Source organism: Aquarana catesbeiana, linkage group LG05 (assembly GCF_042186555.1).
Source record: "Aquarana catesbeiana isolate 2022-GZ linkage group LG05, ASM4218655v1, whole genome shotgun sequence".
In the NCBI taxonomy this organism is placed as follows: Eukaryota; Metazoa; Chordata; class Amphibia; order Anura; family Ranidae; genus Aquarana; species Aquarana catesbeiana.
Genome location: NC_133328.1, coordinates 121,992,225 through 122,136,403, shown reverse-complemented (window position 1 = coordinate 122,136,403; position 144,179 = coordinate 121,992,225). Strand labels below are relative to the sequence as shown.

General features: G+C 43.0%; 1 protein-coding gene and 1 pseudogene across 1 annotated transcript; one reads left to right on the top strand and one right to left on the bottom strand.

The window, feature by feature from the left end:
• The first annotated feature begins 16,837 nt into the window (after positions 1–16,837).
• LOC141146430 (U2 spliceosomal RNA) lies at positions 16,838–16,942 on the top strand (annotated as a pseudogene).
• A 31,941-nt stretch (positions 16,943–48,883) lies between these two features.
• Positions 48,884–117,600, bottom strand: NFE2L3 (NFE2 like bZIP transcription factor 3). Its single transcript, XM_073630132.1, has 5 exons — positions 116,880–117,600; positions 74,957–75,130; positions 68,703–68,783; positions 60,497–60,598; positions 48,884–58,721 (listed from the first exon to the last, which is right to left on the bottom strand). Exons 1-5 carry the CDS (start codon positions 117,360–117,362, stop codon positions 57,471–57,473), a joined length of 2,091 nt encoding a protein of 696 aa, XP_073486233.1. The 5' UTR covers positions 117,363–117,600; the 3' UTR covers positions 48,884–57,470.
• Between the last annotated feature and the right edge of the window lie 26,579 nt (positions 117,601–144,179).

The window sequence follows — 144,179 nt, the reverse complement described above, 5'->3', positions numbered from 1 at the left end:
TACATAAGACAATACCACATCAAGTGCTTGAAAAATGGTGTAATAGGGATGGAAGAGCAATATTACTTAAACTTAGTATATATGGTAAAAAATTTACTTTTATTAATCTATACTTACCCAATCAAAATCAGCTTAAAATAGGGTCACAATTGATTAGTGAGCTCATGGAAAAGGTAGAGGGGATAACTATAATAGGTGGGGATTTTAATTTTGTGTTGGATAAGAGTGTAGATACCACAGCACCCTCGATTGCACAGACAAGTAAAGAAAAGAAGAAATTTAAAGAACTTATGGCAAAATACCAACTGGTCGACATCTGGCGAGCGCTACACCCAGGGGTGAAGGATTTCACATTCCGTTCAAATGTCCATGGGTCTTATCATCGAATCGATTACTTTCTGATCAATCAGCTGGGAGTGACAATCACTTCATCAGCTGAAATAGGTAGTGCTATATGGTCAGACCACACGCCAATATTTCTGACACTTGACTTACTCAAAGGCGAAAATACTAGAGGAAACTGGAAGCTTAATGACAATCTGCTATACGATGAGGCGTGTGTACTAGAAATAAGGAAGGCAATAATGAATTTCCCACAGGATCATATTGGAGACACTACTCCTTTACCGATTCAATGGGAGGCACTAAAATGTGTAATCCGAGGATTATTCATTAAACATGGAGCCAGACTGAAAAAAATCAAAAACAATAGAATAACTCAATTATTAAAGGAAATACCGGAAATAGAAGCTCAACATAAACAAAGTTTAACACGCGAAATTTTGTTAGAATTAACAGATAGGAAGACAGAGTTGCAAACTCTGCTGAATGAGCATACACTACGTATAAGAGATAATAATCGTTCCCTATACTACCAACAGGGCAATAAGCCAAGTAAACTCCTGGCAAGAGCCCTACAAAATCGGTGTAAGACCTCGCCCATAGTTAAGATTAAGACAGAAGTAGGGGATATGAGATATGACCCAAAGGGGATTCTAAAAGAATTCCAGACATTTTATACAAAACTATACAATATATCTAATCATAAGGCTATTGATAACCCAGTGGGATTGCAACAAGATATCCATCAATACATTAAAGAAACTGCACTTCCTATATTAACATCATCAGAAGTAACGCAATTAGAACAGGAATTTTCAGAAAGCGAAATACAAAGGGTAATCGATTCATTAGTACCAGGGAAGAGCCCAGGTCCAGATGGTTTTACCCCAAGATTCTATAAATTATTTAAAGAAGAGCTCATTCCCATTATTAAACGGACTTTTAATGTAGTGTCCACATCGGTGCCTCTTGTCCCACAAAGTTTACAAGCATACATCTCACTCATACCAAAACCTGAGAAAGATCTCACTTTATGTGGCAACTATAGACCAATATCCTTAACAAACATTGATTTAAGATTATATTCGAAAATAATCGCGAATAGACTCACCCCCATGATGCCCGCATATATACATCTAGATCAGGTGGGTTTCGTAAAGGGAAGAGAGGCAAGAGACAATACACTGAAAACACTCACACTGATGGAATTTGCACAGAGAGGCTCCATCCCATCCTGTTTACTCGCAATAGATGCTGAGAAAGCATTTGATAGGGTGGCATGGAGCTTCCTTAAAGAGACATTGGTACAGTGGGGGGTGGGTCCTGTATTGTTGGACAAAATAATGGCCCTATATCAGAACCCAACGGCTAAGATTCGGACAAATGGTGGCATATCGGAGGAAATTGCTATAACAAACGGAACCCGACAGGGATGTCCACTATCCCCAATACTATATATACTAGCGATGGAACATTTATTAATAGCGATCCGGGAAAATAAAGACATACAAGGAATTAAAGTGGGTGATGTAGAGTATAAGATGTCGGTGTATGCCGATGATATACTGCTATATATTACAAACCCCCTGATATCATTACCAAACTTGATATCAGAATTTAAACGTTTTGGGGTAGTGAGTAATTTTAAGGTAAATTACAATAAATCTGAGGCACTGAATATTAATTTGTCAAGTGCTATGGTGGAACTGCTCAGAAAGGATTTCTCATTTAAATGGCAGGCTAATACAATTAAATATCTTGGTACATATATCCCCACAGATTTGAACAAATTACAGGAATATAATTATGTCCCGATGGTACAAAAAATAATAAATACATTACAAAAATATGAAAAAGGGACATTTTCCTGGATAGGTAGAATCAACATCATAAAAATGGATATACTCCCTAAAATATTATATATTCTACAAACAATTCCCATTTTTCCTGCAACAACGATCCTGAAAAAACTACGTAGAGCGATTGGGCAGTTTGTCTGGGCGGGCAAGACACCCAGAATCAGCAGAATAGTGCTGAATAAGACCAAGAAAGATGGTGGTCTCGCCCTCCCAGACATAATAATGTACCTTAAAGCAATATTTATAACTAGAATAGTAGATTGGTTTCACAACAGGGATAGTAAACAATGGATAAAACTAGAGGAAGAGATCACTGGCCTTAAATTGAAATCACTTCCTTGGATCAAAAGAGGGCAGAGACCTCCGGAGGGCACTATGCCCTCTTTAGTCGTATCAACTTTGAAAGTGTGGGATATTATGATAAAGGGAGGGTTGGGATCTACTTATAGAGGTCCAAAGACCCCACTATTTAGTAACCCAGAATTTCCAATGGCACTAGAAGCCAAGTCATTCCATAAATGGAGAAGATGTGAAGATACCAGAATAGTAGAAACAATGGAAGGAAATAGAATCCTTCCACTGGAAGCTATGGGTGGAGAATATAAGAAGGAATGGATGCAATATGGACTACTCCAACGGTATATCTCATCTCTGATAAAAGAATCTGAACTGGATAGGCCCCTGACAACACTAGAGAAAGTTTTCATACAAGAACATAGACCTCTCCATGTCTTATCTAAAATTTACAAATATTTGAATTCAGAAAATAAAATTCAGGAGTTACCATATATTAAGAAGTGGGAGGCAGAGCTTGGGATAGATATCCCAAGGAAAAAATGGGAAAAGGCTATTATGGTAACTCATAAACTTTCATTATCTACTAAACACCAAGAAAGAAATTATAAAATCTTAGCCAGATGGTATAAATGCCCTGTGGATATGCATAGGATAAATCCGTTCACGGGGAAGAATGCTGGAGATGTCTTAAAGCTCAGGGCACATTGTCACATATCTGGTTTTATTGCTCTAAAATCCAACCATTTTGGCAAAAAATTTTTGAGATTTATAGTGTTATGACTGGGACCGATGTATATCCGGATATACAAGTGGCTGTATTATCTATGATCCCAGGATCACTGAAAAATATAAAGAAAGGATTATTGAAATACTTTTTGAAGGCAGCACGAACTATTATAGCAAGAAATTGGAAAAGCACAAGTGCGCCTTCCATGGTAGATTGGGAGCGGGAGATGGGGGAGATGCGTGCCCTGGAAGAGAGAAAAGTGTTAGAAGAAGGGTTAAGTAAACAGATATTAAGTATATGGTCTAGATGGAGAGAGTTTAGAGCCTCTTCACAGCTCTCCAGAGTGATTGAGGAACCCAATGAAACATAATAATAGGACAGGACCCTTTGGGAGGGAGGGAGGGAGGGAGGGATAGACCCCTTTTTTTTTTTTTTTTTTCTTTGGTTGTGTATGATGGGGGGATGGGTTATGGTAGGGTTGGTTAAGTATATGGGATACACATCCATGAAGTAATTTTGTAACGACCAATATAGAAACAGAAAGAGGATTCTGAGTTTGAATAATGGGTTCTTTTAATTGATTGGATGTGTATATGTTTTGCTATATATGTAAAAAATTGTAAAATTGTTTTGATAAATAAAGATTATAAAAAAAAAAAAAAAAAAAAAGGATATCTGGCTGAAGCTGGGCGCATCCACTTCATCAAGGATGAAAGGGCCCAGTTCTTCCTGGGACTACTCAGCTGGGGTGGAGGTGGAGGGAAGGCTGGAGGGAAGGGTGGGGGGAAGGGTCGAAAGTGATTGCCTTGCTTCTGTCTGGTCATCTAGAAATCGCAGTTTATGGTAGTACCACAGCTTGGGGACATAAACCTGGTCGGCTGCTGCTCCGGATCTGAGTGACTCCTGGATCTTATTGTGTTCCCGCTTGTACATATTCCACAAGATACCAATTTTCTTGTCCACAAACTTGAGGTCTGCCTGGGGGACTCGAGTCTTCACAAATTCCAAAAGTGTGCCCAGTGTTGCCTTCCTTACATCTCTATTGAAATATAATGGGTGTTTGACCTCCCACAGGTTTTTGTTTTCCTGATACAAATCAATGAATCTTGACAAAAAATCAGCCTCCTTAAAGGGATTCATTTTTGCTGAAAGACAAGACACAAGATAAAAACTGTAATGTCAGTCAGAACTCCCAGGATTATTTTTGGCAGAATCTAGGGGACACATACACACACACACACACACACACACACACACAAAACACATTCACCAAACACACACACACACACACCCACGTTTCATCTGACCTTAGTTTCTGACGCTCTCTACTTCTGCACGGACATACGTAGGCCATCGTAATAGCTTTTTATACACTGCGCATGTGTCATGCTCCGCTTGCGTCGCCCGCCCCTGACGTTCTTTAGTACGATTTGTCCCCGCCCCTTCACTCTTCGTTGCGCAGTGGGAGTATATAGAGAAAGATGGCGGAGAGATTAAATGGAAGTAGCGCGGAGGAAAGCCCGGAGCCACAACCATCCACATCCAGGAGGCCACCAACATGGCTTTTGAAGAGATGGTGGAGATGGTGTCCATATTGAGAAGAGAGGACTACGATGGAAAAAAAGGACCGTACACCTGACCCAATATGCAGGACAAAATAATGGCCTCAGTTGTCACCGCTCTAAAAGCAAAATTTGGCACTAAACGGGCTAAAGATCAATTGAGGACCTCAAAAGTAGGGAGCTTGAACAATATTGACGAATAAAGAAGCTGCTTAAAAAAAGTAAGTACTTGTTGTGTGTTCCTATTGAGATACTTAACTTGCATGCTGATCCATATTTTTTTCGTTTATACAGCATCGTTCGTAAAGACCGTTCTTTGTAAAATACATATGATACTAAGAAATATAGATACATAGATACTAAGAAAATGACGTATTTTTTTCGCCAAAAACGATGGTACAGGGTTGGACATACATTTAGGTCTTGAGAATTTGTCGTATTCCAAAAATATGGTGATGTTGTGTAGATGTGTTTAAAAATATAATGCTTCTTCAAAAATGATTCAGTGTAATGTAAGGACAGGACACAGCAGCTGTTTCCACATCTGGACTCACGAGCACTAGTGTACTATGTGACCATAAAGAAATTTTTGAGGGGTAATACACATAGGAGACCATTGAGGTGTCTGCTTCTGTGAAACTTGCATGAAAATGTGTATTGTTTATAATTTTTGTTCAGAGGGAATTTTCATCCTGTATTTTACATTTTTGTGGCCAAAAATTGTCCCCAACTCCTAACCAACGTTTCATATTATTTAAAAAAAAAAAAAAATATCACTGTGTTTTAACTATACCTTTTGTTTAATTATCATAGGGGAGAAAAGACTCAGACAACAGTCCAAGGATCCCAGGACCCCCCCAAGTCACCAGCCTGAAGCTGAATATACCCCAAGCCCCAGCCCAAGACCACGCCCACCCGACGAGCTGGAAGAAGGAGAGGTGGAGGAAGTGTGCGAGATTTCAACCCCACCAAGTGAGTGACTGACACCCCAGCTTAAGGTAATCTATTTAGGCGTGCATATTTTAACCCATTTTTTTATCCACACATTTTAGGTGAGGTTCTGGTTGTGGAAGGCCAAGCGGAGGAGCCATTTAGCACAGACAGTGCACAAAGACTTATTGGCCAGATAATGGTGTGGAATGGCCAAATGGATCGAATGCGTGACCAAATTGACAGCATGAGAAATCGGCTGGACACCATGCAGCAGGAAATGAAGAACATGATTGATGTTTTGGGCAGAATATAATAACGTTTTGCCTAAAAACATCAATCATGTTCTTCATTTCATTGTCAAGTTTTTTTTTCTAAAATTTTGTAACTTTTATAAAAAAAAAAAAAAAAAACAATTTGCAGATGCACACGGTGTGTCATCATGTGCTATCTTCCATCAGGGGATATCAATGTACTTGTTTTGTGTTTGCAACCCCTTCATCATAAAAATGTTTGTTTGTGAGAGGAACAAAGGGATTGCACACACAAAACACGTACATTGCTCCCCCATGATGGGAGATAGCACATGTTGACTAGAACCTTTTTTTATACCCAATTTTGAGCATCTGCAAATTTTAGGCTTTACAAGGCGGACATCACCAGCACCGTTATTAACATGTTGAACTTTGTAAGTTCTTTTTTTTTTTTTGGTATGTTTTTAAAAACGCTGTTGTTAATTGTAATTTTGTAAAGAAGGTCTATTTTTGTTTAAATATGCCTAAAATAAAAAAAAAAGAAAAGATTGTTTTTGAAAAAACAAAAAAACAAAAAAAAAATAAACACGTTTCCAAAAAATGCACCTTTTAATGTGCACACAGTAAAATGTTTTTACTACTACAATGTGTGTGGCTGATTATTTATCAATAAGATGTTTTGCTAATTTTTGTGTGGTTACAGTGATAAAGGGCCTTATTAACTAAAGGGAAATGCACTTGCCACTACAAGTGCACTAGGAGACAGACAAAACTAAACGCAAACAAGAATAAAAACAAGATATTTTCTCAAAAATGTTTTTCCTTTATTTTTGTAAGAAATTATAGCTCTTGTTGAATAGCAATGGCCCCCCGACCGTTAAAATAATTAACATACCGGTCACGCACTTGACATGCGGTTTGGGAGGCCAAGCCAATACGGCCACTTTCCAGGCCTGTGAGTGTTTGTTCAATTACAAGTCCGGCCTCAGGCCCAACAGAGGTAATATATGTAGCAGAAAGTCTTCTCAAATAATTATGGAGAATGCAGCAAGCCATTATCACATGATTTATTTTATAGTCCGCCAGATTTATGGCTGAGAGGAACAAAAGGAACCGGCTGGCCAGAATCCCAAAGGCATTCTCCACAACTCTTCTTGCTCTGGCCAGCCGGTAATTAAATACCCTCCTCTCAGGGGTGAGTGTCCTTTGGGGGAACAGGGGCCTCATCAAGTCCTCGCCGAGAGCAAACACTTTATCAGCGATAAAAACTGAGGGGAGCCCATCCACATTCTGGTCATCAGGTGGCGATCCCAGGCCACCAGTCTGGAGACGCTGGCACAGCTCGGTCTGTGCAAAGACTCCTCCGTCAGACATCCGGCCGTTCTTCCCCACGTCCACGAAAAGAAATTCCAAATGTGCCGAGACCACCGCCATCAAAACTACACTATGGAACCCCTTATAATTGTAGAAATAAGACCCTGAATGGGGTGGTGGCACAATGCGGACATGCTTCCCATCAATCGCCCCGACATAGTTGGGAAAGTCCCAACGGTCAGGGAACTGGGAGGCCACAGTCTGCCATTCCTGTGTACTGGAAGGAAACTGTGGAGTGAAACAATAAAAAAAAATAAGATAAGTACTTTTAAACATAACTTGGATATCAGATTACACAAAAACATTCTTGAACAACAGCAGTCGAACATTATTAATATGTGTTTTTTTTCATTTAATTCTAAAAAACATAAGGCCCACTTATAAGATTACTCACCCCCTCTGATGGCCCATTGATCAATTTGAATGTGGGGGGAGGGGTTCTAATCTGGTTAAAAAACACACCTGACAGTTGCAAACATTTGAGGGGGTGGGGAAGGGTCAAACAGTACAATGGAGCTGACAATATACATTGTTCAAGGGACTAGAGGCTAGAGATATAAATGGACCCAGGATTGCATGGTGGGGAGGTTATTGAAGGTAAATATGCATGTAGGGCAAAAAATGATTAATGTAAAAAAAAGGCATGCATGAAGATAAAGGGGACATTCACAGCATATTCCAAGCATGGTAATTAGGTAACGAGGACATTTAGACAATACATTAGCAAAAATTTAAGACATATCATGTAATATTAAAGGATAAAACTTACCTTCATAAAGTCCTTCTGCAGGACCTGAATAATGGCAGAACAGGTCTCTGGGATTATGATCCCCAGAGCCTGGGGGGAGATGCCTGTCGAGAACTTCAAGTCCTGAAGACTTCTCCCAGTCGCCAAGTGACGTAGATTGGCAAGTAGCCTCTGCTCCGCAGTGATGGCTTGTCTCATGCAGGTATCCTGCCTGCTGATATAGGGGGTCAGCATAGCCAGCAGACATTCAAAAACGGGGTCCATCATCCTGAGATAATTCCTGAAATCCTCAGGATTATTCTCACGGATCTCACGGAGCAAAGGCATGTGCGAGAATTGGTCACGCTGGCGCAACCAATTCTTGGTCCATGAACTCCTCCTCGCCCTGTTCAAGGACTGAACTCGGGTCAAAGTATTAACCCCAACACCAAGTCCCCACGCAGCATGAACTCGAGAAAGAGTATGTCCACGCTTCAAAACGGTCGGCTGGTCAAACAAACAAACTTATAACAAACGCACTGAAGAACAGCAAGGTGTCAGAGAACCATTACAAACGCTCGTTCCCGTGCGCCAGCCAGACGTGCGGCACGAATATGTGAACCCCGGACCAGGCACGCACGTTAGTACTCTCATACGAACAAGTGCACGTTGGCGTGGGCATGTCCGCAAGCCAACGAATCACAGCACAGGGCGCCCTATTTAAAGGATCAGCATACTAGTATCAGTGCTGGATTGTCTCAGCTAGTTCCTGTATCTTTGATTGCTGTTTGATTGAACCTTGATCCTGAAACCTTGGCCTTCCTGACTACTCTTTTGGATTATCCCTGCAACTCTGTTTACTTCTGCTTCCTGTACTGAACCCGGCTTGAACTTCTGACCACGGCTCTGTCTTCCGATCTTGTACCTCTCTGCCAGCCCATTGCCAACCTCCGCTAGCCCCTGACTACGAACCTGCCTATCGATTGTGCACCTTCCTGCCAGCACGTTGCCGACTCCTGCTTGTTCCCGACCTTGTAAGTTCTCCTGTTGGACTTTCCTGAACCTATCCAGGATCAACATCTCACCAGCATCTCTAGGCTCCGGTGTTCCTGATCCTGCCAACAGGCACCTGCACCCTTCCGTTGCCCTAGCAGCCCTGTCTCCACCTCCAGGGGTGTTAGGACCGGAACCGTGCAAGAGGCCACCCTCGTCATTTCAGACTCCACAGTAAGGTACGTGACAGTACAATCCAGCCAAATGGAGTCTGAAAGGGGGGCCTCAGCTATGGATGCTCTGTGCCAGCAGATTACAAACCTCACTCAAGCAGTCCAGGGCCTGCAGGATGGCTATCAGCGACTTGAGCAACGAGTGGAGTCTCTCTCTCCAAGCACCTCGGCACGCCAGACAGCCGCAGCACCTGCACCGTCGATCTCAACTTCTACTCCCACAGTAGTGGTGCCACCCCCTGAGCCACGAGTTCCTGCTCCAGAAAGATTCATGGGAGACCGCAGTAAATTCCGCGCTTTCAGAAACGCTTGCCATCTGTATTTCCTACTTCAGCCTCGCACCTTCTCCTTGGAAAGTACCAAGGTGGGATTCATCATCTCGTTGCTACAGGGAGAACCCCAGACCTGGGCTCACCATCTATTAGAACAAGCTAGTCCCTTGCTAGGCACCATGGACTCTTTTTTGGATGAAATGAGTAAGCTTTATGATGACCCTCAGCGCACCACTACAGCTGAGGCTAGTCTCCACTCCCTCCAGCAAGGCCGTAGGCCTGTGGAGGACTATGTCACAGACTTTAGACGGTGGAGTTCCGACACACAGTGGAACGACGCCGCTCTTCGCTTTCAGTTCCGCTCAGGACTGTCAGAGGCATTGAAAGATGAACTAGCTCGGGTGGGGGTCCCCAATTCTCTTGAAGAACTGATTCAGCTATCTATTCAGATCGATCGCCGGCTGAGGGAGCGAAGATCTGAAAGAACCAGCCAATACCGGCCCATGTGGATGTTACCTAGGGTACCCAGCCACCCACCTATTCCTGCAACCCCACTATCTGCTCCAGTCACTGAAGCTCCCGAGCCAATGCAATTAGGCTTGCTTCGTGCCCCATTGACACCAGAAGAGAAGCAGCGCCGCCGTATGAATAATCTCTGCCTTTACTGTGGAGGAGCCGGTCATTACGCCAACATGTGTCCTAACAAGACTCGTAAGTGTGTCTCTCCTTCTCTTGATCCTTGTGCTTTGGCTCTATCAAGATCAACTCACATTGCTGTTCCTGTCTCCCTACAGCTTCCGGAAGGGGCACTCCAGGTCCAGGCCATCGTTGACTCAGGCGCCTGTAGTTGCTTTGTCGACCATGCCTTCGCCCTGCAACACAAGATTCCTCTACGTCCCAAGCAAAACAAATTGTCCATACGACTAGCTGATGGGTCCAACATCAAATCTGGGCCCATCATTCAAGAAACTCAACCTCTGCCCGCTGATATCTCACCCAACCACCAAGAACTGTTGTGCCTAGACGTGATATCCTCACCGCTCTTCCCAATCATCCTGGGAATGCCATGGTTGCAAGCACACAACCCGCAGATCAGTTGGACAACCGGCAAGGTGGTCTTTCAGTCTGCCTATTGCCTCCATAACTGCCTCCAAACCCCCCACCACTCAGTACCAGTTGTTGGCTGTCTCAAACCCACATCCGAATCACAAGATTCCACCCGTATACCACGATTTCCTGGATGTCTTTGATAAACAGAAAGCAGACACCCTTCCTCCCCACCGGGCCTATGATTGCCCAATTGAACTTTTACCAGGGGCAGAAATCCCCTTTGGCCGAATTTTCCCCCTCTCGGAACCTGAACTCTTGGTCCTGAAAGACTACGTCAACGAAAACCTTAAAAAGGGGTTCATCCGACACTCTACTTCTCCAGCCGGAGCAGGAATATTCTTTGTTGAAAAGAAGGACCACTCACTCCGGCCGTGTGTGGATTACAGGGAACTAAATCGGATTACCGTTAAAAACCGCTATCCCCTGCCTCTAATTCCAGAATTACTCCAGAGACTCCGCTCTGCAACGATTTTCACCAAGTTGGATCTACAAGGTGCTTACAACTTGATCAGGATCAGAAAGGGTGATGAGTGGAAAACGGCCTTCCGGACGCGGTTTGGCCATTTCGAGTACCTCGTTATGCCCTTTGGGTTATATAACGCACCAGCAACTTTCCAGCATTTCGTAAATAATATTTTCAGAGACTTCCTAGACTTATTCATGATCGTTTATCTAGACGACATTCTGATTTTCTCGGTTTCCCTGGAACTACATCGTGACCATGTGAAACAGGTCCTTCTTAGGTTAAGACAAAATGGACTCTATGCCAAGGCCGAGAAATGTGAATTAGAACGGCAGACCATTCACTTTCTCGGACTAGTAATCTCTACAGGAGGGATGGCAAAGGATCCTCAAAAGTTCACAGCCATAATGTCCTGGCCGCCTCCCGTTGACAAGAAAGGGGTACAACGGTTTATTGGTTTCTCCAATTTTTACAGGAAATTTATTAAAAACTTTTCGGGTATCATCATGCCCATCACTCAGCTCACCAAAAAACAGAATCGCTTTCAGTGGACAGAGGTAGCTCAAGCTGCTTTTGACAAATTAAAGAGACTATTCACCTCTGCCCCGGTATTGAAGCACCCTGATCCTGCCCATCCATACATACTGGAAGTAGATGCTTCAGAGAGCGCTGTAGGGGCCATCCTGTCTCAACGCCAAGGACCTAAAGCTTTAATGCACCCTGTGGCCTTTTTCTCGAAGAAATTAGGGCCTTCAGAAAGGAACTACGATGTGGGGGACCGGGAACTGTTGGCAATCAAATCGGCTCTGGAAGAGTGGCGGTACCTCTTGGAGGGAGCAACACACCCAATACTGATCTTCACAGATCATAAAAATTTAGAGTATCTCAGGACTGCTAAACATCTCGGACCCAGACAAGCAAGATGGGCTCTTTTTTTTTCTCGCTTCAGTTTTCATATAACCTACCGGCCCGGATCCAAGAATGTGAAACCAGACGCGTTGTCGCGTATGTTCACGGAAATCGAGGTTCCACCTCAAACGGATACCATATTACAGGCTGGGAATTTTTTGCTCACACAAAATGATTTAATGACACAGATACGTCAAGCATCCAGGGGAATCTCTCTGCCTCCAGATATGAACCTTCAAGAAGATGATGGGCTCTATTGGCAGGGGAATAAAATTTTCGTACCACAGAATCTGTGTACTACTATTTTACAAGTGTGCCATGACTACCCGCTGGCTGGCCATTTCGGGGGACACAAGGCCATGGATTTGGTCCAGAGACATTTTTGGTGGCCCAGCTTAGCAAGGGACTGCAGGAAATATGTCGGCTCGTGCTCAATTTGTCTCAGAAACAAGAACAGCAAAAGCAAAGCATGGGGATTATTAAGACCACTACCCATTCCTGAAAGACCCTGGGATAAGATTGCGATGGATTTTATTGTAGAGCTCCCTCCATCGGAAGGATTTTCATCCATCTTTGTAGTGGTGAACAGCCTCTCCAGGATGTCACATTTTGTCCCCATGAAAGGGACCCCATCAGCAACAGAAACTGCTGAAGTTTTTATTAAAGAAGTGGTGAGATTGCATGGAATCCCTAGTGACATTGTTTCAGCTCGTGGAGTGCAGTTTACTTCAAGATTTTGGAAAACACTGTGCGAAGCACTGGGCATCAAACTAAATTTCTCCTCAGCGTATCATCCCCAGTCCAATGGACAGACTGAACGTACCAACCAAACGTTAGAACAATACCTGCGATGCTTTACCTCTTTTTCCCAGGAAGATTGGGCCTCACTATTGCCCTTGGCAGAATTCGCATTTAACAACTCTACCCATACAGCTACCAACCAATCTCCCTTCTTCTCTAATTATGGGTTCCATCCCTCTTTCTTGCCAACGCTAATTCCGGACTCTGTTCAGAACAGACTAAATTTCCTTGCTACTAATAACCAGGTGCTGAGAGAGACCATTGCCAGGACACAGGAGGTTAATAAAAGATTCTTTGACAGAAAGAGGAGAGGAGAACTGGATTTGAAAGTGGGTGACCGTGTGTGGCTTTCAACAGTCAATCTGAAACTGGCCTGCCCGTCCAGGAAATTGGGACCTAAATATCTGGGACCTTTCCCAGTCAAGAGAAAGATCAATTCAGTGGCGTATGAACTTGAACTTCCCGACACATTCAAGATACATCCTGTGTTTCATACTTCCTTGTTGAAACCTGACGTGGTTAATCCCTTTCCAGGACGCGAAATGGGGCCCCCAGAGGCCATAATGGTGGATGGAGAGGAGGAGTTCGAGATCGAGACCATTGTGGACTGCAGAAAAAGGCAAGGACATAATCAATATTTAATTAAATGGAAAGGTTTTGGCCCAGAAGAAAACTCCTGGGAACCAGAAGCAAACCTTCATGCCCCAAGGCTTATACAAGCCTTTCATCGCTCTCATCCAGAAAGAAGGATCCAGAGGGGCATCCGGAGGCTGCCCGTAAGGAGGGGGCAATGTCAGAGAACCATTACCAGCCAGACGTGCGGCACGAATATGTGAACCCCGGACCAGGCACGCACGTTAGTACTCTCATACGAACAAATACACGTCGGCGTGGGCATGTCCGCAAGCCAACGAATCACAGCACAGGACGCCCTATTTAAAGGATCAGCATACTAGTATCAGTGCTGGATTGTCTCAGCTAGTTCCTGTATCCTTGATTGCTGTTTGATTGAACCTTGATCCTGAAACCTTGGCCTTTCTGACTACTCTTTTGGATTATCCCTGCAACTCTGTTTACTTCTGCTTCCTGTACTGAACCCAGCTTGAACTTCTGACCACGGCTCTGTCTTCCGATCTTGTACCTCTCTGCCAGCCCATTGCCAACCTCCGCTAGCCCCTGACTACGAACCTGCCTATCGATTGTGCACCTTCCTGCCAGCACGTGCCGACTCCTGCTTGTTCCCGACCTTGCAAGTTCTCCTGTTGGACTTTCCTGAACCTATCCAGGATCAACATCTCACCAGCATCTCTAGGCTCCGGTGTTCCTGATCCTGCCAACAGGCACCTGCACCCTTCCGTTGCCCTAGCAGCCCTGTCTCCACCTCCAGGGGTGTTAGGACCGGAACCATGCAAGAGGCCACCCTCGTCATTTCAGACTCCACAGTAAGGTACGTGACAAAGGCCTATGAAGAGCGACCTGAAAATCAGGAACAAGCGGACCAGAACAGCCTGCTAGGCAGGCTACGAACTGACCAACACGCACTGAAAAGCAGATACAAACCTCACAAGCACAAACTGAACCGCAGAAAATGATCGAAATAAGCTGAAGTGTGAAAAGCGTGAATCGTCTCTGACCAAACTTCTACTAACATGAGATAAACACGAGATTAGCAGAAGGAGCCCAAAGGGTGCTGTAGTGGGGCTTGAACTTCCTTTTTCTAGTCCCGTCGTACGTGCTGTACGTCACCGCGTTCAAAACCATCAAACTTTTGGAGTGATTATGTGTGTCCAAGTCCATCCGTTTTTAAGTCCGGCGCACCTAGCGGACAAAGTCCGTTGAAAAGTCCGCCGGAGAAAGTCTGCCGTAAAGTCCGCTCGTGTGTACGCGGCATATGTCTTTTTTTTATACACAGGATGAGCTCAGCCAGGAGGAGGGTCTTGAAAGTGACAGGCAGGAGGAGGCCATGCCCAGTGACAGCCAGGAGGTGGCCGAGCCCAGTGACAGCCAGGAGGTGGCCATGCCCAGTGACAGCCAGGAGGTGGCCGTGCCCAGTGCCCTCCCTTGGGGGGCTGTAAATGTCCGCATGGGCCCTCGGGCCTCTCCCCCAATTTGGGGGTGGTTCCGGGGGCGCAGGCAGGCATCGCCAGGTCCTCCGCACCTCCTCTCCCCGAACGAGGCTGTTTCTCTGCAGCCTATCCTATACCTACCTAAGAGTCCTTTCCTTATTTCTTATTTTTCCTATCTTATCCCTACCTGAAAACCTATTGCTTATTTTATGTTTCTCCTGTTTTCCCCTTCTTTCCCTTTCTCTTTCCTTTTTACTAAAAGACCTCTATACTCCATTTCATGACTCATTTTTTAAACTTCTCCCATTCTGGAGGTTTCTTTTCCCAATTTTCTAAATTAATGCATGGCAGGTCTAATTTACAGCAGAATTCTTTCAGGTCTTCTGGAAATCGCAGGGTAGCTGATATTTCTTGGTTTTTAGCTATCAAACAAGCTGGAAATCCCCATCTATAAAAAACCCTTTTCTCTTGTACAAGTTTTCACCCTAAAGCTCTCATAGATTCGATACCGTACGGTCAGTATCTCAGGGTCAGACAAAATTGTAGAGCTATCTTTAAAATAGAGGCTGATAAATTACGTGATAGCCTACTTTTGAGAGGCTACTCTCATGCCTCTTTGAGGAGATCCTACCAACAGGCATCTAAACAATCGAGACATAGTCTGCTACATTCAAAAAAACCTAAAAGCAACGCCAACCATCTAAGAATAATTACAAGATTTACAAATCAACAGCATAAAGTAAAAAATATTGTGGAGAAATACTGGCACATGCTTTCATTAGATTCAGCACTAGGACCATTTGTCCCTAAAAAACTGTTTACGTTTAGGAGAGCAACTTCTGTGATTGATAGAATTGTCAGTAGCGAATTTAAAGGGGAAAATAAGAAGGACGATTGTAAATACAAAGGAACCTTCATATGCGGAACTTGAAATTATTGTAAATTTATGCTTACTCAAAGGAATCCAACTTTACCTAACGGCCAGACGTTCTATCCAAAACACTTTGCAAACTGTAGAACTTTTGGAGCAGTGTATATGCTAATATGTGACTGAAGTTGCTTTTATATTGGCAAAACCAAGCTCAAGTTCTGGAAAAGATCCTACAGGCATGTGCGCAGCATGCAGGTGTGCGATCCAGATCTCCCGCTTGGGCGACACAGCAAAATTGTACACAATGGCAAGTTTTACAGAATCAAGTTTCTTATTCTGGACCGTGTGCACTCCATTCCCCAGGGGAGGAGACTGGAATAAAGTTCTCCTCCAGCTGAAGTTGCGGTGGATTTTTAAATCGAAAAAGCGACACAATCACCAGGCCTAAATGAAGCTTCAAGCCATTCCTTGAGGGGTTCTCCTCAGGGGGAATGGAGAAATAATTGCTATTATTATTATTATTATTAATTAAAAAAACTGATTGCTTAATTGATTGCTTTAAGGGATTGTAGCTATTAATTGCACACATTAGTATGAATGGTAATGTTTCTCCATCCTCTGTTCACCCAAATTCATGGCCCATTCTGTCCATTTCAATTTCAAGATGACATTTATCTGTATATGTATGCCCTTTATGGAGGGTATTGCAGGTTTAATTTTCCATTATTATTGTACTTGTGATATTATCCAATATGTTATTATGTATAAATACTATCTTTTTTGTACTATACTGTATGGACTTTTCACACTGCTTTTATTATATAGTATTGTGTACCTGTTGTATTCCCTTTTCTCCCTAACATGTATTGTTAATGTTAATGTTGAACAATTTTTCTTATTGTATGCCCTCTCCCTCTTTTCTTATTTAATAGAAATCCAATATTCCATCCTTTTGACTTGGTGTTGGCCTCCTGCGAGTGTACCGTGCTGTTCCACCTTTCCCTCCCTCCTTCCTGGGTGTGGGCGTATCACGGGGCCGCCCAAGTTATCGCTTCTCTGCCTTTTGGCTAAGATCAAGTGTAGTATCTGTTCTTATGAGTTTCCAGAGGAGGCGCTGTGTCACTCTCGTCGGGGAGGACCAGCAAATCCAATGGTGTCATAGCACCTGGAAGGGCGGTACTCAGCAGGGACTACGCCGTGTTGCCTGACAGTATACTGGGGACCGGCCAATGGTTGAGTCTGAGCCGTCTGGAAGGGTGCTCCTGGTGGGGATGGATGCTGCATTTTGGTCTGGCCAGAGGGTCGGGTCCCTGGCCTTCTGGCCTGGATTGTGGTGGCTCTAGCTGCTGACATTTATTTGGGTAGGAGAACGCTTACTCCCCTTTTGCTGGAGGGGGGGAGTGGCTGGTATCCATTTACCCGAATGTGAAACTGGAAGGGGTGATGGGAGTGACGGTGGAGCCTTCGGGGCAAGGGCTCTCACCAAGCTTCCTGAACCTCATGCCTTTTCTGTCTGCGGTGGGGGCTGCTGTGGTCTAGGCTGTGGGCCAGGGTTGGTCTTGAAAGCCTAAGGAGTATGTGCCCCTGGAGTGGCAGTCCAGGGGTGCCACATAATCACTGTGAGTGGCAGTCACTTTGATTTGAGGCACCACGGTCACTGCACCATAACACGCTTTTTTTAGCACTTGCCTCTTGGGCCGGGCCTTTTGGCTGGGACCAGAGGAATTTTTTATTCCTGGCCGGAGGGCCTGGTCATTGTTTTACACAATGGCCACTTCTTTCACTCTCCTCTCCACTATCCCTTCCCCCACTTGTTATTTATTTTTGATTGAAACCCTGTGTTATCACGTCTTGTTTTTCACGTTTGTCCCACTGTGTGACGAGTAAGGATGCGGGTCCTCGGGCCAGCCCTGAAAGTCTTGGGAAGGGGTGGACATGGCCTTTTGGCTTACTTCGCCCTCTCTCATTGGGTCTCCCTTCGGGGGAGCCCCACCTAGTACTTGGGTGGGTCCTGTCTCGGGAAGGCCCTCCAGAGAACGGGGTCTGTCTGGTTTCGGCCAGATAGACCACAGTAAGTACCTTTGTCCCCGTCAGGAGCCTAACGCCCCGGGGGATCAGGGAATTGGCACATCTTGTGTACCCGTTGCACTTTTTTGTGAGCACTCTTTATGTGTGTGCACATTTTTTATGCACCGGGTGAAGTTTTTGGGTGTGTTTTGCACGCCATAGGCTTTCAATAAAAAAAAAAAAAACCTGAGGCGGCACTATGTGAGGCCTGGGGAGCTATAATATCAGCCGGCCTCCACCTTGCTCCTCCGGCGGACATGCGCAGTCTGCCGGTGAAGCTCTGCGTGCCGGTGGACGGTGTGGGCGTGGCCTCGTTCCGGCGCATGACAGTATCGGGCGTGCGCTGTGGACATGGCTGCACGTGCACGGCTTGGGGGGCCTTCAGGAATAGACCCTGTCCTCCCTCCCCGCCCTCTCTGGCCGGATCAGCTGTTCTGATTCTGGCTGATTGGGATGGGAGTAACATAAATACTCCTATGGCCGCTCTTTCTGGCATCCACGTCAGTCCATTGCTGGATGCTGGAGCAAATGGCCAAAAAATCAAACAGGTAAGATCTGTGGCTTTCTACCTTATAGATAATCTGCATCTTGATCACCCATACTTACTTAGATTAGGTGTTGTAAATTTGATGGACACGATGCAGCCTGTCTGCTTGTTGCACACAGACCCTCCTGCATTTGGGACTTCATGCCTATGCCTCTTCTCTAATTATTTACATTTCTTTTTTAAAAAACTTTCTGTCTTAGACTGTGAGCTAGCAATAAACAGACATTCTGCTATAATAAAATATCTAAAAACACAAAATATATACAATAAAATGAATTTAAGAACTCTAATTCATTTAATGCTCACATAACATGATAGGATGTCTTTTGGTTAAATAATTAAAAAATTAAAATTAAATTTTAACTTTATTATTTTTTGTAGTTGTGGTGAATGTGCTTTTTACAACAAACCCCTCCACACATCCATGTGATATCACGTACCATCTGCAGGTATTTAATAATAATGTATGCGGAATATAATATAAATAATTAAAACTTGTATATACAATTCTATTTTCAAATACATTTATTTAATATGTATCAATTTTCTAAAAATTATTTAAAATTGTATATTTATAGACTCTAGTTCACACTTACAGGGTCTTTTTCCTCTTTTGGACTCATTGGATCCTCTGGTCCGACCCTCCAGGGGTGTGTGTTGTAGGGGAGCTGGGTCAGCACTCTGGGCTAGGCCCAACATCAGCACCCCTCCCGGAGGCACGCCACCTCTGATGGATTTCTGAATAGGAAATCGGGAGCATTTCTTGCACTCTTATGTTTTTAATTAGAACATTTTGAAAGGGTTGCCACCCCAGTACATGTAAGTGAAATCTTATCAGTCTTGTCTGTTTCTTTGTATACCGATAAACATTGCTGGAATGTTGTATATCTGTATATCTATTTATTTTTCTTAAATACTCTATTCTAGAACATAAAGTATTCTTGCTTTATATACCCCTGAAGAAGGAGACACACATGTACTCTGAAACACGTTGGATACAAGAATCACTATTTTACAGTTTGTACTATTATGTTATGGTGACAACATTGTAAATATGTTCAAATACACTATATGTTTTTATACATGTTTTGTACATACTATATTTAATAAATATTTCAAACTAAAAAAAATACTTTCTCAAAAGTTCTCGTGCCTTTAAAGTCCACCACAAGGGGATTTTGTTCTTTTCCATTATTGAGGGCTGGTATGGTTCAGGGGGGGCGTGCTCGCTCATCCCCTCCTTTCCTGGCCTGCCAGGCTGCTTGCTCGGATAAGGGTCTGGTATGGATTTTGGGGGGGACCCCACACCAATTTCTAAAAAGAAATTGGCATGGAGTTCCCCTTAAAATCTATGCCAGACCCAAAGGGCCTGGTATGGGTTTTGGGGGGGACACCACGCTGTTTTTTGTTTTTTATTCTGTCATGGGGTTCCCCTTAACCACTTCAATACACTGTATTATATACTCTGCACGATATACCCTGCACTGTATTATATATACTACACTGACTGCACTATATATACTCCACTGTATTATATATACACTACATTGACTGCACTATATACTCTGCACTGTATTATATATACTACACTGACTGCACTATATACTCTCTACTGTATTATATTTACAGTAGGGGCTGCTGAGTGTTGTGGCCCACCTGTCACCCTGCCCAGCCCGGCATTTAATCCTCAGTCACTCCAAGGCAATGAACAGTCCATTAGCTTTGTTTTTATTTTTATTGAGGGGATTGAACTTGGATAGGGTATAGGAAGTATGGAATGCCCAGTGAATTTTAGAACAATCAATTGGGGACTGCACTATATACTCCAAACTGCATTATATATACTATACGGACTTCACTATATACTCTGAACTGCATTATATAAACTATACGGACTGCACTATATACTCTGAACTATATTATATATATACTATACGGAGTGCACTTTATACTCTGAACTGTATTATATATACTTTATGGACTGCATTATATACTCTGAACTGTATTATATATACTATACTGCACTAATTTCACTATATACTCTGAACTGCATTATATATACTATACGGACTGCACTACATACTCTGACCTGTAATATATATATATATATATATATATATATATATATATATATATATATTACACTAGCTTCACTATATTCTCTGAACTGCGTTATATATATACTACACTAACTGCACTATATACTCTGAACTGTATTTTATATACAGTTGTGTGAAAAAATATTTGCCCCTTCCTGATTTTCTATTTTTTTGCATATTTCTCACACAAATTTTAATATTACACAAAGATAACTGAGTAAATCCTATATGCAGTTTTTAAATTATTATTTAATTTATTAAGGGAAAAAAGCTGTTCAAACCTTCCTGGCCCTATATGAAAAAGTAATTGCCCCCTCCTATGCTGAATCATGAATGAACTGTGATTAACCACCATTTTTTGGAAAGCTGAGTTAAATTTCACTTGTCACAGCCAGGCCTGATTACTGTCAGACCTGTTGAATCAGGAAATCACATAAATAGAAGCTGTCTGACAAAGTGAAGCACGCTAACAGATCACAAAAAGCCACACATCATGCCACAATCTAAAAAAATTCAAGAACAGATTAGAAACAAAGTAATGTATATGTATCGGTTTAGGGAGGGTTTCAAAGCCATTTCTAAAGCTTTGGAACTACAGTGAACCACGGGGAGAGCCATTATCCACAAATGGAGATAACTTGGAACAGTGGTAAACCTTCCCAGGAGTGGCGGGCCTACAAAAATTACTCCAAGAGCACGACTCATCCAGGAGGTCATAAAAGAACCCAGGACAATATGACTGCAGGCCTCACTTGCCTCAGGTAAGATCAGTGTTCATGATTCAACAAAAAGAAAGAGACTGGGCAAAAATGGCATCCATGGGAGAGTTCCAAGGCCAAAGCCACTGCTGACCAAAAAGAACACAAAGGCTCATTTCACATTTACCAAAAAACATCTTGATTATCCCCAAGACTTTTAGGCAAATATTCTGTGGAATGACGTGACAAACATTTAACTTTTTGGAAGGTGTGCGTCCCGTTACATCTGGCATAAAACTAATACAGCATTTCATAACAAGAACATCATACCAACAGTCAGACATGGTGGTGGTAGTGTGATGGTCTGGGGCTGCTTTGCAGCTTCAGGACCTAGACGACTTACCATAATTGATGGAACCATGAATTCTGAGCTCTACCAGAAAATCCTAAAGGAGAATGTCTGGCCATCAGTTCGTGACCTCAAGCTCAAGTGCACTTGGGTTATGCAGCAGGACAATGATCCAAAACACAACAGCAAGTCCACCTCCAAATGATTCAAACAAAGCAAAATTTAGGTTTTGGAGTGGCCTAGTCAAAGCCCAGACTTAAATCCGATTGAGATGCTGTATCATGACCTTACACAGGCCGTTCAAGCTGGAAAACCCTCCAGTGTGGCTGAATTAAAACAATTCTGCAAAGAAGTGTGGGCCAAAATTTCTCCACAGCAATGTGAAAGACTCATTGGCAGTTATCGCAAACACTTTATTGCAGTTGTTGCCGCCAAGGGTGGCACAACCAGTTATTAGGTTTAGGGGGCAATTACTTTTTCATATAAAGCCAAGCAGGTTTGGTCAGCTTTTTTGCCTTAATAAATGAAACATCATTTAAAAAACTGCATTTTGTATTTACTGGGGTTATCTTTGTGTAATAATAATTTTTTTTTGATGATCTGAGTCATTAAAGTGTGACAAATATGCAAAACAATTGGCCTTTGGCCTACCATGGCTCTCACAGCATGTCACGCTGTGATTGGCCAAAGCATGAAGGTCAGGTGCATGCTTTAGCCAATCAGCAGCCGTCAATGCACTGTGATCTCGCAGTGCATTATGGGGCGCTCCACAGCACACAAATTTGCTGCAAACGCCCCATATGTTCGTTTGTTCTGGGAACAAACTTCTTGACCATCCCTACCTCTGGGATATGAGTTTTTTAATGGTACATACATTGTAAAAACAAATGTTACAGTTCATACACTGTGACAATTTATTACAGGCATATTACGGAGGTTGACCCTTGTCCTTGTGTGTTTACACGATTCACTCTATATATTTGTTACACCCTGGTAACCGTGTGGGTTGATTTTGGGGTTCCCTATGCCCCTGGCGGTCATTCAGGTTTTTCCTTAGAATCTGTATTTTTTTCAACCCCCAGCTCACAGGGCTATTGAGTGCACCATGGGCTATTTCTATTTTCTGCTTTTGGGGCTCCTGCATACCAGGGGTATTCCTGTTATAGGATACATCGACAACATATTTCTGAGGGAGCAATCCTCTTCACTGCTGGAGACTAATGTGTCTCACACAGAGCACAATCTGGAGCAGTTTGGATGGGTTCTGAATGTACAGAAGTCAGCCTTAGTCCCAACCCAGAGGTTTGAATTAGAATATTTAGGCCTGACTGTGGATACTATCCTGGTGAGAGTGTTTGTCTCCAGACAAATGTCTTGCTCTAAGGACTCGGGTGGTCTTGCTCATGACATTGACAATACCATTGATTCATTTTTACATGAGGGTTCTGGGAAAGATTGTAGCCTCCTTCGAGGTAGTGCCCTTTGTTCAGTTTCATTGTAAGCCTATTCAGTGTAATGTCTTGGTGTCATAGCACAGGAGGACGTTGTCCTTGGATTCCCTGATGTCCTTAATCCCCAGCACAAGACTGTCTGTTGACTAGTGGGATATCCACACAGATGGAGGCGATGGAAAACACATTCCTCCCTCTATTTTGGAGGGTCCTGACAATGGATGCTCTCCTAATGGGCTGGGGTGGAGTTCTTGACAAACTCTTGGTCAAAGGAACTTTATCACCACTCGCTGTTAAAGCCAGGGTCTTAAGAGATGGGAATCTTTGATTCGGTAATTTCTACCCTACTGAAGGCGACTTCAAGGAAGATTTACCACAGAACTTTGAAATATTACTTTGCCTGGTGTGAGTCTAGGGGATTTCATCCTCGCATGTAGGTTGTGGCCCACATATTTGCTTTCATCCAATCTGGAGTTGATCAGAGTTTGGCCTTGAGTATTATCAAGGGTCAGGTTTGGCCTTGGTTGTCCTTTTTCAAAGACAAATTGCTTCACATTACTTGGTGTGTGCCTTTGTGCAAGGCATCTCGTGTATTGTCCACCAGTCAGGACTGTTGACTATGAACTCGTTATTTTCTGTATTGCAGAAATCTCCATTTGAACCTATCCGGGATATTCCTTTAGTCTTTCTGGACATGGATGGTTATTTTTCTGGTTGACATTACTTTGGCTCAAAGAGTTTCAGAATTGGCTGCTCTTTCCTGTAGGGAACCTTCCTGGAGCTCCACCGTGACAAGGTGGTTCTACAACCTCAGCTGTCATTTTTGCCTAAGGTGGTCATCCAGGACATTGTGTTGCCATCTTTCTGTCCTAAGCCTCAGATGCTCTTCACACCTTCATGTAGTGGTGCTATCAGGTGTTACCTGAAGTTGACAGCTGCAATTCATCAGTTGGATTACCCCTTTGGGCTCCCTGAAAGCCCAATGAAGGGTCACGCAGTTTCCAAATCTATCATTTCTCAATAGCTTATTTCTCAGGCCCACAGTCTAAAAGGCAAAGTTCCATCATTTTTAAAGATGGTTCATTCTGCCAGGAGTGTTGGTGCTTCCTGGGCTATTCAACATCAGGCTTCAGTAGATCAAGTTTGTAAAACTGCTACCGGGTCCTTGGTTCATACTTTTATAACGTTTTACCAAGTGGATGTCAGTGCCGCTGGGTGCGCTGCTTTTGGTCAGCTTGTCTTCCAGGCTGCTGCATGAGATTCTAACCTGTTTATGTTTAGTTGTTTGGGACCAGTTGGCTTGTTGCCCTCCCTTTAGATTCAGTGCCTTGGGACCTCATTATCGTTATGAATATGAAGATGCTCTGTGTCCTTTGATGTACGATAAAGAAAATGGGATAACTGGTTTACCTGTAAAATTATTTTCTTGGAGTACACCGTGGAACTTGCAGGACACTTTAGAAAAACGTAACCCTGTCAGCCATAGCTTTTCCATTTTAACGGAACCTTTTCATTTTAGTTATTATTACTATTATTATACAGGATTTATATAGCGCCAACAGTTTACGTAGCGCTTTACAACTTGAGGGTAGACAGTACAAATACAATACACTTTGATACAGTAGGAATCAGAGGGCCCTGCTCCTTAGAGATTACAATCTAAGAGGGAAGGTCAAAAGATACAAGAGGTAATAACTGTGGGCGAAGTGCTGATTGAGAAGATAAATGTACAGTTGTAGCCAGATAGGCTTCTCTGAAGAGATGAGTTTTCAGGGATTGTCTGAAAGTGGATAAAGTAGGAGAAAAATCGGACAGATTGGGGTAGAGCATTCCAGAGGATGGGAGAGGCTCTGGAGAAGTCCTGAAGGCGAGCATGGGATGAGGTGACAAGGGAGTTTGAGAGCAGGAGGTCTTGGGAGGAGCGAAGAGAACGATTAGGTTGGTATTTTGTGACTAGGTTAGAGATGTAGCTGGGGGCCAGGTTGTGTATGGCTTTGTAAGTTATAGTTAGTATCTTGAATTTAATTCGGTGACTGAGTGGCAGCCAATGGAGGGATTGGCAGAGGGGTGTAGCAGACGCTGAGCGGTTTGTGTGGTGGATGAGCCTGGCAGCAGCGTTCATGATGGACTGAAGTGGGGATAGCCTATTTAGAGGTAAACCAATGAGGAGGGAGTTGCACTAGTTGGCTTGTTAGTGGTAACAAGCCAACTAAAATTATAAATTATCAGATCTATCTGGCCATTTTGACCTGGCTGGTGAAAAAACCTTAAACATCTTCTGCCACATTAATGGAGGTACTGGAAATAAGGAAAATGTATTGTGTTAAAACCTAAATGCGCATCTTTCTGGCCCTGTTTATATCATGGGTCTAACACTTGCCCTCTGAAGCAAAACTGCTGTGCACTGGCCTCAAAGTCAGCTATTGGGCGACAGAACAATGTCTGGAAAGTCAGATAATAGTTTCCACAGAAATTTTATCACAGAGATGTCCTTTTTTTTTAAATTTGGTGCATGTGTCCTGCTGCTCTATATGCTATACTTCAGCATCTCTTGTAAACTGAGGAGTTGACAGGAATCATTTACAGCTTATGGTGCATCACGGTACATGCACTGAGTTGAATAGAATGTCTTGGCAATTGCGTTCCTATGGAAACCTGATTGTTGGCTTTTACGACTGAATGCAGCGGCTTCTGCTTCAGAAGGTTTAGGGATTTTTTCCTTTTCTTTTAAAGGGAAGAATAACATGTAAAGATAAAGAAAAAAATGGCTGTTCAAGAAAATGTCACTTTCCAGTTTACCTCACAGTAAACCTATATGTAAAACTTTCTGATCACTCTTGAAACAGTCAGTAGCCTTATCGTTGCACTGACTCCATTTGCGTGACATGAGGTTTGCCTTTAGGCCTGGTTTGCATGGACTCCAGCTTGTATAAGGCTTTGTTCACTTTGTTCACATGTTATTGAGAGGCAATAAAACCAGGCAGTGGAGCCGCATGGTGATAGTTGCAATTTATATGTCACATGATATTGGCGCAATGGTTTTATAAAGTACAGATTTTCAGTAAAAATTACACAACATTTTGGTGCACACAAACGCAATATGTTCTCTAATTTTTAAAATATAATATATATATAAAATATAAAACATGAGCAAATAGATAGCCAGCATGTCAAGCTTTAAAACTAGGTGGTATACCTTTAATTTTAAAAACCTTTTTTGAGAAGTATAGCTTTGGAAAAAAAACATTTATACTCACCAAGGTGGATGCAGCATTGATCCGATGCTTCATCTGTCCCCGGCCAGCTCTATAGTGACAACTGAGTGAACAAACACCGCTGATCGCTCAGTTATCCCCCTCCGTTCTGAGCTGAGAGCCATGACTGTCAGTCAACGGCTCTCTACTCACCCCTCCAGCGCTCACTGGAGCACTGGGCTGTGGAGGGAGGGGGGAGGGGCTGGCTTAGACTCTTGTCGGATCGCTGAAAGCCAGGTGCCCATCCAGGCTTCTGAATGGATTCCGACCATGTGGTCGAGATCTTTCCAGAGCCTGGACCCAATCTGTGACGTCAGCTGAAGCCCGCTGTTGGCTGAAAACGGATCACAGGAGTGCAGATCAAACTGCACTCCTGTGATTCACAGGAGAAGTATAGACAAAAAAGCTTTGGCTATACTTCTCCTTTAACTTAATCGCTATTACATGGGAACCAATAGCCCCCTATGCGATAGTATATTTATAGTGAGAGATTCTCTTTAATGAGACATCAGTGGTCTATTGAACCCAAAACATCTACCCTACATTACACTGAAGCATAGATCGTGGCACAGATCATGGCACAGATCGTGCTCAGTGATTTACTTCCTGGACCTCAGGAGCCGGAAATCTCATAGCCGAAACCTGAAGCAATGTAACACATGTCCATTCCGGGTTCTTACTGGCTAAAGAAGATCAGCGAGTGAGTGTTTACTGGTTTCCCTCCCCTTCACCCAGTGGCACCTGGGTGGAAAAGAGGGTTGCTTGTTTTAGGGGTCCCCTGGATTGCTTCCATCTAAAAGCCGGCTTGGCTTGTGATGTTTACACACAATCATGGCTGCTACAGCTGTATGTAAAACCCCCTGCTACTGCCAACGTTGTACGTCGGTGGTATGAAAAAGGGTTACAGGCTCGAGGCTTGCTGTTCACAGTGGTTAATGGATCACTTTTCATAGGATGGTAGAGCAGCATCTGCCAGGAATTCATCAGCAGTTGATACTGCCGACTCCTGAATGCCTGTTTTTTTTTTTTTTTTCTTTTTTTGAGAAAATCCTTTATGTAAATACCATGCTGCAACCTTGACCTAATCGTTTGACTCACTATAAGACCTCAAGCAGCTGCATGTAATTCTTTCGGTGGGGGAGTAAAACTGCGGCTCAATCGTCTGTTTTTACCGTCTGTATGACGTCTGTAAATCCTGGATCTTGTATCTTGAGTTTATCACTAGATCTTGTACAAACATATGCAATTCGTAGTGAAGTTATGAGTGTATTTTACTCTTTTATTCCCACTTTAATCGTCAGGCACACAATACAGGTTTTATGTATTCCATATTTATGTATAGAACTAAAGTGTCCGTTTATGAAAGAGAGAAAAGCGGTGATTATCTGCTTCTTATCACAGCACACAACTGTTCTGTCACAAACGGCTGTCTTATGAAAGTGAGATCTGAAGATCTCACTTGCCGTTACTGTAAAATATATCCATCCCAGATTATACAGCTCAGAGGTGGAGAATCTGGGAGAGAAGCTGGGGTGATTAGAAGACTTTCTTACTATATATCAGCACCCATGGGTTAAAAATCAATAAATACAAATTAAAATAATATACTGTATATATACTGCATATGTAAAAGGTATTTATATATATTATTTATATACAGTATCTCACAAAAGTGAGTACACCCCTCACATTTTTGTAAATATTTTATTATATATTTTAATGTGACAATACTGAAGAAATGACACTTTGCTACAATGTAAAGTAGTGCGTGTACAACTTGTATAACAGTGTAAATTTGCTGTCCCCTCAAAAACTTAACACACCGCCATTAATATCTAAATCGCTGGCAACAAAAGTGAGTACACCCCTAAGTGAAAATGTCCAAATTGGCACCAAAGTGTCACTCTGGCTTTTCTCCTTACACATCATGTCTCTGTGCAATGTCACCAGCTTTTTTGTTATTTTTTCTCCTACATTTACTGAGGGAATCATATCTTGAATCTGGACAAAGCAGATCGGTTTCCATCCTAAAGGCCCTGGCTGGGTTTAAGCCATCCATCTATTTTGTTTGGTGTTCTGGTAAGGGCAGCTTACTCTTGTGATTTTTGGACTGTCATTTTATCCATATATGTTGAAGTATTCTGGCGATCTGGAGTTTTTTCCATCATAGGAGATATCTGGACTTTATTTTTATTTTTAATTCTTAATTTTTAATTTCAATTTTTTGTGACATTTAATTTTCCACCTAAATAACGTTTTAGATAACGTAATAAGTATTTAGTGCGGTTTAATATTTACATATGTCAATATTTTGTGTGGCCATCATTATTTTCCAGCGCTGCCTTAACCCCCTGGACATAGAGTTCACTAGAACTTCACAGGTTGCCACTGGAGTCTTCTTTCACTCCTCCATGACGACGTCACGGAGCTGGTGGATGTTAGAGACCTTGCGCTCCTCCACCTTCCATTTGAGGATGCCCCACAGATGCTCAATAGGGTTTAGGTCTGGAGACATGCTTGGCCAGTCCATCACCTTTACCTTCAGCTTCTTTAGCAAGGTAGTGGTCATCTTGGGGGTGTGCTTGGGGTCGTTATGTTGGAATACTGCTCTGCGTCCCAGTCTCCGAAAGGAGGGGATCATGCTCTTCTTCAGTATGTCACAGTACATGTTGACATTCATGGTTCCCTCAATGAACTGTAGCTCCCCAGTGCTGGCAGCCCTCATGCAGCCCCAGACCATGACACTTCCACCACCATGCTTGATTGTAGGCAAGACACACTTGTCTTTGTACTCCTCACCTGCTTGCTGCCACACATGCTTGACACCATCCGAACCAAATAAGTTTATCTTGGTCTCATCAGACCACAGGACATGGTTCCAGTAACCCATGTCTGCTTGTCTTCAGCAAACTGTTTGCGGGCTTTCTTGTGCAACATCTTTAGAAGAGGCTTCTTTCTGGGACGACAGCCACGCAGACGAATTTGATGCAGTGTGTAGCGTATGGTCTGAGCACTGATAGGTTGACTCCCCACCCCTTCAACCTCTGCAGCGATGCTGGCAGCACTCATACATCTATTTCCCAAAGACAACATCTGGATATGACACTGGGCACGTGCCCTCAACTTTTTTGGTTGACCATGGCGAGGCCTGTTCTGAGTGGAACCTGTCCTGTTAAACCGCTGTATGGTCTTGGCCACTGTGCTGCAGCTCAATTTCAGGGTCTTGCTAATCTTCTTATAGCCTAGGCCATCTTTTTGTAGAACAACAATTCTTTTTTTTCAGATCCTCAGAGAGTTCTTTGCCATGAGGTGCCATGTTGAACTTTCAGTGACCAGTATGAGAGAGTGAGAGCGATAACACCAAATTTAACAGACCATCTCCCCATTCACACCTGAGACCTTGTAATACTAACGAGTCACATTACATAATGGAGGAAAAATGGCTAATTGGGCCCATTTGGACATTTTCACTTAGGGGTGTACTCAATTTTGTTGCCAGGGGTTTAGACGTTAACCACTTGCTTACTGGGCACCTAAACCCCCCTCCTGCCCAGACCAATTTTCAGCTTTTAGCACTGTCATTCTTTGAATGACAATTGCACGGTCATACAACACTGTACCCAAATGAAATTTTTATCATTTTTTTCCCACCAATAGAGCTTTATTTTGGTGGTATTTGATCACCTCTGGGTTTTTTATTTTTTGTTAAAAAATTAAAAAAGACCGTATTAAAAAAACAAACATATACAAAACCGTTTTATATTTTGTTAATAAATTTTGCAAACAGGTAATTTTTTTATCTTTCATTGATGAACGCTAATGAGGCTACACTGATGGGCACTGATAAGCTGCACTGATGGGCACCGATAGGCTGCATTGATGGGCACTGATAAGGCGACACTGATGGGCACTAATAGGCGGCACTGGTGGGCACTGATAGGTGGCATTGGTGGGCACTGAGAGGTGGCACTGATGGGTGGCACTGATAGCTGGCAGTGATGGGCACTGAAAGGTGACACTGATAGGCAGCACTGCTAGGTGGCACTACTGGTGGGCATTGATAGGTGGCACTCGTGGGCATTGATAAGTGACACTGATTGCTGGCACTGATGTACTGGTGGGCACTGATTCGTGGCACTGGCAGAAGACTCTGGCAGGCAGTACTGGTGGGCACATATGAGGCGGCTTCGCCTCTTCCTCTTCGGGACTGATGTCCCTTCAACAGAAGCCGGTGATCGGCTTTTTTTTCTCCTCACGCTGCCAGTGCGAGAAGAAAAAAAAACGATAACTGATCTTCTGTTCACATCACGTGATCAGCTGTCATTGGCTGATCATGTGGTAAGGGGTCGACCCCTTACTCTGATCTGTGATCACCCGAGTCTCATTGATTGAGTGGCGAGCATGCAAAGGGGAGCACGTCTATTGACGGCCTCCCGGAAAAGCAGATCCGCGCTGTAGCTGTCATTCGGCTATAGCACGGATCTGAAGGGGTTAATGGCTGTGTGTTGAGTTATTTTGAGGGGACAGCCATTTTACACAGTTATACAAGCTGTACACTCACTACTTTACATTGTAGCAATGTACACTGTTTCTTCAGTGTTGTCACATGAAAAGATATAATAAAATATTTTCAAAAATGTGAGGGGTGTACTCACTTTTGTGAGATACTGTATATATAGACACACACACACACACAATGCCTTGAAAAATGATTCATGCCCCTTGAAATTTTCCACATGTTGTCATGTTACAACCAAAAACGTAAATGTATTTTATTGGGATTTTTATGTGATAGACCAACACAAAGTGGCAAATAATTGTGAAGTGGAAAGAAAATGATAAATGGTTTTCAAGATTTTTTACAAATATGTGAAAAGTGTGGCGTACATTTGTATTCAGCCCCCCTGAGTTAATACTTTGTAGAACCACCTTTCGCTGCAACTAAAGCTGCAAGTCTTTTTGGGGATGTCTCTACCAGCTTTGCACATCTAGAGCAGTGTTTCTCAACTCCAGTCCTCAAGGCGCCCCAACAGGTCATGTTTTCAGGCTTACCATTATTTTGCACAGGTGATTTGATCAGTTTCACTGCCTTAGTAATTACCACAGCTGTTTCATCTGAGGGAAATCCTAAAAACATGACCTGTTGGTGCGCCTTAAGGACTGGAGTTGAGAAACACTGATCTAGAGTGTGACATTTTTGCCCATTCTTCTTTGCAAAATAGCTCAAGTTCTGTCAGATTGGATGAAGAGCCTCTGTGAACAGCAATTGTCAAGTCTTGCCACAGATTGTCAATTGGATTTAGGTCTGGACTTTGACTGGGCCATTCTAACACATGAATATGCTTTGATTTAAACCATTCCATTGTAGCTCTGGCTCTAAGTTTTGGGACCGTTGTCCTTCTGGAAGGTAAAACCTCCCCAGTCACAAGTCTGTGGCAGTCTCTTAACAGGTTTTCTTCTAAGATTGCCCTGTATTTGACTTCATCCACCTTCCCATCAACTCTGAATTTCCATGTCCCTTCTGAAGAAAAAAGATCCCCACAACATGATGCTGCCACCACCATGTTTTTACGGTGGGGATGGTGTGCTCAGGGTGATGTGCAGTGTTAATTTTCCGCCACACAGTGTTTTGCTTTTAGGCCAAAAAGTTCCATTTCGGTCTCATCTGACCAGAGCACCTTCTTCCACTTTTGCTATGTCCCCCACATGGCTTCTCGCAAACTGCAAATGTTACCATGGGCCTCATGGCTGCTTCTCTGATTAATGCTCTCTTTGCACATTCTGTCAGTTTAGGTGGACGGCCATGTCTTGGTAGATTTGCAGTTGTGCCATACTCTTTCCATTTTCGGATGATGGATTGAACAGTGCTCCGTGAGATGTTCAAAGCGTGGGATATTTTTTTATAACCTAACCCAGCTTTAAACTTCTCCACAACTGTATCCCTGACCTGTCTGGTGTGTTACTTGGCCTTTATGCTGCTTTTTGTTCACTAGGGTTCTCTAACAAACCTCTGAGGGCTTCACAGAATGGCTGTATTTATACTGAGATTAAATTACACACAGGTGGACACTATTTACTAATTAGGTGACTTCTGAAGGCAATTGGTTCCAATAGATTTTAGTTAGGGATATCAGAATAAAGGGGGCTGAATACAAATGCATGCCACATTTTTCAGATATTTGTAAAAAAATTTGAAAACAGTTTAGAATTTTCCTACAACTTCACAATTATGTGCCACTGTGTGATGGTCTATCACATAAATTCCAAATAAAATACATTTACGTTTATGGTTGTAACATGACAAAATATAGAAAATTGCAAGGGGTATGAATACTTTTTCAAGGCACTGTATATAGAGATATATATATATATATATATATATTTGGACACAGGCACAGTTTTCATACTTTTGGCTTTGTATGCCACCAGAATAAAATTAAAGCGGGGTTCCACCCAAATTTTGAACAATATCTGTATGTATTCTCTTCCTTGCCTAGATGCTGACATGCTGTTTAAAAAAATTTAAATCGCCGTAATTACCTTTTATTTTTCTATTCTTCTTTGCACTTCCGGGTTCTCCTCCCGTGGGAGCAGGCGTGTTTCTAGCCTCTCCCAGACTCCTGGGAGCTAGTCTCAGGCTTCCCAGGATGCCACTGAGCATGTGCGGGAACGAGCGGTGAATGCTGGGAGCACAGCATTCACCACATCCAGGAAATAAATGCTTGTGGGCTTCAAATGCCCACAATGAAGATGGAAACCGCCTGCAGTGAATAATATAAGTTATTCTTTCCGACGAAATCTGCCACAGGCGGACATATTACACACAATATGTGAGTATGTAATGCTGAGAAGAAAAGTTTGTGAATGAACTAAAAAAAAAAAAAACGATAGATAGGTGGACCCCCGCTTTAAAATAAAACAATCCAAAATGAAGTGCAGACTTTCAGCTTTAATTCAAGAGGTTGAACATAAATATCAAGTACAAATTTTAGGAACTGCAATAGTTTTTATACACAGTCACCCCATTTTCAGGGGCTCAAATGTAATTGGACAAATGAATATAATCATAAATAAAACGTTAATTTTTAATATTTTGTTGAGAATCCTTTTCCTGCAATGACTGCCTAAAGTCTGGAACCCATGGACATTACCAAAGACTGGGTTTCCTCCTTTCTGATGCTTTGCCAGGCTCTAACTGCCAGCTGTCTTAAGTTGTTCTTTGTTTGTGGGTCATTCTGCCTTTAGCTTTGCCTTCAGCAAGTGAAATGCATGCTCAATTGGGTTGAGATCAGGTGAGTGACTCTGCAATTGTAGAATATTCAACTTCTTTTCCTTCAAAAGTTCCTGGGTTGCTTTTGCAGTGTGTTTTGGATCATTGTCCATCTGTACTGTGAAGCGCCGTCCAATCAACTTTGCTGCATTTGGCTGAATCTGGACTCACAGTATATCAGTAAACACTGCAGAATTAATCCGGCTGCTTCTGTCTTCTGTCACATCATCAATAAACACCAATGACCGAGTGCCACTGGAAGCCATGCATGCCCATGCCATCACACTTGCCTCCACCATGTTTTACAGATGACGTTGTGTGCTTTGGACCATGAGCTGTTCCAAGCCTTCTCCACACTTTTTTCTTCCTGCCATTCTGATACAGATTAATCTTAGTTTCACCCGTTCAAAGAATGCTTTTCCAGAACTGGTCTGGCTTTTTTAGATGTTTTTTGGCAAAGTCTAATCTGGCTTTTCTATTCTTCAGGCTTATGAATGGTTTGCACTTTGTGGTGAACCCTCTGTATTTGCTCTCGTGAAGTCTTCTCTTGATTGTAGACTTTGACAATGGCACGCATACCTCCGGGAGAGTGTCCTTTACTGGATGTTGTGAATGGGTTTTTCTTTACCGTAGAAAGGATCCTGCGATCATCCACCACTGTTGTCTTCCGTGGAAGCAGTGTTAATTTTGGCAGCAAATTTCAATTTAGTTTTAGTCTTAGCCTTAGGACTGAAATGGCATTTTAGTTTTAGTCCCATTTTAGTCTTCTGCAATTGTTTTAGTTTTAGTCGTATTTAATCGACTAAATCTCCAGTACATTTTAGTCGACAAAATTAACACTGCGTGGAAGTCCAGGCTTTTTTATGTTGCTGAGCTCCCCAGTGCATTCTTCTTTCCTCAGAATGTACCAAACTGTTGTTTTGGCCACCCCTAATGTTGCTACTATCTCTCTGATGGATTTGTTTAGTTTTTGAAGCCTTACAATGGTCTGTTTCACTTGCGTGGACGGCTCCTTTGAACACATGATGTATGCTCACAGCAATAGATTCCAAATGCAAATACCACACTTAGAATCAACTGCAGATCTTTTACCTGCTTAATTGACGAAAAAATAATGAAGGAGTAGCCCACACCTGGCCATGAAACCGCTTTTGATTCAATTGTCCAATTACTTTTGGTCCCTTAAGGGGGGATGGCTATTCTTAAGAGCTGTAATTCCTAAACCCTTCCTCCGATTTGGATGTACATACCCTCATATAAACCTGAGAGTGTGCACTTTCAGCCCATATCCATTATATAACTATAGCTTGAATATGGTTTGGTAAATACCTGAAAAAAATTGTGCTTGTGTCCAAATATACAGTGCTGTGAAAAAGTATTTAACCCTTCCTTATTTTCTTACATATTTCTCACACTTAAATGATTCAGATCATCAAACAAATTTAAATATTACACAAAGATAACCCCAGTAAATCCAAGCTGCAGTTTTTAAATTATTTCATTTATTATGGCAAAAAAACTATTCAAACCTGCCTGGCCCTATGTGAAAAAGTAATTGCCCCCTCCCATGCTGAATCATGAATGAACTGTGATTAACCACAATTTTTTGGAAAGCGGAGTTAAATTGCACTTGCCACACCCAGGCCTGATTACTGCCAGGCCTGTTAAATCAAGAAATCACATAAATAGAAGCTGTCCGACAAAGTGAAACATGCTAACAGATCACAAAAAGCTACACACATCTTGCCACAATCTAAAAAAATTCAAGAACAGTTTAGAAAAAGTCATGTACATGTATCGGTTTAGGAAAGGTTTCAAAGCCATTTCTAATGCCGCGTACACACAGTCAGACTTTCCGGCAGGAAAAGTTTAACGGAATCTTTTCAGCGGACATTCCGATCGTGTGTGGGCCTCATCGGACTTTTTTTACTAAAATTCTGACGGACCTAGAAATAGACCATGTTTCAAATCTTTCCGACGGAACCAATTCCTATCGGGAAAACCGCTCGTCTGTATGCTGTTCCCACGGACCAAAAACGACGCATGCTCTGAAGCAAGTATGAGACAGCAGCTATTGGCTACACGCTATTGAACTTCCTTTTTCTAGTCCCGTCGTACGTCACCGCGTTCTAGACGGTCGGACTTTGGTGTGATCATGTGTACGTAAGACAGTTTAGTTGGAACTCCGTCAGAAAAAGTTCATTCCGACGGAAAAACCGGTCGTGTGTACGCGGCATAAGGCTTTGGAACTCCAGTGAACCACGGGGAGAGCCAAGATAACTTGGAAAACTGGTGAACCTTCCCAAGAGTGGCTGGCCTACAAAAATTACTCCAAGAGCATGACGACAACTCATCCAGGAGGTCATAAAAGAACCAAGAACAACATCTAAAGAACTGCAGGCCCCACTTACTTCAGGTAAGATCAGTGTTCATGATTCAACAAAAAGAAAGAGACTGGGCAAAAATGGCATCCATGGGAGAGTTCCAAGGCCAAAGCTGACCAAAAAGAACACAAAGGCTCATCTCACATTATCCCCAAGACTTTTAGGCAAATATTCTGTGGAATGAGGAGACAAAAATGTAACTTTTTGGAAGGTGTGCGTCCCATTACATCTGGCATAAAACTAATACAGCATTTCATAACAAGAACATCATACCAACAGTCAGACATGGTGGTGGTAGCGTGATGGTCTGAGGCTGCTTTGCAGCTTCAGGACCTGGATGACGTGCCATAATTGATGGAACCATGAATTCTGAGCTCTACCAGAAAATCCTAAAGGAGAATGTCCGAGCCATCAGTTCGTGACCTCAAGCTCAAGTGCACTTGGGTTATGCAGCAGGACAACGATCCAAAACACAACAGCAAGTCCACCTCGAAATGGTTCAAACAAAGCAAAATTTAGGTTTTGGCATGGCCTAGTCAAAGCCCATACTTAAAGCCAATTGAAATGTTGTATCAAGGCCGTTCCTGCTGGAAAACACTCCAATGTGGCTGAATTTAAACAATTCTGCAAAGAAGAGTGGGCCAGAATTGTTCCACAGCAAAGTGAAAGACTCATTGCCAGTTATCGCAAACGATTGAAGTTGTTGCCGCCAAGGATGGCACAACCATTAGGCAGGTTTGGTCAGCTTTTTTGTCTTAATAATTGAAACCAGCATTTTGGATTTATTCGGGTTATCTTTGTGTAATAATAAAATGGGATTGTTGACTTACTGTAAAATCCATTTCTCTTTCTTTCATTGACAGACACAGCGCTGCATTATTCAGAACCATAGGGTTATACCGTCCCGTACAGGAGTAGGACACTAGGCAGAAAAAAAAGACTTGGCTATGCCTATGGGCAGTCCTAGGTGGTATACACTCCCCTCTCTGCTATAGGCCTTCAGTTTAGTAACAAGCAGTATCAGAAGTATTAAAACTCCTAGGAGGGGTGGGTGCCATGTCTGTGAATGAACTCAGAGAAATGGATTTTACGGTAAGTCAAAAATCCCATTTTCTCTTTCATTCATTGACAGACACAGTGCTCCATTATTCAGAACCATAGGGATGTCTCAAAGCAGTGCCAAACATGAGGGGTGGGACAATGAAAAATCTCAAGGCTAACAAGAGCCAACCAGGTAACAGGAGCTCAACACAGACCAAACTGGAGCCCAAATTGAACAATACCCCTTCAAGAGGGAATAGACCCTCTAAACAGCAGCCTGCAAAACCTTGCGGCCAAAAGAGGCATCCGCAGATGCCAACACATCCACTTCGTAGAACGTTGTGAAAGTGTACAATGGCGACCAAGTGGCCGCCTTGCAAACTTGCGCAACGAACTCCTGATGACAGAAGGCCCAAGAGCACTAAGTGCACTAGAAAAATGCGCCGAAACAGGGAAAGGAGGGACCCGATCCCTGACAAAATAGGCCAGAGTCATCATCGGTCTGATCCATCCAGAAATGGTCGCAGAAAAAGCAGATAGCCCCTTTCTCGGCCTGTCCGTAATCACAGTGAGTCTGACCTCCCGAATCCCCCAGACCACATCCAGGGCAGATAAGGCAAATTCCTTAGGATGTGTTGACCAGGCACACAAGGAAGGCAACACAATGTCCTTATTCAAAGGGAAATCTGAAGAAGGAACAACGGAAAAGGGCGAAGACCCACCTTAACCTTGTGTAACACTGGGTAAGATGTACGACAAGAGAACGCCACCATTTCTAACACCCTGCGAGCAGAGGTGATAGCCACCAAGAGGCCACCTTCCGAGAGAGTAAGTAGTGGAATCTCCCGCATATATTGAAAGAGAGGCTTCTGTAGAACTGAAATCACCAAGTTCAGATCCCACGGCAGTAGAAGAGACAACCAGGCGTCAAACCCCTTTAATAAAAAGGTATGCACTAGGGAGTGCGAGACCAGGGGACACTGAAGAAGACGTCCCAGGCTGACACCTGGCCCTTGATGGTACACGAAGGCCATTCCTGCTCAACCACCCTGTGAAGGGAGGCTGGAATCGGAGCCGCCGAAAAAGAATGAGGATGAATGCCCAGTGACTCACACCAGGATATATGCGCTTCCCACATCTGGAGGTAGAACCTCCTAGGAGGTAGACTCCCTAGCCATCAGCAGCATTGGAACTGCAGCCCCTGGCTCACCACAGCCAGGTCATTAAAACCAGCAACTCTAAAGCAGGATGGAAGAACAACCCTTGGGCAGGTAGATCCTCCCTGAGAGTCAGTCGCCAAGGAACGTCAGTGACCAGGCACACCCGGTCGGCGTACCGAAACCGAAGGGACCCATCCGGAGCCAATAGAATGACAGGAATTCCCACGGCCATGATCCTGCGTAAAAGCCACAGCAGAAGCTGGAGAGGAGGAAAATCATAGAGCAAATGTTACCCGCCCCACGGGCTACCAAAGCGATTGAGGTGCCCACCAGAGGATCCCATGACCTTGCCAGAAACCTTCGTACCGTTCTGTTGAGCCAGGACACAAACAGATCAACCTCAGGAGTGCCCCATCGGAGACATATCCAATGAAACACGGCCCGGTGAAGGGCCCACCCCGTGGTCCAACCCTAGCCGACTGAGGCATCCGCCTGTCAGTATTCCACTCCTGGAATGCGCACGATGGAGAGGGTCGGAACGAGATGTTCCGCCCACCGGAGCATACTGGCAACTGCCAGGGCTGCCAACACCCTTTTTGGGCTGCCCTGGTGATCGACATAAGCCACCGCCGTTGCATTGTCCGACTGGATCCGTACCGGGAGCCCCCAAAGTCGATCCGTCCATGATCTAGACACAGTCTGATCGCTAGAAGTTCCAGGATATTGCTCAGTAGTATGGATTCCACCAGCGTCCAACGACCCTGAGAAAAGCTTAGTCCCAGGACACCTCCCCACCGGGACAGACTGGCATTGGTGGTCACCCTGTTGTATACAAGGGGAGAAAGGATTTACCACACCAAAAAAACTGAAGCGTGAAGCCAGCAGACCAGGGAACCTCTGGTTTTCTGGCTCAGCCGAATCCGGTTGTCCAGAGACCTTGGGCACCTGTCCCATCATGCCATGATCTCCCTGAAGGAAGCTTGTATGGAACTGGGCAAATGGAATCTCCTCAAAAGGGTGGATGCCATCAGACCCAACACCCACATGCAGGTCCGTAGGGAGGCCCACCTGCCGGACAACAGTAAATGAAAACGCAGCATGCAACATCTGGAGTTTGTCCAGGGGAATTAACACTCTGCCAGAGCTGAAGCCCAGGTCAGGCCCAGATAATCCAATGTTCTGGAAGGGGCCAAAGCAGACTTCAGAAGCCAACTGAAATCTGTCAAGGTCTGTATAGGAGCTACGTTGTCCCTCAGGGTAGTTGAGGACTCGCAGAAGAAGATCGTCCAGGCAGCCCAGGACCGCAAACCCCCACTGACGTAACCATGCCAGATCCGAGGCCAACACCTAATGAACACCCGAGGAGAGGTGGCAAGACCAAAGGGCAACACCACACACCGATAATGCTCAGCACCCAAAATGGAGGAAGCGATGGGTCGTGGCACATAGTGGAATGCGTAAGTAAGCATTCGTGATGTCGATAGAAGCCAGAAAGATCCCATGATGAAGGGGTGCCACCGCCGTGCGGACTCCATCCTGAAATTCTATACCAACACCCAGGCAGGTCAGGGCCTTGAGGTCCAGAACTGGACGTACCATGCCCTCCATCTTTTGGACTGTGAACATGTTTGAATAAAACTCCTGAAACTGTTTGGGACATCACACTCTTAAGCAACAGGGCTTGCACAGCCCTACGAGGAGAGCCACAAACGGTCTGACGACAGACGCACATTGTTTGGGGAACAAGTCCAGAAAACTATCTTGTAACCAGACAAAATCAAAACGCGTAATGTCGTCATCCAAGGTAACCCCCCCACAATACATGTCTAAGCACCACTGCGGAAACAGAGTTCAGCAACCAAGGGAACTGTGGCCAAGTGACATAGCAGACAAACTGCAGCACCTAGACCAACAGGTCCGCCGATGCAGCAAAGGCAGGGGGATTCTGTTCCCCCTCCAGGTATGTCAGCTGGATCTTTAGAAGCCAGAGATTCCTCTATTGGAATCATGGTTGCCTTGAGCAGCCTAGAGACAGGGGGGTCCACTACTGGTTAAACAGTCCACTTCTGAAGGAGGAACTCCTCAAAGGGGTACCTCACAGCAAGCATTTTTGGAAGCACAAAGGGGCACTTTGGACACTCCCAGTCTTCATGGACAAATTTGGCAAAATAAGAGGGAGAAGGGAACGCTTTCGCCGCACAAGAGAGCTTATGGGTGCCAAAGGGGAACCGGCCCTCCGCCGCAGCCACCGATGCACCCCCATCTTGAAAAGTTCCCGCACAGATGTAAGAAGTGGGACAACCAGCGCCTTTTCATGAACCACTGCAGTTGTGGAGAAATCATCCTCACTCCCTGACAGGACAGGGAGCGTGGGCACCAGATCCCCAAGGTGGGCCACGTCCGTGGCGGCAGAGACAACTATAGGATCATTCGAGACAGAGGAGGTAAGGGAGGGCGGGGGGTGCCATTTACTAGGCTATATGCCTAAGCACCACCACAAAAAACTCAGGAGGGGGCCGCCAACTGGGACCCCCCACCGTCCAAGGCCGCACAGGGGATGTCAACCGAGACCCAGCACAGGGGACACTGACGAGGCCCTGCACAAGGGGGCATCACCGAGGCCCCTCACAGGGGGCACAGACAGAGGCCCCTCACAGGGGGCGCCGACCAAGGCCCCGCACAGGGGGCACGTCAGATCCCACACAAGGCACCATTGAGGCCCCGCACAGGGAGCGCCAGGCGCACCCACCTGGCGGGCCCCCAAAAGGAGATTGCCTTCAGAGCCCCCACAGCACTGCTGCTCTTGTAGGAGGCGGCCACGAGGCCTAGCAAGCCCCAAATGCCGCGGCCTAAATTTTCAGCCTTTTGCCCGGGGGGACTGGACCGATCCGAGCTGCTGAACGGCGAGCCGACACACGAAAATGGAAAGTGGCAGCCTCCGGCGCCCACCTAGCACCCGGTCGGTAGGCCGCAAAGTTACGGCCTAAATAGTAGGAGGGCCGCCGAAGGCAGTCCCCCGATCGCAGATGTCCGGTCACCAGCCTCTTAGGCCCAACCACTGCAGCAGGTGGGCCCAAGGGATACCCCCTGTAGCAATCCAGAGGGTGGAACAGTGTGTCCAAAAGCACCTAGGCCAGAAGCCTGGGCCTCACCCAGGGGGGAAGGAAGGAAGGAGGGTGGAGGAGAATCCCGGAGGGACCGACCACCCCAGGGAGTACCCGCACCCCACGCCACTTCCAGGGAAGGAGAGGAGGGGGACCCATACTTACCGATCCAGCAAAGCGTGCAGGTAACACTCCCAGACAGATCCCCTCGCCACCAAAGTGAGGGGGCTATCAGCCATGAGGAACGCTGCTACTCAGGCAGAGACCCGGTCGTATGCGACCTCACGAGACGTTTAACTCGCAGGGCCAACCCCCCGTCCAGTGGGGCTATGTCGCGGCCGCCCTAGTGCGTAGCAGCGGTCTGCACGCACTCACTGGCCAGACTGGGGAGACCACTGGATCTTAGTGTCCAGCCTGGCAGTTTATTGTAGATCTCACCGGAGAAAAATCCAGGAAAGAGGGAAATTAAAAAAATTCCCAGGACTAGAGATCCCAGCAGGGAACTAGGTCCTTACTCCTGACTAGGCAGAAAAAAACTGTAAAAAAAAAAACAGGCCTATAGCAGAGAGGGGGTGTATACCACCTAGGACTAACTAGAGCTAAGTCTTTTTTTCCACCTAGTGTCCTACTCCTGTATGGGGGCGGTATAACCCTATGGTTCTGAATAATGGAGCGCTATGTCTGTCAATGAACGAAAGAGAAAATTTGTTTGATGAGTCATTTAACCACTTCAGCCCCGGAAGAATTTACCCCCTTCCTGACTGGGCCATTTTATGCAATATGACACTGTGTTGCTTTAACTGACAATTGCAAGGTCGTGCGAGGCTGTACTCAAACAAAATGGATGTTCGTTTTTCCCCACAAATAGAGCTTTCTTTTGGTGGTATTTGATCACCTCTGCGGTTTATATTTTTTGCGCTATAAACAAAAAAGAGCAACAATTTTGAAAAAAACACTTTTTTACTTTTGGCTATGATAAATATCCTAATTTTTTTTTTTAATAATTTTTTCCTCAGTTTAAGCCAATATGTATTCTTCTACATATTTTTGATAAAAAAAGAAAAAAAAAAAAAAAAAAAAAAAATCGCAATAAGTGTATATTGATTGGTTTGCGCAAAAGTTATAGTTCCTATAAAATAGGTTATTGATTTATGGCATTTTTATTTTTTTTACTAGTAATGTTGGCGATCTGATTTTTTTAGCGGGACTGCTACATTGTGGAGGACAGATCGGACACTTTTGACACTTTTTTGAAACCACTGATATTTATACAGCGATCAGTGCTATAAATAGCCACTGAAAACTGTATAAATGTCACTGGCAGGGAAGGGGTTAAATGTGTTCCCTCACTGTGTGTTCTAACTGTGGGGGGATGGGACTGACTGGGGGAGGAGACCGATCGTTGTTCCTATATACTAGGAACACACGATTGGTCTCCTCTCCCCTGACAGGACGTGAATTTGTGTGTTTACAGACACAGATCCACGTTCCTGCTCTTTCACCAGGGATCGCGGGTGCCCAGCGGACATCGGGCCGCTGGGCAAGCGCATCGGCTCCTCAGTGACGAAGCGCGCGCGTACCCTCTACACCCCTGAAAGCGCCCGCCGTACAGCTACGGTGATTCGCACAGGGAAGCTATTCTCCCGCCGAACGCTGGCGAGCAGTCGGCATGTGGTTAAGTGTGACAAATATACAAAAAAATAAAAAGTCAGAAAGGGGCAAATACTTTTTCACAGCATTGTATATGGACCTAACTGTGTATGTGTGTGTGTATATATATATATATATATATATATATATATATATATTCATATACACACACACACTGTATATAAAGAGAAATATATATATTTAGTCATCTATGTGGCTATACACATGCTAATGCGTATTATTTTCATGTAATTATGTGTGCTTTTTTAACTTTGGTTTCACTTTTTAAATTCAGCTGCACCAGATCACAGGCAGCCCACCTTCTTCTACAAAGATCCCAGCCGTTTTCAGAGGTAAAACGTCTTCTCTGTTCTCAGCTTTATAAACCGGCTGCAGAGCAGATAATTTTCCTATGAGAACTGCAGAGAATTGAACTCTTGGTAAAACTCTTCAGTACATTTAGGCGAATGGTTCGGCTCGAGTATCCATTCGCCCCATTCAGGGTACACCCGAATTTGCAAGTCGCCCCGCTGCACAGTACATTTTGCAGTATTAGCTGGTTGTTAGGGAGCAGAGCCGGGAAGCTAGCTGCGGTGTCCTTAACAACCGAAGAGTCATCAGTTGTCAATGGGCTTCCCTGCTGACAGCTGAGTAAAAAAAAAATAAAAATATGCCAGTCCATACCAGACTCTGCCAAAATTAGAAAAAAAAACAAAACAACATGGGGTCCCCCAAAGAACAATACCTGACCCTTATCCGGGTATGCAGTCTGGCACGTCAGGGAAGGGGGGGGGGGGGGGGACGAGCGAGCACAACCCTCCTGAACCATACCAGGCCACATGCACTCAACATGGGGGGTGGGTACTATGTTAATGGGAACAAGGGCCTCATCCCCCCAACCATGGCCAGTGGTTGTGGGGGTCATGGGCAGGGGGCTTATTAGCATCTGGAAGCCCACTTTAACAAGGGGGGCCCCCCTATACATATCCATACCCATTCACCAAAAAAAGTGTAAAATCACGCCACCCGCCCACATGAAGGGTCGGGCCACCTGGCTATGTTACCTGGTTGCACTGCTATATTTTGACGTCACAGACCGGTGAACGCTGGGAGTGCTTTTATTTTTTGGGTGCAGTGGTCGGAATGATTGAGGATGGATTTACATTGGGGGATACAGTTTTTTTTTTTTTATAAAGAAATTGTCAAAAACAGTTTGTGTTCTTATTACTTTTTGATACTACCCGATACTCATTCACGGGGGGGGGGATCTGGAGCAAGATTACGATAAGCCCCCTGCCCGCAGACCCCCACAACCACCGGGCCTGGTTGTGGGGATGAGGCCCTTGTCCACATCAACATGGGGCCCAGGCCCCCCTGCCCCATAGCACCCAGCCCCCAGTGTTTGTCCCACCTTGCTTCCCTGACCTGCCAGGCTGCATGCCTGAATAAGGGTCTGGTATGGATTTTGGGGGAACCCCACGCCATTTTTTTCCCCAATAGCCGAGTGCGGGCAAATGCAACCGCGAGTCATTTTAAAAGTGATATGACTCGGTTTTTTTTTTCTTTAGAAAGGTCATTTTTGCGGCATCTTCTATATATGCTACAGATGCACCTCTTTACATACAGACTAAGGGGGCACCCCAGGTGCACTATATTTAAATACATTTACATTTTTATTGTTGCACTTTAAGAATCATTAAAATCACTGCTCCCAAAAAAAACTATAGGTTTTAACCCAAATTTTGCATTGATACATGTCCCCCCTCAGAGCATTAACCAGACCCACATACATCTTTTATGTCCAATTACTTGCATATAAGCCTTCAAAATGGGCACTTTTAATTCTTCCTGTTTGGCTCCCATAGACTTCAATGGGGTTTGCCGTTCGGGAGATCTGCTGCCAACCGAACGGGGGGGGGGGTTTGGGGTTGTGTTCACACAAGTTACAGTGAAAATCAACGTTTAATCAGAAGAGAAAATAATTTGTATTGTATTATAATTTGAATCTCTGTTGAAGGGCCCTTTCACAGCGACCATTTCCATTCTGTTCCACAACGGATCCTTGAACAGGTCTCCTGCAGAATCAGAGCTGAACAGTACAAATGTCACTTTTGTGACTTACAGGTCTGTTCAGTTTTGCCCTCTGGAGATTAACATGGGTAGGCAGATGTAAACGGATGCATGTCTGTTTACACCCAGCTACCTCAGATCGTTATGTCCAAAAAAGTAGAAGAGGATGCAGATGGACTTGGAGGTAATCAAATGTAAACATACGCACATCCGTTTACATTCACCTACCAATAGACTAACATGGAGCTTCCATTCAGATCCCCCTAAAAACTGCCAGCCAGATCTGATCTTACCTCCCCTGTGAATTGGGTCTAACAAGATCCTCAAGGTTTACATTAAGTGTCTGCCAGGTCCCTGCTGCCAGACAAAATAAGGGTCGATGAGCTGAGATTGAAGTGCATCTACTGTTAAATTTCACAGTTCCTGAAGCTAGAGATCAGTGAGGGCTTGTTTTAAAGTTTGTTGTTTTCATTTTTTTTTTTTTTTCCATCAGTTACTTATCAGCGTTTTTAGAAGTAAATACAAAAACAATTGAACAAGAAACAGAGGAAAATAAAGTCAAATGCACTTCAAAGTCATTCAGGACCCAATTTGTAATATTACATGGTTATACAGCCCATGAAGAAGACTCATTTTGATGGCAGCAGTTAAGAGATTCTAAGGGATTAGGAACATGGAACATCCATTCTTATAGGGCGTACACACGGTCGGACTTTGTTCGGACATTCCGACAACAAAATCCTAGGATTTTTTCTGACGGATGTTGGCTCAAACTTGTTTTGTCTACACACGGTCGCACAAAGTTGTCGGAAAATCCGATCGTTCTAAACGCGGTGACGTAAAACACGTACGTCGGGACTATAAACGGGGCAGTGGCCAATAGCTTTCATCTCTATTTATTCTGAGCATGCGTGGCACTTTGTCCATCGGATTTGTGTACACACGATCGGAATTTCCGACAACGGATTTTGTTGTCGGAAAATTTTATCTCCTGCTCTCCAACTTTGTGTGTCGGAAAATCCGATGGAAAATGTCCGATGGAGCCCACACACGGTCGGAATTTCCGACAACACGCTCCGATCGGACATTTTCCATCGGAAAATCCGACCGTGTGTACGGGGCATTACACTTTATGTAATGGTGGAATGTCCTACCAAATGCAGTCATTAAAGCTTTAATGCATGCTCTATAATGTTTAGAGTAACTCCACTTTACAGTAGATGAGGAAAAAAAACATCCTGTCTAGGTGATCAATGCACAATGGGTATAAAAAGTCTACAGTCCCCTGTTAAAATGTCAGGTTTCTGTGATGTAAAAAAAATGAGACAAAGATAAATCATTTCAGAACTTTTTCCACCTTTAATGTGACCTATAAATTTTACAACTCAATTGAAAAACAAACCGAGGGAGGGGAGGGGGGAATAAATCTAAAAAAATAAAATAATGTGGTTGCACCAGTGTGCACACCCTCTTATAACTCTGTAGCTGTGTTCAGAATTAAGCACTCACATTCTATGAGTTCTGTGCTCTGGCATGAACTGTACCAGACCACAAGTGAACCGTGCCCAAGACCACTTCTTCCAAGTGGTCCTGTACACAGTATTTTTATCATATGTGTATTTTAAAGGGTAGAGAAAGAATATCAACCAAAAATCCAGGAAAAAACACGATACAAATGTTATAAATTGAGTTGCAGTTCAGTGAGTAAAATAAGTATTTGATCCCCAAACCAACCTCCAATAATTCTGGCTCCCACTGGCAACAGTATGTGCTCATGTGATACACAGATTAGTCCTGTCAATTTAAGAAGGTGCTCCTTATGACAACTCATTATGTATATAAAAGACACCTGTCCACAGAATCTCTTCCATTCAAACCTCAACATCACGGGCAATACCAAAGAGCCTTCAAAGGACATCAGGGACAAGATTATAGACCTGCACAGGGCTGGAATGTGATACAAGACCATCATCAAGAAGCTTGGTGAGAAGGAGACAACTGTTGGAGAGATTTTTTGCAAATTAAAGAAATACAAAATAACAATCAATTGCGCTAGGTCTGGAGCTCCATGCACGATTTTCCCTCATGGGGTAAGAATGATCATGTGAAAAGTGAGGGATCAGCCCAGAACTACATGGGAGGAGCTTGTGAATGATCTCAAGACAGTTGGTACCACAGTCACCAAACAAACCATTGGTAACACAATACGCCACCATGGATTGAAATCCTGCAGTGCCCGCAAGGTCCCCCTCAAGAAGGCACATGTACATACCCCTCTGAAGTTTGCCAATGAAGATCTAAATCAGGGATATGCAATTAGCGGTCCTCCAGCTGTTGCAAAACTACAAGTCCCATCATGCCTCTGGGTGTCATGCTTGTGGCTGTCGGAGTCCTGCTATGCCTCATGGGATTTGTAGTTCTGCAACAGCTAAACTGCTTATCCCTGATCTAAATGGTTCAGAGAAGGATCGCGAGAAAGTGCGGTGGTCAGATGAGACCAAAATTGAGCTGTTTGGAGGAAGAAAAATGCTGACTATGACCCTAAGAACATCATCCCTACAGTCAGCACAGAGGTGGAAACATTATACTTTGGGGCTGTTTTCTCTGCTAAAAAAGGTACATGCCGACTTTGCCGCATTGAGGGGCCAATGGACAGGGCCATGTATTGTAAAAATCTTGGATGAGAACCTTCTTCCCTCAGCCAGAACTCTGAAGATGGGTCATGGATGGGTCTTCCAGCTTGACAATGACCCAAAACATAACGTCAAGGCAACAAAGTGGCTCGAGAAGAAGCACATTAAGGTCATTGAGTGGCCTAGCCAGTTTTCACACCTTAATCGTATAGAACATTTATGGAGGGAGCTGAAACTTTGAGTTGTCAATCAACAACCAAGAAACCTTAAGGATTTAGATCTGAAAGAAGAGTGGACCAAAATCCCTCTTGAGATTTGTGTAAACCTGGTCACCAACTGCAAGAAAAGTCTAACCTCTGTGCTTGCCAACAAGGGTTTCTCCACCAAGTCATGTTTTGCTTGGGGATCAAATATTTATTTTACTCACTGAACTGCAACTCAAATTATAGCATTTGTATTGTGTGTGTTTTTTTTTTTCTGAATTTTTGGTTAATATTCTGTCTCCATCATTTAAAATACACCTAAAACCGATAGACCCTTCATTTCTTTGTAAGTGGGCAATCTTACAAAACCTGCAGGGAATCAAATAATTATTTTCCCCATTATGCAGAATCTCCTAATTACATGAATATGTTTATACACCTCACGGTCCCTCTAAGTCACCTTTTAAACTGATTTATGTGGTTAAAAAATCAGTTGTAACAAGGTCAAACAAGTTAAGCTAAGCAGAGAGGGGTCCCACCGCTCAGGTAGGCGCAGACCAGGGGAGATGAAAGCCAGTATAGTATTGTCCTTCAAGAGGGAAGAGTCTCAGGTGCTGGCTGATGCAAGATGAGGCAGGCAAATCGAGGAAAGCTGAAAGCCGCACATCGGTATAATGATGAATGCTTTATTTAAAAAGCTGAATCATGAAGAAACACAAAACATAACAGCAGAAGCGTACAAAAGCAGCTGACGCGTTTCACACTACGATGAGTGCTTATTCATAGCTATGAATAAGCACTCATCGTAGTGTGAAACGCGTCAGCTGCTTTTGTACGCTTCTGCTGTTATGTTTTGTGTTTCTTCATGATTCAGCTTTTTAAATAAAGCATTCATCATTATACCGGTGTGCGGCTTCCAGCTTTCCTCGATTTGCCTGTCAAACAATTTAAGGCCAAAAACTATATCTTCCAGCAGAACGAGGCAAAGTAACAGATTTCCATGGTTTTGTTCTGGTAGAACTTGTACAAGAGTGATATAGGATTGTCAAGTGACTTCAAATTATTATTTAGATATTTTATTTCTATAAAAAAAATATACAGACACACAAAAACTGAAAATGGTAAATATGCAAGTTTATTGGTTGCTTATTTCTGACATTACCCCTTACTGGTAAACCAAATTGTGAGTGAATTAGTGACTAAAAATAGTTACTCAGCTACTTAGCTTTTCTATAAAAAATGAATACACAGACCCAAAACTGAAAATGGTAAATATGTAAGTTTATTGGTTGTCTATTTGAAACATTACCTTTTAGTGGTAAATCAAAAGCTTAAAGTAGCAGTCAAGCAACCGTGTTTCAAGACAACAGAGATACTAACAGACCTTGATAGCGTTTACAAATGGTAATCAAGTAATAAGCAGAACCTCTTAATGATAACGTTATCAGTATATTAGAGATTTTGAAAGAGATTTGATCATGAAGTGACAGAAATGTCTGCTTAGACATTATGTAAAAAAACAAACAAAAAAAAGCCAAAAAAAAATAAAAAAACAGGAAGTAGATGTGTTTGCCCCAACTGCATACAATGGGGTTGATTTACGAAAGGCAAATAGACTGTCCACTCTGCAGTTGCTCCAGAGCTTAGTAATTGAGGTAAAGCTTCACGTTGCAAAGAATAACCAATCACATGCAAGGTAAGTAATAAAAAAAAAAAAAAAAAACAGAATTTTTGCTTGCATATGATTGGATAATGGAAGTCAGCAGAACTTCTGCTCATTTACTAAGCTCAGAAGCAACTGCTCCTGCAGAGTGCAACTGCACTTTTCAAAGTGCACAGTCTATTTGCCTTTAGTAAATCAATTCCAACGTTTTTTGCTTAGTCCTCACTCCTTTTAAAATTATACCGAAAAAGTGGAAGATTTCCATTTTTAGTTTTGAGATACTCCTATAGCATGGCTTTTAAATAATCGTTACATATTGAAGCAAATCAGACAAGAGAATTTTCTCCCTTTACCAAGAGGTCTAACCTCCAAGGGGAGCAGGGGTACAAACACCATGTTTTCCAGATTATATTAATATAGTTTGATGGTGCACTCTTAACAAACCTGGGACAGATTTGGTTATGACAGCCCCAGTGGTCTAGAAAAAAGCTTGCATGGCATTGCCTTTGGTAGTATCCAAGAACCAGTTTAGTAAACACGTATGTATGTAATATATTATATTTATATTAAGAACATCTAAATATACATTTTTCTGTCTGAATGCATGTACCGTTAAAATAGACTCATCAACTATAAAAGAAGGGAAAAAAATAGCGATATGTGAAAAATTAGTGATAAACCTAACCTGTTCTAATATTGGGTTCTACTCTTAGATAAGGCCAGATATACAAAATCCACTGTGTATAACCTACAAGTACCAGTATTTTTTTATTTTTCTTAATTTATCTTGGTGCTTGGGTAATAGAGGCTACCAATGGTTAATTGTTCACACGTAAAATGTCAGGCACTATTTAAGCAAAATCACATACAGTAAAACCTGTGGAATTTTATTATAGTTAATCAACAGCTTCCAAGATATAATTGAATACTATACATTTATTTAATTTTGCCATGTATAGGTTATAAAAACATCTGTATCATGTACAGTATACTCTACGGGCTAACCCTAGTGTTCATATTAGAGGAAGGGATATAAGGTAATAATTGTGGTGGGTTAGCAGATATGTCTCACTTTGGACTTTGAATACTATATAGTTTGCTTCTCAGAAATTGTGACAAGCTTTTTTCAAACAGAAATCCTTATGGAATCATGCCTTCAAGGCTAGCTCAGCACAGGAGAATTTTATATATATAAAAAATGTATATGTAGACTTTACAGCCTGTATATATGCTGTTAATTGTAGGTTATCACTGGTTTGTGTATTCATAATGACATTCATTTATATTTCTAAATGTCACATAACCTGCATATTGAACTTACTAGATGGGAAAAAAATGATAGCAGTATTATTAAATGGATATTTGCTAAAGCACTGCTGTACTGTATACAAGCAGTAGAAGATATAGTTTACAGCACTGGGAAAACTGGAATTGGTTCAGTGCTGTCTAAGCATTTTCAGAGCTCATTGCCTCTCTATGCTGATCCATGGGGTTATTTTGCTCACATGGTTTGAAAGGCATGAAACTAAAGGAAAGTATGGATACTGAAGTCAGCTAAGAAAGATAATGTAGAAAACACTTCAATGAAAGCAACAAGGAAACTGTTCACCCCTTAGTACAACCCACATTTTGATAGATATCACTGGCTGGTATGGTATGTATTTTCACATAAGAATAAAGTGGATGTAAAACATCTGAAATGAACAGAGTATATCCCTCAACAGTGTGTAATTGCCTCAATCCAAAGCACCTACTGTGATCCCCCCCCTTCTCTCTTCCCTCTATCTGCATTAGTTACACCTGACAGGTTATCTTGACCCAACAAAATCTCCGGAGACAGCCCTGACCTCCCTCCAGTACACAGAAATCGATTAACAGCCTTAGCTCTGTGTGTTTTCTTATGAGACTGTGTGAGGGGGGTGTGTCCTTTCCCTCCACTCAGGTCTCAGGTTACACTCAGTTCTCTATGCAGTGTCTGACCATCACATCTCTCCCTTGCCTTCTGGAGCTGAGGAATAGTCTATGATCTGGGTGTTTTATGAGGGTGTAGAGAAGAGAGGGCTGAAGATAAACAGGTACAACTTATAAAGGAGCATTTGTTTCATCTATCCGTATCAACCTGAGGCTTGTCACTTCAGTGGGTGAGATTTACTAAAACTGCTGCACTCAGAATATGGTGCAGCTGTACATGGTAGCCAATCAGCTTCTAACTTCAGCTAGTTCAATTAAGCTTTGGCAAGAACACCTGGAAGCTGACTGTTTTTTATGCAAAGCTGCACCAGATTTTGCACTCTCTGGTTTTAGTAAATAACCCCCAGAGGGTATATGTAAGAATTTACAACCACTTTAAGGGAATGTACCATCAACACACAGCAGTTTGAGTTTCATAAGGCCTAAAATACAGTGATAGACTAAACCAGGGGTCTCCAAACTGTGGCTTGAGGGCCAGATGTGGCCCTTTGCTAGCTTTTATCTTGCCCTTGGGGGCCAGTGATATGAGGCACTATTTCTGCTACTGATACCTGCTATGGGGCATCATTTTTTTTGCGAATACCAATGGTGGGGCACTATTCCTCCCACTAATACCAATGATGGTGTAATATTCCTCCCACTAATACCAATGATGGGGCACTATTCCTCCCACTAATACCAATGATGGGGCACTATTCCTCCCACTAATACCAATGATGGGGTACTACACTTCTCTATACATAGTAGGTAAGGTTGAATAAAGACAACAGTCCATCCAGTTCAACCTGTGTGGGGGTGTGTGTATAGAAAATAATTTCCCATATCCCTGTATATAGTGTTTGCTAGAATGCCCATTGAAGAGTCTTTTAAAACTACCAATACTTCCTCCTGCTGACAACCAACTCTGCGGCCATGTTTATGCTCAATCCAGCCCCCCCTAAAGTTTGGAGACCCCTGCACTAGAGAAATGAAACAGCAAATCAACACACTAAAAGATACTACTAAGCTGCCCATATGAGGTCAAATATGAATTGATCAGATAAATAAACTGTGGTGCTAGAATGGCCATAAACAGCCTGATCCAATGGCTTGAAACATGTCTGCACAACTGGTTAAATCCTACCCCTTTCATTGGAAAGCAGTGCATGACCACAAGTTTGCTACTAATTTACCAGAATGGATATGGTTTGAAAAGCTTTGCCAGCAATATCGCAAATAGTAAATTTAGCTTAACTGAAAACCTTTGGATACTTTGTATGGTCAAATTCAAAGTTCAAATACAGCCAAAACCTTTTTAAAAGGTAAATCTGTCAAAGCCCAACTTCAGGGAGAAAAATGGTGTCCCATCAGGAGTTGAAAACAAGAAAAAAAACAAAAAACTGGCTGCAGTGCTCACCTCCTCTTCGGCGCTTTCCCTTGCAGTAACTCATTTTTTCCACTAGATGCCCTCAGTTTCAGGCACCATTTAATCCAGAAAAGGCCATTGTGTGACTTGAGAGCATCATGGACCTGCACCCTGAGAGATTATCACCATGGTCCCCTGAGCATACATACAATGTTGTAGAGAGTGATGTTGACATGGAGTATTGCCCACCAGTGGAGAAGATCTGCAGAGGACCCTGTGTCATATGATCAGCCTGAATAATGTACATCCAGGAGGGAGCAATAGGGTTCTAACCTTTGTCTTTTTTGCATTTTTGGAAAAAATCCCCATGAATTCTTGACATGTCAGAAAGTATGGGGGAAAAAAAAATTAAAACCTGGCAGAGGTTTAATCCCTGCCCAATTATGATAAAAACATAAAAAATGGTCTGGAGATGAGCTTTAAAGCGTCAAATAAACAAATATAGCAAAACATCAAACAGCTAAGACTTTGGTCATGTGCATTGCATTGTGCTGATCCCCAGAAGTCTGAGCGTTTCAGTATATAATTTACAGTTCCTAAAAGGCACCATACACTCAGGCGTAGGTTGTCCCATTTCTACTTTAAAATGCTCTGGAACATACAATTAGTGTGACCGTAGTACACATTGGCCAGAGCTGTGTAGTAACTGTGCATCCAGGAATACATAACTGGAGTTGCAGCAAAGATAAAACTTTAGGGACTCTATAGGCCATTCCTAAATCAGAGTATTTTACAGCTACACAGACTTTGTAATATAGTGGTGTATGGGTTTATGTACAGAGTATGGGAACATATCACTATTGCTATTTGCTGACATGCTCAATGTAATTAAGGAAATATGCTGCACTGCTGTCCTTCCATGTACTTGTTACATGTAGGCACAATGTGCAACTAGACCACTAACGGAATGGTTTGTGAACCCGATTATGTAAAATCTAATTTTCTGAGAATTATCAGCATTCTTATTGTCTTTATTACCATGTCAACGGACTTGTATACAACTTTGGAAGGTCGACGCGCTGACGTCATCGTTGTCCATTCTATCGAACGGGTGTATGCTAGCCGGCCGGCTGTTTTTTGTGATACGATTTTAAACCTACAATCTATGTCCGGTCCAGGAGAGTTCCTGCCTACCCCTTTCTTGTGAGGAGGTCCATAGAGCTGTGCCCCCCGTGTGGATATCTAAAGATAGGCTAATATCTAGCTTGCTTATGGTAAGCGTACATCTTATGAGGTGAAGGATTTCTCACTGGGTGCTGAGTGTCTAACTGGTTAACCGTTTGATCACCTTCTATCAGCTCTGTTTCCAGGGACTCATTTCTCTGAACATTTTCACTCATTTCTGATATTTTTTGAAATTCATTGCAATTGTTGTCATTTGGTTTTTTTTTCACCTTATTATTCACTTATTCTTATTGTATGGTTTTTTTATTTTTCCAATATTCAATCGAATGTTGCTTTTTATTATTCACCTAATCATATATGGTGTTCAATATGTATTTTTAGCGCAGTCTTTTTTTTTGATTTTTCTCTTTTTGTATACAACAGCTACCCTCAGACTTGAATCATAAATGTGACATTTTTTAAGTGGCCTAATATATATAAATAATGGGGGGAATTTATCAAAACTGGAGCAGACAGAATCTGGAGCAGCTGTGCATGGCAACCAATCAGCTTCTATCTTCAGCTTGTTTACTTAAAGCGGAGTTCCACCCAAAAGTGGAAGTTCCGCTTATCTGACTCCTTTCCCCCTCCGGTGCCACATTTGGCACCTATCGGGGGGGTGGGAGAGGGTACCTGTTTTTGACAGGTACCCGTCCCCACTTCTGAGAGATCTCACTGTGGTGAGATCACTCGGAAGCTCGGCCCCTCCCTCTTTCCCCCAATCAGAAAGCGCAGCAGAGAACCAACTGTGAAGCCAAAATGGCGGTGGCAGAGCCGATGGAATCATAAGCTGGGGTGCCGACATCGCTGGATTCCAGGACAGGTAAGTGTCCTAATGTTAATAGCTGCTGACTTAATTTTTTTCAGGGGGTTTGGCGGAACACCTCTTTAAAGTGTCATTAAACCCACATCATAAAAAACTATCAATAAATGCTGAATTACATGCTGTTCATACTCCGTCACTATGAGATTTGTTTTCTCTATTCTGCACAAAACCTGGTTGATCCTGCTGCTCTCCATCACCACCTTCTGTTCATGTCCCCAATTCAGCTAGGGATTTTGCAGCTGTGGTGGCAACTGTGCACATGCTCAGTTTTCAGAGAGTTTCTATGCTGAGCATTTCCTCCACTAACCAGCTAAACACAATGGGGACGGGAGATTACATGTAGATTAATAGAGGTTTCACCTCCATCTTATTCTAAGACACGGGCTGGAGGGGCATGACACAGCCTGTGACTGGCAGAAATCCGCCCACACTATGTTATTGCCAAAAATAATAAAGATTTGATTCAAATATAAAATTTGTATGACAATTTAAAACTGTTTGATATTACATTTTTACTCTTTATTCTAAAGGCTGTTTTTTTTCTTTGAACGTGTGACCAGCAGCAGAAGACTAGAGGGTAAGAGCTGGGTCATGCGACAGCTGTGTATTAATTAGGAAAATGGTACTTAGATTTTAATTACAGTGCCATCATCCACATATAGAAATAGAAGGGACAATGTAAATTACACAGTGTGTTTATTATCAATTTAAGCTGTAAAAATGAAAGAAGCTGATTGGTTGCCATGCACAACAGCTCCTGTTTTTAGAAATTCCTCCCAGTTTATGCAGCTTTCCTAAGCATTCAAATGTAGTGTATTTCTAAAGCTGCAACACAGAGCTCAATATTCCAGAGGAAGAGGGAATTGGGCATTTGGTGGGTGAAGAAAGAACAGTTGCTTATCTCTGTACACACACAAATAATTTTTATTCTAAAATGATTTTTTTTTCAACAAATAACTGAAGGTCAGTGTAAAAATAGAAATTTCCAATCTGGTGATGAGCAACGAAATCATAACTATAGGTGCCTCAGTCACTATGGAAACTGGTGCATTGCAGACAGGTAAAATGGTTACCCATGTAAAGTTTATATGATGTGAATGTTTTAAATTTTAGAGAAAGGCCAATAAGGCAGACTAGCAATTTTATGATGTCTGCTTTATTTAGCACCAATATTTTTTAAACCGCAAATGTGGACTATACACTGTAGCCACCAAAGTTCTTTAGGAACTGCTGACATTGGCGCAGTACTGTCAAGGCTCCAAATGTTTGTCTGGCCTGTGTGGATGGAACAGGCAGACATTACCAGTTGTTTTCCATATTTTAAATTTCAACTGAATTAAAAAAAAAAAAAGGATCCACCATGCTACACAGTATACAAAATTGCTAGATGGCAGTTCTCATCCCACTGTTGCAAAGGACAGATTTGAAATGTTAAATTCACCACTAGTGATGATCTAACAAAATTCCTACAATCCATTATGTGAGGATGGAAGACAAATAATACCAGGGTAAAGTTATGGGATCATGTAAAATATAATAAAGAGGCCACACATCAGGATGTCCCGGAGATGGGGAAAGTAAGTGGTCTCCATCGTGGGACCCTTTAAATTAAACTGGAAAATTCTTTGAAACAGTTGCTGACATCCATCCACCTCTCACAGAATGAAAGGCCACACACTAGGGCTGAAAACAAAATACATGGTGGTGCAAACACTTTATACCGAATAAAAATCTCAGCCATACAAGTTCAAAATAACGAAACAGGATTTCTAGAAAAAAAAAAGCATATTATTTCCCTGTAGAATAAATGCAAAATAAGTTGATCGTAAATTAAAATTTCTTTAGCAAGTATTTCCATTGTAAACAAATAAAAAAAATTGTCAGCCAACATTTATACTGGAGAAATGACATATAAAACAATACAAAATAAGCAACTCCAGCTTGCTATTTAATGATAGTCTTAAATACTGTTTATGACAAATATACCAGGATCAGCCACCAGGACTTTTTTTGTAGAAAAAAAACAGGATGAACAAGAACCAAAAAAAAAAAAGTAGAACTCATAATTTATAGATCTATTGTATAAATTAAAAAAAACAAACACCACTTATCTTAAATGAAAAAAAAGCAAGAATATGACATTTAGCAATGTGCTCCAGTGCGACAGACTAAATCTAAGGTCACTTTGTAATTAGACAATTTTGTCTTTTTTGGGGTGTCAAGGTCTTTGATTTCTCATATCTCAGTATTTGTTTAAAAAGAAAATCAAATTATAAAAAAGAAAAGGCAAAAGAAAAACCAAATACATTATATTGATATAAGAATGCCTCCTCTTGTACAACCTAGGTCATATTTTACACCAAATTTCCACGTATGAAGCAGGATAATATTGTACAGCCATGATGATATCAATTTGTAGTATGTCACACGGTCTGTACAAGTTTAGTGCCAGATAAAAGCAGCTTCCTCATTTTTTATTTTTTTTTTATTTTTTTTTTTTAGGAGTGCATAGCTGTCTTGTGGAAAAAAATATGTTAACAGCTACTTTATCATTATCACACATAGTCCAGTGCTCAACGTCTGGCATGTTACAGTATTATATCACTGCTGCCACTATGTTTTGGGATAGTTTGTCTCTCCTTATATCTACTGCATTAATGAGTTCAGTGTTTTATTTTTGTTTCTTGTCTTTCTGTGAATCTTTTTTTTGCTCAGATTTGAACAGTCTCCTTGGAACAACAATGATGCTGCCATCACTATTACAGTGCAGTGCATATTGGCTTGGATTGACTGGTCTGCCCTGATCATCTCGTAGTCTGCTAAACACATTGCGGTAGAGGTCATTAAGTTTCTGTTTCAAGTGGCTCATGGACTTGCTGCACTGAGCTCGCTCTTTCAAAAGCTTCTCTTTCTGTGCTTTCAACTGATTGACATCGTCCTCCAAGTTCAAAATGACATCCAGCTTACGTTTTCTACAGTTCTGAGCAGCGACCTTGTTTTTCCCCCTACGCCGAATATCTCTTATAACAGATATCTGTGTCTCAGTCAAGTAATGTTTGGATAACATGTTGTTAAACATCTCTACGGGCATGCTAACAATTTCATCTACTGAGAAGGGAATTTTTAGGGACTTAGCCCGACGTTCATCACGGCTGAGGCTTTTCTCCAGTCCACCAACAGAGGGGCTTCCTAATTTACCTGATTTTGCTGTCCAGCTGTAATGATGTTCAGGACTGGACTCTAACTGGTCAGGCAGCTGATTGTATGAATGGTTATGGCGGACATTATTTAACGACACTTCATCATAGTAACTTGCATCATCTTGATAATCCATCTGGCAAAGTTTGTTGATATCTGTCCAACTACCTCCAACTGCCCCTTCTAGGCCATCATAAGAGACAGATTCAGAGTCACTGCTGTAGCCAGCAGCTCCTTCATCCTCCCCATAGGTAATCGATGAAGAATCCGATATGCTTGCAGAGGCAGGGCTATGGCTTGAATTAAGAGAAAGTCCAGAATCTGAATCTGGTTCTTCAAACAACTGAGACACCTCCAGAGGATCAAATCCTTCTTCCAGGGCTAAGGACATTAAGTTGATTTCATCAAATACATTCTCGTCAAGACCAGAAAGAAGATCTTGATTTGTTGAGTTTCTAGAGCAGTTGTCAGTAGTTGGAAATAAAGATGTTAAATCTGTTACACTCAGGGGTCCTCCGGGAACAGTACTTGAGTTTAACTGCATGAAGCTTTCTGGTGTCTGGGTCAACTCTCCAATGGACCGGACACTGTGACTTGATGTGTACATGGCTTCCTGCAGACTTACATCTTGACTTATTGCCTCAGTAAAAACCACATTGTAGGGTGCAGTAGAGCTGATTGGATTGTTGGTATTTGAGATTGACTGGATATCCTCCAGTGTAATCTGGGAAAAAAAAACAAAAAACACAAGAATCATGGATTCATGTTACTGTTTTATTTGTAGATCTATTCTTAGAAGCCTATAACTCAAAGCTCAAAAATGGATTACGAGAGCTTGTTCAGCCCCCATTATTTTTGCATACTCTAAAGCACAACATTTAGCTTTTGGTCAATCCATTTGAAACCGTAAAATTAAAACCATATCATTTGTCTTGCTAGCCCATCTAACGGTACTTGTGCATAGAATAAACTCTTTATTGCTCCCTCATATGTTACAAATAGCAGCTGTGAGAACCCAGAGGGAAAATTAAATCTTTGAAGGTAAAGCTGATTTTTACAGTCTGTCTGGACACGATTACTATCTCTCCTTTACACACAGATTAGAACTATTTTAATGCAGTATGTTGTCTAAAGGCCAACCAAAATCCAAAATTCCAGCCTATGGGGGAAAAAAGGCTGCTATCTAGGGATTGCTAGAGAGCTAAAAAAAAAAAAAAAAAAAAAAAAAAAAGGGGTGCAATGAAAAGGTTAAAACAGTACCACTACTGTGTTTGGTGGGATAGCAAGAGATATGGGTCACTTTAATGCGGAACTTCACCCAAAGGGGAAGTTCCGCTTGGTTGCATCCTCCCCCCCCTCCAGTGCCACGCTTGGCACTTTTATTTGGGGGGGGGGGAGCATGTACCTGGTTTTCACAGGTACCCGCTCCCACTTTCAGTCAGATGCGCTGTGACGATCTAAGTCAGAATTTCAGTCCCCCCTCTTTCCCCCGCATCTTTCTGGGACACATCATGGGTCCTAGAAGACTACGTGATTATTCACAAAGCGCAACATGGCTCATGCATGTGTATTAAGAAACCCGGAAGTTATACCCTTACTTACTATGATGGCGCCTGCACCCTAAGCCGATTGAAGAATTGGCTCAGGTGGGGACATTGCTGGATCCCTGGACAGGTAAGTGTTCTTATATTAAAACTCAGCAGCTATAGTATTTGTAGCTGCAGACGTTTAATTTTTTGGGGGGAGCCTGGAGCTCCTCTAAGTTTTTGCTAACTACTAGTTAATTGGGTTATTCATCAGCTTCTTATCTAAACTCTATTGACGACAGGCCTGCACTTGAGCTTCCTGAGCAGCTCACTTATTATGGCCTTAAAAAAAAAAAAAAAAATAATAATTTTACTCTTTTTTAATCTATTTAATATTTTTAAGAATTGTATTACAGCAAACATTTCAATGTGAAGTGGCTGAGCCAAGAACTAAGCTGGAAATATATTGCCAAGAGTCCCTGGACAAATCACCAAAGCCTAATGTTGAAAAAAATGTTTTGGATAAACTGCCTTTAACTAGAACATGTGCTGGTTTTACCATTATGTACACTGGGTTTGTGGCCAAAACAAAGAAGTGGCTTTTCCCTGTGGGGTTATTGGCTTCACTTCTCCTATCAGCCATCTATTATAAATTTACTTACACACTGTCACAATATTGTGAAGAAGGTTAGAACCAGTAAAAAAAAAAAAAAAAAAAAAAAAAAAAAAAAAGAAGAACATGGTCTATAAAAGAAGTGATCAAAGCAGAGCAGTGTTTATTTGGTACCAAAGGCTGGGTTCCTACTGTCTCTAGTGATGGAAATCCAGCCCCGAATGTGGCACTTACTGCCAAAATGTACATTGTTATTATCTTGTTTTATTGGCCAAATGCTGCGGCCACTATTATTGTCAATTACATTCTCGCATTAATAATAATAATACTGCAACAATTTCAGGACCAAAATATACTTACATTTATATCAGGCAAGGAAAGGAGGTCTTGCCATAGTTCACTGACTGAATTTCCTGTTCGGGGGGAGGGCTGAGTATTCTGAAGAGAAGTTTCACTTGTGCCCTGTACAAAGAAATCAGAATTCATCATCGATACTAGCACAATTGGTACTGACGTTCAGACAAACATGCAGAATATTACAAAAAAATAACAGGCTTTGGGCTTAAAGTGAACTTGTCACCCACTGTAAAGTAAGAAAAGTAAAGTAAAAGTCCAGCCCTAGAGCATTCACCTAAAGATGCTTGTTATTATATTTCTAAGCTTGAAAACACTTTTTTGTACTTTTCCGTTCACTTGTAAAGTGGAGTTCCATCCAAAGTGGAAGCTCCGCTTATCTGACTCTTTCCACCCTCCGGTGCCACATTTGGCCACTTTGCTCAGGTGTCAAATCTCTAATAACAAAGTGAAACAAAGATCAGAGGAGGTGGACAGACAAGGGTTTTCTGGCCAATAAAGGTAGCAGCAGTCATGTGCTCTTCGTTTTAAAATGTTATAATGTATGTCAGGGTTGCTTTAGGGTACCCTGGATGTTGGATCACGGATACCTGATTATTACGTGCAAGCACAAAATCTTTCAAAATCAAAATTAAGATGTGAGCAGACACCCCCAGCTACAGGCGGGTACGCACAGATCTGAATTTTGATCTGCGTCTAACCCTACCTGTTCGAGAGAAGATGATTGGTAGATCTAACAGGTCTGTTAGAAAAACTTTCATTTGATCAGCCGCTGCAGCGCAGGTCAGTGTATTCTGGCAGTGGAGATTTCCTCCGTCCACTTCGCTTGTGTGGGTGGGGGAGTCAGTTCATTTTCGTTCAGCCCCCCAGGTGAAGGAAAATGTTCTTTTCTTAGCATGTATACCCAGCTAAAAAGATACTGTGGGTAACATTTGGCAGTCTAAATTTAAAATCAGTATTGCCTCTGTGCACGCTTTGGGTCTGCAAAGACTGAAAGCCAGTAATGATTTTGTAACTCACTTATCTGTAGAAAGTACTTTATTGGGGAATATATTTATACACACAAACACACATACAGGTTCTGCTTCATTTTATGAAGTGCTCCTTCTCCTAAAGGAAAAGTCTGAGCAAAGCATTATTGGCTATACTTCTCTTATGGATCACAGGAGTGCAGTTTGTTCTGCTCTCCTGTTATCAATTTTCAGCCAGCAGCAGGCTGAATCCTGCTGTCAGCTGACAACACAGAGCTGGTCCATGCTCTTAAAAAAAATCCCAACCATATGGTCAGGATCCGCCCAGAAGCCTGGACCGACATTTGGCCCTCCTGCTCCCTCCACAACCCAGCGCTCCAGTGAGCACTGGAGGGGAAGAACAAAGAGCCGCTGACAGACAGTCATGGCTCTTTGCTCAGATCTGAGGGTGAGAACATTCTTCCGGGTTTGTGGGCTCCTGCACTGTGATTGGCCGGAGCTGTGATGACATCACTCCCGCCCACATGCATGTGGGGGCTCGGAACACCCGTGGCCATTCCTTCAGAGTGAATGCACCAGTGGTCACTGGCTGCATGTAATATAAACATCTCCTAAACGGTGAACGTTTAGGAGATATTTTCACTACCTATAGGTAAACCTTATTATATAGGTAAATGTCAGCAGAGATTTACTTCCTCTTTAAGGTTAAAAACTGCTGTAAGAAGCCAAAATATACACTATAATTCCTTTAAAACCCGTCTCTCATAATGTATTAATTCCAAACCACAGTACTATATGTAGATGACGTGTACAGATAGTGGCTTTTTAAGGTCGTAAGCCGCTAGCCTGTAACAATTATTCTGCAATTGGGGACAATTGGAGTTTTGTCATTTTGTTTAGTAATAGAATAGCCAACATATTTTGGAATTGTCAATTAGGCCCTCCAATTGTTGACTAAACAACTGTTACCAATTACTGAATAACAATACAAATGATTTTTTGTGACAAAGCCCAAAAGTGCAGCAAAACATCTGTTTCTGTCTTAAGTGCTATACATAAGAGCAACTCTGAGACAACACTGATGCTAGATAGAAGCTTTAATCGAACTAATACACTTCATGGCTCCCCAATGCCAGGTCTGGTATAGTTAGCTATTGCACAACTGTGTACTCCGATATTTTATAAATTAGAAAAGGTACATGGTATACCTTCTGCAGTTTATGAAGCGCGTTAATATGTCAGACGCATAACTCATAATTATCTATTAGGCTATTGTGGAGAAGCCAACCTATGTACCCAGAATTCAGGCGAATATTCATAGCACTGTCAGAGTCCAGAACAAGGAGGTTTATTCTAAGGTAGGGGAGTGTGAAAAGTCCTAAACCCAGAGAACTACATACTGTATATTTATTCAGCAAAGCAGCAAACACAGTTGCAATGCAGGAGGGCTTTGTACAGGGACTCTATAGCATAAAAAAAAAAAAAAACAGCTTCTCCAATAACTAAACTCAGGTTAGTTACTAACAGGGTTCTCCCTAAGGAGTTTCTCAAAACAATCAGGCAGCATCTGTACCTTTTCAGAGTTCTGTCAGCACTCAGCCTTTTCACACATCAGCCGGCTCCCATACCAGAGAGAGAGCCCTAAACATCAGTCAGTGTATATATATATATATATATATATATATATATATATATATATATATAAATAAAAGGCATGTGGACAGCTAAGACTATTAATGAGGCTTTATCCCACCCAAACCTCTACAAAGTCTCTGAACTTCAGGACCCAGAACAGAACTTTGAACCGGAGGGTGACACAAATGTTAATGCCTGAACCCAAACTTTGCAACTTTGACATGTGTTAGTAAAAACTGTACATATTATCACAACTATTTTGTGTATCCAGGTGGATTATACCTTGGGCTTACTTTTAGCGGTATATAATTATTAAAGGAAAACTGGCCCAAAATAGGAAAGAAACATCCAATTTATTTTTTAATTTAGCTGTATGTTTCTTGCTATTACCATAACTTAGCACTAAAGAACAACCCAAAATAAATTCTCCTGCTCCTGATGATCGCAGCCATACCACATGTGTATGTTATTTGTTGTTTGTACCTGTAATAGGGCCCAGAAACAATAGTGTGCAGTTTGCTTTTTCTATTCTACCCAAAACCCACTGACACAAACACTACTAAAAAAAAAAAAAAAAAATCCTACCCTGACCTTTACACTAACTCTTGGACTGACCTAGATCAAATCTTGATCTAGCCATTTTTTAAGTTGTTATTTTTATTTTTTTTTACACATTTTTGTTTGTTGACATTTTTTCTCCTCTGCAAGTAGAGAAAAATACAATACATCTTTCTCTCCATTCAGAGGAGAAAGAAAAACACACAGGGGTGGGCTGCACAGTGACTGATCACTGTGATAGCCAATCGTTTGTACGAACCCTGGACTCTCGATATAAGCCTGGTCTCTGCGCAGTGCTCTCCTTTTTGTGGATCCCTTTTCGGGCGATCTTTTCCACTGTCTCTGCTCCCACACTGCCATTTTAAAAGCGTATTGCATCCTGCGCATGCACGAGATGAAATGTCCGACGTCATATACCTAGTCTCATGCGTCCCCCATACATTACACTCATCACTTTTTTTATTTTTATTTTTTAAAGCCTTCCCCTGAGATCTTAGGGAGCAAGTTTTAATTTTTAAACCGCAAATATTAATGCCATATGGCGCACACGCTAGATGAAGCTAGATGGCACTAGATGAAGCGCTTGACATCATGCACTTTATCTTGCACATGCACAGCATGGGAATACTGTGAGATCTTGTAACTTATATACAGGATCTCCCGGAAAGGCCCCTTCCCTGGGGGCAAACCGTGCAGCTATGGCTACGTCACTAGTGCCTTCAGGCGAATCAGGATGTGGACGAAAAAAGTAAATGAAATAGTGTTTTTTTTGTTTTTTTTGCTTTTTACATCATTAAAGTGGATGTAAACCCAATGCATGAAATTTTACCTGGACATATATATATGCGTAGTGTTTACTTATCTCTCGTCAAAGCCCCAACTCCCATGTCTTTATGCTGCTCCGTTCTTCTGTTATCAGCATAACTTCTGACAAGCTCTCCGACACAGGAGATAAAAGCAGCTGGAAATTTGTGTTATGGTGGGTGCTATAAATAGATTAGCAGAGAGCTTGTCTATTCAAAGTACAGCTCTGCACATTCCTTCCCCTGCCTATGTGGAGTGGGGGGTGTGTGCCTTTCCTCCAATCAGCTGTCACAGTGTAAGCCAAGACTACACTCCCACAGCTGAAACAGGAAGAAAAAAAAAATCTAACTCAATGTATACTTAGTAAACAGTACCGTATTTATCGGCGTATAACACGCACCGGCGTATAACACGCACCTCAATTTAGGAGGGAATTTTAAGGAAAAAAAACTTTTAGGAGGGAAGTTGAAGGGAAAAAAAACTTACATTTAAATGCCCATCATTGCAGCCTTCTCAGTGCAGCCTTCTCAGTGCAGCCTTGCCAGTGCAGCCTTGCCAGTGCAGCCTTGCCAGTGCAGCCTTGCCAGTGCAGCCATGACAGTGCAGCCATGACAGTGCAGCCATGACAGTGCAGCCATGACAGTGCAGCCATGACAGTGCAGCCATGACAGTGCAGCCATGACAGTGCAGCCATGACAGTGCAGCCATGTCAGTGCAGCCTTCCCCAGTGTCCAGTCCAGCCTTGCCCCAGTCCAGCCTTGCCCCAGTGCAGTCTTGCTGAAGCCTCTGAGCTTCAAAATCGCCGACCGCGATTTGAAAATGGCGCCGCCGGCGCCGAAATACACAGAGCCGGTCCTCGGCTCTTCTCGGCGGCTCTCGTTTACTTTCGGTTCCACTCGGACGGTGAGCGGAGCTATCCGAAACTAGCCGAGTATACTCGGCTAGGTTCGGGCGGCGCTCGAGTGAAACCGAAAGCCGCCGAGAAGAGCCGAGGACCGGCACTGTGTATTTCGGCGCCATTTTCAAATCGCGGTCAGCGATTTTTTCATTCTGACAGGTCAGGATCGCAGGGGATCGGCGTATAACACGCACCCGCGATTTTCCCCTGATTTTAAGGGGAAAAAAGTGCGTGTTATACGCCGATAAATACGGTATATAAAGCTGAAGACAGCAGATATACAAATAAAACGTATATAGGGAGATTTGTTTAATCTCTGTGTATCATCTGCGGCTTACTTCACTGGGAATATGTAAGGATTTACATCCACATTAATAACGAAAATTATATGAGCATGAGCCCAGGTTTAATTTCTAGCACCACATCCCGAAAAAGAATATTTAGAACCAAAGAGAGTGGGGATTTTTAGGGTGCACATCAATTGAATAGATATCAAATATTTTTGTATAAAAAGATTTTTACTTTATTAAGAAAATACAATAAAAATATAATTTTTTCACATAAAAATGTAAAAAGGAGATTTATATATGGAAGTGCCACTTGTATTTAGTTGCAGATGCAGTAACACAGCAAAAACAATGTACTTCCCAACATGTTTCGCCCATCTGTCGGGCTTCCTCAGGGGATGTTGGTCACATGCAGAATATACTGCCTTCTGTATCTCCTAGAAGATGGGGGGGGGGGGGGGGGGGGGGGGAGAACGGGGTAGGTCTGCCAGGATAAATGCTGCCGCCTTACCGAGGGAGCCCCGCGCTGAAGGTGAGCATAGATGGTACAAAAAGGCTCCCTCGGTACGGCGGCAGCATTTATCCTGGCAGACCTACCCCGTTTCCCCCCCCCCCCCATCTTCTAGGAGATACAGAAGGCAGTGTATTCTGCATGTGACCAGCATCCCGAGGAAGCCCGACAGATGGGCGAAACATGTTGGGAAGTACATCGTTTTTGCTGTGTTACTGCATCTGCAACTAAATACATGTGGCACTTCCATATATAAATCTCCTTTTTACATTTTTATGTGAAAAAAATAGATTTTTATTGTATTTTCTTAATAAAGTAAAAATCTTTTTATACAAAAATATTTGATATCTATTCAACTGATGTGCACCTTAAAAATCTCCACTCGCTTTGGTTCTAAATATCCACTTTAATAGATGATTTCACATCAGAATACAATAAAACCTTGGTTTGAGAGTAACTTGGTCTGCAAGTGTTTTGCAAGACAAGCAAAATGTTTTATTAAATTTTGACTTGATAAACAAGTAATGTCTTGATATACAAGTAGCGTCACATCACAACTGAGTATAAAAGTGAAAAGAGGCGCCTCTAAGTGGAGCAATATGGTTACATTTAATGAAGGTACAACATTTAGCAACTCACATGGTTGATGATTAAAACAGACACTTCTAACTATGCAGGCATCCAGGGTAAAGCTGTCCATATAGACCGTCCTCCACAATGCCATTGACATCATCCCTTCCACGCTGCGCTCCACGAGCGCTTCCAGCCTCGCTTTCAGATTGCTCTACTGCAGCGTAGTCTTCCCGGTCACGATTTCAGACTGATAGTAGTGAGAGCCGGCGGTGCGGAGGACGGTCTATGTGGACAGCGTTACCCCGGATGCCTGCATACTTAGATGTGTTTAATCAACCATGCGAGTTGCTAAATTTTGTACCTTCATTAAATGTAACCATATTGCTACACTTAGAGGCGCCTCTCTTCTCTTTTATACTATGTAGCCTCTGCTGGATTTTGCTTCTAATCCCCTTGTGGAGGCTGCCATTTGTGGATGGACATTTTATGGTTACACAACCTATTACATTGCTATAATCTTTTCATATGGACTATAAACTGAAAGACTTATGAGTAAATGGATGTGGAACGAAACATCTCAGTTTCCATTATTTCTTATGGGGAAATTGGCTTTGATATACAAGTGCTTTGGATTACAAGCATGTTTCTGGAACAAATTATGTTCACAATCCAAGGTTTTACTGTAAAGTGATGCACGCTGATGTGAAATTAAATTAAAAGGGGAAGGTTTTCTTTAAAAGATGTGGCTGATATGCTTACTGTACTTTGCACATTACAATTACTCCTTTAATGGTTTGAATTTTACTGTCTTTTCATTGTATTTTCCCTTGGAAAGCCCTATCTATAATACATAAATAACAGACAACAAACCAAATGGAAAAAATTAGGGTTGCGCCAATACTAAGCATTTGCATGAGTATCGGTACTCGTGCAAATGCGCTGATACCTGAAACCGATACTTTCAGGCTCGTTCTTTCAGCTGTCAGCGGGATTCCCCCACTAACAGCTGAATTATCAGTTATCAATTGTTAAGGAGCGGGGGCTGCCACTTCCTTAACAACTGATGACTCAATCAGCTGTCAGTAGGGTTCCCCTGTTGACAGCTGAAGTGTTAAAAAAGTCCAGCAATTGGATCAGTCACAAAAAAAAAAAAAAAAATAAAGCAGCCGGGCAGTGTTTATCAACAACCTTGCTCAGCCACTGAAACACTGAGATAAAAAAAAAAAAAAAACCAAAAAAAAAACAATGTTTATTTCTATCTTTTTTTCTTCATCTACAGATCAAAAGGATGAACTTCGATCTGCAGATAAAAGTTAGTTTAAAAGCAACCTGTCAAGTAAAAACATTTTTTGTGTGTTTCTTTTAAATGTTCCTCTGTTTAAACCCCTTAATTTACTCTAATCAGCCGTAATCAACTCCTTATTCTCCTGCTTTTTTTTTTTTCACTTCTATTTTATAAAGTATTAATAAAATTAATTTTTTGTTTGTTTTTTTGTTAATATTTTTACACATTTAACATATATTTACAAGTTTCACATTGAAAAAAGCACAAAAGGTTTATTTAATTTGTAAATAACTTGTCAATGCTTTGTACCATTGCTGACAGCTGAAGTGTAAACAAAACAGTTGTGGTAGGTATTGGTAATTCACTTTCATTAAAAAAAAAAAAAAGGTATCGATGCATCCCTAGAAATTATTATTGCACAGGATTTATATAGCGCCAACAGCTTGCGCAGCGCTTTACAATATAAAGGGAGACAATACAGCAACAATACAAGAGGGTTAGAAGGGCCCTGCGCCTGCGAGCTTACAATCTATTAGGGAGGAACAAATACTGCTTTTACATCCTTTGTGACTTCCAAATTAGGACACAAAACATAAATGCTTTGCATATACCTCTGCCCTGATCAGTTCTGGTCAATAATTCAGAAGTCACATCTACAAAATGCTCTTGCAGTAAAATGAAGGGATTTACCTCTAGTGCATTTTCGGTTTGTGCTAGCAGCTGAATAAATTCTTCAAAGAAAAGAGAAGGCTCTGTTGTGTTTCCTTCAATCTAAAAAAAAGGTAAAATCACTAAATAAGACAAAAGTTATCATGCAATAAAACGCAACCTGCTTATTACAAAGAAAACAAGCCATGCAGTACACATGAGAATCTTTTGCAGGCTTTATGCATATTTTACCAAAGTACATTTATAATTTGAATGCACACCTATTACCTTGTACCTATTTTGCAAGGCAAATGACTAGAAAACTGTAAAAAAAAAAAAAAAAAAAATGGGAGTAGAGTTTTACAAAAGTACTTTAACAGGGTTAAATGAAAGCTATCAAGAGAAAATCATATATTTGGATAACCATATGTGGTTACTACAGTATTAAGTGTTTTTTTTAATTTTATTTCACGTGGCATTATGTTATGCATTTCTCTACAAGCTGATCAGCAAAAGTAACAGTGACAGGGGTTAGGACAAACATCGCTATGGGTGATTACAATGGTTTTCTTTGATTCACATGTAATCTCTGGCACCCAGACAGTACCACAAATGCATTGTGACCTCTTTTTGGTGCAGCCTACATCTATATCTGTGTAAGGGAGGACGGAACACACAGTTCTTATTCATAGATTATTAGTTGCAGTTAAAAAAAGTACAGAACTGCATATCTGGGAAATAATCCTAGATTTATTCACATGAACGTAAGAGTTAAATAGGTTTAAAGCGGTTGTATACCCCACTTGGTCATTTTTACCTAAAGGTAAGCCTGTAATAAGGCTTTTCTATAAGTAAAATGAATATCTCCTAAACCTGCACGGTTTAGGAGATATTCACCCTGCTTGCAGCTGCTGACGTCAGCGCCGCATGCGCTCGAAGGTCCAGCAGATCGTGACAGAACTTCGGAGCTCCTTGCCGGAACCGAGGACTCCCGCGCGCCTGATGTCATCGCGGCTCCGGCCACTCACAGCGCCGGAGCCCGCGAACCCAGAAGAAACGCTGAGGGAACATGTCAGCCCCTTCAGCGGTTTACTACCGCTTTAAAGAAGAACCGGACTGCGGAAGCGTGTCTAAAAAAGTCAGGCAGAGGGCAAAGGACTCATCACTAGTATTGTGGTCTCCCTGCAACTTATATTTTCCCCTTACTGACTTAGCACGCCTTGTTCTGTATGGAGGCCATCTTGGCAGATGACATGACAGAGCCTTCAGCAAGGAGAACAGTGAGCAGCACAGTAGTGACATTGTCAAATCCCACTACACCCCACATCTGAGACCAGCAGTCACAGGCAGCAGAGCCATTGGGCTCATTCACACAGGTGCAGAGAGATGTATACTGTGAAAAACAAGTGTATGTCTGCAACCAAGAGCAACTGGTGTTTGCATACAGCCACATAAAAAAAAAATCACTGCTAGGATGCGACTGTATGCTGGTAACTGCACATCTGAGCATTTACTTGTGTACAGAGAAGAATGAGCAAGCCTGGACGAAAACTGAATTGGTTTTAGCAGAGGTTCCTTGAGACCTGGATATTATTTTAAAGGGTTCCACTGTGACTAGGGTAAGAGTTTTCATCAAACTACAAGCTTTCATATCCTGGCCCCAACAAATTAAAGTCATGTAGGCCACTCCATGAACCTCAAGCAGTGTTAAAGTGGAAAATTCATTTTAAATGCACGATATACACCATTCAGCCATAATATTATTACCGGCCACCAGGGGCGTTGCTAGTTCTACAAAAGATCTGGGGCTAGAGCCCATAGCAGCGTAGTAAAGAAAGTCATACGCTTGGGCGAGCATACACATGTATATACAGTAATATACGTGTGTGTGTGTATATATATATATATATATATATATATATATATATCCCCAGAGAGCCCCCTTACATCAGGGTCCCCAGAGAGCCCCCCTTATATCAGGTTCCCCAGAGAGCCTCCTCCTTACATCAGAGTCCCCAGAGAGCCTCCCCCTTTCATCAGGGTACCCAGAGGACCCTCCAATTACATCAGGGTTCCCAGAGAGCACCCCTTACATTAGGGTCCCCAGAGAGCCTCCCCTCCCCTTGGGGACCCCTGTAGAGACTCGGGGCTATTGGCCCCAGATTCGGGGCTATGGCCCCAAAAGCCACCCCCTGCCGGCCACCATAAACCATTAAAGCATTTACTCCACTAGACTTATGCCATTGCTCCTTTGTCCAGTTCTGATGCTCATGTGCCCATTGTAGGCCCTTTTGGACATGGGTCCGCATGGGCACCCGGTCTGCAGTTACGGCACTATAAACAGCAAACTGCAATGCACTGTGTGTTCTGACATCTATCGGAAACCAGAATTAACTTTTTCAGCAATTTGAGCTATTGGATTGGACTGTACAGGCCAGGCTTCACTCCCCACACATGCATTAATGAGCCTTGACCCCCCCCCCCCCCAATGACCCTGTCGCCAGTTCACTGGTTCTCCTTCCTTGGACCACTTTTGGTAGGTTCTGGCCACTGTAGTTTAGGAAAAGGCCACAAGAGGTGCAGTTTTGGAGATGCTCTGACCCAGACATCTAGCCATTAAAAATTGGCCCCTGACAAAGTCGCTCAAATCCTTATGTTTGCCCATTTTTTTTGCTTACAATACATCAATTTCATGGACAACATGTTCACTTGCTTCCATATATAGTCTACCCATTTTCAGATGCCATTGTAACGAAATAATCAATGTCATTCACTTTCCCTGGCAGTGGTCATGCTGTTTTGACTGATCAGTGTATATACTGGATAATATATAAACAGGAACTACAGTCATTTTTAAAATGACTAAAAGTCAGCAGCTACAAAAACTGTAGCTGTTGACTTTTAAATAAACAGACATTTACCAGCCCAGAAGTCCAGCGCCATCTTCACCTGAGTCGATTCTTTGCTAGCCTTCGGGACCCCGGCGCTGCCTTCTTAGTTATGGAGAACAAGCGGTGAATTCCTGCTTTTTCTCAGCGGGCTCCCCACTGCGCATGTGCAAGGCATGCTACGCTTTCACCAGAATTTCTAGTGTTAACATGTGGTCACGCCCTTTAGCACCTGATAGATTATATGCACGTACAAGCTATTGGGATTTGAGCACAGGTATATCTTGAGGTCCGCTTTCAGGGTGGTACGACAGCCTCCTGGGTCATGTGATGCGTGGGCTGTGAGGATGAGCGAAGGGGAGAGCTTCCAATGGGTATACTAGTTTTGGTAACCTGTGGGGGCACCAAGGGATTTCCTTCATTTGCAGGGATTTTCTCTCACTTCCTGTTTTGTCTATGAGACAGGAAGTGAAGGTGCATCTGTCCAATGGGACACAGTGGGTTAAAGCCCTCCTTTACTATATACAAATTGGGAAAAAAAAAAAAAAAAAAAGTCTTGCCTATAGTTCTGCTTTAATCTCCTCAGTGAATGCAGGTTAGAGTCATCAAATGTCTAACATCCTCGGAGCGCTTTGCTTGTTTACTCCACTACGTCAAAATGCCTTCATTTCACAGCTCACTGAAGTACAAGATTTCTTACAAGGTCTTTGAACACAATATTACAGAATCACTATCACAGCTTTGAAATGAATACATCAGCTGCAGAAAAATCACTTCCTACATTTTTTTTTCCCCAAAGATGAAGGGAAATAGTTGCCAGGCACAGTGCTAGTTTGGTATTATATTGTAATATGTTCATAGATGATTACACAATGTATCATTTGTTATTCTGTAGGTTTTGGGTAATTGTGATTCTATACAAGGAATGGACAAAAAAATAAAATAAAAAGTATACTAATACAAGAACATATGGTATATTGCCAATTACACATTAATATGTGACATTTCCTACTATAGTACAAAACTGGAGACATTTGCTGCTGTATTCCTATTTGCTATGAAGTTAAATGTGCCTATTGATTTCTCTTGTCAACCATTGTAGTCTAAAAAGGCTGCCTAAACCTGGCAGATCTCTGCATGTGAATGAGGAGCGGGGACAGACCCATCAATCACTTAGTGAACACTTCACACCATTTGGATGCAACACAAGTGGGAGTAGGGGGGACCACTGCCTTTCTATAGAGACAAAGAGAAAAATGTCTGAAGTGCCTGCAAGCCTTTAAATACATCTACATGTACGAGTGCTCATTGTTTTTTTAAAGTAGAATTCCTGGCTAAACCTAGTCTTAAAAATGCTCCTTCCCACCTCCTAACACCTATGGTGACCTGCTTAAGAAGAATGTATCTATTTGTCCAGTGCGGTCATGTGATCTCCTGTGTCAGGCAGTAGCATCTGCAGCGGAGAGGAGAGAGAGCTTGACAATGGCTGGTAAAGCCTGGAGCGGTGATGTTACCCACAGATTCCTGAGGCCCATCCATTGTTGGTGCTCCTTCCTCTTCCCTGCAGCCACCGCTGATTGACACCGGGGAGATCATGTGACCGGACCGAAGCAGGCAGAAAATAGGCAAGTATATACAGTACAAGTGTTAGGAGAGAGCATTTTTAAAGACTAGATAGGTATCACCTGGAATTTTACTTTAAGTTAAAAGGTACACTACAGGCACAATAGAAAATTAAATGACGAGGTGTACACAATGGCAAAGCTAGACATTCTTTCACCCGGGACAAAGAAGCTGTTCGGCACCTCCCACTCCATAGAGGACGGTGTCAGTAGAGCAGTGCAATGCACAATGTCAGCAGGGCAGTGTCAGTAGTTCTTTTTTATTATTATTATTTTATCATCATTTTATTATTATTTTTTTATATATTTTTTTTTTTTTTAGGAGCCCTGTTGGGGGGAGTTGGTGAAATAAGGGGTTGAAACAGACCTCTAATGTTCCACTTTTGAGACAGAGAAAGGGACTGAGGACAGATTTCCCAGTCCCTTTCTCTGCAGCCTCAAGGGCCCCTATTGTTAAGGATACACAGTATTTAGTTAATAATAGCTATACAAATAAGTCCAAATAAATATCCACATGTTCATATTACCAACAAATAAATATAAAAGCATATTCACAATGCATACAGTCACTTTAGCAACAATGAGTTTGAGGTGTTGACTTGGCCTCCAAATTTTCCAGCTCTCAATACGATTAGGCATCTATGGGATGTGCTGAAAAACAAGTCCAATCCATGGAGGCCTGTCTTAACTTAAATGATCTAACACGGACGCCTTGCTGTCAAAAACCACAGCATACCTTCAGAGGTCTAGTGGAGTTCATGCCTCAACGGGTTATGGTGTGCGGTCGTAATGTTATGGCCAATTTGTGTATGTAGTCATTTAGCCTAAAGTGAAACTAAAAGATCCTTAGGCCCTTGTATATGGGGCTGCCTAAGTGCACTGTGTCCCTCCCAGTGTTTTTTTTTTTTTTTTCAAGAAAAAGTTTATTGAAGGATATATAATAGAATACAAGCTTTTTAAGTAAAATTACATCAAGTTACAATGCATCCCTCCCAGTGTTTTATGGCGGGGACATTGTAGTTGCTCCTCCTGGGTGCACTGAAATGACGGGAAACAACTCCAAAGGTGATCCATACACATCTACAGCTTAATGGCCCTGTAATTGATTTTTCATGCTACCTCGTAACATCCTCTGTGACTTTCTGAACCTCTCCTTTTCCCCCTTACTTCTGTTTGTTTGGAATGAGCAGTGCAAGTTATTTGTGGTCATGTGAACTGGTCTGCAAACTACAATTCCCCAAGTCAGATCATAGCAGCAAAAAAAAATAAGGAATTTGGAGATCCGATAGAGGCTGGAGAGCAATAAAAGGGACATTTTGAAGCCAATAATACAATTTTTTAGGGTCACTTTAACTGTGTGTTTGAAACCGGTTTCATACTAGCATAACAATATTGTAATATCTCTAAAAATAACAGCGATCTTGGTTCACAAACCTATAATCCCATATCTAAAGAAAACACAAAGGTCACAGAAACAAATCAAAAAGCCGGTCATATACTAAAAAGTCGGGTATAACCTACTCTTAGCTATAAGCCACTAACAGGCTTATTCAGTAAGGCAAAAAACAATGTGCTGAATGTGGAAACCTAGACAAATCAGTCAGAATTCTTCTTTATAATCTGATTGGTTGCCATGGATTTCTGCACCTTGCGCATTATTCGTCCTGCTTTATTCAATGCTTTTAAGGGACAGAACAGAAAGTTGATCCTTAATCTTCTTGGATCATAGCTTGGCCAGATCATGATCCATTGAATCACTTTGGACTTCACTTATCACAAGTCGTACCTCTGATCTTAGGTTGCTGTTGGCACTTGAATCTGTATTTCTAGCAGCTCCAATTGTGCCATCTTGGCCGTTTTGCTGAGCTACGTCCTCGTCCAGTCCTCTCTTCCCATTCTCACTCTGAAGGTAGTTGTAACCGTAGGAATCAGCAGCATATCCCAGCTTTTCTTCTTGTGTCTGAAATACAGTGTACATCTGGTTAGATTGGCTCTATAGACAAGCAATTAAGTGTGTGGAAAACTGTACAGTGAAGGACAAAATCCAAGCGTTTTATTTTTTATTCTACAAGGCCAAAATGTTCATTTTCATTCAGGTTATAAAATATGACAGTCTGAAAGACCTGGCCACCTACCTAATTGCCAGGTAAATTCTATGTAAAAAAGGCTTTCAAGCATACCAGACATGGTACCCGTAGAGTTGAGGATAAGACTGAATGTATACATACTGTACACACATATATACTGTAGTATAGTTCAGGCACCCTTTAAAAGTATGCAATATCTTGAGGCACCCCAGTCAAAAAAATGTAAATAAAATCATACATTTTATTTATCCATAGGAAACCTGAGCCTGGGACGATGCACACAGCCAACTCCATGAAATTAACTTTACATGAAAAGCCATTCATATCAGAGACCCCATAACAGAGTCATAGGCCCCACATTACATACATGATAGCGCCCTGGATTGAGACAAGTACACACTATAGAGGGATATGCTTTGTTCATAATTCACGCCTGAGGTTCCCAATAAAGGAATTAAATGAAGTAAAAACTGTTTGAATAGAATGAAGCATAGCACATTTTTATTATGCATGGTGCTTTTTGCAAATGAAATGTCATTCAGTTATTGTCTAGATGTAACTCAATAGATGCTTTTTTCAAGTGTGCCAGATGTAGTATTTGTGTAGGAGGCCTGAAACACAAGTCACCGTTGTAAAACTGGCCAAAGAGAAGTCATTTTTTCATTCACCCAGCGGTTAGAAAAAAAAAAAAGAGAAGAGATTCCACCATGCACACAAATGAGTTTTCCAGCATGTCCTTTTTACAGATATAATCAAATGATGGACTTCTGTCAAGCACAGATAGCCACACACTGATCAAAATTCGTCTGTCTCAGTCTAACTTCAATCCATCTATTGCCAGCTTGTTTGCATCCACCCACCACTTGTACATTTGACACTTTTTTTGGGGGGGGTCTGAGCCCGAAGTTCAGCCCCCCTCCTTCCCCTGCAGTCTTCTGGGACACATCACAGGTCCCAGAAGACTACGTGACTGTTCACAAAGCGCACTGTGACTCCCGCATACGCAGAAGAAAACCGTCTGTGAAGCCTCGAGGCTTCACTGCTTGTTCCCCCTTACAATGCCTGCGCCTAAAGCGGATTGAAGAATCAGCTCCTGTGTGGACATCACTGGATCCTCAGACAAGTAAATGTCATATTAAAAGTCAACAGCTACAGTATTTGTAGCTACTGACTTTAAATTTTTTGGGGGGGAGCCTGGATCTCCTCTAACTCTTTAGCTATTGACGTAGTAGCTCAACCTCTGTATTTTTCATTTCTTTCCCAGGTTACCGAATGGGGAACTAAATAATAAGAAATACAGGCAAGTCCCTTAAGTTACGAACATCCGAGTTGTGAACGACTCCTACCAACGAACGGAGGTGGCGTGATGTCACTGCCGGCTGTTTGCGCTCCACACTGGTCCCGGACACTGCTGAGCAGCCACCCTGCAGCGCCGGACACATCTTACACTGTAGTATTGCATGGCCACAAAGAACATGAAGGCACGTCCAGAAGGGCCCTGGAACATCCCACATCATTGCACAGGCTGGAGTTACACTTAAAAATATACTGTTCCGACTTACAAACAAATCTGACCTAAGAACAAACCTACAGCCCCATCTTGTTCATAAACCGAGGACCGCCTGGATATAGAAAACAAAAGCACAGACTGGCTCGCTCCTAAAATGGTGCAATGCTAGCAGTTGGATCATCAAGATTTTGCCTCTATCACAGGTAATTTTATCTCTAAAAAGGCTAAAAATTGACTGGACACAAGTCATTCAGGATTAACGCTCAGCAGATGTTAAATTGCATTGTAAGCCTATTGTTCAGAAAGGCATTCTCTAGCAGCTGCTGCTGTGTCAGGGAGACAGCTGTCCTTCTATTACCCAGAATGTAATGTTCTCTTCTCATCAGAGCTGAAGAACTTCTGTTCAAAGACATTTCAAAAAGTGGTGTTCTTGTGACAAAGGAGGAAGGGAAGGGATGCACACAATAAAATTGGGTCCGGTTACTTTAGTGCCAAAGGAAGACTACAAGGAGCCGGGCCACAGGGGGGTATAATGATGCCTGTGGGAGATCTCCTGATAATAGGCTGTATAATTAAAATGCAGGCCTATAGCACAAGACATGCAAAGTTGCCTTTAGCACTATGACCAGCTGTCTTAAAGAAAATGGTAGGTTAGCGGCTGGAAGCTTAAAGGGTATGCCAAGGGATGCACATGTCCCCCATGTTTTATCCATTTAAAAACCCTGCAAGGATACTACCTGTTGATCTGCCAGAAATGCACTCAGCTCTTAGGCTGCATTCCCACCTATACATAGCGTTTTTGCTCGTTATTGGCACGTTTATATGTGCAATTTTGAGCTTTGGCATTTTTTTATTAGCCAATAGCAAAAACTCATCTGTTGCATAATTTGTCGCTTGGTATTTCAGATTTTTTTTTAGCTTTTTTGCATTCATTTTTTTCATTAGGGTAAGGGGTTATGCCCCGTACACACGGTCGGACTTTGTTCGGACATTCCAACAACAAAATCCATGGATTTTTTCTGACGGATGTTGGCTCAAACTTGTCTTGCATACACACGGTCACACAAAGTTATCGGAAAATCCGATCGTTCTAAACGCGGTGACGTAAAACACGTACGTCGGGACTATAAACGGGGCAGTGGCCAATAGCTTTTATCTCTTTATTTATTCTGAGCATGCGTGGCACTTTGTGCGTCGGATTTGTGTACACACGATCGGAATTTCCGACAACGGATTTTGTTGTCGGAAAATTTTATATCCTGCTCTCAAACTTTGTGTGTCGGAAATTCCGATGGAAAACGTGTGGTGGAGCCCACACACGGTCGGAATTTCCGACAACAAGGTCCTATCACACATTTTCCGTCGGAAAATCCGACTGTGTGTATGGGGCATAAGGCCCCTTTCACACGATCGGACCGTTCAGGTCCGCCTGTCAGTTTTGACGGCGGACCTGAACGGGCGATCCATGTTAGCCTATGGAGCGTCGGATGTCAGCGGAGACATGTCCGCTGACATCCGACCCCGTCCGATCCGCTAAAAGCAGACGTATGGCTCTACGTCCAGATCCGTCGCTGGCGGATCGGATCGGGTGAGATCTGACGAAAACGGACACGGTGTCCGTTTTCGTCCGATCCCTCCATACTGCTACCAATGAATACATGTAAAATAAATATAATTAAAAATAATCATAAATAAATACATTCAATAAATGAATACGAAGTAATATATAAAATAATTAACCCCCAACTCTTAAAAAAATAAAATAACTAAAACACCCTAACACAAATTAAACACATTATTATTAATTTTTTTTTCGGGTTTGGGGGTTTAAATTTTATTATTATTAATAATAATAAAATATTTAACCACTTAAGGACCGGGCATATTGTTCAGACTCGGTGTTTACAAGTTAACATCTTTTTTTTTTTTCCTAGAAACTTACTTAGAAACCAAAGTTTTTTTCCCCAGACACCCTAGAGAATAAAATGGCAGTCGTTGCAATACTTTATGTCACACTGCATTTGCACAGCGGTCTTACAATTTTTTTACTTAAAAAAAAAAAAAAAAAAAAACAGTAAAGTTAGCCTAATTGTTTTATATTGTGAAAGATAATGTTACGCCGAATAAATTTATACCCAACACGCCATGCTTCAAAATTGCGCCCACTCGTGGAATAGCGACAAATGTTTACCCTTACAAATCTCCATAGGCGACATTTAAAAATTTCTACAGGTTACCTGTTTAGAGTTACAGAGGAGGTCTAGGGCTACAATTATTGCTCTCGCTCTAACGATCGCGTCGATACCTAACGTGTGGTTTGAACACGATTTTCATATGCGGGCCCGCCTTACGTATGCGTTCGCTTCTGCGCGCAAGCTTATTATTTAATTTACTTTTTATTTTTACACTGCCCTTTAAAAAAATATAAAATAAAAATCGGGTCACTTTTATTCCTATTACAAGGAATGTAACATCCCTTGTAATAGAAAAAAAAGCCCCCAATAAAAGTGATCTCGCGGCAAATCACTTGCTGAGACCACTTTTATCCTAAAAAGGACAGTCTGCCATTTTTTTTAAAATACCAGAGTTATGGCACCTAGCTGCTGCAATAACAACGGTATTTAACATCAAAGTAGCGATATAACAGCGGCTGGTCCTTAAGTAGTTAAGATCAGTTGTTAATTATTTATGTATTGTTGGCTTTAGGCGACTTGGAGTGGAGATGTGAACCATCTTCATAGTGAATAATAGATTTTTTTTTCTCCTCCAGCGTTTGAGCTTCAAGCTACAAAACACTGAGGTGCGAATGGGGCCTCGTGGTGGCCATATACACTTTCATTTTATTATCAGATCAAAGTGCGTTTCAATCAAAACAATCTAAACGGCAAAAAAAACAAAAAAAAACAAATAGACGTAACTTCTCTTCTGATCGTTTTAGACTCAGGTTAGATGGTATTCAATCAAACTAAGACAACTGGCCAATTATTGATCATGTTGGCAGCACTGAGATACTTTGTTCATGAATACCATCAAATTTTGATTGATCAAATGATGAGATTACATGATGGAAACAGATGTGATCAATATCTTATATTCATAAGTTATTATTGTATGTGAACTATCGATCGAAATCTACTTCCCAATGTGTGGCCTATTTATTGAATAGGTTATCAACTATTGATGGATTATTCCCATTAAAAAAGATCAATTAGAAACAAAAAAAAAAACAAACAAAAAAAAAAACAAAACACACACATCAAAACATGTATGGCCACCATTAATCTCTTATTGTTGGCTGACAACATCACTTTTTTTTGGACTGTGCGGTGTCAGCCCTGCCCTATATCCTTCGCTAAACTATTCAATTACTCCCACCGTCTTCTTATCCACAGCATAGGGACTAATTGACTGATATAGATGTAGCAAGGAGCTGGCTATCTTACCTGCAGTATCAGAAGGCAGTCTGCAACATTGCTGCAGTGAAAAGGTTTCCCGTCTAGTGCCAGCTAAGACGTCATCACATCCTGTCATCAGCGTGATTACCACCAGGGAGCAAAGCATACAGGGAATTGTAGTCCCAGGACTCAAGTTTCACATTCAGATTGAACTGTATGCAACTACAAGAGCCAGCATGCTCTGGAGAAAAGGAACCAAAGATTCCATCATTTTTGCCTGAGGAAATTCAGTCACCATGAGGCAGGAGAAGAGACTGGATCCAGGGGAGAGGTGCTGCCACCCAGGTCAGTCCACCGCGTTGTCCTGGGCATCCACAGCCAGTCAGGTACATCCAGGGTGAGAAAGGGGGATCCCAGGTGCATATTTAGGTGCACCCGCACAGACGGTGTGGAGCGTTCCAGTGCAAGGTGACCAGTCAGGTCACTAGAAGTCCCTGCCTGTTCTAGGACGTTGGTTTGGGCCTTGACTGCAGGATTGGTGAGGGGGCACTTTACAGGAAACAAGGACACTGCACACAGAGTTATTTCACTTTGCCCATCTAGCTTTATGAACACTGTATAAAGACATCATTGCACTTAGTCACCCTGCTGACACCTGTAGTGCCACAGGACACAAGGCCATCCAGGTACAGGGACACTGTATACAGACACCATTGTCCTTTCACCTTGGTGAGGAAGATCCTGCATTCTTTGTTTGATAATTCTGGCTAGTTGTATTGCTTTGCCCTGCCATTCAGGAGTTTAAGTGCACCAACGGAAGTAGCTAGCTGAAGATCCAAGGCCTCATTCTCCTTCCAAGGAACTCAATTTACTAGTCACGCACACACAATGTCCAGGGCTCTGTATATGTAGTGGGTGTGCGGGATAGTCTATTTTGGGAACTGATCTATTAAGTATTGATTTAGGTACAGTGTTGGTAATTGGAGCTGTGGTGTCAAGGGATAGGAGAGAGAAGTCAGACATGAGAGGGTCATTCCTCTGCTCTCCTCCGGCCTGGACTCATAGGACCAAATTTATGTAGAGGTAACTAATCTGATTTAAATTTGTTATTGTTGAAGTGTTTGGCTCTGCTCTTGGGGTTATTCTCAGGTTTGGAATACCCTGAAAGCAGCCTGAATATAGGATTGAGCTATATAGCTCTTAATCTCAGTTATTACTCTCCAGTTGGATTACTTGAATATACACTGTTACTGTCTGTTACTATTTTGCACAGAAATATTGCAGTAAAGACAATTTCTGTATTTTATCATAACGTGTGTTTCTCTAATTTGGTCCTTGCACTTACACTATTGCCAGGTGTGCCAGAGGGGGCTGAGATTGGTATTGAGGTTGAGAGTACGGAACCAAACATACTTAAGCGGCTCCTGCGTGGGTAGCTCTACGTAACAAAAAGGTTTTCAACTGTATATTTAACAGACCAAGAAGGACCAAAAACTAAAACCCAACAATGAACTTCTCTTATTCTCTTTTGGGTTAAATATAGCAAAAGGAGTTGAAATTTCCTGTGCTCTTTACCTCTGCTGACTTATCAGATAGCATTGTTCAAAGTTCTCTCTGTGGACTACATAATACTTTCCCTATGTGGAATGGGAGGTGTATTATAGTCCCAACACACTTTCTGTCCTATTGTGACAAAGCTGTTCCTCTATAGATTTAGTACAGCAAGTAAGCGTTGTAACCCTAGGATGGGAGGTTTGTTACTGGCATGATCACCATGTGAAAAGGGTAAAAAAAAAAAAGTATGTAAAAATAAAACTAATGCATTTGTCACATCGGAGGACTGTTAAGCTGCAATATATTTGATTTTTCTTCTTGAGTTTAGATATGTCTTGTGCTGCCTAAACATCAGTCCTCAAAAAATCTTTAGTATAGATCATGTGGCCAAACCACTTTCTTTTAGAATGAACAATTTTACAATTTTTAAATGGCAAAATTCAGAATTTCTGTTTAGGTGTAGGTGCGTTTTAAGCTGTCCTTAGATATAAGATACTGTTTAACTATCACCATGGCATTGTGGGTTAGCCTATGGAAAGTTTTGGTGTAACAGGCTTTCCATTTGAGATCTCAGTATATGAAAATACCAAGCTCTACCAGAATCATAATGACCTGTCATCTCATATACAGACCAGATGGGGCTTGGCTGTTGGAAGGTGAATTTGTTGGTCCGGTAAAGGTGGTTCAAAAATATCTAAAGTCTAAAACGGTTACCTAATTTATCTTGCTAAACACTGGACCTTACAACCAATATCCTAATGCCAGTCATACAACGTGCCACCAGGTTGGGATCAGAGCTTTCTTCAGAAAAAGTATATAGTAAAACAGAATCTGTATCTATGTAGGTTTAGGACAGCATGATAGGAAGATAAGGAAACCATTTGTTTTAGACCCCACGTTCATTTTAGTAGCTACGCAATTCAGAATTCAAGCAAAATCTGTAGGATCACCATACCTGGTTAAGTGGCCCCAGGTCCATAGGGCACGGATATGCAAGCAGCAATCCATTTGGCCAGTGGGACTGTCCTGGGCATTTGGTGACCAATAGGGTAGGCACAGGGTTTGAAGAAGGAAGGCCAGAGTCTGACCATGCCAGCTATTGAAGTAATCTGCAGACATCTGCTTGAAAGACATGGAGCCATTTAACTAGGAAAGGTAAAACTACAGGTACAGTTTAATATGCAATCTGTACACCTTAAAGTGATTGTAAACCTATTTTTTTAAACAACAAACCTCTTATACTTACCTGTTCTGTGCAATGGCTTTGCACAGAGCAGCCCCGATTCTCCTCCCCTTGAGTCCCCCGCCGACACTCCTGGCTCCTACCCCTTGCCGAGGGCACTCGTGTGGGCTCGATTCCGAGCTGCACTCTGTGTGTCCATTGTCACAGACCGTGGCTTGCTCCCGTTGCTGCCTCTCTGTCCAGGGAGGGGGGAGGGGAGATGCTTGCAGAGATTTTTTTCACCTTACTGCAGAGAGTGCATTAGGGTAAAAAAAACCTTCTGCCTTTAACCATTTGCTGACCACAGCATAGTCGTCCAGTTCTGGGAGAGCTTCCATTGACATCCTCAAATAATCCCTCCCCCAGCCCCCGCGCCCCTGGGCCGCACTATGCAATAGCAGTGTCCTTCGGACACAGTTAATCACATATCGAGGTAAAGGGTCAAATACAGCAGTCCTTTACTATGTGAACAGCTGTGTCAAATCACAGCTGATCCGGTGTTAACAAATGCTGGTTATCAGCATTTCCTTTCCTTGGTGCTGTCACTGTGTGAGGAAAGGAAAGTCAATAACTGGCTATCCTGTGATGGCACACATTTACACTGACTGATCATCAGTGCAGCCCCATCAGTGCCAATCAGTGCCCATCATTTTATAACAGAAACTAAGAAAAGGTTTTTTCTTTTTTTTTTCCACAAAAAAATGTTGTTTCTTTTTTAGCAAAAAATATAAAACCCTGTGTGATTAAATACCACCAAAAGAAACGGTCTAAATAAAAAAAAAAGAAATAACATTTTTATATGGGTACAGTGTTGCATGACCGCGCAGTTGTCAAAGTGCGACAGGGCTGAAAGCTGAAAATGCCCTGTATTAAAGTGGTTAATACAGAGCTATGCAGATTTTCTGTTTTTACAGGTCATGCTACAAAAAAAAAAAACCACAGCACCTAAAACCAGTTATGATTTTTGGAAAACAAAATATATGATATACAAAAAGTGATTTACTAATAGTGGTGGCACTTTTTCTTCAGATATCCAAATTTGCATCAACACAAAGCTATAAAATGAACATTTATTGTCATTCATTTTTTTTTTTTTTTTAATTAGGAAACACAATGAGCAGAGTAGCAATGCTCAACACACAAAAATACTCTCCCTATAGATAGTTAATGCTAAACCTACATTGGACAAAGTGTAATTTTATTTCACGGTGAGTAGTTACAATGATTGACAGAAACAGCCCCCACCCAACCTCAGTATATAAAGATTACCATGCTGACTTAACAAAATATTACAAAATTAGCCCACAGGCAGATCCAGACACAGAACACCTTGTTCCCAGATGTATTACTTTATAATGTCAGGTCACAGACATAGGCAAAAACTGATTTTAAACTTAAAGTGGTGTTCCGGCCGAAATTATACTTTTTAAATAAAAATACCCCTATAATACACAAGCTTAATGTATTCTAGTAAAGTTAGTCTGTAAACTAAGGTCTGTTTTGTTAGTTTATAGGAGTAGTTTGTTATTTTATAAACTTACAGCAGGCCGTGGCCATCTTAAGTGTGGGCATCTGAAGCCAGACTGTATTTCTTCCTGGATCTCATCCTTGCAGATCTCGCACATGCTTAGTGCAGCACAAGCAGTGAAATAGGTTTCAGGTCAGGTTTCCATAGCAATGGCAGTTTCAGAGGAAGTTGCTGCCCCTTCCCAGAAGGCATTGCAAACAGGAAATGATGCGATGGGCCACGGCCAGGGAGGAGGAAGTGAAAAATGAATACAGCAGATATACAGTAGGTGCTGAGAAAAAAAAAAATATATCCAATTTGTTTACAGTGCACAGTTTAGTGAGGGATGCTGAAGAGTTGTAAAAGTGGGTGGAACTCCACTTTAAAGGATGGTACAGGAACCATAGAGAAATATGCAGATTAAATGAATAATTTATGCCCATGTGTGCAGCAGGCATTATACATAAAACCATGGCCACACCAGGTTCTAGTTAACCACTTGCGGACCAGCAGCTGCAGACATCCCTGATACCTTTTTGAATAGCTTTTACAAGCAGCGGGAGGGGACATACCTTCTCGCAGGCTGGGGACACTCGATCGACCAGCAGGCACTTCCACTGGCTGATCATAGAGTTGAACAAAGATTCGATCGGTTTTGTTTGGTTCTAAGATATAGTAACCCGGAAGAGATGACATCACCTCCGGTTTACCCAAATGTAAAATGGCACCATTTTTAAAAATGAAAAGCATGTGATCATACCAATCTTGGTTTGATCAAATGCTTTTAAGGGCAGAGGAGGGATCTGGGGTCTTATATAACTAGTATTAAATCCAAAGGAAATGCCCATAACGCGGCTGTAACAAAACGTTGCATATATAGTTCTATACAACTAATATTCAGGAAAACAAGAAGTTAACTAATCTGAAATGTCTCCAGATTTGATCATTATTTACAAATCTATTTAATAATGCAATTGATTTTATAGTAATGTTTGCAGATATTGAAAGAGGCAGAACTTACTAGGACAAGCTTTCACTAGAAGTCAGGGATTCTGATGATTTTGTCCAATGACCACAGTACCATATGAGATGGACTTGTGAGAGGAGAATTGGATGTTGGGTCAGTGAAGTTTTGTGGTGTTCTTGTTCTTTGTGCTGATGCATTGCATGGAAGGGCTTTATGCTACATTTACTGCAAACCAATAAATCCTGAGTGATTGCAGTAGTAGCATTCCACAGGACTCCTCAACTGGTCTTCCATGGAAGCTACAGCTTTGTCTGCCCAAACAATAGATGACAGATGAATGACCAGCTGATCCAAAAAGTATGTTCTTCTATCACTACAAAAAACTGCTTTTTGCATGCAAGGCTTCATGTACGCTTGTATGCAGGTGCAGTATACTTTCTCTACTGCAGGTGGTGCTCTTCCGCAGCGGCACTGCAGTTGGGAGAGGGAGTCAGAAGGAACATGGTTCCTCTATGGTTTTCTGGGTCACTGGGGAAGCAATCACATTGGATGCTGCCTCTCCATGAAACTAGCAGCCATCTTGAGACAGGCAGAGGCTTTTTAAAGACTCTGATTCCTGGGTTTGATGTGCATTTTGCGAGTTGGTATATTAGGGACAGGTAACTGGCCTGGTAAATACAGAACTAGTGACAGGGAAAGGTTCCCGACAAGGAGGGAAAGCGTAGGGATCGCAACTTCTCTGAATATCTGTCTGCTTGGGCACAAGACAGCCAGGATGCATTCTACCCCTCTCTACAGGAGCTGTCAGTTTGGCTGAATCCTGCTCTCTACATGCTGTTGGAACTGTGAGTGTTCCTGGCTAGGCTGCTTTCTCACCAGTTATTTGTGAACTGTCTGCAATATTTCAGTACAAGTTCTTTCATTGCACTGGGACTGAGTATATTATTCCCACTGCACCCCACCTACACATTGGGCATTTTGTTCAGATGTATGAGATCCCGGTTTTTGGTGCAGGGGGAAGCACAGGTGCATTGTCCTGCCCTGCTTCTGGCATCCTGTAAAAAAACTCTATGAAAGGCTAAAAGCTTCTGCAGCTAGATGGTACACAGAGTAGTACTATCACTTAGGCCGGTCATCGACTGAGCAAAATTTCTTTCCTGCAACCACAGGTTACAGGAAAGAAATTTGTTCGATTCCCCCATCAATAGTGATAGTGTTGGAAGGGGAATCCTTGCCACCGAGTCATTGTGTTCTCCCAGCGAGGCAAACTGTCTCTGCCAAGAGAACACAGTGATTAATGCTAGCAACCATAACAGCCATTAGCGATAATTGCATGTAAATCTGGCATGCTGGTTGTACCCAAGTTGATTGATCAATCAACTTGGGTACATTCAGCCTGTCAATAAATGGTTCGAATCTTGGCCAAGAATCGAACTGTCTATGGTCGGCTTTAGGGCAGTCAGCACCCAGGGACAAATGTCCAGAATGCAGGCTGTTTTCTGGAAAGGATTATATGAAACACTTAATACATGGCTTCAATCAATACCCCCATCTAAGTTAAAGCTGGTCATATCAGATTGGATTTAATCTGATTCCTGCTAGATTTCGGCTTGGGCCCGCAGCTGCTAAATACAATAACCGGCAGTGGGAGATTACTTTATCTATGCTGTTTAGCATAGACTGAAAAATCGAATAGATTTCTCTTGTTCACTTACAGGCTGAACAAGAGAATTCTTTGTGTGGATGGCTAGCTTAATTCTTCTCTACTTTATTCACGCTGGCTGGAATTGGGATTTACCACCACATGTGCTTTGTACTGGTGTTTGCCGATGTGCAGCAGGGCGGCTGACCGGTAGAGCAGAATGATGGACTGTTTAGTAAATACCGAGCAGATAATAATGTATAAGATGATGTATGCAATTACAGGGGGTCCCCTACTTACAAACATCCGACTTACAAACGACTCCTACTTACAAACGGAGGGAGGCAACAGGAAGTGAGAGGAAATCTACCCCTAGGAAGGGAAATTCTCTCCTGTAAGAGTTAATATGGGGAAAAGGTGTCTCCACTGATGCTTTATCACCAATCCTTGTTTCCCTAATAACCCCAAATTTTCAAAATCCAATTGTCATTGGGACAGAAAGTGATGTGAAATCTTCTGAACAGGGGCACAGACAGCAAAACAAATGTTACAGGGGTGATAACCCTTCTCTATGCTATCTAAAAAACTTAAAAATAGATTTTTTGGCTGGAGCTACACTTAAAAAATTTACCTGTTCCGACTTACAAACAGATTCAACTTAAGAACAAACCTAAAGTCCCTATATTGTTTGTAACCCGGGGACCCCCTGTACCAGTTTGGGAAAAGAAAAATCTAACTTAATTCTCATCTGGAGTGACCTGTTTTAGCTGCAACCATTTATTACTGCCCCAGAACCAGATCTACATGATAAATATCGATTTGACTGGATAATATACAGCCATAATGAGATCATTCACTGGTAATTAGGCTGCCAAGTAGGTCATCCGGAGACATCACTGGAAAATGTATGGTACAGAGCTGTTTGTTGGCCCATACAACGAGCACAGCGGATGCAATCTTCAGGGAGTATCAGGTTTTCTGCTGCTATGATGTAAGCTGCTGTCTTCTTACCAAAAACTAATGCCCCATACACACTATTAGATTTTCTGCAGATTTTTGTCTTCGGATTTACTAAAAGCATGTAGTGCAAGGGCCTGCTTGGTTGCATACAAATTGATGCTCCTAAGCCTTGTACACACGGTCAGATTATTGGACGAATTTTCGTCATTTTTTTGTTGGATGCTAGTCTCAAATCGAAAGTGAAGAGGGTACTAACCATCAGAAAATTTTCGGACGACAGAATTCAATGTCAGAAGTGATGTAATGTGTTGAATTGTTTTGTATGTGTTCTTTCATTTTTGAGCATGCCTAGTCTTTTAGATTTTTTTTTTTTGGCAGAAAACTGTAATAATGAAAAGAAAATATCGGACGTTATGGTCACATCAGACAGAAATTTTGGAGCCTGCACGTGCAGTTTTTTCTGCAGAAAATTTCGGCTGCCAAAAGCAGCAAACCAACGATCAGAAAATCAGCAGATCGTTCATCGAACTAAATTTAACTTCAGATTTTCTGACTGTGTGTATGGGCCTTTAAGGTTTGACCTCACATTATATGGTTTTGGTAAATCTGAAGAAAAAAATCTGCAGAAAATCTAATAGTGTGTATGGGGCTTAAGGCTGGTGTTACTAGGAAGAGATAATAGTCTTTAAGTCACAAAAATAAGATCAATTTTTATTTATAGGTCTATTGCTTCAACCCATATACTTCTGTACATGCTATACTAGATGAGATCTTGCCATGTTCTTAGCTCTGGCCTTTATGTGTAAAAACAAAACCCTGTCTTTGCAATGATATATAGAACAGGCCAAGTAAAGAACAATATATAAAAAGCAACATGGCATCTGTCATTAAACATCTACAAACTTTATTTATTCAGGGCTCCATTTTGTCATGCTCCATGAAGGAGTGCAAATCCCCCCAACACTGAAGTGAAGGCCCCATATCTGCAACCATTCTGAAAATGATGTACTGATGCCTCCTCTGCACAGCAGACAAACTGGATGAATCCCTGTAATATGGGTGACCTTCATTATTTATAGCCAGTGTGGATAAAGCTGGCAGAACACGAGGATCCCATACATCATTGGAAAGAAAAGTCCTAGGAGGAGACGTGGACTTTCTAAAAACGGAAGTGTTTGCCCCAGTTTTATGGAGAGTGTCAGCTTCATGAACATAAAACAATAACGTCTGTCAGATGAGTTTCTCATATTCCTCTGTTATTCCTTTCCTCCAGCAGCAGATTTACCCTACACCATCCATCACTGCTAGTTATTCCCTCTGCCTTCATATATATGTCATAAGCCATACCTAACCGGGGCTCCTAACCTGCGTCCCCCAGTGCAGCACATCTCCATAATGTCAGGAAAAATACTGCCCCTATCAACCACTAAACCTCTCACTGAGCATGTTTTTTACATTATAACTGTAAAAGTGATGATTAAACAAGCAAATAATTAGGAGGTGTGCCGAGTGCAAGTTTTGGTGCCCAAACTGAAAATTCAGGATGCACTTGGCCAAAACCGAAAATGACAGTTTTAAAGAAAATATATATATTTTTATATAGAACTGTATTATATTCGACTTTTTGATTAATATCATGAATTTAGGTGTATATGTAGTGCTAGAAAAGCTCAAGAAAAATGCATCACTTTAAATTCTATGTATGTCTTCACACTGGTCCTTTGCGTTTCCTTTGTTTTTTTTAAAATCTTGCTTGCTGCATTTTTGGTCAGTTGAGAAAACTGCACCAAAAAGCACCTGCTCTTGGAAATTGAGTGAAAACGCAGCAATAACACACCTGTGTTACATTTTTGATGCGGTTTTTGAGTCACATGACTTAAGAAAAACACCCCATAAGCACAGTAAAATCTTGGTAAAATCGCATGCGTTTTCAGCGCCATTATCAGCACCTTTTTCTCTATCGGCAAAATGACAAAAACACCATTTTCGGCTGATCTGTTTTGGCGCATCTCTACAAATAGTAAAAAAGTAGTACATCCATATTGGAATGGTGGCTAAAACAAAAGGTCTTTCTCCCCAGTCCCTGCCTTACTCATTGTTTTATGTATGTACTATACAGGGCCGTCTTTAACGCAGGGCAAACGGGGCACTTGCCCTGGGCCCAATCTTTGTTGGGGGGCCCGCGCTAGCCGTGAATTGGGGCCCCGATGACAGCTTTGCAGAGCACACAGAGGACACGGGAGGATGTATTCCTCGCTAGCCAGCTGAGAGGGGGTGGGGCCGGGAGCTTCACTGACGCTCCCACTCCGATCACTGGCTCTCACTACAGGCGCTCTATTCCCAGTACACAGGCTGCACGTGGGCGGGGTCAGAGCGTCAGTGGAGCTCCCGGCCCCGCCCCTCTCAGCTGGCTAGCGCGGAATACATCCTCCCATGTCCTCTGTGCGCTCTGCAAAGCTGTCATCGGGGCAACCATTCACGGGTGATGTAGGCCCCCCAACAAAGCATCAGTGGAGCTCCCAGCTGCTTTAGTGAGAGCAGAGAGTGGAAGCCCCGCCCACAGTCCTGAATGTATGTAGTAAGTTTGGCTGGCCAGGTATGACCTTACAACCATAAAATGCCTGACTGTTTAAACCCTGAGCTGTGTTATTTAACTGTAAAGCTGTGCATTGCTGAAAGTTCTCTGACCATCCCCTGTATAATGTCCGCAGTCTCTGTCTCCTGCAGTATGCCCGCAGTCTCTGGTAATCTCCTGCAGTATGTCTGCAGCCTCTGAGTGTCTCCTGCAGTATGTCCGCAGTCTCTGATTGTCTCCTGCAGTATGTCTGCAGCCTCTGAGTGTCTCCTGCAGTATGCCTGCAGCCTCTGAGTGTCTCCTGCAGTATGCCTGCAGCCTCTGAGTGTCTCCTGCAGTATGTCCACAGTCTCTGGTAATCTCCTGCAGTATGTCCGCAGCCTCTGATTGTCTCCTGCAGTATGTCCGCAGTCTCTGATTGTCTTCTGCAGTATGTCCGCAGTCTCGGATTGTCTCCTGCAGTATGTCCGCAGTCTCTGATTGTCTTCTGCAGTATGTCCGCAGTCTCTGATTGTCTTCTGCAGTATGTCCGCAGTCTCTGATTGTCTTCTGCAGTATGTCCGCAGTCTCTGATTGTCTCCTGCAGTATGTCCGCAGTCTCTGATTGTCTCCTGCAGTATGTCCGCAGTCTCTGATTGTCTTCTGCAGTATGTCCGCAGTCTCTGATTGTCTTCTGCAGTATGTCCGCAGTCTCTGATTGTCTCCTGCAGTATGTCCGCAGTCTCGGATTGTCTCCTGCAGTATGTCCGCAGTCTCGGATTGTCTCCTGCCGTATGTCCACAGTCTCTGGTAATCTCCTGCAGTATGTCCGCAGTCTCTGATTGTCTCCTGCAGTATGTCCGCAGTCTCTGATTGTCTCCTGCAGTATGTCCGCAGTCTCTGATTGTCTCCTGCAGTATGTCCGCAGCCTCTGATTGTCTCCTGCAGTATGTCTGCAGCCTCTGAGTGTCTCCTGCAGTATGTCCGCAGCCTCTGATTGTCTCCTGCAGTATGTCCGCAGTCTCGGATTGTCTTCTGCAGGATGTCCGCAGTCTCGGATTGTCTTCTGCAGTATGTCCGCAGTCTCGGATTGTCTTCTGCAGTATGTCCGCAGTCTCGGATTGTCTTCTGCAGTATGTCCGCAGTCTCGGATTGTCTTCTGCAGTATGTCCGCAGTCTCGGATTGTCTTCTGCAGTATGTCCGCAGTCTCGGATTGTCTCCTGCAGTATGTCCGCAGTCTCGGATTGTCTCCTGCAGTATGTCCGCAGTCTCGGATTGTCTCCTGCAGTATGTCCGCAGTCTCTGATTGTCTCCTGCCGTATGTCCACAGTCTCTGGTAATCTCCTGCAGTATGTCCGCAGTCTCTGATTGTCTCCTGCAGTATGTCTGCAGTCTCTGATTGTCTCCTGCAGTATGTCCGCAGTCTCTGGTAATCTCCTGCAGTATGTCCGCAGCCTCTGATTGTCTCCTGCAGTATGTCCGCAGTCTCTGATTGTCTCCTGCAGTATGTCCGCAGTCTCTGGTAATCTCCTGCAGTATGTCTGCAGCCTCTGATTGTCTCCTGCAGTATGTCCGCAGTCTCTGGTATTCTCCTGCAGTATGTCCGCAGCCTCTGATTGTCTCCTGCAGTATGTCCGCAGTCTCTGATTGTCTTCTGCAGTATGTCCGCAGTCTCTGATTGTCACCTGCAGTATGTCCGCAGTCTCCGATTGTCTCCTGCAGTATGTCTGCAGTCTCTGGTAATCTCCTGCAGTATGTCCACAGTCTCTGAACCTCTCCTGTAGTATGTGTATTAATGTGCCCCTTTACTTGCTCAATTATTTGGGATTGCTCCACTGCTCTTTGAGAGGTAATAATGTGCATGAACCTCTAGCAACCAATCAGCAAACAGTAGTGATCTGATTTAATCTCTAGCAACCAATCAGTAAGTGCTAATGATGTGCTGTAACCCCTAGCAACCAATTAGTGAGCGCTAATAATGTACATTAACCTCTAGCAACCAATCGGCAAGCAGAAATTATGTGTTGTAACTTCTAGAAACCAGCCATTGAGCAGTAATGATAGGCTGTAACCTCTGGCAAACAATTGCAATCGCTGCGTGATCTGCTGCAGTAAACTGATTTAGAGTCTACATGCTATTTTTTGTATGTCTCAGAATGGAGGGGGGGCCCCAAGAAAATGTTTGCCCAGGGCCCAATCAAAATTAAAGATGGCCCTGGTACTATATGTTTGTATCCGTTTAGTTGTATCTGTCAATTTCCATGAACCAGCTCGCGGGCACCATGTCCCATATACTGGAAAGCCTTTTTTTGATAGATTTGTAGCAATGTTTAGGTAAGTTAGGTCGCCAGGTCTTCCCTAAACTATTGGCTTGGGACTATCATGCAGGATAGCCAATCACACTAGAGTACTTTCTGCTTACTTCTTTAGACACATCTCCCTGCTGCCTCTGAATGCTATGGAATCCCTTTCACTAGAAAGGGAACAATATCTCACTGGCCCAGCTAGCAAGGGAGCGAATCTTAGCGACCAATTCTTTTTGAAATGGCCCCAAGACTTTTTTACTATGGCTGTGGCAGATGGACAGAACTGGGAACTCACCTCCCCATTGCCATAGTCCTTGGAAGGTACAAGGAGTGACTGCAGAGCGCTCTGTGATTGGATGTGGTGGAGATCAAGATGCTACCACCCCACCTCTCCACCTTGTCTTGTCCAATCAGAACCATGCTTTGCTTTACTGTTTTGTTATGTTTTAATTCATGAAACTGTTTATTCCCCCCCCCCCCCCAAAAAAAAGTTTGAAAAATTGTTGCGCAAATACTGTGCGACATAAAAAGTTGCAACAACTGCCATTTTATTCCCTAGGGTCTCTGCTAAAAAAACATATATAATGTTTGGGGTTCTGAGTAATTTTCTAGCAGAAAAAATATGATGTTTACATGTAGAAGAGGCGTGCTAGAATAGGCCCAGTTTAAAAGTGGTTAAATGCTCAATTAGGTCTAGGGGACGAAAAAAAAAAAAAAAAAAAAAAAAGCAGTTTACTTACCCAATTAGCCACTGGCTCCCTCAACACTGCTAGACCGGTCCCTGCAGCCTCTTCTCCCCTACATTTCAGCAGTTGTAAGTCCTCCGATGTCATCAAGTACAATGCAGACCCCATAGTCTTTGCCCAGAGATTGTAAGCGCTCACAAGCAGGGCCCTCCCAACCCTCTTGTATTGAATTGTATTGTAACTGTACGTTCTCCCTTTATATTCGTTCTCCCTTTATATTGTGAAGTACTGCCCAAACAGTTGGCACTATATAATGCCTCTATAATAATAATAATTAGGTCAAAACTTGTGTGTATAAAGAGTTGTGTTGCCCTGCTTATTTTAGTAAGAAATTACATTTTATCCTTCAGTCCCCTCCATTTCAGTACATTAAGTGACAATGAAGATTAACGGGTGACTATTCTACCGGTTGCATAGAACACATCCTGATAAGTCAACAACATAATAATACAGTTTTATTTATGAAGGAAATTGCTGACAAAATGATTTCAGTATCTAATCTTACTGTGCAGGTCAACTAGAAGTTATTATATATATTCCAGCTGGACAATACAGTGTATGTAACATTGTGCTCAGAAGATCTGAAGTCATTTGCATAAATTTAGCTTCTGTATTGTTCCACAGAAAAGGTGGAATGGACTTTGTAGTCACATTTTCCTATAAAGAAACAAAACATGACTGTTGATTTCCTGCCAGGAAACGGACTGCTGTGAATTAACAGAGGAGAATCCATTCAGAAATGACAGCTATCAGGACAAAGTTGCAATAGCTTCTCAAAGGATTTACACAGCCAAGGTCCAGTACTTAGCAGCTGAGAATGCTATACCTGCAGCTAAGAATTCTGCATGACTCTTAGGCCTCTGTACACTGCTGCTGGTAAACAGACGTTCAGAGGCAGTTGGATGCTTTTTTCAACTGCCATCCCAAGTTATCTTTGAACTGACAATTTTTACTGATTTTTCAAAGAGAAAAGGAATTGACAACATAAGTTACAGGGAAATACAGTTTGTAGTGGAAAAAGTACTTCTGGTATACAATCAACAGACAGATGATTAATGGTATAGATCGGTGCAGAACTAGCTTGACTTACAACCGTTGGATGTATGCATAATCATAGTGTTACTCCGATAGTACAGCATTTTTAACCCCATAGAAAGAAACAAAATGAAATGGAAGAGGGGAAGGGTAGAATAGAAAGATTGAGAAGAGTAGGAGAGTAATAGAGAGTAGAGAAAAAGAAAGGACAACCATCCGCCCCCAGAGCCCGGAATCCCTTGACAAAGACCAGTTAGGGGTGGTCGAGGGGAACAAATCGCTAGGGTATGGGATTCTCCAAGAGGACCCAAAGTTCCCATATTCGATTATGCTTCTCAAGAGCGTGATTTAGAGGAGCTGTCAGATACCCCATTCTTTTGACATCTCAGATCCTGGAGTGCAGCTCGGATATTGAGGGGGGTTCACTCATCCAATGTTATCTTATGTGTACATGTACACAGTAGGGCTGAAACAACTAATCGATTAAATCGACAACTAATTGATAAATTCAACAACTAATCGATTATGAAAGTAACCAATTACTATTTTCATAATCGATTAATCGGCCAGAAGCAAATAATCGCTACTGTAAATATTACTTTCACAGTTCTACAGTAAAAAGAATGAACCCCTTACAGTAGTGATTATCTGCTTTTTTTTTTTTTTTTTTTTACTATAAAAGGGCTAATTTTTGTTTTAACCCAATTGTGTTACTAAACGTCTTAGACCTGGTTCACATCTATGTGTTTTTTGGTGCTTTTTGCAGAAACACACTACAGTACATTTACATGGTTTCCTATGGGACACGTTCACATCTGTGCTTTTTCAGCCGCTGCGTATTTGGAAAGGGTCGGGGATTTGTTTTTAACACAAAACGGTGCTTTTTTGGTTCAATATACTTCAATGGAAAAGCTGCAGAAAAACATTTAAAGCGTTTTTTCAGCAATTTGTGTTTTTTAATCTGCCCAACAACAAATTGGCCAAACAAAATGCAAAAACGCAAATCGCAGCAAAATCACGTTAGCAAAAATCAAAACGAACAGCAAAAGGCAGGGCAGAAACAGATCAAAAGCAAACTGCATAGGTGTGTACTGAGCCTTATGCTGGCCACACGGATCAATTTTCAGACGAGAATATTCAGATGAAAAATCTTTGTACATTCGCTGAATGAAAGAACGTTGTTTGAAATTTTCACTTGTTTTTAAAATGAATGTAAGTTCTGAACGAAAACTACATACAGTGTCAGAAAACTTCTTGGTCAAAGGAATTTTCAATTATTTCCAAATTTTCCCGTCACTGTGGTTGAAAACGAATGTCGATTTGACCCAAATAACGATTAAAAAATCGAACAAACTTTTTTAAAATGTGTTTTTTTTTTTTTTTTGAAGGAAGACATTGCTTGTTTTTTAATTAAAAAAAATTGATCTCCGAGTGATATTTACCAGATTCACCCTTTAATATACTATTATAGGATATATACTGTATATACTATCTCTCCTCTAATAATTATACAGTATATCTCTTCTAAGAGTGTATACAATATATCTCTTCTGTCTGTTATTCTAAGAGTGGATTCGATTTTTTGCTCCCTAACCATATAGTTGGTTATGTATATTTACCACTGCATAGAGATGTTTAAAAGCGGGAATCTGGCGAAAAATTTTTTTTTTAGATGTCAGCAGATGCAAATACTGCAGCTGCTGACTTTTAAAATAAGGTCACTCACCTGTCCCGGGGTCCAGCGATGTCGGCACCCGAGACCGAACCGTCTCTCGGTCCTCGGGTGCTGCCGCCGCCATTCTGTGTGAGGGAATCAGGAAGTGAAGCGTTGTGCGTTCTCAATGGTCCATCTCCTGGGACCTGTGTGTTTCCCAGGAGACAGCGGGAGAATGCAGGAGGGGGCGTGACTCCCACGGGAGTCTATTCCCGGAAGTGGGTGCAGATACCTGTATTATACAGGTATCTGCACCCTCCTCCCCCCTGAAAGGTGCCAATTGTGAGGGGGGGGGGGGGAATCCGATGAGCGGAAGTTCCACTTTTGGGTGGAACTCCGCTTTAAGAATAAATTACATTTTTTTTTTTAACTTTACATATTAACTAAATACACCACACTTTTTTTTTTTTTTTTAAGGTTATTAACCAATTAATCGAAACAATAAATCGACCAACTAATCGATTATGAAAATAATCGTTAGTTGCAGCCCTAGTACACAGGTTTGTTTAATGTTGTTTTTAGGCAGTTGCGTTTATAGGCTTTTCTTTGAAGGCAAAAAAGTTCAGACGCCGAAGTTTCCGACGCTAAACGCAGTAGCTCGCGTTTAGCCACGTTTCGTTTACAGACGTTTTTCATTTTTGGCTATTTTGAAAAAAAAAAAAAAAAAAAAAGTTTTTTTCTCAAACGCTTCTAAACGCAGCAAAACGAATGTTTTAAATGTGGTTTATTATCTGTTAAATTAAATCGTTTAGGAGAGGTTGTAAAAACGTCCTGTGTACATTAAGCCTTACTGTGATTTGTCCTCCACTGCACCGAATAACTCACACAGCAACACACCAGCAATGGTGGTGATCTGTGATTTTTAGCCGGACTGCGACATTGCGGCAGACAGATCGGACACTTATCTGACATTCTTTACACTTTTTTGGGAACCAGTGATATTATTACAGTGATTAGTGCTAAAAATAGCAGATGCATAGCAGAAAGACAGGATCTGTGTGTCAACCCCTGACAGAATGTTTACGTTGGCAGATACCCGTTCTCTTACTGCGGGGAACGATCGCAGGTGGCCGGCGGACATAGAGTCCGCTGGACTCACTCATTGGCTCCCCCGCTGGCCAATCGGCACGCCCACAGATCGCCGTGTACAAGCCCAACATACACCTGCGGCGATTTGCGCAGCCGAGCCAACCTGCCGCGGTATAACTGCAGCAGCTGGTCGGCAAGTGGTTAAATGAGACGTATAACATACATCTCTAGCCCTAAATCTACATAAAGAAAAAAAGAGGGTTGGGACTTTAAATGAGGCATTTGGGGCAAAACTGGCAAATAGGTCAAGGGTTGAAAAAATAATGTCTATTCACTTAAAACCATGCATAACATGATGTAATATAATAAATACATGAGTTGGTGAACATAACAATAGCATGTTACAATCCATAAGAAAATATAAGTAACGGCATGGCGTGTTGCATAGTAAATGTGAGACCATCCTCCATTACATATGAATGCTTTTAAAGTTAAATACTGGAATATAGACTGGATAAAAAGGTGGAAGGGCATGTGAATCAGTCTAAAAAACATATTGCATCTCCATGAAAGCCCGACGCATTTCTGTGGATGCGTTCCACTTCATCAAGGGCGGATGTATCAATCGTCTATAAAAAAAAAAAAACATAAATGTGTCAAAGTATTGGTCCCCACTTTAAAAAATGAAAATAGGTAGGGGAAACCACGTTACCCATCCCTGGGATTACTCATGCGTAACTGTATATGGAACATGGAAAACTGGAGAAACTAAGGCTGCTTACAGTGTCTGTGGTGATGGAAGTCCATAGGGAAGCCGGCATCACATATATATGATCCCCAAAAGAAAGAGTATCCAAAAAATAGCATATAATAAAAAACATTTGCAACCCTTGACCTATTGCCAGTTATGCCCCAAATACCTAATTTAAAGTCCCAACCCTCTTTTTTCTTTATATGAGATATGCATACTTACATTGTGCCAAGCTGGATCAATGTATGCAATACAGGTCATTCCTGAAGTTCAACTTTAAAGGGTCAGTCCATCCAAGTTTAAGATCTTGTTTTTGGCAGATGCTGGAAGGTGAAACCACCCTAGTTTTTTATATCTCTTGGGACTCCATTGCTGAGATTTCTGTTATCTGTGAGGGGTTCTTACTCCCCCGTGTTGGGTTTATTATTTTATATTACAGGAAATGCAAGAGGAGGTTCTGGCATAGTACCAGTTGGCACAAACACACAAAACTCCCAGATGGAAAAGCACAGAGTTAGAGTTTAGAATTATAGCAGAGCGATCTCCTTGCTGGTGTATCTAAGATAGACTACCAAATTAAAATGACTAAAACATACATTTTACGTGGAATTGCTAAAAACCATTATCTTCCTTTTTATTGGATTTGGTTTAAACAAAATTATATATATATATATATATATATATATATATATATATATAAAAACGTTTTGCACAGAGCAGCCCGATCCTTCTCTTCCCCTGCTGGTGCTCCTGGCTCCACCCCCTTTCCAAGTGCCCCCATGTAAAACCACTTGCTATGGAGGCACTTGTGTGGGCTGGATCCCAAGCCATGCTCTGTGTGTCCATTGACACACGGCACTGCCTGCCTCCGCCCCCTGCTCTCTCCTCACAGATTGTGATTGACAGCAGCAGGAGCCAATGGCTTTTGCTGCTGCCTCTATGTCCAGTGAGGAGAAAAGTGAGTGGAGAGAGCAGCTGCTCTTGAGAAACAGTGCTGGATCGAGATTGGGCTCAGGTAAGCATAAGGGGGACAGAACACAGACAGATTTTTTTTTTACCTTAATGCATAGAATGCATTAAGGTAAAAAAAAAACCTACTGCTTTTAGAAGCACTTAAAAAGTCGAACTTCAGGAAAAAAATAATTTTATTATCATTACCTTACTCATCAGTCTTGATTCCAAACACCTCTTTCTTAGTCACAGTTTTCTTCAAGAGCTGAGCTAATTCCGGCCCTTGGGACCAGACATTTTCCCTGCTCTTCATCTTCTTGGGCACCTCAAACCCCTGTGAATTCCCCTGCCTTTGGAGCATATAAAAGAGGACCTGGCTGCTGGGAGCGTCACCGCCATCAAAAGGAGGAGTCAACTTCATTCAGGCAGTGATGTGAACACCCAGAGAAGGATTGCAGGAAGTAATCAGTAAAGAGGAAAGGATTGGGTCAGAGCTGTCATATGACCATGGCTTCAGGTAATAGGCATTTGATTTGTTTTTTTCGTTTTCTATACCAGGAGGTTAGAGCTTTGATGGGAGGGAGAAGTAGGAATGGGTTGCTAAAATCCTAGAGTTATTATTTATTTTATGTACTTATATAGCACCGTCAATTTACGCAGCGCTTTCATATACATTATACATTCACATCAGTCCCTACACCCTCAAGGAGCTTACAATCTAAGGTCCCTAACTCACATTCATACATATTAGGGACAATTTAGACAGGATCCAATTAACCTACCAGCATGTCTTTGGAGTGTGGGAGGAAACCGGAGTACCCGAAGGAAACCCACGCAGGCACAGGGAGAACATGCAAACTCCAGGCAGGTAGTGTCATGGTTGGGATTCGAACCAGTGACCCTTCTTACTGCTAGAGTTGAGCTTTAAACCATCATGTTGCTTTACACATCAGATACAGATATAGATTATAGGATTATTGCATCTCAATGTGAACTGTATACATGTTGGACCTCCAGCCATGTAATAAAGCAATTTCCTTTATGTTTACTGCAGAACTCCACGGGAACAACTAGACCTAAAAGATTCTGAAGTAACTCATTGTCAGTTATGGTGTCCATCACTGGGATGGAACAATAAGAAGAAGCTGGAGAAAGGAGGGAAAGGAAAACCAAAGTCACTGCTTCCCTATAAGATATCAAAACGTATGTAGAGGCACTTTCAGAAGACTTCCCCACATGGTTGTCTAACTAATAATATGTGCGCTGCACCTTATATTTTCACACATTTTTTGATGGCGACAACTGAAATGCATTTCTTGGGTACTACAATACTGATAATAGTCCTATATGGATGTAAAACCTGTCTGCATAGCTCTGAGCAATGAAACAGAAAAGGGCTTCTCTACTTCTCCAAAGGATATCCAACCCACGGTTCAAAGTGTACCTGAACGCAAAAGTTAAGATTTGCTATCTTATGAAGAAATGTCAAGTGCGCCTAAATAGTACCATTAAAAACAACCTTTTCTCAGGGTATTCCTCCTGAAACATAGCAGAACACAATAGTAGCACACCTCCTGACATGTAAGTGTAGCTGTAGGCTCATAGCTGTGTATGTGATGGAAGAGTCACTGCTGCCTCTGCTATTCTCCTGAGGATTGTAATAGGATTCGGTGAGTTCTTTACTGTGCTGCTTGCTGGAGAGGAAGTTGTTATGTATACATTTTCCGGCAGAAAAAAGAACGTGGAAACTCCAGGGCATAAATCTTATCTGGCTCTGCAGGATGGGGGGGGGGGGGGGGGGTAGCTGGTGTGAAGATTTGAGGATGGAAATGAAGACTAAAACCAGCTAATTTTTTTTTTTTTAACGAAATCGGCAAATAGACATATTAAAAAATTAAGGTTGCACCAATACCGTTTTTATAACCGGCGAGTTTGAGTACCGATACATTTGGTCAAGTACTTGCCGATAACGAGGACCAATACCTGTGCGGTATATAAAATGAATGGGCTAAAATCTCACTGCAAAGAATCACTATGAAGTCACTTTGACAGGCCTGGGTTCACACGGGAGTGGTGGGGGAAAGTGCATGCCATCCTGTTTAAATCACATGCGATTCTTTGTACGTTCGATTTGAGACAATTAATTTTGTATGAGCTCAAATCGCACCGCAAAGACATTAAGTTTCAGGTATCGGAGCATTTGCACGAGCACTAGTATTTGTGCAAAAGCTTAGTATCGGCACTGATAATGATACCGTTATTGGTGCAATCCCTAATTAAAATTACTTTTGAAATCGCAGTACCATGATAAAGCCTAAATATATAAGAGTTGTGTTTACGTCTACTTTAAAGGGGAAAAGGGCCAGCACAGCTGAATTGATTCTTTATAAGAGAAGTCATTGTCCTGGAACTAGTATGCAGCCCAGGAGTGACGGAGCGACCGGCCGGCCATCCATCCATTATAACAGGTGTTCTCTTCCCAACCAATCCCTTCAACCTCCCTAGAGGTCTTTTGTCTGAGCTCAACAAGTGTATGTCTGGGAGGAGGGCAGATATCCCTTTACAATACCAGGGAGGCATTTTACAGAAACACATTTACTAAAGTGGACAGTTGCTTTTAAACCACAAAACACTGTATGATCATTACTGGCAAAGAGAAGTTTGACTTACTGGTGTATTGCCATCAAGTTATACAGACATTCTGTTCTCTTCTTCCATTATTATCAGTTCTGAGATAGATAAGGAAATTCTTGTGCATAATATATATTTCCCATTCTCTCCCTGGTTAATACTTTATGATCTTGTATTGTTAATGCACTGAAAGCCACAATAGAATCTCTCTGTGATCTTCCTCTGTCTTTGTATTGTGGACAAACAAGTAACACTAATGATATACATATAAAAAAGAAGAAAACCCAACAGATTCACAAAGCCACAGGAAAATTATACAATGAAAGTTTTACACCTGCACCAGCACCAGCCTACACACCAGCTGTATAGAGCAAGAAAGAAACCGTCTCTTTAAAAGTACTTCTCGGCTTTTCTGGTGGCTTTTCACGTTTTTGCATTTCAAATCGGTCAGAAGAAACAGCAGTTTAGGGCACAAAAATAGATACATATACAAATCATAAAGAAATTACTATTTCTAAAGAAAGAAAATTATGTGAAGCACAGGAGCCTGCAAATTCTGGTGTTGCTCTGCATGAAAACCAACCAACCAGGTTTTACTTTCAAAGCTTAATTGAACAAGCAGAAGTTAGAAGCCGATTGGCTACCATGTACAGCTGCACCAGATTCAGCACTTCAGTTTTAGTAAATCTCCCCCAGTATGTGCTGTCCTCCCATATAGGATGCATGCTTTATGGAATACAACAGAAAAAATAATGAGGATTACTATAATATAATTATATGTAACATTTGTTTACATCAGATCTCTTTACACACATGAACTAGCTTCCAATAAGTTTTTCTGAAAAGAAACATAAGCACACACCCTGTATACCAGTGGTCTCCAAACTGCGGCCCTTTGCTTACTTTTATCGGGCCCTTGGGGCACTATTTCATCCACTGATTAACAATGGGGCATAATCCCCCCCCAAATGAAGGAGCACAATTTCTCCCAATGACACCAACAATTCGGCCCAATTCCACAACTTTAGTTTTAGGCTGAACTTCCACTTTAAGTGATCAACAATATCCAGTGAGTGAGCACAAGTGTGGAGCACTTCATACTGGGGGGTTGACCTTAAAGCGGAGTTCCACTCATTTTTCTGTTTATTAAGAGTCAGTAGCTACAGTAGCTGACTTTTAATAAACACTCACTCACCTATCCCACGGTCCTGCGATGGGGCCGCCTGAAGCCTCAATTCTCTCCCTCCTCTTTCCCTGGCATCGCTAGTGTGGGCAACCAGCTGTGACAGCTTGCGGCTTCACAGACGGGTGGGCACTGCGCGTCCTGAATGACCGAGCAATCTTCTGGAACCTTTGACATGTCGCAAAAGATTGCAGGGAGGGAGGGGGAGAGGAGGAATCGCCGCCTAGGCGGCACAAGCGGAAGTGGGAGCTGGGTACCTGTCCAAACGCACCCAACCCCCCCCCCCCCCAAAAAAAAAGACATACCAAATGTGGCATGTCAGGAGGTAAGGAGTCCTTAAAGCAGAAATTCCACTTTTAAATGGAAACCCTGCTTTAATTGTATCCACTTGTGAGCACAAGAAAAGTATATATATATATATATATATATATATATATATATATATATATATATATATATATATATATATATATATATATATATATATACACACACACACACACACACACACATTTTTCTTGTGCTCACAAGTGGATACAATTAAAGCAGGGTTTCCATTGCAAATATATATATATATATATATATATATATATATATATATATATATATATATATATATATATATATATATATATATAAAAGATAGTCCATTACATATATGGACTTTTAAATATACATTGCATAAAAGGACTGTATATCTATTCACCTACCACTGTTTGGCTATATGCATATGAGTGATTTGTGAATACTTCAGGGAGATCATTTTTTTTTTATTTAATGTACCTATATATAAAATTGTTTTGATGTATGCATTCCAAAAAAGGATTTTGAATATAGAATAGCACAGATTGATCATATTAGCAATTTAATTTAGGGAAAGTGTAGATTACAGAGCATCGTACAGAGCAACGGCAGGCAGAAGGACCGCAGAGCACTGCTAGAGACCAAAAAAAACCCATATACCTAGAAATTATCTGAATGCTAAATAGTATACTATACTAAATTCTATTCAGTAAGCTTAAAGTATAAAATATTAACCCCCCTTTTCATCTCTCCTTATCAGTTTTGCTGGGATGTCTCAAAAAAAATAAAAAAATAAAAAAAGAACATACTCGCCTGCCCCGCGGATCCAGGTTTGTCCTGCAACAATCAGCCTCTGTCTCTCACCGCCAGATATTATTGCTGAGGCAAGGGTGGAGGCAAAGACTGCAATTCATATTGCACAGTAAAGTTCCACTTAGGCCTCATGCACACGAAACGCCGCTGCAAACTCTGCTGAACACATGTTTTTAAAAGCTGAAACCGGCATTTAGAAATGCCGTTTTGCCGCGTTTGCATGCCGCGTTTTACCGCGTTTATGTCTAGAAGCGTCTGCAGAGCAGAGAATGGCATTTTGCGACCCAACTTTGGAGCCCGTATCTCGGGGCCACTTGGTGCTAGGAACCCCAAATTCCTAACATAGTGGAACTAGCACTACAACATATCCAAATTTGGGGTTCTTAGCACCAAGTGGCCCCGAGATATGGGGCCTCAAAGTCGGATCGCAAAATGTCAAGCACTTTTCTGCAGCAGAGAATGACATTTTGTGACCCGAATTTGGGGCCCCATATCTTGGGGCCACTTGGTGCTAGGAACCCCAAATTTGGATATGTTGTAGTGCTAGTTCCATTGTACACCAAATTTGGGGTTCCTAGCATCAAGTGTCCCTCGAGATATGGGGCCACAAATTCAGGTCGTAAAATGTTCCTTTAAAAACACTTATAAACGCAAACGTTTTTAGGCAGTTGCGTTTAACCTCGTTTTTCCAGAAGCAAAAAAATGGGTTCAGACACAAAAGTTTTCCACGTTTCAGACGCAGTTAACGAGGTTAACGCAACTGCCTAAAAACGCAAAAAAACGTGTACATGGACACATAGGTTAACATTGAATGGGTTCAGGGGCAGTAGAAAAAAAGTGTCCAACTGCCTCTGAACGCGTGTTTAACAGCGTCTTGTGTACATGAGGCCTAACTCTTGAACGCAGAGGAGTTTGGCAGCACAGGAAAGGTGAGTATTAAGTGCTTCCTTTGCTTGGAGGCCTTTTTTCTTCTTTTATTTTTTTTTTTTTTTTTTTTTTTTTTAAGCGGTAGTAAATATTGAAGAAAAAAAAAAATTCTCCCTGCAAGGCAAAGACATAATGTGCTAGTATGCATTGCATACTAGCACATTATGAAAGACCTACCTTAAAACAATGCCCTCCAGCGGTGCCCTGTCACTGCTGCAGAGGCTTCCATCTTCACCCGGTCCTCCTTCCGGGTACATGGGCTACTGCCGCTTGAATGGACGAGCCGCAAAGACATCACTCCCACACATGCGTGCGGGAGTCAGGGCCACGGCACAGAGCTCTGAAGGAACGGCATGTGTTTGCTGTACCTTCAGAGTACATGTGCCGGTGACGTCTCCGGGTGGTGCTCCATAGAATAACTCCTAAATGGTGCATGATTAGGAGATATTCATTTAACCTACAAGTTTGTTTTAACCGCTTTAACTAGCAACAACATCACTTAAAAAGGTAAGGAATACATTTTTTGGATTTAGAAGGAAAATTACACTGTGTGGCTACCTAGTGTTTGGTGTGTTTTCCTTAAGTTAGGAGTAGCTTTTTGGGATTGCTTTCTATAATATCACTAGTTCTATACATTTAAAAACATCTATTGGGGCACACCAAAGTAAAAGTGAAAGTATAGATGGCAAATTCCACTGTGGAAATTCCCTTGCTGAAGGATTAGATAATATAAAAGATTTTTAGTTCAAAACAATGGTATTTTTTTACACTGTACTTCCCTGAAGACCTGTGCCTCCAGGGAAGGAGAAGGCTCTGAACTTCTAGGGACTTACCAGGAAGAAAGCTCATTTCTTTCCAAACAGCAGTAACTTCTGACTATGAAGCCGGCCACACACATGGTAACTGTCAGGAAATTTTAATTGGAGTTGGAATTGAAGTTCTGAGCAATAAATCCAGAAATGTGTGGTTTTGATCGACTGCAAGGAGATGGGATCAAAATTGCAGTGATCAAACCTGGCAAAAATCCATCTCTTTCCACGAAATTGCCATAGTTTTCTGATTTCCATTTTTTTTTTAATAACCTGCATTGAAGCTGGTAATGCATAGCCCCAGTTTAATCGATCGAATCCAGGAGAATGATCAAACTTGTCAGTATTGAATTGCTTGGTTACAGGCAACCACTTTTGATAGCATGTTTGATACTCATTTAAACTGGTAGTAAAGTCTGAATGTTTATTTTAACCTAACAGGCAAGCTTTATTATAGTTTACCTGTAGGTTAAATGAATATCTCCTAAACGTGTATCATTTAGGAGATAATCTAGGGAGCAGCAGCTGGTAACGTCACCGGCGCTCTGAAGGAACGGCATTACCTGTACCGCAAACAGCGACATCATCGCAGCTCAGCCATTCAAGCAGCTGCAGGCTGGGAACCCAGAAGGAAGACCAGGTGAGGATGGAAGCCTCTGCAATGGTGACAGAGCACTGCTGGAGCGCTTTGTTTCAAGGCAAGTCTTTTATAATGGGCTAGTATGCAATGCATACTAGCCCATTATGCCTTTACCTTGCAGGTTTTTTTATATTTATTTAAAGCAGTTGAAAATGCCATGCGTGTCCAGCTGAAAGCCAACCTTCTCCCTCTTCAACCACATTCTATAAGTTTTGCACTCCCCCTCCTTTTACATTGGGAACCGGACCCCCAATACTGGCTTTCTTGCCTTGATGAGAATGATATCAGCTAGTTGATGCAGCCTCTTGCAATACAAAATCTCACAACCCAGAGGCTTTGGAGCAATGTCCAGCACGTTGCTCGGGTCCTGGCCAATCTACACCACACTGTGCATACACTGTTGCGTTTTATAAGGGTTTATTCAGATGGGCACAGAGACCCCTCCTGCATGTTGAGCCGCTTTGTGTACACGCAGGCAACCCATAGAAGAGGATTCAGACGCTGCACAAATACAGTCCATGCACCCCCTTGTTAGATTTTGACATGCGACTGTATCCATGCAGCTGCGGCGTCGGCATCACGGACCTCCAAGATGGATACACACACAGCAAAAAGCAGCACAGCATGGAGGACAGGTCTCAGGCCCCATCTGAACGAGCCCTTAGGGGGTCAGCAGCAAGAATAGGAAGAGACAGCCGGCTCCCAATGACCTAAGAAGAGAAGATGGTGACCTGGGACCTGACGTGCAGCAGATTACACCAGACAATGCTGGATTTTTCTGGGTGAGAGAAAGCATTTTTTTTTTTTTTAGGACAACATGGGGGGGGGGGGTCCTTCTTTAACTCTCTGAAATAACATGTCACCCAGGCACTCCCACTAGATAAAACTCCCCACATTATTATTGAATACTTTTGGTAGTTTACTTGGAGTAAAGGTCAAAAGCCAAGTTACTTATGCAAACAAAGAAATAATCCTGTATAACAAGCAAGTACATTATGTTTTCTGCTCAGCTGTCTTAGGATTTCTTGGGCGCTTATTACCTTGCAATTATACATTGAAAAAGGAAAATGAGACATAAATGTCAATATGTAAAAGTATATGTAATATGTAATGTAAAGAAAATGCTTAGATTTAATGGCATCAGCTATTGATTTTAGAACAGAAATATGTTTAAGTTCTCCAATGATTAAACAAATTTCAAGTTGACTTTATACTAAAAAGTTGGACAACATCATGTCCGATTCTGGAGCCAAATAGTCTAATCTTGGAACCAGCAAAAAACATTATTCATTTAGAATGTATAAGCCTGCAATGACATTGATAACAAGGACTCTGTTAGGAGACTTCAGAATTGTTACATATATGTAAACACAATCACTTTGATCTCATACAGGCTTTCATGTGTAAATTTAATTAAGGGGAAAAAAAAAAGGAGAGAGGAAAAGAGGTTTAGTATTTTTAAACCTGCAGCTTTCATTAACCACTTCAGCCCCGGAAGATTTTACCCCCTTCCTGACCAGAGCATTTTTTTGCGATTCAGCACTGTGTCACTTGAACTGACAATTGCGTAGTCGTGCGACGTTGTACCCAAACAAAATTGATCTCCTTTTTTTTCCCCCCACAAATAGAGCTTTCTTTTGGTGGTATTTGATCACCTCTGCGGCTTTTATTTTTGGTGCTATAAACAAAAGAATAGCGACAATTTTGAAAAAAAGCAATATTTTTTACTTTTTGCTATACAGGCAGTCCCCGAGTTACGAACGACTCCTACTTACAAACGGACCTCAATGCTGGTCGCTTGTGCTCCACACTGGTCCTGATATCTCTGAGCAGCTATCATGCAGAGCCGGACACATCCCACACTGCAGTACTACATGTACTGCATGACCAGAAGAGCCCCAGATAACATAACTGCATGCCCAGAAGCGCCAGGAACATCCCACATCCCTGCACAGGCTGAAGTTAAACTTAAAAATGCACTGTTCCGACTTACACACCCTTTCACACCGAGCCGCCTATAGCATCGGCGGTAAGACGCTGCTATTTTTAGCGGCGTTTTACCGTCGGATTTGCGGCGCATTTCGGCCGCTAACAGGGTGCTTTTACCCCCCGCTAGCGGCCGAGAAAGGGTTAAAACCGCCCGCAATGCGCCGCAATAGCGGTGTTTTGCCGGCGGTATCCCAGCGCTGCCCCATTGATTTCAATGGGGAGCAGCAGTGGAGGAGCGGTAAACACACGGCTCCTTCACCGCTCCAAAGAAGCTGCTGGCAGGACTTTTCCTGACGTCCTGCCAGCGCAGAGCTCCGGTGCGAAAGCCCTCGGGCTTTCACACTGGAGACAATGCTGCAGCTGTTTGAGGGCGGATTGCAGGCGCTATTTTTAATGCTATAGCGCCTGCAAAACACCCTCGGTGTGAAAGGGGTCTAAAGAACAAACCTAAAGTCCCTATTGTGTTCGTAATCTGAGGACCGCCTGTAATAAATATCCCCCAAAAATATATATAAAAAAAACCCAAAAAAACAAAAAACAAAAAAAAACCCAAAAAAACACATTTCTTTCTCAGTTTAGGCAGATATGTATTCTTCTACATGTTTTTGGTAAAAAAAAAAAATAAAATAAATCATAATAAGTGTATATTGATTGGTTTGCGCAAAAGTTATAGCATCTATAAAATAGGGGATAGATTTATGGCATTTTTATTATTTTTTTTTTTTATTAGTAGTAATGGCGGTGATCTGCATTTTTTTTATCGGAACTGCGACATTACGGCAGACTGATCAGACACTTTTGACACTATTTTGGGACCATTGACATTTATACAGCGATCGGAGCTAAAACTAGCCACTGATTACTGTGTAAATGTCACTGGCAAGGAAGGGGTTAAACACTAGGGGGCAATCAAGGGGTTAAATGTGTTCCCATAGCGTGTTCCAACTGTAGGGGGGATGGGCTACCTAGGACATGACAGAGATCACTGTTCCCGATCACTAGGAGCAGCAGATTCCTGTCATGTCACTAGGCAGAACAGGGAAATGCCTTGTTTACAACGGCGGACATAGAGTTTGCGGGACCCGCGGGCACACTCCCATGCCGCCGGCGGTGTGCATCCGTTAGGCCGGGATTACGAAAAGCCATACGGGTACACCCTTTTGCGCACCCGTGCCATTCTGCTGACATACATTGGCGTGCTGCGGTCGGGAAGCGGTTAAAATAATATCTGGTGATCCTGCCATGAGTGACCTACTTCCTGTTGTGGGGTGACAACACTCTGTCTGTCCCCCATGTGTGCTCCTGATATTGTCACCCTATCACACAGACTTGTGATGGAATTACACACAGCTTTTTTTTTACATTATTTGGGCATGTATGACTGTTACCACTATCAGGAAACCTGTCTTGAGATTTGCCATGCAGCCACTGCTGGAATGCAAGTGGACAGGAGGGGTTTGCAAAGAGACTATGGGAAATCACCAGCACTATGATGCAAAAGAAGTATAAAAGGAAAAGAAAATAACAGTATTTTATTAAAATAAATGGCAATTGCCTATGTTACACAATAAAAGGTCAATAGGTCCGGGGTCAGCAACCCGATCAGGATCTAGCTGCCAATCGCAGGAAGCCAACAAGTAGATCACGATCAGGTCTGTGCCAATGCTTCCCCCAGCCTCCGCCGCTCTCCTTTTTATTACAGTGCAGGATGAGGGGGCAGGAGCTGCTTTAGTTAACCAGCAGATGATTGGTTGCTAGGCAGTCCTAGCAACCAATCATCAACTTAACATGAAAAGTTAAAGCAGGGTTCCGGCCGGGAAAATTTTTTTTTTTAAAAGTCAGCAGCTACAAACACACTAGCTGCTGACTTTAAATAAGCACACTTACCTGTCCTGGGTGCCCGTGATGTCGGCCGCCCGAGGCCGACCCATCCCTCGGGTCCCGGCACCGCCATCCTAACTAAAGGAAACAGGCAGTGGAGCCTTACGGCTTCACTGCCTGTTTCCTACTGTGCATGCGCGAGTTGCGCAGTGCTTTGTAAATGGGACGCGATGTGTTGTGGGACACACACAGTTCCCATAACACACTGCGCCCCATTCCACAGAAGACAACGCGGGGAGGAGAAGACTGAAGATCACCGCGGCGTAGGAAGAGGCAGATTAGGAAGACAGCCTAGCAACAGCCATTTCAGGTGAGTCAAAAAAATTTTTTTTTTAATTTCCTTTTCCTCCATTTTTATAGGAATTATTTTATGCAATTTTTTTTTTCTAGGGTGGACCTCCACTTTAACTGACAACTCCTGCCCTCCATCGAGCACTGTGCTGCCTCTCACTCCGCTCTGATGTACAGCTAGTGTAAGGTAGGAGATAGCTCCCTACACATAGCTGTGTGGCGTTAAAGTGGTTGTAAACTCGGTTACACCACTTGTACCTACAAGTAAGCCTATAATAAGGCTTACCTGTAGGTACTGGAAATATCTTCTAAACCTGCACAGTTTAGGAGATATATACCATATACGCTTGCGCCGACGCTAGCTTGTGCCGTTTCTTCAGTAGCATGCCATGACTGGCCGCTCCCACGGCGTGACGTCATTGTGGCTCCGGCCAATCACAGCTACGGAGCCCACGAACATGGAAATAACTCGCAGGTCAAAGTGGTGTGCGGAGCCGCTGCAACAGCTTCAATCTTAGGTAAGTATTTCATAATGAGCTAATGCATACTAGATCCCCGGATAAAGTAAGATTTCTTCTCAGTCCAGGTGACCCCATGTATGACAGGGTGCCACTAGCACAAGAAGGAAGGGGAAATCTCCAAAACAGGGACAAGGACAATAATAAAAATGTGGCAGATGTTTAAACCCAATCCTACTGTATCCAATGGAGTCTCATCTGCTCAGGGTTCACTTCACATATCCATTAAGAAGGGAAAATGTTTCAGCATAAATATGAATGCTCCAGCCTGCACTGCAGTGATTGTTCTAATATAACACACCACTAATGTCTACACATTGGTTTTATCTCGGTATCAACCGCATTCTTCAGCCACATGTGCGAAAACATGTATAATGTTACATTTGGTTATATCCACTGCAATAGCTGACTATTGAGCATGCGCCTTCTGAAAAAGAGAAAGAAAATAAAGAATTCAAGACTCTAGGCTAGCCATACACTTCTAGATTTCTCTGGATCAGATTTATTTACTCGATTTCTGATTCAGCCCTAAGCTTGCCGTTATCCAGCCCTTGAAGCAGTATTCCTCCCACTGAAACCAACAATGAGGCACTAGTCCTCTCACTGATGCCAATGATGAGGCACTATTCTTTACCCTCATGCCAACAATGGGGCACTATTCCTTTCACTTATACTAATGTTTACTCCCAGGGCATTTTCTATTTAGTCTGGCTGCTTGCTCCCCCCCCCCCCCCCCCCCCCCCCCCCAAGTCTGAAGGACAGTAAACTGGTCCTTTGTTTGAAAAGTTTGGAGACCTCTGGTTTAGAACAGGAGTCTCCAAACATTCTAAACAGAGGGCCAGTTTACTGTCCTTCAGTATTTGGGGCCAGACTGTGGCCAGTGGGAGTAGAAAATGCCCCATTATTGGTTTTACTGGTAGGAATAAGGCCCTATCGATGGTGTCAGTAGGAGGAATAGTGCCCCCTATGTGGGGGTCAGTAGGAGGAATAGTGCCCCCTATGTGGGGGTCAGTAGGAGGAATAGTGCCCCCTATGTGGGGGTCAGTAGGAGGAATAGTGCCCCCTATGTGGGGGTCAGTAGGAGGAATAGTGCCCCCTATGTGGGGGTCAGTAGGAGGAATAGTGCCCCCTATGTGGGGGTCAGTAGGAGGAATAGTGCCCCCTATGTGGGGGTCAGTAGGAGGAATAGTGCCCCCTATGTGGGGGTCAGTAGGAGGAATAGTGCCCCCTATGTGGGGGTCAGTAGGAGGAATAGTGCCCCCTATGTGGGGGTCAGTAGGAGGAATAGTGCCCCCTATGTGGGGGTCAGTAGGAGGAATAGTGCCCCCTATGTGGGGGTCAGTAGGAGGAATAGTGCCCCCTATGTGGGGGTCAGTAGGAGGAATAGTGCCCCCTATGTGGGGGTCAGTAGGAGGAATAGTGCCCCCTATGTGGGGGTCAGTAAGAGGAATAGTGCCCCCTATGTGGGGGTCAGTAAGAGGAATAGTGCCCCCTATGTGGGGGTCAGTAAGAGGAATAGTGCCCCCTATGTGGGGGTCAGTAAGAGGAATAGTGCCCCCTATGTGGGGGTCAGTAAGAGGAATAGTGCCCCCTATGTGGGGGTCAGTAAGAGGAATAGTGCCCCCTATGTGGGGGTCAGTAAGAGGAATAGTGCCCCCTATGTGGGGGTCAGTAAGAGGAATAGTGCCCCCTATGTGGGGGTCAGTAAGAGGAATAGTGCCCCCTATGTGGGGGTCAGTAAGAGGAATAGTGCCCCCTATGTGGGGGTCAGTAAGAGGAATAGTGCCCCCTATGTGGGGGTCAGTAGGAGGAATAGTGCCCCCTATTTGGGGGTCAGTAGGAGGAATAGTGCCCCCTATTTGGGGGTCAGTAGGAGGAATAGTGCCCCCTATTTGGGGGTCAGTAGGAGGAATAGTGCCCCCTATTTGGGGGTCAGTAGGAGGAATAGTGCCCCCTATTTGGGGGTCAGTAGGAGGAATAGTGCCCCCTATTTGGGGGTCAGTAGGAGGAATAGTGCCCCCTATTTGGGGGTCAGTAGGAGGAATAGTGCCCCCTATTTGGGGGTCAGTAGGAGGAATAGTGCCCCCTATTTGGGGGTCAGTAGGAGGAATAGTGCCCCATATTTGGGGGTCAGTAGGAGGAATAGTGCCCCATATTTGGGGGTCAGTAGGAGGAATAGTGCCCCATATTTGGGGGTCAGTAGGAGGAATAGTGCCCCATATTTGGGGGTCAGTAGGAGGAATAGTGCCCCATATTTGGGGGTCAGTAGGAGGAATAGTGCCCCATATTTGGGGGTCAGGAGGAATAGTGCCCCATATTTGGGGGTCAGTAGGAGGAATAGTGCCCCATATTTGGGGGTCAGTAGGAGGAATAGTGCCCCATATTTGGGGGTCAGGAGGAATAGTGCCCCATATTTGGGGGTCAGGAGGAATAGTGCCCCATATTTGGGGGTCAGGAGGAATAGTGCCCCATATTTGGGGGTCAGGAGGAATAGTGCCCCATATTTGGGGGTCAGTAGGAGGAATAGTGCCCCATATTTGGGGGTCAGTAGGAGGAATAGTGCCCCATATTTGGGGGTCAGTAGGAGGAATAGTGCCCCATATATGGGGGTCAGTAGGAGGAATAGTTCCCCATATTTGAGGGTCAGTAGGAATAGTGCCCCATATTTGGGGGTCAGTAGGAGAAATAGTGCCCCGAGGGCTGGATAAAGGCAAGCAAAGGGCCACAGTTTGGAGACCACTGTTCTACAGACTCTCTCAAACTTTTCAACACAGAGGAACCCTTGAAATAAACTTTCCAGTTTCAGGGAACCCCTGCAAAAAATTACTATATCTACAACTCATTATACATTAATGTGATGGTCAGTGGAAAGAATGCTTCTTACACTTGGTCACTGGGAAGATTTCTTAGGTCAGCCATACATGGATCAAAATTCAGCCCGTTCAGCAGGGAATGAACACATTTTAATCCATGTATGGGTAGGCTGGTTGAACAGAATCTATTAACTTCCATACAACCAGCCTGTCTGTTTTCCCCCCGATCGGTCGGTGCCGCTGGCTATAGCCTGCAACACTGGTCAGTGTGTTTTGATGGCAGGGAACTCTCATCTGCTCCCAGAACACAATGCCTCAGCAGGAGCATTTCCCCCATCCACATTGAATATGTGGATGGGGGAATTGGGTACATTTTTTTTTTTTTTTTTACGTTAAACCCACTGGTTAAAAAAAAATAATAAAAAATAAATCAAAAAAAGGAAGAAGAAGTGAAAGATTAACGTATGGCCAAGCCCTATGCCTAGTACACACTATCAGTTTCTTTATCCGTTCAACCCAGTGGGCCGAAAAAAGTGCGCTGATCGGATGCTGATTGGCAGACCTTTTTCAATCATGCCTCTTCGACAGAAGCCAGACCGCCTGCAGTACACAAGGGCCAAAATGTCAGCTGGTTTCTATTGATATTTGGCCCATGTGTATGGGGCTTAACAGAGAGCTCAAAAGATCAATGCTGGCAGTGGGAACTTATCTGAGAGCAGAAATTGCTCAAGGAGCCCCCGGCAACCTCTGGAGGAACCCTAGGACTCCATGAAACCCTGGTTGAGAAACCCTGGTCTACATTCTACATCCTTGAAGCCTAAATAGATGAAACACTATCACTATTGGTACTACCATTACTATAAGAACACCAAGTTGAGGTGTAATATAGGCCAGACACTACACTAATCCAGGAGCTCAAATGCTTCTGGCCAGTTAATGTTGAGTGCACCTGCTCCTCTCCATTATTCTCAATGAACCAGAGATGATGAGCTTATTTCTTCACCTCTCTTCAATTTAAAACCTTTGAAATCTTAAGAACATAATCTCCTCTGTTTATTGCTCAGTCAAAGATTTTATGAGGTTATTATAAAGTTTCACATGTGTTGCAACACCTGGAAAACCATCCCTTCCAGTTTATATTAGGTTCTACACCTGATCTATACGAAAATTGACAGAATATGCTCCGAGGCAATGAAGGAGACATGCCAAACCACCACCCCATTCAACAGCCATAAACAAAAAGACAATACAATCATGACATTCTTTGTGTTAATATTTACATATTGCTAGGAGGATCTCCAACAGACCAGTCTGATTACTGGGGCTGTGGCTGTTTTGTGTTCCTAACATATATAATAAGTGTACACAAGAAAATCAGGCAGGGCGTGGTGCACCATACAACAGACACATGCTCTCTCCACTAACAGACATCTATTCTACGAACGAAGGCCTGGGAGCTCTGGGGTTGATTTACTAAAACTGGAGTGTGTAAAATCTGGTGCAGTTGTGCATGGTATCCAGCCAATCAGCTTCTAACTTCAGCTTGTTCACTTAAGCTTTCACAATAAAACCTGGAAGCAGATTGGTTTCTATGCAGAGCTGCCCCAGATTATGCACTCTCCAGCTTTAGTAAATCAGCCCCTCTGTGTCTGTACATTTAATATCACAAACTGGCACATACATGTAGATCAGTATGGATAACATACACCAGAAAGTGAAAGAAAAAACACAACAATCCCATAATTGTAATCAAAGCCTGCTACATGAGAGCTCTGAGCCACAGACTGGTGATTTCTCACCAGGGAATGGCTTGCAAGGACTTGTGCACGTGGGGATACCTATGCCAGACACATGATGGCCATTATGGTGAACATAGGCTGGCATGTACGCATAGACCGGGCAGCCCTACGACATGTTTCAACACACCCCTTTTTATATAAGCTGTACCCACTGATCGATGTTACAGAGTTCATCCCTACTACAGGTACATGGCAACCTGTGCCTACCACGCTAGTAAGCCAATATACAAATGCCAATGTAGATCTGAGCACTGGGCATCAAGATGCTTCTATAAAATTACTGGTCAGTGCACATGGTCCCTCTGGCTTTCCTTTTTCAACTGGATGAGGAAAAAAAAAAAGTCAGCTCCACTCAAACAGCATTGAGATATACAGTAGTAGTTTTAACTGTCAATTCTGTCCACTAGTCCTGATATTTACAGATCCCTTCCAGACAGAACAGCCCTCCTGCTACCCACACAGAAGCTGCACTCCTCCTAGCACTTGACCTTTAGGTAATCAGTGGGTGCTTTAAGTGTCCTGCTATGGATGGTGGCCTGCCAACACCAGAAACGAAGTCACTAGCACTCCAAATAGCATATTTATTGAGAAGACAACATCATAAGGCCATAAGAAACTAATGTTTTGGGGGCCTCGCATGTTCCCTTCTTCAAGGCGACATAACAAAGGCTAGGTCACCTTGAGGAAGGGACCCTATGAGGCTTCAAAATGTCAGTTTCTTAAGACCTACTAATGTTGTCTTCACAATAAATGCGTGATCAATTTGGGGTGCTGGTGTATGTATCTTGTAGTTAAATACCATAGCTCAGACACTTCCTTGCCCCTTCCTGATTATTGGGCAATGAAGGAGCAGCGGCAGATTGTTATGGTCATCTTTCTGCTCTCTCCTTCTGTCAGCACATGTGCATGCAGAACACCCGATTGGCCCAAAGTACTACCCCTCCAGTCTAAGTGCTGTTGGGCTGAAATCAAGCCAAAATTCTAGTATATACCAGGTTGCTTTCAGGGGGTTCTTTACCCCGGAGGTGGGCTCCTGGTCCTCAATAGTAACCAGCAGTGGTTGATGGGGTGCTGAGTGAGCATGCTCCTAGCACAGATCACATAGGTTGTGGCGCAACATTGAAGCGCTCAGGTTAAAGCATATGAAGTATGGGTGAAATAAAGCCATAGGGGTAGGTTACCTCTTTGGTATAGTCTCCAGGGTCGGCCTCTGTAGCGATGTGCGGTTGGGATGGGGGGTCATGGCTGGGCTGCAGGTTGCTGCTCCTGGCAGGTGTCTGGCTGGGGCCCTCATTGTCACTTGGGGGGTCAGCAGGGCTCTCCTCATTGGTTCCCAGCAGAACGCCGACCGGTCCAGCCTCAGCATCCCCGGGCACGGCGTGAACCAGCCAGGCGCTGAGCTCAGTCCTGGGGATACGGGGGTCCCCCAGCGCCCTCACCTCGTCCAGCAGCCTCCTGGCGGTGAAGAAGGAGTCCAGCTCCGGGCTCTTGGGGTGCAGGCTGAGACTGTGGAAGGGGATGGGGGAATAGGCAGAGCTGCTCCCCAGGATGATCTCCCGGATGGGGGGCAAGTAAGACTCCAGATCCACCCTTACCCCGACCAGGCTCAGCAGGATGGTGAACTGCAGCAGACCTTCTGTCATATACTTCTTCAGATCCTTCATTGTATCCCTGCCGGGCCTGGGGGGAGCTCCTCACTGTCCTGGAACTAGTGCCCTGCTCTCAGCATCACCGGGGGGAGGGGGGGGGAGCAGCCGGCGGTGGAGCGCCACTAGCAGTAGACAATAGAGCACGCCGGCTGCTCCGCTCCTCTGCAGTGAGACACAAAGACATGAGAACACACATACACCGAGAGTGAGTGCCGGGAGACGGCCAGTCCGCGCCCCCGCATCCCTACACACGTGCACGCCCATAGAGCTGCCCTGCCGCTCCTACTGCGCATGTGCGGCGCCCTACTGATCCTGGTTACATTGTATCTCCCACAATAGAAGGACATCCCATACACACTGTACAAAGTCTAATTGTAACACAATCATCACACTGCTCATACTGGATACTAATAGAGTAGTAATGATGGTATACTTTAAAATGACACTAAAGGTTCATTTTTTTTTTTTTTTTAATAACAAACATATCATATTTACCTCCACTGTGCACCTCGTTTTGCACAGAGTGACCCCAAACCTGCTCTTCTGGGGTCCCCGACGGCTCTTCCCCACATCAGATAACCCCTAGGAGAAGAGCTCTCCCAAGGGGGTTACCTTGCGGGCGCGCTCCCGAGTCCAGCATTGGGCATCCATAGAGGCAGAATGCAGGACTCGGCCCCGATGCCCACGTCATTGGATTTGATTGACGGCAGCAGGAGCCAATGGCTGCGCTGCTATCAATCTATCCAATCAAGAGCCGAGAACCCCGGGCAGAGAGAGAGTGCGTCCCGTGCGTCCCCCCAGCACCTTTTGTTAATCCTCCGAAGATCGGCTCCTCGGGCAGACAGGGCGGAACTCCGTTCTGTACTGTCAGCAGAGGAGTACCTCAGACAATTAGCTGAACATGTAGTTTACTTACGGTTATTAGAGAGATTTCCAAGCTGTTTTCACCTTTGGGCAATTTGTTTATATTTGCTATTACCCACTAGAGTGTTATTCAGTTAACCTATAGGTACAATTAATGAAAATTTTAGTGTGTTGCAAAATTAAGTCAGGTGATTATACTCACCCAATCAAATGGCTTGTTTCTCACACATTGTAATTGGTTCTTTCTAGATAATTTTAGTTATATATATATATGGCAACTTGGAGTGGGTGGTCTATGCCCCTGTTGAAGACCCCTAGGTCGAAACGCGTCAGGCCCATACACCACTCTCCATGTTGCCCACTTGCTTTTATTTATCGTGATCACGTTTTTATGTATATACAGTTGTTTTTTTCAATAAGAATGCCCTTTTTATCTGCACTATGTGGAGGCACATCTTTTTTCTCTTTCCATCCACTGTATGAGGTTTAGTGCCTCCAGCTGCTCCACCAACGTCTTTTTGGCCCTCCTGATCCACGCTTTGGCCGTCCATTGTGAGGACTCATCTCGTTGTCCCCGGAGATCCACGCAGACCGCAACCCAGAGGATCGGAGCATCCAGATCTTCCACTCCATGTCCTTGGTGACACACTGCGCATGCGATTCCCTGTCGCTGACATGGGAATCCACGAGATCTGGTAAGAGTCTCCCTGTTATTTTCTGCTATATTGGCTTGTCCTGCTGAGAGGTCAGTTTAGATGCAAGGTGACTTCTGACGACCAATGGAATACCACCATCCCCTGGACTACCCCCATTTCCTGTGTTGTGGGACATTCACATTCATTTATGGACTTTATGTTCCATTCACCCTTGGCTTGTCATTATTTTTCCAGCACCTATTCACAACTTTAATAGTTTGCATTATTTATTTACACTTATGCGCTGCATTTTTTCATTTGTTAATTCACTGTTTTTGTCAGACTGTATGCAGCAGCTCCTGTTAGCCGTACTAGTTAGCCCGGTGTTTCTTATATATTTTGGCAGTTGGGATGAGTGGCAGTGCTGGCGGGGAGTTGGGATGAGTGGCAGTGCTGGCGGGGGAGTTCTGATCAGCAGTGGGGACTTTTAATGGCAACTATAATCACAGGTAGTGTTACTCACTGTATCTCTGGCTTCACTGTGCCTCCGACTTTGTTGTGTCTCACAGCAGTGACACCTATGCTGAAATCAGGAGATGGGGTCTCCTCAAGCCCCTCCCACTTCACATTCTTCACCAGTCAGCTGACCTCTAGTTTCTGCCCCCCAGCCATACCATGAACTGAATGGACGCTTGCAAAGAGGCTGAGTGGGCTCCAGGAACAACCCAGCTGGGCAGCCACAGGCTCCAGGGACAGCCCTGCTGGGCAGCCGCAAAAAGGTTGCGAGAGCGGTGTGGGCTTCAGGAACTGCCCAGGATTCGGTGACCCCGGGCAAAACGTCATTCGACCCCCAGGTTGAGGACCACTGCTCTAGAGCCTCATAAAATCTCATTTAAAATCTCCTTAGACTATCAGTTAGAGGCAGCAGTGCAGTAAAGAGGAACTTAACCCATGGCCAAGAAAATCATTCCCAATATTCATCTTACCTTTGATGCTGGTTTATCCAGGAAAAACTTACTCACAAGGCCTGTGTTGGGCTTTTCCATGTGTTGGACTAGATCCTGCAATGGACTCCCCTCCCCTCCCTTCTTCCATTGCACATACCATACCTCACCGCCATCTTCAATCTCCCATAATCATAATCAGGAGCCGGCTGTCTTCCTCATTTTTACAGCTGGCCTCCTGATGGCATTCCTTTGATCTCGCACATGCGAAGGTGTGGCGCAGTTCTTGATTGGCACAGGGGAGCAAAACAAGGCTTTTTTGGCAGATTCTCCTGGGATATGTGATGTAAATTTCCCAGGAGGCTTTGGCTGGCTGATGATCATACTTCCCTCTCGCCTAGGAGAGGAGTCTAGAAGTGGGAGGCTTCACTATAAATGAAGAAAACAACGTATTCCCTAATAAAAATGGCAGATGCCCTTTGCAATTGTGTAAGGGTCAGATGGGGAAAAGCAGATGAGAGAAAGCTTGATTTCATATGTGAAGGATATTGTACTGCAGTTATTGGGCTGTAGGTACAGGAGTGCCTGCTATTTTTCAGGAGCAATTTAAGGTATAAGGTAGAGTACTGCTTAGGCACAATACGGCTGGGTTCACATATCTGTGGCTGCAGTCCAGAGTCCAGCGCGTTTCTGTTTACCGATTCAGGTGCAAATTTTTCCCTAAATTCGCTCCTGAACTGGACCAATAAACGCAAAGGACACTTTTCAAAATTGTGCTACGGCCGCCCCGCACATGTGTGAACTGGTTTCATTGAAAGCAGGTCACATTCATATGTTATGCAAATTGAATGCATTAAAAAAAATTGCATTCAATTAATCTGAACCCAGCCTTAAAGTGGTTGTAAAGGTAGAACGTTTTTGCATTAGGGTAAAAAAAAAAAAAAAACAACAACTTTTGTGTTCAGTTCCCCGCCCCCAGCCCCCCCTTACACTTACCTGAGTCCAATCTCGATCCAGCGCTGTGCATGAGAGCAGCGTCTCTCTCCACTCTCTCTCCTCACTGGGCATGGAGGTAACAGCGGGAGCCATTGGGTCCTGTTGTTGTCAATCACAGCCTGTGAAGAGGACACGGGGGAAGTGTGGGGGGGGGAGGCAAGCCACGCTGTGTGTGTGACAGACGCACAGAGTGTGGCTCAGGATCGAGTCCCACGAGTGCCCCCATAGCAGCCCATATTTCTGGCAAATGTTGCCGTTGGGTGCAGTGTGGCTATACACTAGAAGATTTGTTCTCGATTGAAGAATATGGTTTAGTAAACATTTCTAGATGTTTTCTATGTAGCAAATCTTAATCTTTAAATTTACTTTCATCAAAAGCCAATACTCATTTTACAAGTTATATTACTTCATTTGTCATTTTGTTTCATTTTGTTTTGCCCCATATAATAAGAGATTTTAAAAAGGCAGCGCGTAGGACTGAAGCGTGCACAGCACCACCTAGATGACAGAAGGGACAATCAGAGAATGTGCACGTCTGTAGAGAAGCATGGGATGCCATTTATGTCTTCCAACACTTGGCACTTCGCAGAGTTGCACTTCCCACAGACAGACAAGCAGGCAGGGTGGGAGGCAGAGCCATGGAGAGGAGGAACTGAGACTGGTGAGGAGGAGGAGGAGGGATGTGGCGATGAAGGTGTGAGCGCTACAACCCATCAATTTAGAGACGTGACAGCTTTTGTCATTTTAATTTCTTGAGAAAAGAATAAAGGGATAGGCGACAGTTTACATTCTACAGCAATGATCAGAAAGTACTGCAGTCTATACTGAGTGCACCACGCCATGTATTATTCTTCATTTGTTGAGCAGATTTGCTTACAGTTGTGCTCATAATCATAAATTTTCATACCCTGGCAGAATTTATGATTTCTTAGCCATTTTTCAGAGAATATGAATGATAACACAGAAACATTTCTTTCACTCATGGTTAGTGTTTGGCTGAAGCCATTTATTATAAATCAACTGTGTTTACTACTTTTAAATCATAATAATCACAACAAACAACCCAAATGACCCTGATCAAAAGTTTACATACCCTGGTGATTTTGGCCTGATAACATGCACACAAGTTGAGACAAAGGGGTTTGAATGGCTGTTAAAGGTAACCATCCTCCCTCACCTGTGATCTGTTTGCTTGTAATTAGTGTGTGTGTATAAAAGGTCATTGAGTTTCTGGACTCCTGACAGACCCTTGCATCTTTCACCCAGTGTTGCACTGACATTTCTGGATTCTGAGTCATGGAGAAAGCAAAAGAATTGTCAAAGGATCTGCGGCAAAAGGTAGTTGAACTGTGTAAAACAGGAAAGGGATATAAAAAGATATCCAAGGAATAGAAAATGCCAATAAGCAGTGTTCAAACTCTAATCAAGAAGTGGAAAATGAGGGGTTCTGTTGAAACCAAACCACGGTCAGGTAGACCAACTAAAATTTCAGCCACAACTTCCAGGAAAATTGTTTGGGATGCAAAGAAAAACCCACAAATAGCTTCAGGTGAAATACAGGACTCTCTGAAAACATGTGGCGTGGCTGTTTCAAGATGCAAAATAAGGAGGCACTTGAAGAAAGATGGGCTGCATCGTCAAGTCGCCAGAAGAAAGCCATTACTACGCAAATGCCACAAAGTATCCTGCTTACAATACACCAAACAGCACAGGAACAAGCCTCAAAGCTTCTGGCACAAAAGTCATCTGGAGTGATGAGACCAAAATTTAGCTTTTTGGCCACAACCATAAACGCTACATTTGGAGAGGAGTGAACAAGGCCTATGATGAAAGGTGCACCATTCCTACTGTGAAACACGGAGGTGGATCGCTTATGTTTTGGGGATGTGTGAGCTACAAAGGCGCAGGAAATTTGGTCAAAGTTGATGGCAAGATGAATACAGTATGTTAGCAAAAAATACTGGAGGAACATTTGCATTCATCAGTCAGGAAGCTGCGCATGGGACGTACTTGGAAATTCCAACATGACAATAAACCAAAACACAAGGCCAAGTCGACCTGCCATTGGCTACAGCAGAATAAAGTGAAGGTTCTGGAGTGGCCATCTCAGTTTCCTGACCTCAACATCATTGAGCTACTCTGGGGAGATCTCAAACGTGCAGTTCATGCAAGACAGCCCAAGAATTTACAGGAACTGGAGGCTTTTTGCGAAGAGAAATGGGTAGCTTTACCATCTGAGAAGATAAAGAGCCTCATCCACAAATACCTCAAAAGCCTTCAAACGATCATTGATGTTAAAGGGGGGCAATACACGCGGTATTAATAACCTGGGTATATAAACTTTTGATCAGGGTCATTTGGGTAGTTTCTGTTATCATTATGATTTAAAAAGAGTAAAAACAGTTGATTGATAATAAATGGCTTCAGCCAAACACTAGCCACGAGTGAAAGAAAAGTTTTTGTGTTGTCATTCATATTTTCTGAAAAATGGCCAAGAAATCATAAATTCTGCCAGGGTATATAAACTTATGAGCACAAATGTAGATCATGGGCAATAAAAACATTCTTCACAAAGTTGTTGCCTCCGACGTGTCTCAACATCGAGGGGACAATTATGTGAATAGTGGTAGGTACAAATTTGAAAGGAAGTGAAGAGTGTGGAAATAGTTAGTGATGTAATACTACGATAGAGATCATGTGTACTCACGGCTGAATTTTTACTTCCTGCCCCCCTAGGCCAACTGTCTCATGCTAGCAACGCCTTCTTATCACAGTTGACTGGCTAGCTTTAGTATCACACTAACAAGATCAAACATCATAGCTGCCATAGTGTCCGGAGATGTGCTGTAAGATGCTGCAAGAGACTGTATAGGGAGCTGCCTGTGAGACAGTTTCCCATTGAGCAGTCAGGGAGGCATGTAAGAGCCGGTTAGTGCTTTAAACTGTAATGTAATGTCACTGCTTGCAGATAGGAGCTGTCAAAACTCGGGGCTGATGTCAGGGGTGGGCGGGACCAAACAGCTAGCCTATCAAACACGCTGATGTCGAGAGCTGGGCGGGCCGCTCCGTGTATGTGGCTCCGCCCCCTTTCTATCAGTTATTAAACACCAGCCAATGATTGGGCTGCTTAAGAAAGGGGGCGGAGCCATATACATGGAGCAGCCCACCCAGCCCCTATTCCTTTGGCTGGTGTTTGATAGCTGATAGAAAGGGGCGGGGCCACATACACAGAGCGGCCCGCCCAGCCCCTATTCCGTTGGCTTGTGTTTGATAGGCTAGCTGTTCGGTCCCACCCCTGACATCAGCTCCGAGTTCTGACAGCTCCTCTCTGCAAGAAGTGACATTACATTACAGTTTCACGCACTGAGCGGCTCTTACATGCCTAGCTGACTGCTCAATGGGAAACTTCCCCTCTCCTAGATCAGTGCCAATCAGTGCCGCCTATCAATGCCCATCAGGGCCACCTATCATTGCCAACCAATGCCACCCATCAGTGCCACCAATTAGTGCCACCTGTAAGTGCCCATCAGTGCCTATCACTGCCACCTGTCAGTGCCCACCAGTGCCACATGTCAGTGCCCGCCAGTGCCACCTGTCAGTGCCAATCAGTGCCACCTGTCAGTGCCCATCAGTGCCACCTGTCAGTGCCAATCAGTGCCACTTGTCAGTGTCAATCAGTGCCCATCAGTGCCACCTGTCAGTGCCCACCAGTGCCACATGTCAGTGCCCATCCGTGCCCACCAGTGCCACATGTCAGTGCCAATCATTGCTCATCAGTGCCACCTGTCAGTGCCAATCAGTGCCCACCAGTGCCACCTGTCAGTGTTCATCAGTTCCACCTGTCAGTGCCCATCAGTGCCACCTATCACAGACAATCCGTGCCACCTGTCAGTGCAAATCAGTGCTGCCAGTCAGTGCCAACCAATGCCACCTATCAGTGCCAGTCAGTGCCCAACAGTGCTTACAATCAGTGCCACCTATCAGTGCCCATCAGTGCTGTCTATCAGTGCCCATCAGTGCTGCCTATCAGTACCCATTGGTTTTGCCTATCAGTGCCAATCAGTGCCCATCAGTGCTGCCAATGAGTGCCCATCAGTGCTGCCTATCAGTGCCAACCAATGCCATAAATCAGTGCCCATCAGTGCTGCCTATCAGTACCCATCTGTCCTGCCAATCAGTGAAGCCTATTAGTGCCAACCAATGCCACCTATCATTGCCAATCAGTGCTGCTGATCAGTGCCAATCAGTGCTTCCAATCAGTGCCAATCAGTGCTGCCTTTCAGTGCTTCCAATCAGTGCTACCTATCAGTGCCCATCAGTGTTGCCTATCAGTGCCCATCAGTGCTGCCAATCAGTGTATCAGTGTTGCCTAGCAGTGCCATCTATCAGTGACAATTAGTGCCCATCAGTGCTGCCTATGCGTGCAGCCTATCAGTGCCCATCAGTGCTGCCTATCAATGCCCATCAGTGCCACCTATCAGTGCTGCATATCAGTGCCCATCAGTGCCACCCATCAGTGCTGCCTATCAGTGCCATTCAGTGCTGCCAATTAGTGCCAATCAGTGCCACCTATCAGTGGCACCATGCAGTGCCTATCAGTGCTGCCAACCAGTACCGCCTATCAGTGCCCATCAGTGCTGCCAATCAGTGCTGCCTATCAGTGCCCATGAGTGCTGCCAATCAGTGTCACCTATCAGTGCCAATCAGTGCTGGTTATCAGTGCCTATGAGTGCTGCCTATGAGTGCTTCCAATCAGTGCCCATCAGTGCACTGAGTGCAGGGATGGGCAGTTGAACTCAGCAGCTAGGCACATTGTCTATGGGGGCTGGCCTGGTGGGGCCGAACTGAAATCTGTCTGTTTATTAATGCCACATGCCGATCGTTAGTATAATATGTAATCACCACACTACTATTTACAATAAAGTACTGGAGGTAAATTAAAAAAGTGTCAGTAAAAGGCCTGCCAATAAGCACTGTTATGTGTTCCCACACCACAAAAAAAGTGCAGCGCTAACTTACTAATCAATAACTTAACAATAATTGTGAAACCCTCTAATGTATGGAAATCTCAATAAACGTCAATATTACCACAATACCGGTGACATGTAACGTCACATATAATGCACATCAAACTGAAAAAATAAATAAAAAATTAAACTGAGCAGGGATGGTGGAAACCCCTCCTATAGATATTTGCCATACAGATTAACTACAAGTGCAATAATTCCAGTGATAGGCGATTTCACATGTAATACACATCAAAATGATAATAAGGCATCTTTTTTTTTTTTTTTTTTACAGGGATGGTGGAAATCCCTCTACAGATAATTGCAATACAAATTAACTTCAAGTGCAACAACTTTTTAGTTGGGAGGTTCACACCATTATAGCACTTTGGAATTTTTATTGTTTAGATTGTTACACTTAATTTTATATGTTTTAGTTACTATTATGATGTGAATTTTTGCGCTTGAAGTTAATTTTCCACCACCCTTGCTCAGTCCATGTCTTTATGGACCTTGGTTTGTGCAATGGTGCGCAGTCATGTTAAAACAGGAAGGGGCCATCCCCAAACTGTTCCCACAATGTTGGGAGCATAACATTATCCAAAATGTCTTGGTATGCTGATGTCTTAAGAGTTCCCTTCACTGGAACTAAGGGTCCAAGCCGAACCCCTGAAAAACAACTCCACACCATAATCTCCCTCTACCGAATGATTTGGACCAGTGCACAAAGCAAGGTCCATAAAGACATGGATGAGCGAGTTTGGGGTGGAGGAACTTGACTGGCCTTCACATTAAAGTGGAGACTGCAAGCCAGGCCTTCTCATCCAACATCAGTGCCTGGCCTCACAAATGCTCTTCTGGAAGAATGGTCAAACATTCCCATAGACACACTCCTAAACCTCGTGGACAGTCTTCCCAGAAGAGTTGAAGCTGTTATAGCTGCAAAGGGCGGGCCAACTCAATATTGAAATGGTAGAAAAATGTAGCGCATAATGAACAAACCAAAATTGCAAAAAAGTGGTGCTGTAATGTGTTCCAGTCCAAACAAACAAAAGTATTATTAAGTCCTTCAACCCAGTATAAATGGAGTGGATACTACACATGGAGTGTAGTAGTAGGGGCTACTACACTCCATGTTGCCTTGAATTTTATTGTGATCACTTTTTTACTGTACCCTTTTTTTAGCAATAAAAAACACCCCTTTTATCTGCACTATGTGGAAGCACATTTTTTCTTTTCACATACTATCCGGATGGGAGTGAATGCTTTACTGCTGCCATATGAGGGATATTCCACCTTCAGGATTCATATTGTGGCTACCTACCACGGATATCTACTTGGTGATCCCTGGAGTCTACGCAGAGTCCAATCTTGAAGTTCTGACTGTCAGGATATCCTTCCATTTGCCCTTCGTGGCGCACTGCCTTCAAGACTCCCTGTCGCCAACAGGGGAGTCCACTCCCCCTACTTATGACCTGTTTCCTTGATGCCATTTTCTGGTTGATATGGTTTCCCCCTACGGATCAACACAGCTTTCGGCCAACATTTGGAACACCATCCTCCTTGGGGATTGCATCCATGTTTACACATAGTGGGACATTATACCCCCTACCCATCTGTTCTTTGCCTTATAGACTTTGAGTTTACCATATGTTTATTATATTGGGTTGAAGGACTTAAAGGGGTTGTAAAGGTGTTTTTTTTTTTTTTTAAAAATAACAAACATGTCATACTTACCTTCACTGTGCAGCTCGTTCTGCACAGAGTGGCCCCGAACCTGGTCTTCTGGGGTCCCTCGGCGGCTGTCTCAGCTCCTCCCCGCAAGCATTTACCACCTTCATGCGAGCTCTCTCGCACGGTGGTGAGTGCTTGCGGGCGCGCTCCCGTGATACAGCCGGCGGCTATAGCCGCTCGCTGTATCACTCGGCCCCGCCCCCCGGCGCGCCGCGTCATCGGATGTGATTGACAGCAGCGCGAGCCAATGGCTGCGCTGCTTTCAATCCATCCACTGCAGCCAATCAGCGGCCAGGGTGAGCGGAGGAACAGATGTCGGGAACGCGAAGCTGACTTTCGAGGCGTCAGGTAAGTAAAACGGGGGGGCTGGGGGCGGCGGTTCTGTCAGAAGTTTTTTCACCTTAATGCATAGAATGCATTAAGGTGAAAAAACTTTTACCTTTACAACCCCTTTAATAATATTTTTGTTTGTTCGGACTGGAATACATTTCAGCACCACTATTTTGCAATTTTGGATTGTTCATTATGCGCTACATTTTTCTACCATCTCTATATTGTTTTTGTCACACCGTATGTAGCTGCTCCCTTTTCACCAGTTAGCGCAGTGTTTTCCTGTACACTTTTTCAACTCAATATTGAACCCTACGGACTAAGACTGGGATGCCATTAAAGTTCATGTGTGTGTAAAGGCAGGTGTCCCAATACTTCTGGTAATACAGTGTATATGTATGTATGTATATATATATATACGCATGTGTGATTGAGCTTTGGGGTGCACCCCCTAATGCAATAGGCTGCGCACGCCTATGATAGCTGCACAAGGAAAATGGAAGCTGGGAACAGAGAGTGTGAGACAATCTGATCATACAAGCCTGGATGTTCTCTCGTTCAGCACCATCTACTCTAAACAGTATTGATGAAGGATGTTCCATTGCTGGCTATTGTATTCAGCAGCCACAATACCAATGGCTGCCTGAATACAGTGGTGCTACTGAACAGTGCCTGCTGCATCTGATAGGGTGGAGTCACTGTTTGGCCAATAATCTTTCCACCCAGCTTAACTGATTTTTAAACTGACTTTTGTCAAGCTGGGTGGTGCTTGCAGGGCCATCCACAACTCAAATTTCAACCGATTCAGCAAGAATCAGCCAATGTTTGATCCATCCATAACCTGTCTTACAAGGCAGGCCATACACGGTGTGAATTCCGTGGTTGCAGGAAAGAAATCTGCATGATTCCACAGACACTGCTGACAGGGGAATCCCTCCTGCCAAGCAATTGTTTGCTCCCGGCAGATATTATCAGTAAAGGGCCCAATAGGAGTCCTGGTGAAATGGTGCACACATGCCCGGGTATATAAAGTTATTTATAGAGATATCTCCAGATGAATGTTGCAGCAAAGTCCTGTTGCAGGGACCCCTGAAGATGATGCAGCATATGTCTTTGTGTCTGAGACCTAAAGACAAGTTTAGCAGCGACAAGGAGACCTTCCAGCCCTTACCCAACTAGTCTGGAATGCAGTCCTAGTTATCTAGCACTGTGCATGTGAGAAAGTAATAGCATGGGTACTATATTTGTCAAGTATTTTCAGCAATACATTCAAGAAGCTATGAGCAGCTGCAGTTAAATTATTAGAACATAGAAATACTTGCATAATTGCCTCTTCTGATCTGGTATTAATAGCATGGACAGGACATGTGGCTGAGACCTTTTCACTTCCTCCTTCCAGGAAATTTTCCCAACAACCTCCGAGTCATGAAGTGACGTACATAATTTTAGATTACAGTGTGATATATCAGCTGACAGTAGAGGGCAGCAGATCCCTCCACTAATACAGTAAATGTATATTTTTATTGAAATATTATCAGTTATTGCTGGGATACAACATATCAGCGGCAGAACTACTATTCATCATTGGGTATAGCCACAAGTGGATCAGCAAGGCTGGACCTAGTCATGAAGTAAATGGAATCAGGACCCAGTAACAATGTCTATCTAACTCAGAGAGGGGAATATAACAAGGACTAGGGATGAGCTGAATACCCCCCCCCCCCCGGTTCGGTTCGCACCAGAACCTGTGAACGAACCGAAACTTCGCACGAACGTTAGAACCCCAGTTGAAGTCTATGGGACTATGACTATGTCTATGGAACGTTCTAAATCAAAAGTGCTAATTTTAAAGGCTAATTTGCATGGTATTGTCCTAAAAAGGGTTTGTGGACCCGGGTCCTGCCCCAGGGGACATATATCAATGCAAAAAAAGTTTTAAAAACTGCTGTTTTTTCGGGAGCAGTGATTTTAATGATGCTTAAAGTGAAAAAAAAGTGAAATATTCCTTTAAATATCGTACCTGGGGGGTGTCTATAGTATGCCTGTAAAGTGGCGCGTGTTTCCCGTGCTTAGAACAGTCCCTGCACAAAACGACATTTTTAAAGGAATAAAAGTCATTTAAAACTGCTTGCGGCTTTAATGTAATGTTGGGTCCTGACAATATGGATGAAAATCAGTGAGACAAACGGCATGGGTACCCCCCCCCAGTCCATTACCAGGCCCTTTGGGTCTTGTATCAATATTTAGGGGAACCCCACACCCAAATTAAAAAAAGGAAAGGCGTGGGGCCCCTAGGCCCTATATACTCTGAACAGCAGTATGCAGGCGGTGCAAACAAGACAGGGACTGTAGGTTTGTTGTTAAGTAGAATCTGTTTGTCATTTTGAACTGGTACATTTTTAAAGTGTAGCTCCAGCCAAAAAGTCTATTTTTTCCTTGTCAAAAGAAGTTTATTGAGTATACAATGTTATAAAGATACATAAAGTAAGTTTACAAGGATCTATAAAGTAAGCTCATTGTTTTACAGTAGGGTTTCTATAGGTAAATATCATGAAATTTCAAACATTAAACATTGGGTTCACGTAAACCTAAATTAAAGATATATATCATTTCCTTAGTTACTTTTGTAGGTATTTAAATGATTTATACCTACTATACATATTGTTTACAAGTAGAGTGTATATAGGTCAAATAAATTCTGATAATGAGCTTTAATCGTAAGGTGGAGAAAAGGAAAGAGAAAGAAGAAAAAGGGTTGAAAGGTAGAGGTATGGTCCACAAGGTTGTCCCGCTCGTCAGTTTATTATTCTTTTTAGTTCTCTTTGAAGCCTTAGAATGGGTGTCACTGTAAGTCATTTAATCTGTTACCATGGCAACAGGACAGAGTCATTGAAGTTTGACAGGAACTGTTGTTTTATCCAAGGATGCCAAAGTTTTTCAAATTTTGGAATTTGATTTTGATCGATGGCTACCATCTTAGCATGGGACATTGTATTATTCATTCTGTGAATTGTTTCTGCTAGTACCAATGTAGGAGATTTCCATGCCTTGGCCACTGTTTGTTTTGCAGCCGTTATTAGTTGGATCATAAGTTTGAATTGAGAGAGTGTTAACCATTCCGGTTTTAGATTAAGTAAAGTTAAATATGGATCTGGTTGTATTATTTTTTTAAATATTTTAGATGCAATCACGAAGACTTCCTTCCAGAAGGTTTGGATTACTGGGCACGTCCACCATATGTGTAAATATGTGCCTATTTCTGGGCATCCTCGAAAACAAGAAGCTGAGGTATTAGGTGAATATTTTGCCACTCTAGCGGGTACAAGGTACCAGCGAGTTAGGACTTTATAATTTGTCTCCAGTGCTAAGATGTTGGGTGAAGATGACTTAGATGTGAGCCATATGTTAGACCAGTCCGTGTCTTCTAAAGTTCGTCCCAGGTCCTCCTCCCACCTCTGAATGTAAGAGGGTCTATTAAGATTTGCTACTCCATATAATTGATTATAAAGTGATGAAATTGTACCTTTAGCAAATGGATCTTTTGTACAGATTGATTCAAAAATGGATAATTGGGATAATGGTGTATCCCCCTTTAGGAATGGTGTATAGAAATTTTTGATTTGGAGATATCTAAATATCTCAGAGTTTGGTAGATCATATTTTTCTCTAAGCGATGGGAATGAAAAGAATGATTTAGATGCTATGAAGTCATTTAGTGTCTGAATGCCTGATGTTGTCCAAGCTTTAAAAGAATTTGGGTAGATCCATGCCGGATAAAAGGCCGGATTTCTGATAAAAGAAAGGAGAGGATTGTGTGGAGATTGTAACTGATATTTGGTTTTTAGTTTATCCCAGAGAGATAAGAAGTGTTTAGTTATGGGATTATGAATTTTAAAGCGGTCTTTAGGATCAAGCCATAATAAATTTGATATTAATAGAGGGTCATTTTCTGAAGCCTCTATAAATACCCATAATGGGATTTCCTGTTTTGCATGGTATTTGGACAGACTGGCCAAATGTGCTGCTCTGTAGTAGTTAGTAAAATTAGGGTATCCCAGGCCTCCTTTATTTTTGGGAAGATGTAGTGTGTGTATAGGTATACGTGGTTTAGAAGAGCCCCATATAAACGAAGTTGCTCTTTTTTGTACTATTCTCAAAAAATAGGAAGGAATTGGAATAGGGAGGACTCTGAATAGATAAAGCAATTTGGGTAGAATAGTCATTTTGATTGCATTAATCTTCCCTATCCAGGATACAGGAAGTTGCGACCATTGTTTTATTAGATTTGTGATCTGTCTTAATACAGGAGGATAATTGGTTGAGAATAAGTCAGAATGAGATGCTGTTAAATGAATTCCAAGATATGGGATTGATTTTTCTGCCCATGTGAATGGGAGTGCAGCCCTAGCCGGGATCAATTCCATGTTTGTGAGTGAAATATTAAGCACTAGGCATTTCTTAGGATTAATCATAAGGCCGGATAGGGCTGCAAATCCATCAAGAGCTGGTATTAAGTTAGGACCAGAGACCTGTGGTGATGATAGAAAAAGTAATATATCGTCTGCAAATATACATAATTTGTGTGTAATACCTCCTACTTCAATGCCAGTTATAGTTTGGTTTGGTCTGATGTATTGGGCCATGGGTTCGAGTATAAGGGCAAATAATAAGGGAGATAATGGGCAACCCTGTCGGGTACCTCTTTCGATATTAAAGGCTTCAGATTTGTATCCAGCATATTTTATATAGGCTATATATTATTATATAATAATGCTTTGATCCATGTTAAAAAGTGGGGTCCAAAACCCCATTTTTGTAATGAATATTGCATATATTGCCAGGATACTGTGTCAAATGCCCTCTTAATATCGAGAGATAGAAAACATAAAGGGATTTTCCGTTTTTTAGCAATATGTGCCAATAACACTGCCCTGCGTATATTATCGCCTGCCTGTCTATTTGGCATGAAGCCTACTTGATCTCTATGTATTAATTTTCCTATAATGCTATTGAGGCGTTTTGCTATTATTTTTGCTAATAATTTAATATCGAGGTTTAACAGAGAGATAGGCCGATAATTCACACAGGAAGTATCATCAGAAAGGGGTTTTGGGATCATACAAACAATTGCCATTAGTGTTTCTTGCCGAAAAGAATGTCCATCTAGAAGTTTGTTAAAAGTTTCAGTGAGAATGGGAGAGAGTATTTCTGAGAATGTTTTATAGTATAAAGCCGAGTAGCCGTCTGGGCCTGGTCTTTTGTTAAGTTTTAGGTCTTTTATGGCGTTAGCAACTTCATCTATAGTTATAGGCTCATCCAAACTGCTTTTTTGATTCTGAGATAACTCAGGTAAGGTTATTTTTGAGAAGAAGGATTCAGCCTCTGTAGGATTAAATTCATTGTTTGTCTTGTATAAAGTTGCGAGATGTGAGTGAAATTTATGGACTATTTTAACTGGATTACAAGTGTAAACATTTTTTGATAATTTCAAACGTATTGGTTTGAAAGATTTGTTAGTTGAATTTAATGCCCGAGCCAAATATGTACCTGGTTTGTTTGTATTCATGTAGAAATTGTGTTTGGAGCGTTTGAGGGATTTATCAACTGACTCAGTGAGAAATAGATCGTATTCCAATCTAGATTTTTCCAGATGAGATTTTGTACTCTGGGATGGATTATCTTGAAATGATATGTAGGCTGCATTAAAATTGAGTTCTAGTTTTTTTGCTAGATTTTTGCGTTCCCGTTTAAATAGTGCCATTTGTCTTTGTATTGTACCACGCAAGACAGGCTTATGAGCTTCCCACAGTGTTATTGGGGAGATGTCTGTTGTATTATTAATTGATATGTATTCCTTTAAAGCTTGTTCAATGGCCTTCTGATGTAGTGGGTGTTTGAGCATTATGTCCGGTAAGTACCACGTTGGGTCATGCGCTTTTGGTATGGCTGAGGCTATAGTAGTGTATACTGCATTATGGTCAGACCACGGAATCGGAATTATATCTGATGCAATAATTTCTGGTATCATTCCTATTGTTAGAAAAATATGATCTATTCTGGTGAAGGTTTGATGAGGGTGCGAGAAATAAGTGAATTTCTTTTTCATTGGGTTACTTTCTCTCCATGAATCTACCAGATTGTATTTGGAAAGAAGTTGAGAAAAAGGTAATCTAGAGGTTATTTTGGATGGTGTAAAAGGTGATTTATCTAGAAATGGGAGGAGGACCTGGTTTGAATCCCCACACATTATCACTGTTCCTATTTTGTGTGTATTAATCACTAATCATTAATAATATATGTGAGAGGAATGGTGTAGGTTGTTTGTTAGGAGCGTAGTAGGAAATCACCGTGATTGCTGTATCCATTATATAACCCATGAGTATCAGGTATCTACCTTCTGGGTCTTTAATTTCTGATGATAAGGTGAATGGTGTGGATCGGTGAAATGCAATTAGAGTTCCCCTTTGCTTGGTACAGGCAGAAGCCGTGTAAATTTGTTGATAAAAAGGAGAAATATATTTTGGAGTAGAATCTTTGGTGAAGTGTGTTTCTTGGAGGCATACTATGTGAGCCTTCTTGTTATGGAAAGTACGGAAGGCTTTGGTCCTTTTTTGAGGGACATTTATTCCCTGAACATTCAGGGAAAGTATATTCAGTGGTGCCATGGCAATAGATCAAATAGTTTTGACTTACTTTTTGTTATGCAGAGCTGACTGCGCAGATCAACCTGTGTGGACTGAAGAGATGAATAGATAGAAAAGAAACCAGTGAATTCTGGAGTAAAGAGTAAACAAAAAACATATGAGATTAGATGATACATTGTATAAATTATTTTTTGCAAGTAATCACAATTTACCCGTGAAAGAGAATAAATATCTCTCTCAGGGGAATAAGTGCCTTCGTCACACTCCCACATAATATGGTTGGGAGAATGAGGAGGGCTAATGGGGGTACACGGATCTTCCGCTTACAGGAGAGAAGTGCTATGTCAAAAGACATCAAAATGATGTTTCCTTAATTGGAGTGCAGAATATAGTTTTTGTTGAAATTATTTATTCCAGGGTGGTTGTATATGGTTAGTCTTGCCCTAGGCTAAATAATTCAGTTAGAAAGGTACTGTTAATAACTTTGGTATTGATGAAGATAGTTTGAATTATTTTGGGATTTTAAACAATTACAGTAAACAATTACATATTTTATTCATATGTAACTGTTTAGATATGTTAACTCATAAAATTGAGGTTGTATTGCTTAAGATTAGAATAAACGAAAACATAATTCTAGGAACTAGTTAGGTAATAATATATTTGTTTTAAGAAAAGAAAGAAAAAGCTTCCATTACTTCTGGATTATTGAACATATTTGTCCTAAAAAGTAATAAATCTATTGTTATTACCTGATAATATATTACTGAACAAGAATTTCCTTATTTCACTTATATATTCTAAGGCTATATGAATCAGAAGTAATAAGAAATATAACTGGAATGTAACATGATCCCACACAGTGTGTGACTATCAGAATGCAGTTACATTCAGTTATAAATACAGGTTTTTTTATAGAGAACCATCTCTTAGTATAATAAATGAAGAGATATCAGGAATTAGGATGTCAGTCCATTGAATCTTCTTGGTCCATGGATGATGTGGCATAACGGCCTCTTTTGTGAGAATGATGATTCCCATTTTGTTCTGAAATTTTCTGGGTGCTGCCTGGAGGTGAAATGATGCCATTCTTCTGCGTGTGGGAGTGTTGCTGCTTGTGGGTTCTGTCAGATTTAATTTTAAAAGGGTTTGTTGTAGTTCATCTGCTGATCTGCTTCTGTAAATTGTACCTTGGTAGTTAAATCTGACTGAAAAGGGGAAGCCCCATTGATACATAATGTTGTGGCGTTGCAGTTCCATTAGTTGGGGTTTCATGGATCGTCTTTTAGTAATAGTAAGTTGGGATAGGTCAGCAAAAATTTGATAATTGTGTCCTTGAAAATTAAGTTCCTTTTTTTCTCTTGCAGCAATTAGTATTTGTTCTTTCGTTCTGTAATAATGAAATTTTGTGATTATATCACGTGGGGGTCCATCTTTCTTTTTGGCTGTGAGGGCTCTGTGTACTCTGTCCAGTTCTAAACGTTCAATAGGGATATCTGGCTTTAGTTCTTGTAATAGAGCAGTAATAGTAGATTGCAGGTCTGTCACAGTTTCAGGTATTCCCCTTATGTGCAAGTTTGAACGTCTGGCTCTATTTTCGTAATCTTCGAGCTTAGTTTGAAGTATTAAATTCTCTTTTTTTAATTGTTCCAATTCTGTTATATTTTCTTGGGTTGTAATTTCAATTTCATCCATTTTTATTTCTAAGGCTACGGTGCGGTTTCCCAGCTCTCTTATTTCTTTGGTTAGGCTTTTTGTTATTTGGTCTGAGGTTTGTTTTAAAGCCTTATGAAGCATCTTTTCAAATTGTAATAATATTACTGGGGATACTGAGGAGGCTTGTGGAGAAGTTTGTGAGAGAATTTGTTCTGTATCTGACTCAAATGGAGAGTCTTGCTGTGACATTTTCTGTCTGTGAGAGCGCCCTGATGCTGTATCTTGTGAGGTGACTGGAGCTGCTTCAGCTGCAGTGAGTGCCTGTGAGCTCTTTGTGAGGTGATTTTTATTTCTGCCACGGTTTCCTCCCAGTACCATATTTCCTGCCCAAACTTTCACAGTTTGTTCCCTGGGGCAAAAAGGTTCAAATGGATACCTTTTGAGCCTGCAGGCTCCGCTTTGTCCTTCTCTTCTCTCCTCAGTGGTGTGGAGCTCTAACAATGCATGTCTGCTCCACTAGGCTCCGCCTCCTGCCCAAAAAGTCTATTTTTAAGCTTTTTGGAAAACATAAGGAAGAGTTATCACCCTTGTGACATTTGTTTTGCTGTCTGTGCTCTTCTTCAAAAGATTTCACCTCACTTTCTGTCACAATGACAAATGTTTTTAGAAAATTTGGGTTTTTTTTGAAACAAGGATTAGTGATAAAGCATCAGTGGAAAGGAGAAACGTTTTTCCCATATTAACTCTTATGCCCCGTACACACGGTCGGATTTTCCGACGGAAAATGTGTGATAGGACCTTGTTGTCGGAAATTCCGACCGTGTGTAGGCTCCATCACACATTTTCCATCGGATTTTCCGACACACAAAGTTTGAGAGCAGGATATAAAATTTTCCGACAACAAAATCCGTTGTCGGAAATTCCGATCGTGTGTACACAAATCCGAAGGACAAAGTGCCACGCATGCTCAGAATAAATAAAGAGATGAAAGCTATTGGCCACTGCCCCGTTTATAGTCCCGACGTACGTGTTTTACGTCACCGCGTTTAGAACGATCGGATTTTCCGACAACTTTGTGTGACCGTGTGTATGCAAGACAAGTTTGAGCCAACATCCGTCGGAAAAAATCCTAGGATTTTGTTGTCGGAATGTCCGAACAAAGTCCGACCGTGTGTACGGGGCATTACAGGAGAGAATTTCCCTTCCTAGGGGTATATTTCATCTCACTTCCTGTTGTCTCCTTCCGTTTGCAAGTAGGAGTCGTTTGTAAGTTGGATGTTTGAAAGTAGGGGCCTGCCCTATATGCTCTGCAGAAATTGTGGCCTTAGGTGTTGGTGTTGCCACAACACTGTAAGCCCTCACAGGGCCCTGCTGTGAAATATTAGATCAAAAATTGTAATTACATGCACCTGTTGAACAGGGGCAGAAAAATTGAGCCTTTGGTGGTGGTGGTGCTGGTGCCACAACACTGTAAGTCCTCACAGTTACTATTGGTGGGCGCTGGAATGGGCCCTGCTTTGAAATATTAGATCAAGAATTGTAATTACATGCACCTGTTGAACAGGGGCAGAAAAATTGGGCCTTTGGTGGTGGTGGTTTTACTGATGCCACAACACTGTAAGTCCTCACAGTTACTCTTGGTGGGCGCTGGAAAGGGCACTGCTGTGAAATATTAGATCAAGAATTGTAATTACATGTCCCTGTTGAACAGGGACAGAAAAATTGGGCCTTAGGCACTGGTGCTGGTGCCACAACACTGCAACCCCTCACAGATACTCTAGTTGGAGCACAGGAACGAGCCCTGCTGCAAAGAATTGCATCAAAAATTGTAATTACACGCCCCTGTTAAACAGGGGCTGAAAAATTGAGCCTTAGGCACTGGTGCCACAACACTGCAACCCCTCACAGATACTCTAGTTGGAGCACAGGAACGAGCCCTGCTGCAAAGAATTGCATCAAAAAATTGTAATTAGACGTCCCTGTTAAACAGGGGCTGAAAAATTGGGCCTTAGCCACTGGTGGCGGCGCCCAGAAACAAAAATATTCTTACAAGCTATCAGCATGATCATTGAGGAGGAAGAAGATAGTCACTCAGCATAACAGGATAGCCACTCAGCATCAGTATAGGCATTGTTGAAGGGATCTGACATATTAAAAAACAAAATATTCGGTTACATCAGCATCAGGTGCTTGGTATCTGGTGGTGATCCAAGACTGATTCATTTTTAGGTCAGTCGATCGACCGAGTCGGTGGATAGGCGCACCCTGTGATCGGTTACAAAGCCTCCAGCAGCACTGAATGTGCGTTCCGAAAGAACGCTGGATGCAGGACAGGCCAGTAGCTCAATTGCATACTGTACAAGCTCTGACCAGTGATCCATCCTCAAGACCCAGTAACCCAGAGGATTTTCGGTGGGAAAGGTGTCCAAGTCAGATCTTGCCCCTAGGTATTCCTGCACCATGTAAAACAGACGCTGGCAATGGTTGCTGGAACCGATCATACCATGGGGCTGCGGACTAAAAAATTGTCGCATCGGTCAGACGGCCACCTTCTCCACCACTCCTTCTTTGACTGACCGAAGCCTCTGCAACACGTTGTCCAGGAACAGGAGTTTGTAACCTCCCAGTCTCTGGGAACACTTTGGACAGACCTTTCTGCAAGGCCTCCCGAAGATGTTTCTTCCTCTGCTCCCTCTGTGACGGCAAGATAAGGTCTGCAACCTTATCCTTGGATCAAGGAGGGTTGCCAGCCAGTATTGATCCCTCTTCTTGATACCACGAATACGAGGATCCTTCTGCAGGCTTTGCAGGATCAGGGAGGCCATGCAGCATAGGTTTGCTGAGGCATTCAGTCCGGAGTCCTCTGGGTCACTAAGGACGACATGATCTGCAGCCACCTCCTCCCAGCCACATACAAGTCCATGGGTTTCTTGGGACTGTAAATGATCCCTTAAAGACTGCTGCTGATGCTGAGTGCCAGGCTCCACCTCCATGCTGACACAATCCTCCACCCCCTCGTCCTCTTCCTGTGTGATCGGCTGGATAAAGGGGGCCTTGAGAGCTAAGGAAGTCCTTCTCTTCCTGCCTCTGTTCTGCCTCAAGTGCCCTGTCCATTATTCCACACAGCGTGTGCTCCATCAGGTGGACAAGGAGGACAGTGTCACTGATGCATGCACTGTCACTGCTCACCATCCTTGTGGCCTCCTCAAATGATGACAGGACAGTGAATGCATCCCTGATCATGGCCCACTGGCGTGGGGAAAAAAAACAAGCTCCCCTGACCCTGTCCTGGTGCCATAGTCGCACAGGTACTCATTGATGGCCCTCTGCTGCATGTGCAGCCGCTGCAGCATGGCCAACGTTGAGTTCCACCTGGTGGGCATGTCACAGATTAGGCGGTTTTTGGGCAGGTTAAATTCCTTTTGGAGATCTGCCAGCCTAGCACTGGCATTATATGACCGGCGGAAATGCACACAGACTTTCCTGGCCTGCCTCAGGACATCCTGTAAGGCCGGCTACCTGCCCAAGAACCGCTGCACCACCAAGTTAAGAACGTGAGCTAAACAGGGCACATGGATCAGTTGTCCCTGTCGGAGGGTGGAGAGGAGGTTGGTGCCATTGTCGCAAACCACCATTCCTGCCTTAAGTTAGCGAGGCGTCAACCACCTCTGAACCTGCCCCTGCAGAGCTGACAGAATCTCTGCCCCAGTGTGGCTCCTGTCCCCCAAGCACACCAGCTCAAGCACCGCATGGCATCTTTTGGCCTGCGTACTTGCGTAGCCCCTTGAACGCCTACGGAGCACCGCTGGTTCTGAGGACAAAGCACAGGAAGAGGCCATGGAGGAAGAAGAAGAGGAGGGGGTGGAGGAGAGCGGTATGTCAGAATCACCAGTAGTGGCATTTTGGAGGCATGGTGGTGGAACAACCCCAACACTACTGCACCTTGTCCTGCATCCTTCCCAGCTGCCAGAAGAGTCACCCAAACTTAGGTAACGTCCCTGTCCATGCCTGCTGGACCATGAGTCAGCGGTAATATGCACCTTACCGCTGACCGCCCTGTCCAGCGGGGCCAAGACATTGCCTTCCACATGCCAGTAGAGAGCCGGAATCGCCTTCCATGAGAAAAAGTGGTATTTGGGAACCTGCCACTGAGGAACCGCACATTCCACAAACTCACGGAAGGGGGCAGAGTCTACCAACTGAAAAGGTAGCAGTTGAAGTGCTAGCAATTTTGAAAAGCTAGCATTCAACCGCTGGGCATGTGTATGGCTGGGAGCAAACTTCTTTCTGCGGTGCAGCAGCTGGGGCAGGGAAATTTTCCTGGTACAATCTGACATCAGCGTACCGATAGCAGATTGCCCGCAAGTACTTGGCTGTGACACACCTAATTCTACACCTTAATTCCTCTCAGTGCAGGTCTCAGAGAGGACTGAAGGTATAGTTGGGTTGGAGATCCCAGCTGATGAGGAGCAAGGAGAGGTTCTCTTTGTTCTTTGGTGTGGGTCTTTCAGGTACACTTGCCAACTAACTGCATGGCAGGTCAACATATGTTTGGTCAAGCATGGTGCCCAAGCGGTAGATGTTTTTGCCACGAGAGATACGCTTGAGACATATGTTGCAAATAGCAGCGGTGGGATCTGATGCACTCGCCTCAAAAAAGGCCCACACCAAAGAACTTTTGGAATAGCGCACAGAGACAGCAGCGCCCTGCACATGCGGAGCTCTGCGGTGAGATGCAGTCAGTGTGCTGCCCTTAGGCTGGCCCCTGGAGGGCATCCTGCCTCTTTGGTGATGTGCCTCCTCCTCCTCCTTCTCCTCCTCTCTCCTATCAGGAACCACGTGGAGTCAGTGACCTCATCATCCCCTCCCTCCTCATCACTGGAGCAAACCTGGCAGTATGCTGCAGCAGGGGGAATATGACTGCCAGATTGCTGTCCTTCTTGGGCACCCCCTCTGTCTGCGCTCATGTTACTGCCTTCATCGAGCTCAGTATCATCATCAGAGCCTTCCAAACGCTGGGCATCCTCCTGGAGCATGTACCCAACACTGTGGTCAAACAGTTCGGGGGACTCCTCAGGAGGACATGGTGGGGCTAGGGAAGGAGTCACTGATGCCATTGAGCCGAGGGAATAGGCCGCGTTGGCAGCTGCTTTGCCAAAGTACCCTGAGCCTGGGTGAGAGAGGATGAGGAGGATGAGGCTTGGTCATCCACTCCACCAAGTCTTCCGCATGTTGCGGCTCAACACGGCCAGCTGCCGAAAAAAAGGCCAAGCGTGTCTCACGGCCACGTGCTGACGAGGATGCACTGTGTCCACGACCAGCACTGTTGCCTCTAGACACAGAGCCTGCTTGCCCTCTTTTATTGGCTTGTGACTGTCTGCCTCTCCTTGTTGGCCTTCCAGGCATACTATTGGCCTGCAGTGAGATGTAGCTGCACAAAACTGGAATGTATATATAGACCGATTATACTGCAGCTAGCAGAATCAACTGCCTGCCTGTAGTATTATTAGTATGAAAACACCTGCACTTGTCTTCAGGTAGCTATACTGTAAGTGCAACTGTGCAGGGTACACAGTACAGTAACTGGAAATACGTCAAGAGCCTACACACGCACCTGGCTTAAGGTAGCTATACTGTAGGTGCAACTGTGCAGGGTACACAGTACAGTAACTGGAAATATGTCAAGAGCCCACACAAGCACCTGGCTTCAGGTAGCTATACTGTAGGTGCAACTGTGCAGGGTACACAGAAGAGTAACTGGAAATACATCAAGAGCCTACACAAGCACCTGGCTTCAGGTAGTTATACTGTAGGTGCAACTGTTCAGGGTACACAGTACAGTAACTGGAAATACGTCAAGAGCCCACACAAGCACCCGATTTCAGGTAGCTATACTGTAGGTGCAACTGTGCAGGGTACAAAGTACAGTAACTGGAAATACGTCAAGAGCCCACACAAGCACCTGGCTTCAGGTAGCTATACTGTAGGTGCAACTGTGCAGGGTACTCAGTACAGTAACTGGAAATATGTCAAGAGCCTACACAAGCACCTGGCTTCAGGTAGTTATACTGTAGGTGCAACCGTGCAGGGTACACAGTACAGTAACTGGAAATACGTCAAGAGCCTACACAAGCACCTGGCTTCAGGTAGTTATACTGTAGGTGCAACTGTGCAGGGTACACAGTACAGTAACTGGAAATACGTCAAGAGCCTACACAAGCACCTGGCTTCAGGTAGTTATACTGTAGGTGCAACTGTGCAGGGTACAAAGTACAGTAACTGTAAATACGTCAAGAGCCCACACAAGTACCTGGCTTCAGGTAGCTATACTGTAGGTGCAACTGTGCAGGGTACACAGTACAGTAACTGGAAATACGTCAAGAGCCTACACAAGCACCCGGCTTCAGGTAGCTATACTGTAGGTGCAACTGTGCAGGGTACACAGTACAGTAACTGAAAATACGTCAAGAGCCTACACAAGCACCTGGCTTCAGGTAGTTATACTGTAGGTGCAACTGTGCAGGGTACACAGTACAGTAACTGGAGATACGTCAAGAGCGCACACAAGCACCTGGCTTCAGGTAGTTATACTGTAGGTGCAACTGTGCAGGGTACACAGTACAGTAACTGGAAATACGTCAAGAGCCTACACAAGCACCTGGCTTCATGTAGTTATACTGTAGGTGCAACTGTGCAGGGACACAGTACAGTAACTGGAAATACATCAAGAGCCCACACAAGCACCTGGTTTCAGGTAGCTATACTGTAGGTGCAACTGTGCAGGGTACACAGTACAGTAACTGGAAATACATCAAGAGCCCACACAAGCACCTGGCTTCAAGTAGCTATACTGTAGGTGCAACTGTGCAGGGTACACAGTACAGTAACTGGAAATACGTCAAGAGCCTACACAAGCACCTGGCTTCAGGTAGTTATACTGTAGGTGCAACTGTGCAGGTTACACAGTACAGTAACTGGAAATACGTCAAGAGCCTACACAAGCACCTGGCTTCAGGTAGTTATACTGTAGGTGCAACCATGCAGGGTACACAGTACAGTAACTGGAAATACGTCAAGAGCCTACACAAGCACCTGGCTTCAGGTAGTTATACTGTAGGTGCAACTGTGCAGGGTACACAGTACAGTAACTGGAAATACGTCAAGAGCCTACACAAGCACCTGGCTTCAGGTAGTTATACTGTAGGTGCAACTGTGCAGGATACACAGTACAGTAACTGGAAATACGTCAAGAGCCTACACAAGCACCTGGCTTCAGGTAGTTATACTGTAGGTGCAACTGTGCAGGGACACAGTACAGTAACTGGAAATACATCAAGAGCCCACACAAGCACCTGGTTTTAGGTAGCTATACTGTAGGTGCAACTGTGCAGGGTACACAGTACAGTAACTGGAAATACGTCAAGAGCCCACACAAGCACCTGGCTTCAGGTAGCTATAATGTAGGTGCGACTGTGCAGGGTACACAGTACAGTAACTGGAAATACGTCAAGAGCCTACACAAGCACCTGGCTTCAGGTAGTTATACTGTAGGTGCAACTTTGCAGGGACACAGTACAGTAACTGGAAATACATCAAGAGCCCACACAAGCACCTGGTTTCAGGTAGCTATACTGTAGGTGCAACTGTGCAGGGTACACAGTACAGTAACTGGAAATACATCAAGAGCCCACACAAGCACCTGGCTTCAGGTAGTTATACTGTAAGTGCAACTGTGCAGGGTACACAGTACAGTAACTGGAAATATGTCAAGAGCCTACACAAGCACCTGGCTTCAGGTAGTTATACTGTAGGTGCAACTGTGCAGGGTACACAGTACAGTAACTGGAAATATGTCAAGAGCCTACACAAGCACCTGGCTTCAGGTAGTTATACTGTAGGTGCAATTGTGCAGGGACACAGTACAGTAACTGGAAATACATCAAGAGCCCACACAAGCACCTGGTTTCAGGTAGCTATACTGTAGGTGCAACTGCGCAGGGTACACAGTACAGTAACTGGAAAT

Bases quoted from the DNA above. Each gene is read 5' to 3' on its own strand.
- NFE2L3 (XM_073630132.1), bottom strand. From the start codon at position 117,362: ATGAAGGATCTGAAGAAGTATATGACAGAAGGTCTGCTGCAGTTCACC. The intron at 75,131-116,879 runs GTAACCTACCCC...ACTGTATTTCAG, and splicing joins CTGGAGACTATACCAAAGAG to ACACAAGAAGAAAAGCTGGG. The intron at 68,784-74,956 runs GTACGACTTGTG...CCTTTTTTTTAG, and splicing joins ACAGCAACCTAAGATCAGAG to ATTGAAGGAAACACAACAGA.